Source organism: Scomber japonicus, chromosome 6 (assembly GCF_027409825.1).
Source record: "Scomber japonicus isolate fScoJap1 chromosome 6, fScoJap1.pri, whole genome shotgun sequence".
In the NCBI taxonomy this organism is placed as follows: domain Eukaryota; kingdom Metazoa; phylum Chordata; class Actinopteri; order Scombriformes; family Scombridae; genus Scomber; species Scomber japonicus.
In genome coordinates this window covers 8,832,041-8,955,902 of record NC_070583.1, presented here as the reverse complement: position 1 = coordinate 8,955,902, position 123,862 = coordinate 8,832,041, and the positions used below count along the sequence as shown (strand labels likewise).

Genomic DNA, 123,862 nt, shown 5'->3' with positions numbered 1-123,862 from the left:
GTGGGTGAATGAAGGGGAGATTTCAGACATTATAATGGTATCAGGTTTCATAAGTCAGATGGACTCTTCCTGTTGGCAAAGGTTGTTCATTTATCTTTGAAGAAAGTGGTTTCAAGTCCTCCACTGTCGCACACACCAGAAGTTCCTCTGCACTTTGCAACAGGCAGCAACACAATCCAACAAAAACTAACAGTCCACTGTGAAACCCCCCTCCAGCACAGTGACTCCGTTTTAGTTGGCATGGTGGGCAATGAAAGCACAAAATACTCCGGGCTCCCTCTCTGGAACATCCTGACTAGCAGAGCTGCTGCTGCTGTGGTGGCTGCTAGCCAGGCAGCAGTACAATGAGCAGCAGCCACAGCCTCTGCCTCTAGATGCATTAACTCAGCTGTGCAAGTGTACAGATCTGCTTTGACTCTGATAACATAAAATGTGAAGCAATCACTAGTGTTGACTGTGCGTGTTTACTAAAATGTTCGATTAGAAATGCAGTTTAGCGCTTATAGCAGACAGAGTAAGGACTCCTTCTGAGGAGAAAAAAATGAATCTTAGCCAAACTCTCCCTGTAGTCCTTCCAACAGAATAGATCATATTGTATTGTTTATGGTACAAATACATAGAAATTAATCTCAACGTAAGTTAAGCATTCTGATATACAAAAACTGATATAATAGGTTTATTAAGTGTTTTGAATAAACCACAAGTTTATAATCCTGTTCTTGTTCTCAGAGCAGTATATTATCCTGCTCTAAGGATATAAATGATGTTTTTTCTTTGACCTCCCTGACATCTGCAAACACCGTTCCAATGTCCAGTCTATGGATATTACGGGGACTGCATGCCAAATGACTGAATAACTTGAAAAATGCCATTAAGCCACATTAAACATAAAAATCTGATTCAAAAACAGATTCAAAAGACAACATTTATCATTGAAGTCCCTGTACTATGAAGCTACTAGATGTAGAAACATTTTTTGTCTGGTATCTATAGGCCTATAATATATTAAATCTGCAACCACTTCAGTGACTGACCTTGTCACTCCCAGCAACATGCTTAAGCTGACAGTGAAGAAGCTTGGGGAGTGACAATAATAATTTTTTCCCTTGTGGAAAACTAGAATCAGAGCCTGTAAGTGGAAGCTTCAACAGCTTCAATATCTTAAAAGACCAGCTGATTGTAAAGGGTGTGTTGGTAATGTGATGAAAAGACTGGAGTCGAGGGTCACTCCAGTTCTCACTGAAGTCACACCAGTCTGGCCAAACCCCAAAATCAGCAGTCTGTGTATGCATTTTCTGCTGGCTAGAAGCCTTTATTTGCCTGGGGAAAAGGTTGATTGTCTTTCCCGTAATCATGCAGGTGGCGTGAATTTTAAAGCCAAAACACATACAGCACATATTAAGCTAATTAAACACACTTTCATATACACAGAATGAATGTCTGGCATACTTATCTATTATCTAAATAATCGACAAAACCTGTTGTGTTTTTTTAAAGCAGCCAGATAGACAGACAGAAAAAAAAGTAAAGATTATGAACTCCTTTTTTTTAACAATTCTCTTATGTGTTAATTATAAAGAAACCATCATTTCATTTGTAGCACAACTGTCAAATCTCTCATCTGCTAATAAGAGCTTTGTCGCTGATGGCCAAACAGACATGACAGCCTCTTTGTGTCTCTATACTGCCTCCCAAACAAATCCGACCGACTCTGTGAAATCCATTCACTGAGCCATTAACGTAATTGTGTCGTATGACATGTATGAAATCAACAACAATGTTGCGCTGCCTTAGTCTATTTAAAGGATGATGGACTGTCATGTGATTGGGGAAGGAGATAGAGAGAGAGAGAGGGATGGGAGGAAAAGGGAGACAGCTGTGGTGGCAGAGGTTTATGTGAAGACAGGTGGGGTATGAACACACAAAGGAAGGTTATTCAGTGCTTCTTTGATGAAGACAGTAGTTGTATATTAAGATAATAGCAGAAAGGAGTGTGTCTCTTCTTTTTTTTGAAGGTCACAGTCAAGAACTAGGTGTGGTTCTTAGCATTCTTCTCAAAGTGTTGATTTTAGAGGATAAATAAGGAGACTTTGTAAAACTATTTGGGCATCATTCTGCACCCTATATTTTAAAAGAAAGTTTGTGGCACCAAACAAGGTTCTACTATGGCATAAACCTACAAAACTCTTCTCTGATAGGTGTGAAAGAATTTTAGTTTGCTAAAAATAGGGATGGGAAAAAACCTCAAGAACAACCACTGACAAATCACAACTGAGGAAAAACTTGTGTGTGTGTGTGTGTGTGTGTGTGTGTGTGTGTGTGTGTTGGCATATTTTTTTGCACTGAGAGTCATGGACGTTCCTGAACTCATGGACGTGTACCGTAGCTTACATAAATCTAGAAGGCACACAAATAAGAAAACCAGCCAACCAAAAGGCTGAGCCACGAAACATGCAGCCCCTCTAAAGACGACACAAGGTCAAAACCGTAGCGCAACATCTCATGTCCTTGTCACGTCTGTGTCACGGGTTAGAGCTCTGACAGCAGTGCCACGGTGTTGCGCCTCTGTTAATGATAACCCAACTCTCTTCCAGGGTTATAGTCATTTACTAGGCCTGTTCTCCTGCCTCATTCTTCAGTAACAAAACACAGCCGCTATCCCTCAATGGCACATAACCTAGAGTAGCAGAGACAGGCCATATTTATCACACTAAGCCAATGGTAAATTACTCAGGCCAGAATACTCTGTCAAACATACAGTACATACACACATTTCCAGTACATGATCAGTGACTGCAGGAATATCACTTGTAAAATGTTTTACTTAAATGTTTTGGCACTATATGTCTATAAAAAATATGATCATTTTATTGTTAAAGGAGAATAACAGCCTGCAGACAATTTGTCATTTATCTGTATCTGTCTTAACACTTCAAATGATATCCATTAGCTACATTAGCTATATGGCATGTTTAAATGCGTTGCTATGTTTGTATGGATGGAAAAGAAGTGTTTGCTCTTGTGGTTTAGCAAGCTGATGAATTTCATCAGTGTGCATCCTGTAACTTAGAGACAAATCAGACATGTGTTTAGTCTAGCTCAGCACAAAGACTGGAGGAAGGGCAGAAATGGTTAGCCTAGCCAAAAGTGAAACAAGACCAACATAACATTAATAATGGCTCTGTTCCATTTGACATGCCTTTAACCCTTCAGAGTAACCAGCAAACACTGGCACATGAACATCTTAATTGAATGATATTATTTTAGCATACTGCAAAGAGATTTGACTAGAAAAAAGCTGATTAGCTGGCTTGCATCTTTATGCTAAGCTAGCAAACAAATAAACATAATTCCCCACATTGAATGGTTTCTCTGTGTTTCTTTAAAACTCTTAAACAACAGTAATTTATTTCAGTTGGATATTTTTGGCATGTCTCCTCAGAGGGAAATAGCTGATAAAATAATACTTTATGCTTAGTGCTAAATATTTGTAGAGTGTACATTGAACATGGTAAACATTATGCCAGTTACACATCAGCATGTTAGCATTGTCATTGTGGGAATCTTAGCATGTTGACATTAGCATTTAGCTCAAAGCATCATTGTGTCAAAGTATAGCCTCTTAAAGCTGCTAGCGTGGCTGTAGACTTTTATTTATCTTCTTTTTGACTCAACCATTTGCTTATTTAGATTGTAGTATAATTGGCTAATGTGCCATCTGTGGAAGGAAGTATAAAGTTCCTTGGTGGTTTTTTTGTTACCTATCATCACAGAATATTCCAATTTACTTAACTTGTGCCAAACTACTAATAACACCAATTATAAATATTGGTCCAATCCTGCTGAATATTATTATATCCAACCACAATCCACTGATAATTATTTTAAATATATAACCAGTTGATTTAAAATGTTTTAATCACCACTCTCTTCGCCAGCTAATGCAGAAAGCCAATCTGTTACTGCGTGCTTACTTTCACTCTCTCTCTCACACACTGCACTGACTGAGTCCTGTCAGTCTCGTCCCATGAGGCTGTGTTACAGTCCTATATGTCAGTGTTAACTGTAGCCATATGGCACTTCTTAGAGAGCGGCTGTGGGTGTCAGTCACAAACCAGCCGTTGGGGACGAGCCCACGGGACACTGACTCATGACAATTACACACCATTAAAACCCATTGACAGAGGCAGAAAGAGGGAGAGATGGAGGTGGCAGCAGTATGAATATTTAATATCCAACGGGAAAACATGGAGAAAAGTGCACTGCGGAATATAAGAAGATAAAAAGAAGCATTTTAGGAATTTTGCGGTTGAAATGATTTATTTGTTAGAATAAAGATGACTGGAAATCATAATTGGTACTATAATATTGCTGACAGGAAACATTTCATAATATTTCTTGTCAATAATGTATGTATTTAGCTCACAGGTTGGAGCACAGTCCCTTATGGTCCACCCTTAGGATATCAGAGAAACAAAAGCAGCTACATCTTCCTTGTCAGAAGCCAAGCGTTGCATATTGACGTCTTCTGCGTCTTCTTCACTTCTGTCACTTCCCCCACTGAGCTCTTATCTCCCAGCCTTATTTAACATCAGAAAGGACCCGGTGTCTTCAGTGCGTTACTTTAAGTCTCACAAGCCCTCTTCAGTCACTTACCAAACACTTAATCACGTTTTGGGATGTCGACCCTCTCCACCCATATTACTAATCCTACCCAAGCCACATAGCCTTTGTCTTCTGCTAAGGCTGAGGCTTAAAGGAGCTTAGAGTCTTTCTGAGAGCCACAGGCCTGGTCTCTAGGAGTTAGACTGAGGCCCCATGAGGAATAAAAAGTTTGAGGGATTCCCAATTACCGCAACATTATGTATTACATTGGAGCATGGAATTGGCTTAATTTAGGAAACCCAGCAACATGTGTATATGTGTTGTGCAGCATGGAAGGCTATATGTAACTTAACATATCAGCACAACCCTGTGTATAAGTGCAAAGCAGTGTGTAGCACCCAACATGATGCAGAGGGTAATCAGTCTTAATTGGTTGGTCTGATTATTATTTATTATTATTCCTCCAAAGCCTTTATTCAGCAAACCTGTGGATACGTACTCAGGAAACAGCTCCTAATTACTAATGGATGACGACAAAATGCTGGGGTCAGCCAGGGTGTGTGTGTGTGTGTGTGTGTGTGAGTGTGTCAGAGAGAGGGAAAAAGAAAGTGAGAAAAAAGGAGGAAAGTGGCTATTTCCCTATTTACATCAACACATTTATTCCAACATGCACCCTGTTCCATATTCAAATGAATGTGATTTCTCGAATGTATAAAAGACGTTTTGTTCCACTGTTTTCCCACATGTCAGACAATCCAGATTTGCACAAGCTGAATATATGAAACCAGGCGCGATCTACTGCATTCTTTACCTACGTTATCTGATTTCATCTGACAAATTTTCCAAAAGAAAACCACCGAAACACAACCTTTTGATGAATAAATGTTCAAATGTTCAAGTAATCTTTTGCCTTGAAATCTGGCTTTCAGATGTTGTAAACTGAAATTTTAATGATCCTCAATAGGGGAACTAGTTTACTACAGAACAAAAATAAAACAGAATATGAAAATAATTCTGATTTTCTTTAATGCAACTGTGAGTTAGATATTCTTGGATTGATGTGAATCCATTAAACACTTCAAATCAAAACTGAGGAGTGAAGGTAGTAGGAATTCTCTTTTCTTATCACCTGTTTGTTTTTTTCCACTCGATTTAATGGGTACTATTTTCTCTTGCAGTCACAGAATCAAACTCATAAGACTCTCACTAATTGGCAAAGTACATATCTGGTGGCACATCATCAACACCTTCTATCAGTCATAGCAACAAAGCTATTATTTGCATCATCACCTTCTGACAGAATAAACGAAACATGACGGGCTAGTTTACATGTTGGTCTCATGTCTGCATGAGTTTCCAAGTCACATTTACATAACAGTCACAACAGCAGTCTTACTAGGTCAGACTACTTGCAGCATGGCACAAGTCTGAAGTGAATGCCTTCAGATTAGCATAAAGGCTGCAGCAGAACAAATGTAAAAACACAAAAAGATACTGAAAGAGAATCTATCTGCCTTCTGACTTCTACAAACACTTTAATAGAAGAATCACTTAATGATCATCTCGCCCCAATAAAACTAAATCAGTTTCCTGAACCACAAGATTTTTATCATGTCAGATTAGTCTATAAATGTTTATTCCCTTTGCACTGTGTTGCAAAAGAGGTAAAGAAGATGTAATAACACAATAATCACACCCAGCACCTACAGCATATTTCCAACTTTGCCAAAAAGCATGTGAGTGAATAGGAACTAAGTCTGAACTGAATGTTTTGTGACATGCACTGTCAGACATTACACTGGCAGTAGAATTAGCTACCTAATAAATGATGAAATTATAGTGAGAGAAATGTAATAGAAGATTCAGTGTAGAAAAGCTAACAATGTTCATTAATAAATAAAGGCTTCAATGGCAAAATAAGTTTGAAAATCCATTAGAGCTGCAGCCTATGGGGAGGACAAATAACACTCTTTTTCTGTCATTAATTCATTTTCTATCATTAATTTCCAATTAATCACAGTTCTCTAGCAGCGACACCACACACTCCCTCTCATGCACCAGCCTGCCAAATATCACACAAGTATTGTGCCTGAATAAAGCATAAAGAAGCATGTACATTAAAGTCACCTTTGTCTCACTGACAAAACTTCATTACTTTTAACACAAGGATTGTTCTAAAAAATGAAATAGTATTAAAATGACAGAATTTTGAATGACGTGTGGCATAGTGATGTTGCCATGCAGAACAATACATCTCCACCCCCTCAGCCAAACCGGACAAGAGAGCCAGCCCAGTTTAAGGCTCATTCAGAGGGGCAGTGCTCTTTCAGGTACAGTCACGGGTGGCTTAAAGACACCCTGCTGACTTGTCATTAAACAACCCCCTCCCACACGCACACTCTCTTTTCACCCAGCTTAAAGATATTCCAGGCAGTTGGGTGGACAGGATTGCTGGGGGGCAGCAGTGGAGGGAGAAAGGAGGATGTTGATTGAGGTTGTGTGTGGGTGTATGTTCCCACCCGAGTCCCCTGCAGATAAAAGTACATAGGGTAATTCTATGGAGTGCTCCCCCTCCAACACTTGCCACCCCTCTCCCCTATGCACATGTACACACATCACACAGATGTGTGTGTGTGCACATTCTGTTCATTCAGAGAGATAAGAGCGGCCCCCAGACATTCTTGATGCCCCCCTGCCATGCTCTTCTTTATCCCAACTTAAAATCCATCTATCCCTTTATTTCTGCTTCACATTCATCTGCCTGTCTCTTCTCACCAGTCCCAAACACACACACGAGCATACACACACACGCACACACACACACAAACACACAATGACTATAGTGTTGACTTCATCGTTTTTTTCCACTCTCTTTTGTTCTCCCCCTCTTTGTTTCTTCATCAATTTACACCACATTACAGTTTCCTTGATCCTTTGGCCCTGGATAAACACCATTTATCAAGCCAGGCTGATGTTTGCACCTCTAATTCAAACAGGAAAGTCAGACTCTGGCTGAAAAATGGCATTCCTTAGGTGAGGGAGAGAAGTGTGTGTCTAATGTGTGTGTTTGGGGGCATGTTACAGCGGTTATGTCATGATCCCATCAACCTCCCAGCCTCTCCCAATCTGACCTGTGACATAAAAACACTCACAAACTCAGGAAGTCACACTTGCGCACAGGTTCGTGAAATCTCTTAACACTTTTATCTATGCTCACACGCACACCGTAATACACATGAATGCACACACCTTCTTGGACAAACACACAAATGCATATCCGCACACTTGTGCATTGATCCACTGCTACATATGCACAGAGATCTCTTGTGTCCAGGTGCAGAGTCTCTCACTGATAAAGGCCCAGCAGGTCACAGGGAGTCTAGATAGCTAGACTGCTGGTTGTCTTTAATGGATGTGTGTGTTAACATGGGAAGTAACACGGCTGTACATCTAAACATTTACACTTCTGACTACATAGGAAAGATTGATCGCTGCTATTCTGTCTGCACCGTGCGCTTCTTAATAAGAGTTAAGTGAGTAAATTACATCTCGACAAGTCAAATGAGAAAGGTGACATCACAGCTCAGGTTGGCGTAAATCACTAAAATGATAATGACATGACAAGGGCATCTTTTGTGAAAAACTGCATTATATTCTGACACCTACACTTAGAAAACCACAGAGAACATATCATTTAAATAAATGATAGCACCTTTTAATACAGGATGACAGGTTAGATTAGACTGGACCTTACAGTGAAACTGTGTGATTGCAGCAGCAAATACTGACAGAAGATAAAATCAAAGAGCATACATAAGCATATGAGCAGTATTAACAATGCATTAATATGTTAAACAACAATGCAAATTATAGTAATACAATATAGTAAAAAGCTCCAAAATCTCATAAGACATTTGAATTTACATTTGTCAGGTGGAAACATGACACCAAATGTTGCTCTGTGTTGTGCTGAATCTGTACACAAGTCATTATTTGCATATAAGTTCCACGCAACATCACATTGACTTCTGTCAGTGTTGCGTTTTGAGTTTGTTCATTGTTGCTTTATTATTACTTTAACGCTAAAATTATAAGAATAATTCTGGGTGTTACAACCTGGCTCTCATTTTTGCAGTTTGGGCTATTATTCATGTTCTGACAAGTTAATTGCTGAGATTAGTGAATGTGGTGACATCACTGTAAGAAGCAAGGTACCAACGAGAGCAGTCGTAGATACATGGGATAAGTACAATCTGAACCTAAACTATCCATTGTACACATATAGTTTACAGACTCACTTACTGCCTCAATGCTGACTTTCTATACTTCCTGTAGTCCATAGATGCAGTTTTCATGTGCATTGAGGCATAATTACGGAAACTCTGCATGTACTTACTCTCTGTTTTACCTCCAAATAAAGTGATTTAAATAATCTATCTTGTTTAAAACTTGCCTGATTGTCTGACTGTTCATGTTTCTTGCTTTATTGGACTTTGCAGCAATGTTGCTGTGCTCCAGAGCTCATTAATTACTTTACTGTCTAAAATGTTATCATAACCCATAGAAGTAAAGGCTAAAACATTTTGAAAAAGCGAGTGAATGATTTTTAGGAATTATCATCACCATCTTTTACAGAGCACAGTATCATATTTTAAAAAAATTAAAAAAAACACTCAGCCATATGCTAGAGCAAATGGATTGGGACTCCGAAACACAAAAGCTGTATTGTTTTTTGCTCCTTTGTGATTCATGTTTTAACTATAACCACCACATTACACAACATTTAATCACAAGATTTTTCTTTCCTTCTTTTTATTTTTTTATTTTAATTTTATCGTTTGAGTCAATGGTCCGCATCAGTTGAGTTGGCGGCCCCAAGGATCCGCCGCCCAGGATTTTCCTCTTTATCACTGTGTTATGGTTTTCTTGAAATAATATTTCTCAACACAAAACACAACAATATGATATTAGCATTGGTCATTAGTATTGGTTACTTCTCCTGCTGTTTTGAGTTGCCTGCTGTCAGTGGGCTTCACTCCATTTCAAATTACCATCAGTTGGCTTCAACCTAAATCCAAACACCACTATCTTTGTTGGGGAAAGGCTTTTTACAGCATGTGATTGTAAAATGTGAAGTTGCTCATTTACTTTCACATTAAAAGAAAATATGGTTGAGGATATTTAATATGAAATCATCTCTCTTAAAATATAGACTTCCTCTATTAAAATTGACCCACATCATCCAATAAAGCACTCCAGTGGTTTGTGTGTGTGTTTGAATGAGGGGGGACTCACTGAATCAGCTGCAAGTAAACAGCAGATGTTATTATAGTAATAATAATGATCATAATAATAACAGCAGTTATATAGTAGTGAATAAAAGTTTTGTAAAATAGAGCAAAACAGCATGTCTTTGCCTCCAATGTGATAATTTCTCAGGATCGACAGAAGAAATAATTAAAACATTATCTTATTGTATGTTGAGTTATCAAGGACACTTTTGTGTTTTTGTGTTGAGAAATGTCGAGGATAAAATTCACAGTGAGGAAAATTCTTCCCAGCAGCGGGTCGTGCAGTCCACCCACTGGGCAGATGCGGACCATTGACTGTACTGAAATTTAAATAAAGAAAATCAAAAGAAGGATAAAATCTCATGATTAAATGTTGAGTAATGTAGTGGTTATGGTTATAAAAATGAATAACAAATGAAAAAAAACAATACAGCTTCTGTGCTCCCGAGTCCCGACTGAAAGAGAAAAAAAAGCATGGTCCTGGCAAACATACTTCCAACTGAAATAAAGGAACAAATAAAAGGAAAAATTGTGTCCCTGTACATGAATTTACAGATTAAATTTCATGAATATTTCACATGATACTGGGTTGGGGTTTTGGAAGGGGGTTGGAGTCTGTCTTCAGGTAAATTAATTTTCCCACAGCTTTATGAGCTACATTTGTTAGTGTTGTGGTGTGGATGGAGAAATATCAGACCACCCTCTCTCCCCAGACCTAATTTCCTGACTTACCAAGCATCACCTACTGGCCCAGTTCTCTCTCTCTCTCTCTGTGTGTGTGTGTGTGTGTGTGTGTGTGTGTGTTTGGGAGACAGAAACCAAGAGCTGATGATGTGTGTTGCTGTTTTTCCAGTCCATGTTCCAGTTGTTTTTCACAACTGAGACAGAGAAATGTCTGGAATGCCTGCATTGAAAAACTAAGTGCAAAATAATTGAAACCAACCACAAGCCACTAAGCACCCTGCAGTTTAACAAGGGTTCACACACGGCAAAATAACACACACATACCTAAATCAGAGAATGAACACGAGCAGGAGGCTGTAACCTTGCCTTGAGTTACTGTTGATTTTGTGACCATCCTGTGCCAAGCTGCACCTGTGATTCTGCGGCTGTTGGCTGATGAGCTGATAAGTAAATCTTTGCAGCATCTTATCCCTCCTCTGTAAGCAAGAGCAACTGTGTTTTGTGCTCCCTTTAGGCCATAAATCCCTGGGTCCATCACCCTTTCACCTCTGACTCTCTCGGGGCCGTAGCCTGCTCTAACCAACTGTTCCGCTGGGCCTGCGGCCTTGACGGCTATTTAACTGACCCCTCTCTGAATGAATAGGGAAAACATAGGGGTGAATTGCTCTTGTCGTCAATAATTGGGATGGCCTCTGTATTATCTACCATTGATTATGTGGGAGTCATCATCTGAGGCCAGAGCCAACTCTTGTTCTGCTTGCGTTAGCCCATTGGCCTGGATTGAATGATAAATTACCAATCAATAGAAACTGTTCGATAAATCCCCAAATGGGATGCTACAGAATCAGGATCTTATTTTCTAATTCCCCTTAATGTAGTGGTAAATCATACCTTTTTTTTATAGGACATAGGCTATTTTTTTACATACTACAGTAGATATTTTACTTCGGTTTTTGGCAAGACTGGGCATGGATAACTGTAAAAAACCAACAGTAAAACATTGCTTAAGCTGTAATGTTTATAGGTAAATAAATAATTAGCAAAGCACAGTGAGGAAGAGTGGGGGAAATGACTGTTATATTTATGATGCTGGTAAAAACGTGTGAAATATCACCATGACGACATGTGAGCAGCCTCTTCATTTGGTTAAGTGATCAGTGAGTTAAAGATGAAATAGTGCAGCAGGCGGGGTGGAAGTCGGACCCTGCCAGAGCCCCTGCGCTGCCCACTGGCTTACCCACATTCCCTGTGGTTGATTAAGGTGCCCCATCCTCTTTCATTACATTAGCTTATGAACTACAGGGCCAATTAGAAAGATTAAAATCATAAAAGCACAAGCAGCCCATCCTTCTTCTTCAGGTTTGTGCAAAATGATGTTGACCATGGCCGCAAATGTCCTCATTAAAGCCTGATAACATTAAGCTCCTGGATGCCTCCTCCGAAACAGTTCAGGTGATGCTCCTGTTCCCCTCCATGCCCTCAAGGAGAGCCTGGCCCCAAGCATGTAAATGCAATTATCCAAATGACTGAGGTAACCTTTAACACTAGCATAATCATGTTGCGGGTGTCCCATTTGTACAATTTGTAGCTGGTAATTACATATTTAAATTCTGCTCGCCCTTGGATACTCAAAGCTACAGATTGAGACATTTGCTGCGAGCGTGTGTGTTTCAAGAGGAAGCAGGAAATAGTAAAAGCTTCATCCCAAACATCCTTCCCAGCAGGCACAAATGTAAACACACTCCAATCCTTTCTCCTGCGGGTACGCTCCGAAGAGAATAATTTCAATCTTTTATTCATGCTGTTTAATGTAACCCTTTAATCTGGGTGTGAGCCCAGGGGGCCTCTAATCCAGGAGTGCCAGCCGCCTGGTGGGTGCTGTATACCGTTCTGAGTACATGAGCCCCTATTGTGGTTCCAATCAATCACACACTCATTACACCAGCACTATAAATGCCAAGGCATGCCAGCAGCCATGCCCAAGGCCCCAATCGGCATCTCTTCCAGATCATGTTTCTGCCAGGCCTACCAGTGTGTGGGCATGATTGCCACATTGCCAACCTGGCTATACTGCTGTGTCAATATGTCCTGAGTGTGCCAATGCTGTATTGTTATGATGCATGGCGCTGTCTGACGCTGCAAGGCAGTGGCACACAACAGTGCTTTCAGGCAGTGAGAGTCCTCTGGGAATGCCAATGTCTGTTCCAACCACCTGTGATTATTCATTCTCATTTGCCTGCCAGCAAGCTGCCGCATGAATGGAGAATAGCACAATGGAATGATGGGATATTGTCAGATTTGCATGATTGGCGTTTTTATTCATACGGTTTGTTTCTGTAATTCAAAAGTAGGAGCAGGTTCCAACAACGGGGTTCATCTACAAAGGCTATCGTCTCAGCCGCATGAGTTACACTGCAGTGATTTTAAAAGAGGCATTTTGCTTCACAGGAAAAGCTAAAACTTCCATTGCTGCTTCTTCTTTTCCGTTGGCTGCAAGTGTTTTTAGGCATACATCACACCAGTAAACCTCCTCCCTCTCAACTAGTAACGACCAGCATGCTGTGAGGAGGCAGGATGCTGGTGAACAGAGGGCAGTGCTGGAAGGAGGAAAGAAGAAAAGAAGAGAAGAAAAGGTTGAATTACAGAGCATTTGGGCCTATACCTTTACCTCCCACAGCTGTGTCAAGGAAACACACTGCCTGGTGACGACCTCTGACCTCTCCACCTATTGCATGTCACTCATTGTCCTCTGAATACAGATCTTCACCTGAGCTTTTCCTGCTTTGACAAGTCAAAATGTCTCTCGTTATAAGGACCATTGATTACAGGGGTAATTATTCTTTAGTGGTCAGACAATTTCATTCAGACACAGCCTACTATTATACTGTAGGAAGTAAGCTAGTTAGCTGGGCATGCTAACATTTGCAGCTTACAGTATTTTAGAACTCTTATGATACTGATTATTGCTGTTACTGAAGCCCCATGCACAGACCTGTTTATTTATGGCTATGATTGGACAATCATTTTTTGAGGGGTTAAGTGGAATTAGATAGGCATCTTGCTGGGGGACAGCATGGGGTGCATATTTAGTTGTAAGATCTAGATAATAACCATTAAAGTTATAGCCACCACAATAAAACAGATAAAGAAGCCCCCTGGTGGTCGAGTGATTAGAGCGCATGCTGCATAATCGCAGTGTCCCTGGTTCAAATCCGGCCAGGGACCCATGCTGCAGGTCATTCCCCTCTATCTCCCTGTTTCCTGTTGGCCTCTCTACCAGATACTATCTAAAATAAAAGGAAAAAAGTCCAACATGAATCTTAAAAAAAAATAATAAAGCAGATAAAGTAGTGAGCACCTACTGCCCTAATCATCAGAAAATCAAAGGAAGAAAAGTGACAGTGCTAACCACCCTGTTTGAGGTGTTTGTCTTTGTGCAGTACCCTGTGATGGTTCATCGAAACATAAAAACTGACTAAGCAGGACATTACTTTCCCAATTTCACTGAAAGATGCAGAAGGTTTAAAAGCTTAACCTCTTACCAAATATATAGTCACCATTTCATTTCATTTGCTGAGGCATGAAATTGTATCTAAAAGTATTGGATACATGACAATTCATCTCGATGAACAATGTGTACAAGGACAGCTCAGTTTGTTTGCAGTTATGGTATACTAATGCATACAACCATTTAATAGCTTTTACCTGAAAGGGTTTATTGCAGTACAGTTAATGGTGTAACTGTGTAAGATGTAAACTGACTGTAAATGATGTGAATGAAATAGGAAAGAGTCCAAAAATGCATTAGGAAGTTTTAAGATGGATGGAGGAAATGGAAAAAGACTGTCAAAAGAAATCCCTCAAAAGCTATAACTATTACAAATCAATATATACAAACCCATTAACACAATTACTATTACTTTTATTTCCTTTTTTTCTCCATTACTGTGACTTTCTTTCCCTTTCAGCTTCCACCATGAGAGATGGTTCAAGGCCGAACAGGTCAGGTCTGACTCATATTCTTCCATTATTTCTAAAGTTTGACTTGTTCCAGTTCACCCAGCAGCAAATGTTCTATTCATGTTTATTTCCCTCTCTGCTCTGACATCTGTGGTTTGTCACCACCTGGAGGCCCCACTTAATGGACAACAGCAAAAGGTCCTTCAAGAGAGGAAATAAAAAGAAATCATCTTAATCAGGTAATTGCAGCAATTTCTTAAACTTTTCTCTTAATTGGTAGAATAGCTTAAGTTGTAAGATGGTGGGAGCAGCTGCATTTGTTTCTCCATTTCTTTATTCAGTTTTTTTTCCTATAATTTGTTAAAGCTGCACTTACCAATATTTTAATAATTACAATGGCTTATACAACAATGTGTAGGCCTAATGTGAAAGTGTGAAATCCAGAGACTCATCTACCAAGCCCTTCACAACTCTAAAGTTTGTCTTAGCATCTTTCAGCACATTGGTTTGGTTTTACAGCAGGTTAGGTCTGGTTGATTTTCTCCCATTACTCTGACCTCCATTCCCAGCAGCTGTAGGCAACTGTTCAAACCACCCCTGATAAACACAGACAGCACATAATTACAGGTAGACAAATAGTGAATATGCCAATGAGCACAGTGGATCATTCAGTTGGTAAAAAGCCAGATATTTTTGTTTAGGAGTTGGTGGAGACCAAAATAGAACTAAAAGTAGACTTAATATTCGCCAGATGGCTGTGAACACCACTCCAATTAAATACCAAACATTGCTCCATGTCTGCTGAATGTATAAGGAGGCAGTTTGGTAATGTTTTATTAGGTGAAAATAAGGTCATTGTTGTAAATTCTGTTTCCACAAAGCAGCAAGAGGTATCATGATTCTGTCAGTCCATGTCTAGCTGCCATTCTCCCACTAGTCCTCCAGAGACCCTCGTACTTTTCCCCTTGTTTGTTTGGACTGGACTGTGTGGAAAAGGGCTTCATTTGAGTTGGACTTTTGACAGACTATCTGACATGATATTATTTAAGCTGCCTTTATTACTTAGTCTGTCTTTATTTTCATTCCTGTCTGTACTCACACAGCTCATATTCAATTATTAAGAGGGGTTTTTTCGATTTCTGTTTATTACGGATAAGAGCGGTTGAAGTGTTGCTTGTGTATTTGGAGTTGTATTCATGTGTATTCTGTGGCGTTTCAATGCATGTTGGTTTAATATGAAGAGGATTAGGTTCTGGGTTTTCTGTTCTGTGTTTCCTCCTGTGTTCCTGTGCTCCTCCCCAACCTGCTTTCCTCTCTGCCCTCATACACACATGCCCTGCATCTAGCCTTGTTAGCCCTGCCCTGCTCTCCGTTCTCCCCACCTACACCTTATCTCCTTATTAGTTCAGGTAGTATTTAGGTCTTTAGAGTCTCCCACTTGCTGTGCCACAGTTTCTTGTGATTTTCAATAAATGTTGTGCTTTTTATCCTGTGTGCCTGCCTTCGTCTGCATTTTGGTCAACCTGCCCCACTCTCCTTGTGACAAGAAGAAGTCACTTAATACCCATTGTGTAACACCCATTGATTGAACCCTAAACTGATATCATGACTTAGAGATTACAAATTACATGATTTAAACTTTTGGCAAGTTATTACTTGATAGCAAGTCATTCTCAGTTGCTATCAGCTGGTATTTTAAGAATCAGGCCTCAGTGTCTATGGGCCAAAAATCAAACCAATGTAGCCTAAGCAGACCATTTGTCTGCCTGATAGTGGACCATTTCCATCATTAATCAGCATGTTTGTCTTGGTAACTGGCCTAGCACTGGCCGAAATGATCTACAACACATGCATTTGGGTTGGACCACAACTACAGAGATCAGCCAAAGAGCAGGTGACTGACTTACCCATTAAAAATGTAGCAGCTGTACAAGAATAGCGATATGGTCACTAATACAGCATAGAATATTCAGCTAAAGGCTTCTACTTTGTAAAGCCAGTCAAATGTGTACTTTCCTGGAGTACTGGTCACATTGACCTTCCAACAGTGACAGAGATTATTAGGATAAGCATGGCTGCAGTGCTATCAGGAATGCTGTTAAATCATTTTGAATCTATGGCCTCACCCGCCTCATAGCAAAAAGGGATATTGTGGGTGATTGCTCTTTCCTTATTCATGCCTTTAATACCCGTCCTGATTGTCGCTATTGTCTATATAAAATGCCTGCTGAAACTGTTTTATCATTTCAATTTAGCTGTTTCACCTCTTGTATTGTGTATAAGTGCAGCAGGGAAAATGTCTCTGCTTTGCCAGGGGAAATCAGTTGAATTCCAATATTTCTATCATTCAGCATGAGACCAGCAAATGGCTGAGGTATCAAGGGTACAGACAATGTCAGCGGAGTTGTATTGGCAGCATCCTGCAAGCTTGCCAAGTTTGAGCCCAGCTTTAATGGGTTTTCGCTCAATAACAATGAAGAGACAGAGAGTACCATAAAGACAGAATCAGCCAATCCTTTCTGAATCTTAATAAGGGTGGATGCATTTTAATACGACTGGTTGTGCACATAAGCCGGCTTTCAATGTAGAGCTCTCATGCACTGCCAATCAAACAAGTTGCGGTCATTTACAGTCTGGCAGGAGTTAGGGAAAATAGCCCAGAGGACTTCTAGTTACAATACACGTTTGCTGTATGATCGAGGGAGCAGAAAGCCTTTTCTAATTACAGTCGCTGGGGAGGAAAATATGTCCCAAACAAGTCTCTACTGTAATGTAGCCCAGAGCAGCCACTCCCAGCCACACCGTGCAGGAACAATCAAAACATTCATGTTGTTTTTCATGCTTTGGGTGACATATCAGGCCTCAAACCATCTATCATCCCTACATTTCGGTGGATTTCAGTGTTTATAGAGGGGAGGGTGCATATCGCTGTTGTGACTCAAGTGAAGCTAGTCATGCATTCTTTCTGAACACACATTGAATTATTAATACTGCTGTGGTTAGACAGTTGAAATAGCTTGTGTGCAAACTCGGGGTACTTTAGCAGTTATGACATGTGGCATGTAAGATACATATATGGTACATGAAGAGTGTACAAATATAGGCAAGCAGGTGGTGTAAGCTGACCAGCAGATGCTGCATTGCATGGCTAAACCATGAGCTACTGGTATGTTATAAAGTGGGTTAGTGGGTTGGAGGCTTGCGCTGATAGTAAACGTATACTTTTCACACATGCCAGCTGCTCATATAGATTTTATCTATTATCTTCAGCACTCAGATGTTGAGTAAGCAACAGCCAAGCGGTCATAAAACATATATACACAATGGTTGGATAACATTCAAGCTAACACTGGATGCAAACCCTCAAAAGAGAAAGTTTTGCTTTCACATGGGTGTTTTGTTTAGATTTATTGTAATATAAAACTGTATAACTACAACTTTTTGTTTTTAAATGAAGGGATGAATAAATTACATATTATACATACACATACATATTATTGTAAATGATATAAGTAAATGGCATATTTTTCTTGGGGGCCTTTGATATGAAAAAGTTTTCCCATGATGCTGTTGCAGTTTCCAAAGGTTGAAATTCCTGCTGACTCACAGAGGCTCATCTGACAAGCTCTAGCTGTGTGGAAGCCTTCTCAGCAAGGACATACAGTTCCTATCCTATGCTTACAATCATTGGGCAAAGGGATAATCAAAATGTAAAAGTCCCAACTGTCTCTTTCCAGCAACATTGTAGGTATTAGGTATGATCAGTTTTAGATAATCAGTGCATTTTATAGCTTATTCTATGAATAAAGGAAATTATATTCAATTATTTACAACAAGTTAGACAAGAAGATTAACCGCTCTCATAACTGTGTGTTATGTTTGCACCTGGAGCCAGCAGGTAATTAGCTTAGCTTTGCATAACGACTGGAAGCAGAGGGAACTGGCTAGCCTGGCTCTGACCACAGTTCATAAATACGCCTACTGATGCCTCTACAGCTCACTAATTAAAATGTTGTTACTCATCTGTTTAATTGGTACAAAATGTAAAAATGATAATTTGTGGTTTTAGGAGGAGTGTGCTGTAACTATTTCCTGATGAGGAACAGTTTAATCTATGCTCTCTGAACTTCTGTGAAACTTCGTGGTGAAACTCCCTGGTGACATTTTTTCCAGTTGCTTAGTTTCAACTAGTTTTGTCATATTGTTTTGTCACTAGTTTGTCAATTGAGTTCCTTTTTGACTAGTGAAGGAGTGATAGTATACTCCTAAAGGTGTGCTCAGACAAAAAGCAAAGCAAATTTGATGCGGTGCGATTACATGTAGATGCGAGTAGATGCAAATTTGCCTATTGCAGCACCAACTGACATGTCAAAAATGCACCCATATCCTGATCTGTATGAATACAGAGAGGGGAGGGGAAAGGAGAAAAGAAAGGAGGGAAGTAACTAAAGACTGGAGTCTCAGGTGAGTTCTGAGTATGAACACAAACACACTCCCACAGACTCCCACAGACACAGTCCATCTGTTGGTAGCTAGCTTACAGCTAATGTACAAATAAGCACAAACGGTCCTTTGGTACTTCACCAAAAGAATCTTGGAAGTCTCTGCAGCCACATGTTGTCTGCTAGTTACAGCACATAGCTATCTACCCCAAAAACAAATTGGCATTTGTATATGTCTTTTGTATAAAATAAACAAAAGCGATACAATGTGTTAATTAGTGACCTACTGAGGTTTTCACAGGTGTATTTCTAAACTGTGGACACAGCAAGCTAGCTGTTTCCCTGTGTTTCTAATCTATATGCTAAGCTAAGGCCTCCCAGTCCAACTCCATACTCAATGTATACTCACTGGCCACTTCATTAGCTACACCTGTGCAATCTAATTCAATCCAATACAACAACTCTACTATAAATTCTACATTTATGAAGTTTATATATTTCCAGTTTTGTTGACAGTGTCAAGATGATGGTGGTGTACTAGGATGCATTATGTGGAATGGTGTTCCTAATATTTTGTCCACTCCATATTAACATACATGAGGATGGCAAAATATTAGGACCTGTAATGTCTCAGAAGGTGCTGGACCCAAAAGCACGCATTCAGATGCAAAATCAAGAGTCCAAAGCAAAATGTATTTGCTCATAAAACAAAAACCAGGCTTCAAACTAAAGAAGCTAACTAAACTCAAAGAGGGAGGTGGAGAAAAAAACCCTCTAGCAAAATATGAGGAAGTCTCAGGCAGAACTGAACAGGCAGGATGATAGCAGGGCATGTGGCTTGACAATCTGACAGAGAGTAACTGAGAAGGGGACACTGAGAGGGAGGCTGATGAAAATGATGAAGGCCAGCTGTGGAAGAGGCTGGGGAAGCTCAGATGAGGGGAACGAGGTGATTGCAGGCCAGGGAGTGTCAGTGGCAAAGATCTGCCATGACAGGAGAGTTAGTTAAAAAAAAACAGATGGACTTCCGGTAATGACGGGGTGCTGAGAGGCTGCTAGATACCAACCCTTCTGTAGACTAATCCTTAAAACTTTCAATTCTACTCATAAAACAGAGGCATTTCTGGTTCTTATACGCTTATTGTAATGTCACAACGTCGAAAGCAGACTCCTGCTCAAAAAAAGCAAAAACAAGAGAAGAACAACGGAAAACAAGAGTTATCTGACCACGAGGAATTGGAGATGGAGGAAGATGGCGAATGCGAGTCTATTGAAGTCGTTGAGACTGGCCCTAGCATTAGCAATGCAGATGTCATGGAGGCAATAAAGGGGATGGAGAAACGTGTTACAAATAAATTGGACGGAGTATCTGAAATGATAAAAGAAGTTACAGAAAGAATGAAAGTAGCGGAGGAACGCATTTCTGGGACAGAAGATGAAGTAGTGCAACTCAGAACTCGCACTAGCTCTTTAGAATCCCAAGTGAAGTTACTGAGCGAGAGAGCGGACGAATTGGAAAACCGAAGTCGGAGAAACAATGTGAGGATAGTGGGCTTAATTGAGGAGGAAGAAGGGCGAGATGCATGCACGTTTCTAGAAAATTGGATTCCGTCAATCTTGGGTATGAGTGATACCATGCTAGCATTGGAACGTGCACACAGAATTGGCCCGCAGCCTCAGAAGGTGACTGACGCTAACGTTACCTCGCCTCCACCAAGAACTCTCATTATGAAGTTTCTGAACTACCGACAGAAAGAAGAGGTGATGCGGGCAGCTAAAGCTAAAGGGACGCTGAATTACAAGGACCACATCGTCCGGTTCTTCCCGGATGTCTCGGCTGAAACCCACAAGAAACAGAGGGCTTATGATGGAGTTAGACAGAAGCTACGTGAGAGAGGAATCAACAAGCATCGGATCGTCTTCCCTGCGCGACTGCTCCTCACCTACAAAGAGAAATCCAGGCTGTATGATACCCCTGCCGAGGTTGAACATTTCATCGAAGGTTTGGGTAACGTTGGCGAGTGATGTTTATTTAGAATAAAGGTCAGGGGCTGTATAATTTTCTTTTTCATAACTGGAGAACGTGTTTAGACATAAGGATGGCATGGCATTGAACTTTTTATTTTAAATGACTCTATACAGCAGCCATGAAGCTAATTTGATTTTGCTTCTGATTTCTGTGTGCATGTTAATGCTCAAGTAAGAAATAGCCTACGTTTAATCCAGACGGACTACCTGACAGTTTTGGCAGCAGAAGGGTTTTTTGGTCAGAATGTGTGCAGTGGATGACACTTAATTTTCTTTTTTCTTTCTTTTAATCAACCGATGCCAATGTGTAGCAGTGTGTTATAAGAATTCAGACCGTAGTTCAGAGTGTCAGAATTTGCTCTTCTCACACAAAGTTCTGGTTTAATCTCAGGTTTAAATGATTTAATTTTACATTAATGTTGTAGGCTTGTGAAATTAGAGATGTTTAATTTAGGGGAAAATATGAGTAGAAATAGAACAACATGATTAAGGGTGGTACCACATGGTAGAAGGAAAAGAGCAGGCTAATCAGTAGTTAGCTCCTCACAGGTGTGTGGATCTAATGTACCCATACAGGGAGCAGGCATTGAGGGGGGAGGGGGGACCCATAATGGATGGGATTATTCAAGGGGGTTATACAACATTTAAATTTATGTTGAATGTGCTTATTAAGTTGTTTTGTGTAGTTGTTGGTTTTTGTTTATGCTTCTCAATGGTAGGCCTACTACGTGATATGTTACGGTATGAAGATCAATGTCTGAAATAGGAAAGGTGAAACTATTAACTTGGAACTGCAGGGGAATGGGTAGCCTTAAAAAAATTAAGCAAGTAATGGACAGAATCAAACTGCTCCAAGCGAAATTAATCTTTTTACAGGAAACACACATGACAACAAGTGACACAGTCAGGATTCAGAGGAGATGGCAGGGCAGGGTGTTCTCATGTTGCTATGCCTCAAATGCTAGAGGGGTAATGATACTTGTTCATAAAACCATCCCCTTACAAGTTGAAAAAATAACAAAAGACCCAGCAGGTAGATTTATTATACTCCAAGGAGTTCTATTTGGAGGAAAAGTTAATTTAATTAATGTATATGGCCCTAATGAAGATAATCCTATTTTTTTCAGAGATTTGTTTCTCTCAATATCTGCTTTAACAGGGCAACATATTTTGGCAGGTGACATGAACTGTACATTGAACCCAGTGAAAGATCGCTCAACAGGCGCTGACTCTACACATGTCAAATCTAGAAAATTGATAAACTACTTTATGAATGACCTAAATATGTTGGATATTTGGAGACAACTAAATCCTAGTTCTTTGGCTTACTCATGTTACTCTGGGAAGTATCAAACTTATTCACGTATTGATTACTTTTTAGTATCAGCATCATTGCTCTCCAATATTGTAGATTGCAAATATCATACTGTAGTTATTTCTGATCATGCTGCAGTATCATTAACATATATGCATAATAAAATAATAAATAATTACCCTAAATGGCGTTTGCAGACAGGATGGCTACAGGATCCTTTATTCTTAGAGTTTTTAGGTAAGCAAATAGATCTCTATTTTGAGACTAATACATCTGAAACTTCAGCCTGCATACGATGGGAAGCTTTCAAAGCCTTTATTAGAGGTCAAATTATTGGATTTTGTAGCTCAAAATCCAAACAATCTAGGAAAGAAATTAAACAATTGGAGAGACAGATCAGTGAATTAGAAAAGCATATATATCAGAATAGGGTAGGAAATAAAGAGGAACACAATAAATTACTCCTCTTAAGGGCCCAATACAACGAAAGGTCAGCAGATAGAGCGGCTGCAAAAATAATGAAACTAAAGCAAAATTTTTATGAACACGGAGACAAAGCAGGAAAACTTCTTGCTTGGCAGATTAAAAAAAGGCAAGAGGAGCGTGCCATTATTACAATTGAAAAGCCATCAGGAAATATTATAGATCCAGTAGAGATAAATGAGGCATTCAGAGTTTATTATGAAAAGTTATATAGCTCTGATTGCTCTCCTAGCAATGAACTACAGACACAATTTTTAGATTGTCTGGATTTGCCTCAGATATCAGGAGAAGATCAGATGAATCTAGAAAAGGGAATAATTGGAGAAGAGATATCAGCAGCTATTGATGCAATGACATCAGGGAAAACACCAGGTCCAGATGGGCTTCCCATAGACATTTATAAAAAATTCAAAGAAAAATTGATAAAACCTTTTTCAGATATGTTGCTAGAGGCATTTCAAATGGGTCTTCTTCCAGCATCAATGAGGGAAGCCTTAATCACACTATTACCAAAACCAGGGAAAAGTAACACAAAATGTGAAAACATGCGTCCAATAAGTCTCCTTAATTCAGACACTAAAATATTGTGTAAAGTTTTAGCAAGGAGATTGGAAGTAGTGTTGCCTAGACTAATTGGAGAGGATCAAAATGGCTTTATTCAACGTAGACAAGGATTTCATGGTGTGAGAAGGCTTCTCAACATTCTTCATTACCAACAGAACAATCGTGACACTGCTATCTTGTCACTTGATGCAGAGAAGGCCTTTGATAGGGTCGAGTGGCCCTATTTGTCTGCACTTTTGGTTAAGTTTGGTTTTGGGGAGCAATTTTGCAAGTGGGTTAAGATTCTCTCTAATAATTTAGTAGCTGAGGTTCTTACGAACAATATGGTGTCTAAGCCCTTCAATATATCCAGGGGTTGCCAGCAGGGATCGCCTCTCTCTCCTCTCCTTTTTGCAATTTCCATAGAACCTTTTGCGATTGCAGTTAGAAAACATACAGACATAGTTGGTGTCACTGTTGGCCAGGTGGAACACAAAATTGCTTTATTTGCAGATGACGTTCTTCTTTTTCTAAAAAATCTTAGTCATTCTATTCCTGCTCTGCTAGAGCTTATTGGAACATTTGGAGATATATCTGGGTACAAGGTTAATACTTCAAAAAGTATGCTAATGCTATTAGATAATGATGATAGAGTACAGCTGCAAAACAATCCTGGCGTTTTTCATTTAACTGATAGTTTTACATATCTGGGAATAAAAATTGTACCTAAACTTGAGAACATTGTCTCTGCAAATTATGAATCTCTTTTTGAAAATATTTCTAACTCTATTGATAGATGGACATCTCTACCCATTTCCTTAATTGGTCGCATAAATGTCCTGAAAATGAACATCTTACCCAAACTGTTATATCTATTTCAGAATATTCCTTTGCCACCTCCAAAACACCTTTTCATAAGACTTAACAAACTATTCACTAACTACATCTGGAACAACAGACGAGCCAGACTTCGCCTTTCACTTCTACACTTGCCATATGATAGAGGGGGGCTTAAGTGCCCCAATGTTCAATGGTATTATTGGGCCGCTCAGCTCAGAACTATTATGTTCTATTTCTCTTCCCAAGGTACCTCATCTTGGGTCAATATGGAATCAGTTGCAGTTATGCCTGGCCTGTCATTAAGCCTGTACTTATATTCTGCTGATCTCAAAGACCTCAGGAAGAAATGTTCTAACCCAATAGTTCTCAATATGATTAATGTTTGGTATGAGGTCAGGAGATATTTTGGAATGCCCAATAACCTTTCTTGTTATAGCCCCATTTGGGGAAATACAAACTTTAAAGCAGGACGGCTTGATGCAGGCTTTAAAATGTGGGCAGATAAAGGGATCAAATCAATAGCAGATTTATACTCTTCTAATAAGCTCATGTCCTTTGAGGAGATAGTTAATTCATTTAATATACCCAAAAATCATTTCTTCAAATTTTTACAAATAAGAAATTTTATTTTTGTGTCTCAAAAGAACTCTTTAGAGATGCCAATACTAAACAGCTTAGAGAAGGAAATGGTAAAAGGTTGTTATAATAGAGGTTTAATTTCACAGTTTTATGGAATTTTAGTATCAAGATCACAAGAATCATCACTTAATAAATTAGAAGCCTGGAGGAAAGACTTAAAAGAAGATCTGTCTATGAATGATTGGATGGAGGCATGTAGGGAAGCTCAAACCCAAACTGTAAGTGTAAGATTGAAATTGTTACAATATAAGTGGTTGATGCGTACCTATATAACTCCAACTCTTCTACATAAGTACAATGACAATATTCCTGATACCTGCATAAAATGTAGCAAATTCAAAGGTGATCTTTACCACTGCATATGGGAGTGTGAACATATATTTACATTCTGGAAAGGGGTAAAGGACATGATCAAAGAAATCCTAAATATCAGCTTAACATTATCAGCAAAATCATTTGTTCTACATTTATACCCTCTTGAACTATCATTGAGAAGAAGGGAATATATTTTCATTGATATGTGCTTGTTACAAGCAAAACGTTTAATTGCTCTATTTTGGAAAAATACAAAAGCCCCAAGTGTAGAAGACTGGCTAAAAGAAATGGCAATGAATATGGCTATGGAAAAAATAACTTACATAGTGAAAGGTAAATATAGGAAATTTGAGGAGATCTGGAATCCATTCTTAGCCTTTCTGGATGATGTGGCAGGTAATGGGAGGTCAGATGTAAGTGAAAACTAATGCCACCTGAGAAGTTTTTTTTTGTTTTTTTTTGTTTGTTTGTTTGTTTGTTTTATTTTCCTTTTGTTATGTCGTTGTAATAGTAGTTGTCTTTTCTGTTAGTTTTGTTCTTGTTGCATCATACATGTAAATCCTCTGTGATAAATATTCAACTGTATGTAATGAATATATGTTAAAAATGTAATAAAAAACATTTGGGAAAAAAAAAACAAAAAACAGATGAACAGGAAATAAACAAATATAGTTGTGAGCAGCTGATCCCGTCACAGGAACACCAGTTAATATAATTCATTCAATATAATGCATCCTAGTACACCACCATCATCCTGACAATGTCAAAAAAAACTGACAATGTATAAACTCCATAAATGTAGAATTTATAGCAGAGCTGTTGTATTAGATTGGATTAGATTGCACAGGTGTACCTAATAAAGAGGCCAGTGAGTGGCATCAATCATTTCATCTGCCTCTTGCCAAAAAATGTAAGTGAATTTCCCAAAATGATATACTGTTTCTTTAAGTGATATACTATAATTTTGTCTGTCAGAACTATTTTGCCAGAAGGCCAAGATGCTACGCCTCCCATTCAGAGCACAATATATCTGTTGCTACACTGCATCTAGTTGTGGGAAAAAATCAGTTACTCTGCCTCTTCTACAATGAGTTTTGGCCCTGTACTATAACTGAACATGTGCTCACAATGGAGAGTTTCGAGAAGTGTTTGTTGACAGGCACCACATGCTGACAGAGATGATGCTTGAGACAAATGAACTTTTCTGTTATCAGACTCCGCAGCAACAACAGCATTGATCCAGGAATGCAAAGTACACTGCCAGCAGCTTGTTTTATTAGTGTTCTTTTCTCCTCCTCCAAATCAGTGCCCTTAAATCTATACTCCTCCAGTTAATTCACTTAATAGATACATGCTTTCATGCCTTAACAAATAAGCATTAAGCCTGTAATTCATGCGCAGGAATAAAGCAGGATCTTCAACTTACAGGACTGATTACATGAGAAATCCTTTTTGAAAGTCAATAAAGTGGTATACTCAACAATACATTCTAATTACACTATCACTATCATCTCACAATCAATAAGACTCAGCCTATTTATGTACGGAGTGCGACAGAAATCAGCGAGGGAGAGAATGTGATGTAAAATGCATTCGCCGCTTTCTTCTCTCTGTTTCCAAATATCCTCCAGTTTGTCGCTCTCTGTTGTAAGCTCAGGGCAACAAATTGCAGCGAGACCCATTTCTCCCAGTGTTTGTGTTTCTACAGCGAATTGCCTCATCTGTTAAAAATGGGTAGGTGATGCATCTGGAGGGATGAAACATTTATCGGAGGACGATTTTTCATTAAGGCTAGGAGAGAGCTTCCATCAATATTTCAATGGCCCTGCCTGCCTGCAGTGTGTCAGTGTGCACGAGCATCTCCCTGCATGTGTGTGTGTGCATGTGTGTGTGTTCTTCTTCTTCTTCTTCTTCTTCTTCTTCTTCATTTTTGGTAAAAATGTCGTCACAAGGATAGACAAGGAAGGAAATCCTCCACCGTTTGTGACCGTTTCGTCTTTTTCCAAGAGGCTAGGTTAGGTTATAGTGTCAACTTAAGGGTTAAAATTGTAGTTAAGGCTTGAATTAGGGATAAATCAGGAGCAGTGACGCACTGTTAAAAGGAATGGTAGTTAATGCCGACCTTGTGTGCGTATTTCTTACAAAGTAGACCGCCACAAGTAAACATAAAAACCAAAGACTCAATTTACAGTTTTATTCCCCTTTTCATCTTGTCAGTTCTATTCTATTCTTGTATACAAATGTTACAGTTACCAGTCTTTTGACCCTGCCATGCTTCTACATACTCACATGCTATCTCTCTTCCTCTGCCTCCCACATCTCTCCAAGTAGCAGCCCTCCCCGCGTTTTGCTTCTAGATGGCTGTTGTAAGCCGCTCACCTCAGAGCATTTTCAGCTGTCACACTTTTTCAGAGTTCATGGCGCTGGTTTTAGTCCCTTGCATCAAATATTCATAGAGAGAGAGAGAGAGAGAGAGAGAGAGAGAGAGAGAGAGAGAGAGAGGGAGAGAGAGAGAGAGAGAGAGAGAGGGAGAGAGAGGAGGAGAGAGGCAGGTTTGCCACATGCTTTTCTGTCTTCCACCCATCTGACTTGCATCCCTCTCTTCAAATGCCCCTTAAATCTCCTTCTCTCTCTCTATCTCTCACTCTCTCCTCCTTTTCATTCCCTGCTGTTGTCCACAGCCAGGTTTCAATCTCTGTTATCAATTGGTTGTTCTTATAGGAAGAAATATGGAAATTGAAGAGACAACAGATACACAGATAGAGAAACATAGCTAAAATATTCCTATGATATTCCCATAGGGACTGTGAGTGAGTCCATTTTTGTAAGACCCAGTGTATAATATTTGGATGATATTTAAACCTCGTTTCTTGCTTTGCTTTTGGCAGCGTTGGAAGATGTATTCAGATCCTCTACTTACAGCGAAGTAGTATTAACTGATATTCTTGGCCCGTGTTAGCAAACAATTGCCTGTTAACACATCCAGCAGATGCAAAGCAACATTAGCATTCATTTGGAACAGTGTTTCTGGCCACTTGGCAAACGCGAGTTCAGTATTGATGATTAATATGAGCAACGAGAGCAAACCGAAACAGTTAAGTAGGTCGTAAAACCAAAACAATGAGCTGTAATATGCTAAAATGCTCTGTAGAGCTGAGTGGGGAAAAGAGTCGAGTGATCATTCTCTGTAGTTTCGTCACTACAAGCGACTCCTCTCACATTACAGCTACTCAAATCATCCATTATTCATGTAAAAGCATTTATCATTGCTGCTTTAACCAAAGTAGATATACCATTCAGGAAGAAACACTGCAGTGCTGTATTGAAAGTTATAAGTAAAAGTAAATACATCCCATGCTTGATTAGTAGCCCTAGGGAGTCCTGGGCACTGAAGCTCATGCTAGTTGATCTTCTTTCCCACACACTCATCGATACTAAGTAACCATGGTGCATTGTGGCCTGCTAACCAATCTTCGCTTGCCTAACTATCAAATTGGCAAATAAAACAATCAATCATTAGATGTAATTTTCTTGGAAATGACTTTTCCCATTTTATTCCAATTGGCTGCTGTCAGGTGGAAACCTTGTAACTCCATATTTCATTTGGACATACTAAGTTTTCCGAAAGCGACGATAACTATCAACAAAATAGGTCAAGCTCTGTATCATATTTCTGTGGAGCCGGACAAAAAAAAGTGCACTTTTTTTTCTCCCATCCAGGAGGGCCCCTTTGTGCTCAAGGGCCCCTGGGCACTTGCCAAGATTGCCTGTATGTTAGATCCGGTGACTGATACATCCCAGAAGTAAAAGTTTCAAAATTTTAAATACATAATATGGAGAACTTTCATGGTGGGGTTTTTTGACATTATTTATGATATTTTATAATATTATTTTGCATGTAGGCTATAAAGAAACATAAAATGCAAATACTTACGGAAAGTACTGCAAAATTATTTTAAAGATCTCTGGATATGTATAAAAATACTCTGTTTTGAATAATAATTTATGTCTGACATGGTTTTTCCAAAAAGGTCATTCAGTTACCTTGGAAGAAATGGTCTTTCACTCACATTGAAAGATCCAATTTTGAGCCCAGCTTTAATGGGCTTGAAAGATTTATTAGTGGACACTGAAAAGTTTCCACATCACACTTTTATATGTTGCATACTGGACTACGACTGACTAGTAGTGATTAATATAATGCTGTAATGCATGATTTAAAGTCAACACAACTGAAGTCTTAAACTCAGATTCAAGCTGAGCACAGAAAAAAATTTCCTCCCTCAGCAGATGAAAGTGAAAACCAACTCTGCACCATACATCATTCTGCACAGTGACAAACAATATCAATCAATCAATCAATCAATCTTTATTTATATAGCGCCAAATAACAACAAACGTTATCTTAAGGCATTTTTTACATAGAGCAGGTCTAGATTGTACTTTTTAATTTAATTTAAAGAGGTCAACCATTCCCCCATGAGCAAGCACTTGGCAACTGCAGCTGGGAAAAAATCCCCTTTAACAGGAAGAAACCTCATGCAGAACTGGGGATTAGATGGGTGACCATCTGCCTTAACCAGTAGGGGTATAGTTTTAGTGGTAGTACTACCTATTTTTCACAGGCATCTGGTATTTATTTTTGCATAATATTTATAATATTTGTATGGGATTTTCATGGATTTTTAATCATGCAATAGTACATTTTATTTCCCATTGTATAACTACATTATTTCTTCTATATTCTCATATGTGTTTATCATGATTAGGATTATTTTGTCATCACATCTACATAATTTTGAAAAGATGCTGCACATTTCTAAATCCATCTATAATGTAGCACTTTTTGAAGTATCCTCATTGAACATTATAGATAGCACTCCCACTCAATGTGTTAACTGCATGTGAAGTGTGATCCATGCATGACACACATACCCTTACACTGGTACAGAGAGTTGTTGTATAGGATGAGCAGAAAGACACAGAGATATGGTAGTTGAAGTCGATATGCCGATATGAAATGCGAGGGGGCGAAAGCGCATGAGTGGGAGTGACAGAAGTAGAAATGACATGATGTGGGGGTTAAACACATTCAGTAACGGAGAGATGTGGATGGAGGGGGAGAGATGATGGGAAGGTATATTAATATTTGATCTTGCGGTGGGAGTGGGTGGCGAGGTGGGAAGGGCCGTCCCAGAAGTCCTTGTGATGAGTGGTGCTGTAAAAATATTTACCTTAAACACAGCACTGTGGGACATGAGCAGCAGAGGAGGAAGAGGCTGAGGAGGAGGAGGAGGAGGAGGAGAGCTGTGATGTCCTTCCTTCCTCACTTCCATCTTCCCTTTCCCTCTGTCATTGCTTCCTTCTTCCCTGCTTCCCGTCAGATAAAGTGGGTCAGCATTACACATCAGTACAACACGCTGGAGGGAAAGAAGGGGAGGATTTAAACTGGGAGAGAGATAAAGGGGGGGGGTGGTGTTGGGAAGAGGTAAGAGAGTGCAAAAAGAGAGAAGGAAGGGTGAAATGTAATGTTTCACACAAAGAGAACAAACGACACAGAAAGAGAGAGAGAGGGAGAGAGAAAGAGCAGGGATGGAGGAGAGGAGAGATAAAGAGTGAAGAGGAGCACGGAAGAAAATGGCAATGATTCATTTATCTTTATGTTTCGGTGGGCCACTCGCAGCATGGGTTTGGCGGGCTGCAGGCCCTAAGAGGCTTCACATGATTGAGAGTCAGCCTTTACCACGTTTAAAGCCTCCAAACACTCCTCTCATCCTCCTCATCCTCCTCATCCTCCTCCCATCCCATCTTACTCGTTCCTCATTTAGATCCTGGGGTTTGTGCAGTTTTGTTTACGTTTTCAAAGTGTGGGAGATAATGAAGCGATGAAGGAGGAGAGTCTGGGGAGAGAGTGAGAAAAAGAGTGACGGAGAGAGGTAGATGAATAGATTGAGAGGAGGATTAGCTTGGCCATGTGTCAGCCGGTGCCTGTGGGTGTATTTACCCATATCCAGTATCTTCTAACACATGTTTACCCACCTCGCCGACATCCGAAGGGAACCTCAGCATATCTCCCTCACAAGGCTCTGCCTGCCCCATAGGCCAGCATGACATCAGAGCAGGCCAAAACAGTCCCTGACTATTGCATTCTGGGTAAAGTAGTCAATAGAAAACACAAGTGAATTTACTTTATTTAACTCTTTTTTAGTGCAGTGGTGAGTAAGAAGGAGATGTTTAAATGCCTGTTTACCTAAATCTGGATACTTTGTATAATTAACATAAAAATCACATATTTTTTAAACAACAGGTCCTTGATTTCGGACATATTCATAGGTATAAGAAATCAGGCCTCTAATTTCTAATCTGAGAAGTTTTTTCCCGCTGAAATGACTGATGCTGATAGATTTTATCAGCTGTAGTTCGCTTGTTAATTGAGATAACATTTGCTCCGTGAGTCGGTTGAAGACGCCATCTCTGGCTGACTTTTAATGTTTCCAGCTGACTCATTTTACAACAACAATCTTCTAAAAGGGTCTTTAAATAAGCATTTGCTGGCTACATGATTAAAAGACTGACTAATGGACATGACTAAAAGGCTGAAGCTGAAGCCACATGTCCCTGCCAGAAGTCAGTATCCTCAACACTTGATCATCCAGACAACGTTGGAAATAAAGATGTATTGTTCTTGTATTGCTGTTAGTCCTGGTATTATAAAAGTATGAGAGGGACATTTGTAACATCAGATGGTTATATCATTATAACTGAGATTTTTATAAAAAACCCATGTTTTCACTTGTAACTGTACAAGCAACATAGCGCTATCTCCAGGGAGCAGGACACAGCAGCTATGACAGCATCCAGTGGCAGCTTCAACACTTCCAATAGGATTAGGGTTAGGGTTAAGGGTAGGATTAGGGTTAGGGTTAGGGTTATCCAATGGATAAACAAGTTTTTTTGAAGGTAGCCCCACAAACTAATGTGAATTTGTGATGTTGTCCTTGGCGTTGGAAGTAAAGCTTGGTTACTTCTATATGTATGGACATGCTAATGATTGCACCTAAATTACATCAGATAAACACACTGTTGAATCCATTCCTTATACTTAAGCTCTTGTATTTTTTAGTTCTGGAAAGGCTTAAAAAATACAACCCTCCAAACTCTATATGACTCTTGCTAAATTCCCATGCACATGAAATAATTAGTATATTTCTTGGTCATTTGGGTGAACCAACCCTATAATGTTATTTAAAAATATAGAAAATCATAAATACTGTCCTGTAAATACATTGATGAGGCAATTCCAGGTTAAAGCCATTCTTATTGATTTCACTTTACTTTTTTTCATTAAATCTCTAAGGGACATGTTTTAAGATGTTGATTTTGCAAAATAGGCTTCAACCCAGAAACAGGAAGACATTTTGTACATGCAGTCTAGTTTACCCTCCTCTCTGTTTACCACCACATCATCTCTTCCACTTTCTGTTTCAGCATCTGCCAAGACAAATCCAGCATGTCTGAGGCAGCTCAAACTGCGCAAACCTTAGTGAAGTACCTGTGCCTGATGCCTTCCAAACCCACCTAGGTCTGCTATAAGCCTGCCAGCCTTGATGAAAACATCAGGACTTTTCTCAGTCTTTTCAAAAAACTACAAAGCAAAAAGGTCTTTTTAAGTCTGGCGCTGGGACACCGTTGTGGGCTCGTCGCTGAGCTCCTCATCGACATCAAACGGTTGGCAAAAGGCTTGCCAACCAGCTGGTGCAGATGGCCGGACTCAAACGGGACATTCTAATGAGAAGCAGGTAGTGCATTAGTAGTCTGGGCAGGGTGGCAGCGCCCAGGAGACCACAGCAACACACATATACATGCAGCTCTAGCCAGCATTATGCAGAGAAGAGGTGTGAAGGAGGGGAAACGGATACCAACACGGACCCTTGACAACTTCTTTTATCCTACAGTCAAATATCCACACACACATGCGCTACATGTACATGATCATCCCATAGCTGAGCCAGGCAGCAAACCATGTCAGAGTTAAAACAGCATAAGATGGGCTCATATCTGTGTTACAGTGCTGGGGAGATTGAGGATTCTCTCACTCTGGGGTGGAAAGTGGGGGTTAATGGGTTCATGCACCTTCAGTTAATAGCAGGCCACCACTGCCACCTAGTGGCCCAGTAAGGGTAACGATCTACACTATGTTAATGGATAATTTGAGAAATGTAAACAGTGGTAGGTGGAACATGCATGCTATCTAGTGTTCACTGTGAGGTGATGTAATGTGTAATGTAACACAATGAATGCAGATTCAGGGCACAAGGACTCACTGAATGTGAAAATGATGTGAGTAAGCTTCACAGTCACATATCAATAATGCAATATGTTGAATATAGATGTGGGAGATCTTGAACCAACAATCTCCACTTCCATTATCAGAAAAAATAAATGAGGGACTCTTTTTTAGAATAATGGTGTTCATTCTTCCAGTAGACTTCCACAGATTTAGATAGTGTTTGTTACACAGCACTGAAGCATTCCTTTGTTTTGCTTTTATCAATTTGTCACCCCTCTGAATCTATTCTGGACTATTCCAGTATTCCAACTACACAGGATGGTGGAGTCTGGCAGAAGTATGGATTTAGCAGTGTCTGACAGCCAAGACAATATTACATTGACAGATAATACGAATTTTGGCAGAATAGAAAATGATGGTTAACTGTGCCCAGAGGCGTATAGAGCATTGGCTACCAAACCCCCATTTGAGTCGAGTTAAAGATTTCACTTTCATTCAACTGTCATTTCCCTCATATATGCCATGTTTTTTTGGAAGAGTCTCAGCATTACCTTACATAAAAGAATATGGTATCCTTGATGTATATGCTTATTTTGTATGGCTCCATATGACTGGAGATTTTCAATATTTTTCTTACTGCCAACAAATCTCATGTGCAGAGCCAAACAGCAATGAATTCCTACACAAAACTATTTTTATCTGTGCCATATGCACATAATGAGCCATACGGCTGCATCTCTAAAGAGTGTGATTACAGTAGTTTGTTGAGAAATAGCTTCAGAGAGTAAAAATAGCCATTTTCATCTCTGTCGGAGAGCATTTCCTGTATGGCAGACACCACTGCCATATGTGGGAACGCGGTTCCATTTACAGAGCTTCACTAGCTTGTTGTGCTACATTTCACAACCTTTTTTACTTTGGGCTGAAGTTCTTTGAGACATTTACAATGTAGTACAAAGCCAAGAGGTTGCGATACATAGCACAACAAGCTAGGGAGGCTTTGTCAGTAGAAAGTTTGGAAATGCTCTTGAGAGAGATTAAAACTGGACCCTGTTTTTACTCTTTTAAGAACCTTTTTGTGTGTGTCTACTTTCTACTGAGATTTATCATCTATACAAACATAATCCCCACAACATACCCTCCCCAACATTCTCTTGTTGAAGTAAAACAATTAAGAACATCTTTTAAACAAGCTAGGGTAACCACTGTGGCTCATTGATGTGTTTTTAATAGTTTCTGGACAACAATAGAGCTTTACAGCACAGAGGAGTATGATACATCAATGTTGGATACATGCACGAGACCTAGCAAGATAATTTAATTATCGGTTTGGCTCTGCGCATGAGAATATTTTGACAAAAAGAAAAATATAGAAAAATTGCCAGCTTTAACCTTTAAAGGAGCATTCCACTGATTTTACAAAGAGGTCATTTTACTCATCATAGTTAGGCAGCCTGTGAAAATAGTCATATACTGTCTTCTGTGAAGAAAGTAATCATGATGATGTCATCAGCTTTTGTGCGGAGACCGCAAATTCATAACTGACAGTTATTTAACACCAATGCCATGTACATCAGATTTTATGTCAAAAACTGCATCATGGAAGATAACTGTGCATAGGAAAGCCTTTATTATTTTCTTCTCATCTTGTATCTTTTTTCCTTTTAATACTCCTCCTAACATTTCTGGTTTTATTATTTATTTATTATATTGTATTAATACATAATTATTAATTATTTATAATTAATAATTTTTTAATTTTTATTCTCTGGTGTTTCCTCACTGCAGATTCATGAGTGTTATGATAGCGTTTCCTCAGTTCTTGGTTTTGTTTGTTTGTTTGCTTATTTTTACTATATATAGAATTTTGTGTTATATTACATGTATGAAAAGTGCTATACAAATAAAGTTTACAGGTTTCAATTTCACCACTATTACCTCCTAGTTTGTTAAGTACTTTATTAATAACAAACAAAATAGTAGTGTATTTCATTAAAAGCAGGCTGAGGGTGTATTTTTGTGCTGAATGATGCTGACACACAGTACTGGAAATCTAAGTGACGTACAGTGCTGTTGACAACAAGCAGCCAGCAGAGGTCAGTGTTGAGCAGTGTATGTCCTTCAGCACTGAGAAGCTTCTGCAGCAGGAAACAGGCCTGTGTGAGTTATGCTGCTTTTAAGCTCTTCTTGTTATTTTCCAGCTCCAAGTATTGAAAGAAACATTGTGCTTCGAATCAAAATGCCTTACAGATAGTTTTTATTATTGTCACTTAGACTGAGCCATTGTGTTTGTGTTTTGTTTTTCATTATTCACAGTACAAGTGACACAAAGAAGATTTGGACTGCAAAAGAGTTTAGTTTGTAGTATTTACAAAATGAGAATAATTACATCTTCATCCAGCAAAGGTTTTTGGTCTCTTAATCAGTTAATGTTACATAATGGTCCTTTAAAACATACACCCCAAAAATAGAATCTTCAGGCAATGTTCACATCTAAAACACAGTAAAACCTTTTTTATTGTTAAAAAAAGTAAATAAATAAAATGGAAACATCACCAGTGCATATTACATTTGAAAATGACACCTGCATTCATCAATATTAGTCATGTCACACTATATTTTAAAATCACTGACACAGTTAGAATGAAAGAAAATGAATGTAGACTTCTCACTTTAGTTTCATATAAATAACATTGCTAAAAATGTTCATTCTCCTGGTTGGCAAAGGCAGCACAATATGGAAATTCCTTTCCAAACAAGAGAAAAGACACGTTGAAGGGAACCTTTACAGTTGAATGTAAACTGACTAAACCTCGGTTAGGGAACCTGAAAGTTTGGTTTCTGTTTATTAAGTTGAATTGAAAGTTTTCACACAATCTGTAATACATCTTTGTTTGGTATGTCTGAGCTGAGCTTTAAAATAACTTTTATACTTTGTTTCTGTTGCTGATAATAAATCCTCCTCTCAAAGTGTTTCATGAATGTGTGAGGTTTAATTTGTTTGCAGACTTTTTGTTTTATGTATTCTGGATATTTTGGGGGCTGAGCATGTGTTCAACGCAACTCAACCTCTTCCTTCTGAGAGGTTTCGTTTTCTATCTGTTCACAATTATCGCCCTTTGTTCTGTGTTCACAAGGATTGGATTTATTGGATATATGACACCATAAAAACCAAATCCCACCACAGTAATTTGATAGATATCACTGAGGCCATATTTCAAAGCAGATTATCCTCTGCAAGACTAGAATGAGTCACTCAGTGAATAAAACTGCGGCACACTGGTCTGGACAGGCCAACAAATGTGTGTATGCGGCCTGGTCAGTGGGTAAAATCATGGAAATGTTTATGAACATGATCATGAATAGCCACAGATGTTTATAGAGGGATTATTTTTTTCATATAAACTGTGGTCAGTGCAGTTTGTGTGTTTATTTTTCAGGAATTTCAAAAAGTTTGCGGATATGCAGAATCTCAAAGACCTCCCAGAAAAAGTCTTTTACCAACACCTTCCATATAACAAAAATACAGTCATTTAGAAATAAATTCAGTATACATTACTGTTATTGCATATTTGTTTGAACTATCTTGAAATGGTTGAATTTTATTATTTATTATGATAGATATAAAAAATAATGTATTCCTTTAAATATTTAAGCTATGTTTGCAATATTAAAAAGTCTTTAAATATCAAAATAAACAACCATTAAAATGTGTTTTTCTTTACTAGAATGACTCAGCAAGACCATCACATAAAGCGAGATAATTATCCGAGTCCATAAAGCATGGGTCTTTTTCCTCGGCCCATCTCTTTTGTGGCCTATAAAACTGGGATCATATGGGTTCACTATGGGTTGAAATCAGTCACAGTCTGTCTAACTTAAGTCAAGCAGACAGGGATGATGGGCTTTAGGAAACCTTTCATTGCACCAAACACACACTTTTCAGGCCCCATTGAAACACTGACCTCCTCAAATGATCTGAGGAGCAGAGTATCTGTTGCAGTTCGCTCATTGCGCTCAACATTTTACCTCTGTTGATGTTGTCTTTCCTCTCTGTAAAAGTTTCTTGTGAACCAACTTGTTAACTTATATAAAATTAAAAATATATGTTTTTTTAGTTTTTCATTTTATGGTTGGAATTTCTATAACATCATCTTCATCTTAAAATACAAGTTCTTTTGGCTTCACCAAGGACCACAATGGAAAAGTCTTGGACTTAATTGTGTCATCTTTGACATTATAGATGTGTGTGGTTTAATGTATCTTTTCTAATATTGTCAAACAAACTAAACTAACTTCCAAGAAGTGTTACCAAGCTAACTTGCTGGATAAAATGTTTTAGCTTTACAATAGTTTCTTCTTACACTCCATTTTAATCATTTAACTAATAGTGTTATTTATTGATGTAATCAGTTATAGTTGTGTCTGCCATTTGTCACCTTTGGGATTCTATATATGCCTTCTTTAACATGAATAAATATATATCAACATTCTGTGCATGTGTTCTGTCACATTGCTTTAGTGATATGCACTTCATGCATATAAATCTACTGTTTATATCAAATACATAGAGCATGCATGTGTTTTTTTCATTTTGCATCAGTATATGCAGTGCACATAAGAGCCTGTTTGTTCCCATCCTGCCTATGTGTGTGTGTGTGTTCCTTCATCCCTGCCAATGTCGAGCCAAGGGCCCATCTGGCTCCTATGAGGGCCGCTGCTTCACGGTGCCTCAGCCTGATTCATGAGCGCTGGACAGCGTCAGCTGCTATCCCACTTCCACTGTTTTACATCACATACCTCTCCAAAAAACACTGCATACCTCCCAGCTCCCACCACTCTCCCATGTCTCCCACACCGACAGACAGGCTTAGCAGAGACGCTATTTTTCTCTGTGTAGGTAGAATCCTTCATTTACATCTGCCTCTGTCCATCTGCTGTACGAAATCCCTGCTTGTTCTCGATCGGGGAGTTTCTCTGCAAAATCCATCTTTGTCTTTTCCTACTCCTTTGCCTTCTCTCAGGGATAACCAATTTTACCTCAAATGCCACAAACCTTTTGCACCACATTTGGTTACATTGGAACCTTGGTTCTCTGGGTGAAGAGTCATACATACTTTGTATTTACGAGGAATTATCCCCACTATTACATACCAAGCAGATCAAGGCCCCACAAAATGCAAGGCCAAGCCTGAGAGGCAGGGGGCTGCTATGGTTAGTCTGCAAGGAGCAAGACTGACCCAAAGAAAAACAGATAAAAGCCCCCGCAAGATGCAAAGGCCAAAGCTGTGAGTGGCCACTTAGATCAGCCCACAAATCGCTAAGCTGACCAAGGGAGACAACAAAAGGTGAAAAATAGCCATAGCCTAGTCATGTAAGGATGAGTCACATCCAACACCCACTTCCTGAAGTTGGGGCTGTCTGCTTCATTCATGATAAAATTGTGAAACTGTGGACTGAAATGACCATGTTGCACACGGTAGTGAAAGAGGTTCCCTGTCACAAGTGAAACAGGGTCTTGCTTGCCTGAGACATCAGGCAGAATCATTGAAAATTGGCATGTGGGGCCAAATAAGAACCACCAGAATCAGCCTCATCCCTTCCACCTGAATCCTCCACAGAAGAGGCTGGAGAAGAGTCAAAGGAGGGAAGGAAGTGTAGACCATGAGGCCACGGGTTTGCCAAAAGAATCCCACCCTAGGGGTGGATTGTCATTCTTCGGGTAGAAAAGTTGGGTAGAAAAGTCAAAAATGTGCCGACTCTGACAGCGAACAAGTCAAGATCTGCCCTTCCAAAGCAATGCCAGATCTCCTTGTCGGTGATCTCAACTCTCCTGGCTTCAGATCCTCCCTTCATGTGATATCTGTATACAACAACTCTGGCACATGTGAGCAAACGAGGGGGTGAGACCAATGCTACAGTTTGGTTGCCAGCTTGCATAGGATAGGAGAGCCTAGGCCCCCTTGTCTGCTGATTTAGGCTGCTGTCACTGTGCTCTTGGTTGTGACAATGACATGGTGAGCTCTCAATCTCCACAGAAACTAGTAAGAACAACAACTCTCAGCTACAGGACATTTATGTGCTGAGTTACCTGATGACTGGGTCACCAGCATTAATTGACTCTACATCCACCTAATCCTCACAGTACAGCACCCCAGCCTACTTGGGATGCTACTTGCACTGTGGCTGCCATTCGGGTGGTTTTCCCACCTGTTGTTAGCAGACTTAAATTGTCTGCCCTCAGCACAAGTCCCACCAAGCACGTTAGCTCGCAAAACCACAAGCAACATGCTGGTATAGGGAATTTTTGTCAGGAGAAGAAACAAAAAATAAAGCAAGGGAAATAGCAATCCATAGACAGATGCCCAAAGTACATCTTTACTACTTTACTACTTCTTAACTTCTTAAGGTAAGTGGATTTAATGTGCTGGAACACACACACACACACACACACACACACACACACACACACACACACACACACACATGCACACACACACATAAATCATCACACACTGCATCTTGACTCAGGTCAAGATCAAAAAATCAGTATAGGTAAACTGCAGGGTGTGACAGAGCAAACCAGTGTGTCTGAAAGAAATATCCACATACCTTGACATGGGGTTCATTCACCGTTCAAATGAAATATGGAATGGAGTGGAGAGATAGTGAACACCCCTATGGAAAGATGTGTGCAAATTACAAAAAACGTTCCCTCTTTCTCTTCCTCTTAATTCAGTCTGCGTCCCAATAACTCATGCTCTCTCTCTTGTCTTTTCAGCTTTCACACTGGCCAACATGACATAACCACAAACACAGGGTTGTCAGACTGTACTCAGACTATCAAGCCAAACCTCACTGCATTGGCCGTGTGACTTATAGGCGATTCTGTTGCACAATCTGGAGCCACAAGGCAGTCATAAACAACCAGATATGTGCTAATAGCAGCTTCTTCGTCAGTCATACAGGAACACCAGGGAGGCCATGAAAAGACAACAGTAAATTAATACTATGAATTATGAACAGATATTGACAACTGGATTGGATTCATATTGTGATGTGACAGTACAGAAACCTATGGCCTGTTACACACTGCACAGAGGTCAGTTTTTTAGCACTATATTTCCCAGATGAATTGCCATGTCAAACTGGAATTTTCTGCCAATCCAATTTACACTGTAAAAATAGCATAAATAATCTTTGTTTGTGGTTATAATGACAAATTTACAAATATAAATAATCAGAATGTCAAATAAAAAATCGAATTTTCGGGAACAGACCAAGACAGCGCAATGCCTTAAAAAACTTAGTGATTCATTATTGTGTAGCAAAGTGTAGCAAAACTAACTTTCAGCTTTCACTCCATGTTAACTTAAATTAAAATCTTAAAATCTCACATTCAGTTATATTTAAAATAAATCTAAACTTTCACAGTGAACTCAGTGTAATTAAATCAGTTTCACATTAGGTCAGTTTCATTTAAAGTCCCTGTCCACTCCAGATTTATGTTTTTCTTCTCACAGCTGAATGTTTGAATGTCACTGTGCAGAATGATGTCTGTGCAGTATAAATTGTAAATTTATGTCTATTCATTGAAAATCTAATTTAAGTGGTGGGTCTATGAGCATGATTTGTAATCTCATAAATATGGAAGCCATTTCTGGTTTAATATTCAACTTATACAAGTGTGATGTGGAAAGTTGAAACCTCCAGAGCACCAACACTGAGAATGGATTTACAGTAAAGTAGGAAATGTCTTGTGTCCAGTAGTTTTGAGATGAAATATTTATAGAGTCTGGATTCTTTTAATGAAAGAGAAAGAATGTATACCATTTTGAGTTTTTGTGTGTGGAAAAATCTTAAAACATGTGTGGAGGGGATATTTTCAGATCATCCAAAAAAGCCTTCTTTCTTCCAATATGAAGATGGGGATTGAGGCTTGTTATGTCTCTTTTTACATGTGCTTCAGATCAAAATTATAATTATCCAAACCATAATGAAGACCAGAATCCACTTTAATTACTCCCCACACTCTCTCTGTAGTATTTTAAGGCATTAAAGCCCAAATGTTATGTTTATCAGGATTGATAGCAGTCCAAATGTGGCTCCTATAGGAATAGGAAAAGCTGTTCCAATCAAATACTACAGCTCATGAGAGAACAGACTGACACTGTTTCATTGTTCCTAATGTAACATTTTAAGTTATCTTAACGTGAACAGAAGTAAACATTCTTAGACAAGTTACAAAAGTAAAACGTATGTGAAGCATTTTTTAAATTATCTCAACTTTTTCTTTTTACAGTGCAATTGTTTTTCATTTATTTCATCTTCCCATCTAGTTTGGCAGGGGAACACAGACATGACGAGGAGATTTGAAAGCACTCATATGCAGTGCAGACTTCGTAATTAAATACTTACATACAATCTCCTTCTTTCTTTCTTCTTCTCCTCCTTTCTTTGTAAAAGGAAAGCTTCCCTTACTATGTTCCCGGGACAGTATCCATCTCATAACCAGAAATTTCTGCTGCTGTTGCCGCTAAGCCTGCAAGCCAAACTCTGTTTTTTTGCATCATGGTGAATTTACAGATTATTTACCATTCAGGAAAACAATTAGTGAATGAAATGGAGCTATTCGCTATGTCAGAGAGGATGGAAGCAACTTGAATGCTAAATAAGTCCTAAGCATGCCAACACAAGTAGAAAGTGATTTCTGAGCATTTATAGGATGCATACAAGATTTAAGATCATTTGTGATTTGGTGTTTTCTATCCTGCATTGGGTTAAATCTTTAAATTAACATATAATGCAGTATTTGAGTATTATAATATTAGAAGTAGGAAAGTAGGGATTTCATGCTCCCCAACTTACACCTAATCTTTTAAAGTTTCTTTTAAAGTCTCTTTCTTTTTTTCTCTGCTGTCAGTAGTTTTTTTCCACATCAGGTCAGTAATGAAAATAAAATCATTTCTCTCTCTCTCTCTTTTGGAGATCTGGAGAGTTTCTTTCGTGCTTTTATCACTCTGTGTCTTAACTACTCTCTTTACTCTCTTTATCTTACCTGCAACTGCTTCAAAATGCAGCTGTGGGGCAGCCCACGGTGACTCAGAAGAGAAACCATCATCTCCACAGTGCTGGCCTCCATTCTGAAGGAAATATTGAGTAGATTTTTGAATTATTTTATTTGTTGTAACTATTTGGTTGTCTTCTAAATATATCTACACTTAGACCCAGGGGGCTCTTCAGTAACAGTGACTGTTACTGTTCAATCCCAACAAATCCCAGTAAAATGCATCACTTCCTGTGACCCAGCAGAATTATTTTTCCAGGACAGACCTACCAGTAACAAACAAAGATGATCTGTGTATCGAGCGGTGATTGGCTGTGGGAGATGAAGTAGAAAAACACATATGTGCATTGTTGCTTAAAGCAGAGTGAAAAGTCTATAAGTAGAAGCCGAGGGTAAAGCCTTCTTAGGCAGAAGTAAATTCACATGGGCACGGTTTGCCGACAGATGTCTCTATGTTAGTCCAGATGACTGTCAGGAGAGATTATAAAGAAATAAGCCCTGCCAGGAAGTCTGCTTTAACTTTTAATGTTTTCAGTGCTTTCCTGTTTGTACTTGCAATCAACGCTCAATAACATTAGTCATATTAAAATTGTTTATGGCATGTTATTGTATGATGATATTAACTTTGTTCCTCCAAGTCAAGAGTTTTGCTGTACATAGGAGGCCCTGAAGTTACTACTGTCCAGCCTCTGAGAGTTTGAGCGCCTACAACACTAACACACACACACACACACACACACACACACACACACACATACACAGGACATGTGATGTTCTCTGGGCAATGTAAGCCCCTATAAAAGCAGTGCCAGTAAGACTGAAGAGAGGCACAGCGCTGGTATTGATGCAGTCACGTTGCTCTTGTTTTGATAACTGTCATTTCCTAGAAATTCCTGTCTGACTTCATTCTTCCAGCCCTTTCCCTCTGATCTGCGTCACTGTCTGCTGATTGTCTTTTGCCTTTACAGAAAAACATATGCAAGTTGCAACACACACACACATATACACACACACACACACACACAAACACATACTGTATATCACTTCCGCTGACACACATTACAAAAAAAACACTGTTCATATTGTGGTCTGCAGCTTTCTCTCCTTCCTTCACGTCATGTCTTTTCTCATCATGTGATTCCATAAAAAGAATGAATCAGTCAGCTCTCCTCTTTTCTGCTGGTATTTTTGCTCGGCTCCACCACTGTCAGAACTGTCTCTTGGCTGCTGTGGTTTACCCTTAAAGTGATACTCCACCCAAAATCAGTCATTTGAGTATCAAACTCTTGAATAGAGGCTGTAAAAGGTATGTGGTTTTACATAGAACAGCAACTGTGGTCAGTTTTCACAAGGGTCATGGCAATTCATTCCAACACTTACAAGGTTTCATGATGAAAAAGCTCTCAAAAACATCTTTAGAAACTTTTCAATTACTACAGTATAATTTGCTTCTCCGCCGTCCATCCATGTGTTCAGCATGTTCCAAACACCAATAGTTTTGCCATAGTGTGGCTAAATTTACAGCTTCCAGGAGCATACTGAGCTTCCAAGTGGGCAACAGTTCAAGAAGGAATACTTTATAGTAAAAAAACACTTGAAATAAGTGTATTTAAAGCAGCTATTACCAGTATTTTGATATTAACAATGGACCACATGACCACTAATACTCCATGTGAAAGGGGCTGCTGATAGCATGACCCTACAGAGAATGATCACTTCTGCTCCCTTCTGCTCCCTTCTGCTCCAGAGCATTTATGCTTCCTTCAGGTCGTTGTTTTAGTTCACTCTTACTGCTCTTGGCCCCAAACAGCTGACAGATAAAGTAAGTGACAAGATGGTGAACAACATATTAGTATTTAGCTCACCGGGTCGTTTGCCCCCCTTAACTACTCCAGTCTGCAAATGAATGATGTCTGGTAATACCATCACTGCTTGGTATGAAATCCCAATCCAGACTCTCTTGGTTTGTGGTTCTGCGATGGTGGAATGAGCTATCTAACATCATACGCTCTGCTCACTCTCTTGGTGCATTCAAGAAACACCTGAAAACTCAGCTCTTCCATAAATACTTCAACACTTGAGCCCTTTATGAACTCTGTTGATTGTTGAACTTCTTTTTTGTTGGTTATGGCATTTCTTTATGTGCTTTGTCTACTTCTAGTTGTTTCTTACTTTAATTTAAAGAAAAGAAAAATCATCCCTCTGGAGGTGTTCATGCAACTCGTAGAAGACCCCCGGGGCAGACCCAGAACATACTGGATCCATGGGATCCCCCAGGAGGAGCTGGAGGGTATTGCTGGAGGGCGTTGCCATGGTGAAGGATGTCTAAGTTTCCTTACTTATGGCGCTTTTCCACTACACAGTTCCAGCACTACTCGGCTCGACTTGAATCGACACAGTTCCAGGAACGACTCCATTACAAGGTACCTACTCAACGTGGGCGGTGACTTCGTTTTATACGCGACACAAACACATAAACAATGGAGGACTTGGAGGCAGTGGTGTACTTGCTGCTGTATGTGGCTTTCTGTCACACACAAAGCAACAAAATTGAGCCGTATGGCTGTAACACTGTTACTGGTATTTAAAAATGCTGGGTTTGATTCTTGTGTGGGACGGCTGATGACTCTTCCAGCGACAACTCTTCTGACCAATCAGTGGCGTGCAGTCTGTTGACGTCACATTTAGTATCGGCTCGGCTCGCTTGGAACCTCAGCAGAGCAGGTATTAAAAAAGTACCAGGTACCAGGTACTATCCCTGGTGGTAACGCAAAAAAAAACAGAGTTGAGTCGAGCCGAGTCGAGTCGAGTCGTGCTGGAAATGTGTAGTGGAAAAGCGCCAATAGTCTGATGCAACTGTGACTTAGTACAGGATAAGCAATGGAGAATGGATGGATGGATGGATGGATGGAGAAAAATCATCTCATTGTACTTGTGCCTGTTCACTTACATGACAGTTTGTACAACAGGGTTCTCTCTGGTCACTCTCTCTGGATACTTCATTGCTCTTAGGGTTAGCCTCTTAGCTTCACCTGTAAGTTACTTTGGATAAAAGTATCTGCCAAGTGCTTGCTGGAGACCAAAAACAGAACTAAAAGTAGAGTTTGTTTATTGAGAACATGTTGTGCTGTACCAGTGTGCATAAATATATTGGTTGCATCCAAAGAGAGACAGTTTATAATATATCTAAAATTTGCTAAGTTGTACTTTATGGTTTTAACCATAAAGTCAAAAAAATGTGATATTTAAAATCAGGGACTATGTCAATCCTTTCACCTTTGACGAGAATATCAACATTAGAAGGTTGTTCCATGGTTTCAGAGAAAAAAACATACACTTACATTTAGACTCAGATATGATGATGATCAAATTAATGTGTGATCATTCCCAATGTAATTGTTAGCTTTGAAGCAAAAATGCAAAAAACAGCTGAGTCAGCTGTTTTTGCATATGCAGACACAACAGTGTCGTCTGCATATATGTGCAGTTCTGGTACAAAATATCCTTCATTGTTGGAGTGAGTGCATCAGTGAGTGTTTGTCATATATTGCACATCATGACACTACGGATAAGGATCATTCATATATAGGGGGGCTAACACTGTACCTTGTGGAACACCCATTGTGCACTTCATGTTACTGGACAGTGCATCACAAACTTTAACACATTGTATCCTATTAGATAAATATGAAGACATCTAGCCAGTGCTCTGGATGAGAAGTTAAACTTAGACAGTTTTGACATTAAAACATGATGATTGTGTCAAATGCTTTACACAGATCTAAAAATACAGACCCAGCTACTTAAGTGTAAGGGAGCAGTTTCGGTGGAATCATTTGCTCTAAAGCCAAATTGCATACGATGTAGACGATTGCTTGTATTAAGAAATGTTGTCAGTTGTTCAATTACTCTCTCAGCAACCTTTGAGTAGGCTACTGGCAGTATACTTAATGATCTGTAGTTACTGGCTTCAAGGTGAACCCCAGATTTAAAAATTAGGCATGACAATGGCACATTTCCAGCCATAAGGAAAGGAGCTGTGTTTAAAAGGCAACTTAATCAAATGAGTGATGAGGGGAGTTAAAATATCTTTGTGTGATTTGACAAACATGGTGTCAAATTGGAAAGCATCTATACTGTTGGAGCTTTTTAAGAAGCTGATGATTTTGTTTATTTGTAACTCATTAGTCTCTGCTAGCTCAAAAACCTGATCTATAGGAACACTATCCAGTTTCCTTTTTGTATTTTGCTAAGCTCGTGTACAGACTGAATGCATTATTAAAGACAGAAGCTACAGCAAGTTAATCTTCACTTAACATTCCCTGTACTTTGAGTTCAAAATCTCCTAAACACTTTGGTCTCCTCCTTGTGAGATGATCTATGTCTTCCTAGATGAATTTACTGTTGCCTTCTGCTGCATTCAATATATTGAGATTAAAAAACAAGATTTAGCTTCTTTTAGCTCTTGGATAACTTTGTTCCTTAAACCTTTATAAATCATCATGTCAGTATCTCCTCTCGTTTTAATTGCCTTTCTTAGTGCAGCATCTCGAGATTTGATTCATTTTCATTGAATCAAGGTAAATTGTCTTTATTTCTAGATTTTGTCTGCATCCTCAAATTCAATCTTTCCCTCAAAGAGTCAAACCTATGAGTAAAAGTATCATAGCCATAGTACTTACATACGTACATTCATCAGGATATATAAATAAGCTTCAATAAGTTCCTCTTATTGATTGTTAATAGCTTGTTTTTCATACTAAGCCCTGATGGCACCAATAAAAGTGTGGTTGTGTGAATGCCATTTCTCTCAGTGGACCTAATAATGATGAGTCCAGTAAAATTATTTTCTCACAATACTCAAGATGAGATCAATTATGTCTACTGGTGGCCACAATATTTCAGTTTTTATGCCAAATCACGATGATGATGATTTATTGATAGACTGAGTAGAAGTTAAAGATGTAGAGAAGAGAAGAGGAAATCCAAAGAATCAAAAGATGGAACATATTAATGTCATTGGATGAAAACTCTTTGTAATGCCTAAATGCCAACTTCTTTCAGTGTCACCATGGTGAAACAGTGTTGTTTGTAACTATACCACCATGTTTTATTTCTTTTCACCTAATGGGTTCTGAAAGGTTTCCCAACAGCCAAAACCAATGGGATGCCAAAACAAAAAAATGTCAGGAGGAAGAAGATTTATCAAATGACATCAATGTGTCAGTTTACAGTTGTGTGTTGTCTGTAGACGGATAGTCACGCACGCACCTCACCATCATCACCTCCTCCTCCACCATCCTCCTCCTCCTCCTCCTCCTCCTCCTCGGATGTCCTCCCGCTCCTCCGCCGATGTGTTTTTCCATCCGGAGGTCCAGAGGTTAAGTTCTCCCCAGCATGTGTTAGTGCTCAGGTCAGCAGCAGCCAGGACCTGTGATGACAGAGTGTGTGAATGCTGGGGAGTGTCAGGGGTTAAGTGTGTGTACAGGGGGTTGGATGGCAAGCTGGGGTAGAGAGGAGGCACCCCGAAAACACTTTCCTCCTTACTCATCTAACGATTTTAAGGGGGTAATACACGCACAGAGCAAGCAGAGCAGAAAGTCATCAGTGATATGAATGATACCTGACACACATAAAGACAGACAAACACATTTGCATCTACAGGGAATTTTTCCATTTTTCCTAACCTGCATGACTTTGGACTGGAGAAGGAAGCTGGAACATCTGGGGGAAACCCACGCAGGCGAACCTCAGCCAACTGGTCATCAGATTTGAACTAAGAAACCTACTCTGCTAATCACTGAGTCAATGTACCACCTTCATCTATTCATTTAATGGAGGAAAAAATAAGATTAAACATGTGTCTCCTGTATTTTAAGCTGTACTGTGTATATGATACAACAAAGAGAGACAGCGCACATGGTGGACATACAGACAATAAGAACATTTAGGGTTCACACACACACACACACATACACACACACACACACACACACACACACACACACACACACATATTGTGAGAATGACAGAAGCAGCTGCTGGCGTGATCTGGAGGTCATGTTAGATCACAACACTGAGGAAAAAAACAAATTCTTTAACCCAGGGGGTTGTCTAAGATGTGAGTTACTGGATCACATGGTTATACAAGGATGTGAATGTTTCTCTGTCTCTACAACTATCAACTCACACTATGAAGAGCATAAAAAGTCCATTATCACCTTGGTCGATGATTGCGATGTAAGGCAGGACAAACATCCAACTCCACTACAGTTCACACAGGTGTGAGCTGCCAACAGAGCAATAGAGAGTTTTCTTACTATGTTGTGTATTACTAGAAATAAAATAACAAAATAAAGTAAATGTAATACTAATAATATGACATGTAATGCCACCAGTGCCAATAAGTTTAGAGAAAAAAAACATTAGTTGCATTTTTTTGTGATTTGGAAGATAAAGGAATTTTTTCAATGTAAAATTGAAGTAAAAATCAGATTATTTAATTTGGGTTTATTTGACTTTAACTGTGTGAGGAGCAAAATGATCTGTTGGCAGTGCTGCTGCCAGGCAAGTGGCCAACAATCCAAAAATTTGTCATTATCTGGCAGTATGAAAGAAATGCCATTAAAATAGTTTGATTTAAGTACACTCTGGGGTGTATTAAAGAAATAATAGCCTTTTCAGTGCAGGGGAGGGTTCATTAATAAAAATAATGTCTCAGCTTTGGAATTCACAGGTGTGATTTGTCTTCATCTTTAATGGTATGGACTGATTAAGAAAGCAAACACAGTACGTGTGCGTGTACGTGTGTGTGTGCACGTGCGTAGGTGTGCGCGCCCATGTACGTGCACTGTGCGCACGTCCGTACGCCAAAGTGTGTATCTGCAGGAGTGCTTGTGCGCACCACAGGTGATTAGTGTCCTCTCATTGGTTTAATTATTCAGGCTTAGCAAACAGAGCTGACAAGACTATGAGTGATCCTTAATGTTGTTATTGACTTAGACTTTATTTATAGAGTGTGTGGTCCCGCTGCACGAGCTGCACACAGTGCCACCCCTCCAAGGCCTGCGAGCAGACACGATTAATCAGAAGAATGTTATAATTAGGCTTAATACCCTCAGGCTGCATGAACACACACACACACACACACACACACACACACACACACACACACACACACAGAAACAACACTATATGTGAACATGAACATAATGTATGAATGCATGTGGTGCACAAACACACGCACACACACACACACACACACACAGAGGGGGCCCTGTGTGTGTATTAAGCAGGGTGGATGGGTTGCAGAGGTTTTTGGAGGGGCTGGGTGTTCTGTTTGTCCAAAACCCTTTAAGGCTTGTTCTCTTCATAGGAGAGGTTGTTAAACAAAAGTCAGTTTGTTACAGTAGCGGGGGTCAGTGGGGGTATTAATACACACCAATGCAGATGTCTGAGCATTTACAGCCATCCATAAGAAAGACTGTTGTGTTCGATGTCAAATCAAACGTCTGGTGATCCCCATTTGGTCGGCACTATTTTGGTTGGAGGGTTCACATGAGCGCCTTCAAAATGTTTGTCTCCGTGTGCACTTGTATTCTTCCACAGTCACTCGCTTTCTTTTTTTCTCAAGTCGTGACCAAAATAAACACAAAGGCTCCATTTAGTGAACAACAAAATGGAATAAAAAGAGAGAAAAAACCAGCAGTTATTTTCAGCATTTTTATTTCATTATAAATAGTAGTGATAATGCGCTTGTACACATGACATCATGTCATATCGCTTTGTCAGATAATACAAAAAAATATATCAAAGGACTGAAAGGACTGGTTCATTCTAACATTGACTGGTGTACAGAACAACAGGGTGCTTGTATGAAGGCGACCTGTAATTCTGAATTAGATTAAGTATTCTCCTGTCTATCACAACCATCACTTGTAACAATGTGGAAAGGTTTACAATTACACGTGTGACAATAAATATGTCCGGAATGCATTAGACACCTAATCAATATATCCTGCTTAGGCAAAATTAAAAGAAAAAAAAAAAAAAAAAGTCCCAAGCAACACAATAAAATAAGATACACTTTTGGCTTTGTCATTCCTGGTAATTGGCTGTTTACGTTGGCGTTTCCTTCATTCATTCTTTTCCTCATGACATGTGTGCTATTACAGCAATATTAACAATGTTTCCTATTTGTTTTGGACCCCAAAAGCCTTCAAAGGCACATGTGTTGCTCCTTTAAGTCCCCAAACTAGATCCAGAGTATAAAATCCAAAGGGTTTTGTAAGACTTTCAGAGGCACGTTCTCTTTTTTATTGTTTGAATGCTGAGGTTGACTCTACGATACATGATATTGCACTTCTGGTCAGCTGGGAGAATGGCTGTCTTTAGTCTCAACTCTCTTGGTCTGTTGGTTTCTCAAGTGTCTCTCGGTCATGACTTGTGACCTGGTGGCTTTCTCTCTTTGGGAGAGGATCTTTTTCTAAAGGGTTTTTCAGCCTGTGATCGATCTTGCTTATCCCCCTCCCCTTCCCCCCTCCCCTCCCCCCCTACCGTTTTTTTTTTTTTTTTTTTTAAGATACTTCTCCGCCACCTCCCTCTTCTACTCCTCTCTCATCTGTCACTTTCCCTAAAGTCACCCCTTGACCTCCACCGAGTCCTCTCTAAAAACTACAAAAGGTAGAGATCATCGCCTCACCGTCCGAAACATCAATGAGACAGAGGGAGCGAGAGAAAGGCGAGCAGAGACAGAGAGGTGGGGTGGGGTGGGGTGGAGGGAGGGAGGAGGGGGGAGTGGGGGCGTTGGGGGGGGGTGGGGGTTTGAATGAACTCTCTCTGCAGTACAGCTGTGGTGTACATTAAAGTTTCTGGTACAATAAAACCCACAGATTCACTCGCTCACGTTTGTTTTCTTTGCGTCTGGAATTTCTCTCCATGTGTGGGATGCAGAAATCGCAAATAAATGCCATGTCCAATAAAATCAACAAAGCCCTTTTCTTTCTCCCCTCTATCCCCCCTCCCCTCCCCCTTCGGCAGATACAATTTAGGGATTAATTTGGCGATACGTGTAATTTCATATGTACTCGTGTGGCCCTAAGATATATGTAAACGCGTTCCTTCAAGCGGCAGCACATAGGCTGGTAGTCTGTGACGGTAGATTTGGGTTTGTTGTCATAACAGAGACCCCCACCGGTGAGTGTTTGGTCACTGGATCGGTTCGCTGCCCGTGGTAAGTGAAGATGGTCGGAGCTCGAAGTGTGCCGACCCGACCCGAATTAAGCGCTGGTGCCTCTGCCGTTCATCTGCAATGTTCACAGTAAATCAACAGTTTTGTTTTTTTTGGTCTGATATTCCTTCCTGTGGTCCCTTATTTTTTATTTGTCCATGTCTCCACCAAGAATGAATACGGAAGTGTCCTGCAGTTAAGACAATTGTCCTGGTAAAATGCACAAATTTTGGTCCAGATAATGAATGATTTTCCACCGCTGTACACGCAAAATGTCCCCTCTGTGAAGTCCCGAGCTTCTCATCAGGTGATTTCAGGCCTCAGATAAGAAAGGGCACCTGTGAGAAAAAAGAAAAAAGAAAAAAAGAAAAAGGGTGAGACAGGCGTTAAATTACGACCAGTGAAAAGGGATTTTAGAAAAACCAAAGTGAAAAGAGGATAAAAGAGATATACTGCCGCCATAAATTTCGGGCATATGCTTTAGCGTGCCATTCCGCAGACATATGGCTGTTGTTAGCATAGCATGTGCTAACAGTAGTTTTTGGGTGTAAGGTCAAGGATATGTGAGAACAGAAGCGTGAGGACGCCCCCTTAATAAATGCAGACATGAGGTTTCTCAGTCAGAGGGCAAAATGAAAGACTGGCAGTGAAAATACACACTGGAAGAATCTCACATACTATTAATGGCATAGGACATTATGTAATATGTAAGATTTTGGATATACTAGATTATGTATTCAATTCCCACCCTCAGACACTCTTGGTATTTATTTTGATTCACAGTCATATTTTAATTATTCAGTTAACTGTTCCCAATCTTCTCATTGATCGTGCAAAATTGACCCTGTCTGGTTTGACTGTACATAAAGCATAAGGTATAAACTATCACCCAATTCGTGTTTTACACATATTTCTGGCAATTATGGTCAATAAGCCTGATTTCAATTAAATTATAGTTCATTTTTCAGTTAATGCCTGTCGTCCTCCTGGGTCAAAATTGACCCGAGGAAAACAGGAGGGTTACAAGATGCTAGTTTAAAGTCTTCTAGTGTCAATAATATGATTCTGGTGGGGAAAGTAGGTTTAGGGTTAGGGTTATGGAAATAATGCAATAAAATACCCATTATATAGATAAATGTCCTCCCTAGCTACTACTCTGATGAAAAAATAGCATATTCTGGTGTCTGTCACTTGATTATTACTGCAGGGCTTTGCTCTACGTGCTCAGGAGTTGGTGTTTCATGTCTCTGCTTTGTGGAAATCTTGAGTAGTTCCCGAAAGCCTGCCGTGGCCAAACAGGTAAAGAAACTTCCTCGACAGAACATTTCGAGAGAAAGACTCTACAGTGTTGGGAATGCTGACTGACAGGTGACCTCTGCGTTGCCTGCTTAGCAACAGAGAAGTTCAGCTAAATAAAAAACAAATAAGTAATTCATGGATTAACCACTGTTATTTCCGTGAGGCCGTCCAGCGAAAACTACATGTAGTCAAAATGTACCGCGGTGTGGATCAATCCGCACTCTTTTTTTTATTTTTTATTAACCCTACGCTGGAACCTGGAGCGGCACTGTTCAACACTGCTTCCCCAGCTGACCTCAGTCCTAGCACCTGTTTCTAATAGCTGCCCTGCCAGAGGCTATTAGGATCCGTCCACCCCCAGAAAGGACCTTTCCTCTGCAGCTCCAAACCCAACCGCACACCGGCTATCCAGTCGCACTGATTAATTACATCAAGATGTATGCTGCTCCGCCTCGTAACGGTGGTGGAGGTGTATGTGAGCGCATGTGTTGTCCCGGTGGCTGCCTTTGTCCCTTGTTGTGTGTGTGTGTGTGTGTGTGTGTGTATGTGCGTGTGCGGTGCCACATGCTGGAGGTGCTTCATGTGTGTCGCCCCAATTTTCTTTATTCTGTCCACTTGGAGATATTTCACCGAGATATTTCATTAGACATTTGCTGCTCTCGGATATTAAGTTAGATATTCATTTGATACCTGCCGCCCCGCAGAGTTAACATGCAGTCTGACTCATTGGACCGCTGCCACGCTCTCTTTGAAGGGCCCCGGTTTGTCTCGAGGTTGCTACAAGGTCAGTGGATGAACCTGATTGGTCAAACCCCCCCCCCCCCCTCTTCCCCCCACCCTACCCCCATGGACCAAAATTGGAAACGGCGGCCGCTGCAATCACGCTGTGACGGAAAACGACGTTGCCTTCCAGAGTTAGATGGGAGGGGGATCTGTTTGAAGTTGAGTGTAACCCTTTAGCTAACGGTAATGTAAAGTGAAAAGACCCTCTCATAGCTGGACAGGTAGGTATTCTCTGAGGGCTAACAGTCTGAGGAGGGCTATCGCGCACTACCGCAGCTACACTTTACCCTGATGGGAGCTGACTCCGCATTAAGCCTCACCACAGATTTTTTTTTTTTTTGTTAGTATCGCGCAGATGGAATCGGAGCCGCACAATTAACCCCAACACTCGAGACAGTGCGTGGGCTCGGGGGCCCCCGGGAAAAATGTAAGCGGCCCTAACAACCAAAGCTCGCAGCTAACCTGGCCGCATGTTCGAGAGCTTGTGAGTAATTTGTGGTTACGGGGCGGTGTAGCGCCTGATTTGGTTCAGACATTTTCAATTTCAAGTGAGAAAAACAAAACAAAAAAACAGTTGGAAATGTCTTCAAATTTCAAAAGTACATTTTTAAAAAAAGGCTTTTTTTGATGTGTTTTGTGTGTGTCGTATGATTTAATCAAAAAACCTACACACACATCTACATCATTAATATCATTACAGATCATGTTAATTATGACTCAGTCAGTGCTGTTTTTCAGCTTCACGCTGTGTGTAAAACAAGCGGCTGTATCTCCGTCTTTCTCCTCATCTCGCACGGCTGCAGCGTTCCCATTTCCTTCCTATCTTGTTAACACGGGGGATTCGCTTCAACAAATTTTGCATGAAAAAGTATGAAACTGCTGAGAAAAAAGCTGTTATGGACACAAAACTAGTCAGATGTGTAATTACTTGGGGGCGGGTGAGGGGGAGGGGGGGGCTCACCAGCACTCCTATAATCAAGTTGAGTTTCATGCCAGGAGCAGGAGACCAACTGTTAACAATCCTGCCTACAATCTCTAAAGCATGTCAACATTAACTAAAGATTCAAACAACTGAATGAACTGTGAATACCGTTGTGTGTCAATGCCTCTTATTTATATGTTATTTCTATTTTAGACCATATCTTAAAGTTTTTTATGGATATGGGTATGAATGTGTATGGGTGAGATGCATTAGTGTTATGTGTAAATGTTTTATATCTTATTCTATTTTTTTATGCTGCGGTCGGAATTGCTCAAATGGAGTTTCGTTGTATACTTGATCTGTTCTATGGTATTGGTTTCACACAGTGAGGACACAGTGAGGAGCGCTGGGCAAAAAAGTCAAATATTGCAGTCAGGTTCTGCGTTCAGCTGTCTTAAAATATAGAATATGCATGTATTTTGTAGGGGTTTTTTTTATAATAATGAACTTTATACGCACATTTGTATCAGCTTACTTTGATGAAAAGTAGATTGTTAAGTTTAGTTTAATCTTGAAAACTCTTATTTTCACTATTTTTGATGCTGTTTTTCAATTATCTGCATTGCTTTTTCTTCACGTCTCTGTACATCTCTTAATTGTTCTCTGAGGGAGCAAATGTGCAGTAAAAGATAATAATTTTAATAATATTGCACTAATTTCATGTTCAGTCTGGCTGGCTGAGTGCAGTCAATGAAAGGAGAGGATTTTTTTAAAAAAGCTGAAGTGTATTGACCTTACTTTGTCCGTACTGGCCGTACTGGTAGGACGCCACGTGGTCCACTGTGTAGCCGGGTGAGCTGTAGGAGGGGGGGCAGTAGGACTGGGAGCTGGGCAGGGAGGGCAGAGCGGACATGGAGGGGACGCTGGTCAGACCCTCCAGACCCTTGATGTGATCCATGCGCTGGCTGCAGCTGGCGGCCATGCCGGCGGGGGGCTCGAGGCCGCCCGTCAGAGGGGAGATGGCGTAGTCACTTTGGGGCTGATGTGGCACGCCGCCGGGGTTCAGCAGGCCCATCACCTGATAGGAGGAAAAGGTAGGAAGAAAACAGAGAGAAATTGAAAGTGTGATTAGTTTTGGGGTTGATTTGTGCAGCACAGTTACATGCCAGGGGAAGAAAAGGGGGGAGCGGAGGGAGCAGTGCATCATATGTATACATCATGTTATCAGTTGTCTTTTTATTTTCTAACAAGGCCCTGTAATACTTTGAATCTCTCTCTCACTTCCAGCATACAAACAAAGGAGTGTGTGTTACACGTATTGACACAGACACGGAGACAAACACACTAAGGAAATCCCCCTGTCGCGGACATCAAAAGGCTCCCAGCGAGCCCGTCCCAGACAGAGATAGCACCAGAGAGGAAGAATTAAGTAATTTGTCTCAGATCCGCAGCTCCGCTTATTCCAAAATTCCTTTTTGACACCGCTCCAAAAACGCTGTGGCACGAGATAACCGCTTATCTCCGAGAGAAAGAGATATGCTGACAAAGATAACAACGGAGGAAAAGGTCCCTGTGAGCTCGGCTCTGTTTCGGCCCTCGCAATAGATTTGCAGTTTGAGAAATGCGTTAGCTCTTGACCTGGTCTTTATTAGCGACCAGATAATCGAATTTGTGGAAAGGGGGGGGTGGAATATTCCTTGGCCAACAAAGGATGGAAAAGGGCCACGGGGCAAAGTGTTTCAACTGGTTTCAAAACAGACCCGACACCACCGACCCCCCTCCTCTCCTCCTCGTTGTACTCTTGCTGAATTTACCTGTCCTCCATCAAAGCGCTTGGTAACCTGTTAATAAGAAATGGAGGCTTGCTTCATCACTTATGAAAAGTAACTCCGATTGAACCTGCTACCTCTAAATGTATCATATCCCACCTCCTCCTTCAACAGAGCGCGGAGGCCTCGAGGGCTCCTCCGAGTTGTCCTAATAAGAAGCAGGTACGCTGCTCTTTGGGTCCTCTTGGCCCTCTAAGTGACATATTATTCTACATCCACACACACACATGGTCCTACTTAAATCATTTCCCAAGTAGGGGAGGTGAATGGAGGAGTCCATGTTGATTTGGAAGAGGGGAGTTGTGTTTCCTCTCATGCCCGGTAACATTTTCCTAAAAAATTAACCTGCGTTTGGAAGGTTTGGTTGAAACAGAAAGAGAGAGAGAGGGGAGTTGGGGGGGGGGGGGGGGTATGAGACACTGCTTGGTGAAACAAGCCAAGGGAGAAGCAGAGAAACACACACACACACCGCTTCTGAAACTGTTACATTCTAGTAACTCTGGTAACTTTCATCCCTTTTTCTTTCCTATGTTTTACCTATCTCTAGCTCATCATCCCTCTCTCTCTCTCTCTCTCTCTCTCTCTGTCTCTCTCTCCCTGCCTCGTGAGATGGCTGTTGGCTGGCCCGTCCAGGGTGTTTCATATTGGAGCGCTGCCGTTGCCAGCGGCCTAAATCAGGAGCATCCAGGAGTTTAGCGGAGAAGAATGTCGGGACGTGGGGGAAAAAAACATCTGAGACGGGACATTCCTATTCCTTCCCCCCACGCCGTATGAAATATATACAAATAAATTAGAACCTTTGCTTTTCTCGCCGAGGAATGTCCAGGCAAACATTTTGAGAATGCAATCACAAGAACCTTTTTCCCTCGAGGCTATAGGATAGCGTCGAGTGTGTGTGCGTGCAGCGTTTGGGCGCGTGTACGTGACCTTGACGATGCTGTGTCTAGCTGTCTGCGCGTACAATATTGTCCACGCGTGCTGCAGTGTGACTGTGTGTTTGAAAAAGAAGGGATTGGCTAACATCACCCCCCCCACCCTTCGCTGCCAAGAAACCTTGCAACCAAACAACTAGATAGAGTTAAAAAACTACTATGGACTTATTTGTGAGTGAAATTCAGTTTCCTACATTGCTGCTGTATTTAAAAAATGTAGCAATCAATCTTCTCAATGTACACAGAAGGTTGAAAAGTTGACTTAGCCATGCTGCTCAACCATGTCATGTAATATTTGTATAAAAGATGTTGCAAAATCCTTAACTGATCCTCAAAACGTCATGGAGTTGATCAATTATCTACAGTCAGTGTGTACATATATGTGTGTGTGTGTGTGTATGTGTCGCTGTAATTGTGTGAACCTGTGAGTGTATATATATGCGTGTGCGTGTGTGTGTGTGTGCGTGTGTCTCCTCTTCACTCCTATCTTCACACTGCTGCAGACTGTTCTCTGAGGACTCTCCGAAATCTCATTTTCTGCTAGTTGGGGTGTGTGACTCCTCTGTCTCTCCTCTGTGTGTAGGTGCACGGACCTTGGGACTTCATGCCTGGATAATTGGCTTTAATTGTCTTTTCACTTCTCATTTGTCACACACTCAATTGTCCTCTGCCCTCACGGAGTCATCTCACTTTACTTTGTGCAACGAGTGAGTCACCCGTCCTCCGGTCTTTGCCAACAAGTGTGTGATTGTAGCGCGTGCAGAGAGAGAGGAGAGAGAAGGGGTTGAGTCACTGATTCAGCGAGCGGTTAAGCGTGTGTGTTTATGTACTCCACACCTGGGTGAAATATTACTTGAATAGGATAAAAGAAAAAAAGAAGAAAAAAAAAAAGACAGAAAGAAAGGAGCGTTTGACTTTCTTTTTCTTTTTCTTTTTTTTTGTTAAGCTCATGATTTCTTGTGTGAAGCTGTGTGTCTGACAGGATAAATCATGATTATCTCGGCCCGGTTCAACTCTTTGAAATCATGTTCAAATCTAATTCTGCCCAGCTCCAGTGTGGCTGTGCACGTCATGGGTATTATCCGCGCAAGTAAAACTATTTTGGTCTCCAAGAAATGTGTTCTGTTTTCAAACACACGAGTCTTTCTCCTGTCAAATCAGCGCGCAGCGAAAAAGGGGAAAAAAAACACTAAGTTAAATCTTCTGACTCTTATTAACTTTGCATCTTCCTTAAAAGAAATTAATCGAAAATCAGTTTTCAAATTAAACTGATTTGTTTAAGAATTTAAAATATTCTGGATGAATCAACATTTTTAATCAAATCAAATCACATGGCTGAAACTGATTTTTTCATAACAGATGAAACTGTGACTGATGACTTAAGTGTCTCATCTCACCACCAAAAAGATCTTAATATTAAATAATGTACTAAATGTCTTATTATTACAGTGATGCTGCACTGCTGACTGGCTCTGAGCTCAACAATGCAAACTTTAAGCTATATCCTCACCTGTGGAGAGAGGCCATTTCCTATGGCGGGGTTCATGGGATTGGCCGGTCCTCCAGGGCTCACAAAGCTGTCTGAGTATCCTGAGAAGGAGTGGCGTCCGGAGGCGAGGCAGTAGGCAGAACCTCCGTCTCCCTGTCCTCCACCGCCGGAGGCCTGGTGGCCCGAGGAAGGAGGGAGAGGCTGGGGCCGATGCACCGTGCTGGGGGGCTCTGAGACTAGCAAAGGCGTGACGGACAAAGTTAGAACAGTTCATTGAAAATGCAATTAAAAACAAGTCAGCAGAGATGTTGAGTTTAAGTAGAAGTTAAACTGCTGGAGTGAATATTATATTTGAATTTTATGTCAAATGGTCAAATGTAAAGAAAGTAAATATATGTCAATACAAACATGAATAATAAGCTGGGCTATTTAACTTTTGAACACATTAAGAATGGTTACAAATAAAGAGATATACCTCCGTCCAAATATATGTAAGTCAATGTACACTTATTTTTCAATATTTAAAAGACCAACAGTATGTGCTAGTAGACCCAACTATATTGGTCAACCAGTATTATCTGCTGATATTGGCCTATCACAGATATATCAGTGTCACCATTTATGCTGTCCGATATGTGCAGATATTTCTTTTAAAGATGTATACGCTGCATTTGATGTATATTTAATCCTTTTTCCTAATTCCTGTTTAATATATACATATTCAATTCCCAGTGAAGGTTACTGTTTCAGAGCACTGATGTCATTTTATAAAAATTAAGTTTATCCTTAAACTGTAGAATACCATGCCTCCATTATGTATCTTTTTTTACTCCCTGCATTTTTGAACCTCAAATGAATGATTACTCTCCAAATTGTTTCGACCACAAATGTGTTTTCAAATATTATTGAAAATCAACTAGATAAACAGAAAAATGATTAACAGAACAATGATTTCTTTCTTTTTCCATTTAAAAGCCTGAAGGGTAACTAACTGAATGGTCAACCACTGCGTTCATTATACCAGTCCCTACCTTGTGCTATTGATGAGGGGGGGTAGGCGCTGTCAGAGAGCTGGTATGGGGGGATGCTGGACATGGCTGAGGGTGGGAAACCCCCTGGGATCAGGTGATTAAACGCCATCAGTTGATTGGCTCCCGCTTGCTTCCTCCACCTTGCCCGCCTGTTGCTGAACCATACCTATAGAAGAATAGAAGAACGATATCTATGTGTCATACGTGCACGTGTGTTGTATTTGCAGCCTTTTCAGAGTTAAACATTCTCTATTAAGTAAGCCGTAGCTATTATTACATTTCACAAAAATCACTTTTACCCAGAGTGTGAAAATGAAAAAGGAAGATGAGAGACAATGTGAGAGAATGTTGTATTTTGTGTGTGTAATGTGTGTGTCATGGCTGGCGTGTGTGAGTGAGTCCATATGGACAGAGCTCATGCTGGGTTTGCTTACACTTCACATATGGAGCCTGTGGAGGAGAATTTACTGGACTCCAGATCAGAAATAGGAAAGTCTGGATTGGGCCCCTGGGAGCATGAGAGGATGAGAGATGTCTGTGTGTGCGTGTGTGTGTGTGTGTGTGTGTGTGTGTGTGTGTGTGTGTGTGTGTTCATCATGCTGTTGAATGGAGCACACAGTGACCAGCAGGCTGCCTTTAGATGGTGAGAAAATGTGTAAAGCCACAACATTTACATCTTGAAGTGTGTATGTGTATGTGTGTGTGTGTGTGTGTGTGTGTGTGTGTGTGTGTGTGTGTGTGTGTGTGCTTATAGGAAGGACAGGTCATCAGTGGCGTGTTAAATCAGACTGTGGCAGATGAGTTAACAGATCATCTTGTAAACATGTTGATGTTTTTAGCTTTTATCTCTCTTCACTCTTCTCTAAAAATCAGACATTCCTTACATCTTGATGCTTATGTGTGTGTTTCTATATACCTGCACCCTGGCCTCAGTGAGTTTGGCTCTCTGGGCGAGCTCCTCCCTGGTGTAGATGTCGGGGTAGTGGGTTCTCTCGAAGGCCCTCTCCAGCTCCTCCAGCTGCTCGGCCGTGAAGGTGGTCCGACTGCGCCGCTGTTTCCTCTTCAGTGGCAGATCAGGCTCCGACTCAACGTCCGAACCCTCGTCTGAGTGGCTCGCTGTGCCAACACGGAAGAGAGGAAAAGAATATGAGATCATTAATCACCACACACAGACACACACACCTACAGTTTTTATTCAATAGTCTAAAGTGACCACCTGACTTTGTAAAAGCAGTTTGCACTTTGAGAGTAATTTTCATTCACGTTGGAGGCTGTGGCGTGAACTTAAACCACTTACAGAGAGGTGTTTCTTCCTTTTCTTTACACACACAAACACACACACAAACGCACCATCAGGCCATGGTCTTCCTTCTGCTCTTGTGGCCCAAACTGACCTCCATTCAGAAGGAATATTCCAAGCCGAATAATCCCACTGGACAAGATTCCCAGGGCACCGCAGGGGGATTGGTGGACTAAAAGCCACACAAAAGGGCTAATTTGGATCCAAGGGCCATTCTTTATGTTTGTGTGTGTGTGTGTGTGTGTGTGTGTGTGTGTGTGTGTGTGTGTGTGTGTGTGTGTGTGTGTGCCCAAGTGCCCAGTTGGCTGGATGAAGAACAAACTGTCTGTTCAGTCAGGTGAATGCTGCTAATGAATCAGCCTGATTTTCTTTTCTTTTCTTTTTTTTTCAAATCTCTCTTTTTTTTCTCTCCATCTCTTCACAAGTATAAAGTGACAGTTCAGACCAGATGTCATGAAATAACTGCTTAAATAGAATAAATATCAAATTATTTTTATCTGCAGACACAAAGTCATGATTTGATGTTGCTGCTTCTGCTCTGACCCACAAAAACTGAATTAAAAACATCATCGTCACCAATATGGAATATGAGGCTGCAATTAATGATCACATTCCTCATTGATTATTTATTATATTTGATGAGTCATCTTTAAAACTTCAGAAAATGATGGAAAATGATCCCGAAGTTTGACAAATGATGTATTTTGTAAGTGCAATACCCAAAGTTATTCAATTTATAATGATATTAAACTGATACATTGAGCACATCTGCACATTAATCCAATTAAAGGACTCATCTTTTTTTTTTTTTTTTTTTTTTTTAAGCACTAAATGACTCAATATCCATAACTCGTGACTACTTTTAGACTCATGGAGTGTGATCTTCAGCCTGACTGAGCTGCACTGATATTATGGCTCCTGACAGCTTTTGTGTGTCTACTTTTCATCTTAGTCTCAGATCACTATTAATACTATTGTGAACTATGTTCTATAATCCCACAGCTTGTTTTTTTCTTTGTTTTCTTTTGTTTTTTAACTCAGCACTTCAAACAAATCCATTGGCTCCCTTTCGAAGTTCACCAAGGCCAGAGCGCCCACTTTCTTTCTTTCTTTTTTTTTTTTTGTGTTACACTTAATTAATTCCCCCTCAGCACAGGGGAAGTTTTGTGTGCAACACTGTATTAGTTCCCCCTCAGAAGCAACAATAAAATACAAGAGAATCCAAATAGCTCAGGGCCCCTCATGTGAAACTGATCCTCTCTCCCCCTTCGGCGATTTTCTCCTCGCAACACCAATAGCAGTGGGAGTCAACTTAACATGCATTAGGAGCAAATTGGTAAAGAAACATTCAAGCATGAGGGAGGCAATAAGTAAAATATTTTCAAAGGGGGGCAGCGAGAGAAATGGAGACATTGCCTTAGGCCTCCAAAGGAATATCTTGCAGTTTTGGCGCTCAAAAGATTGCGAGGCTCTTTATCGACCTACTTGGTCAGCGTTTTATTACTAATAGCACTCTATCGTAGGCTACTAAAAGACAGGATGTTCACTTTATCAGATGAATGCAGAGAAACAGAAAGAGGGAATGCAAAGTGATGAACGTGTGAGCAAAATTTTGAAGTTTTGGAACTTTTTTTTTTGGCAAACTAGTTTATTGAGGCAATAGAATCGTTCCAATTCGCAGGCCGCTGACAACCAATCAAACACACCAACTTTATATATAGCTGGTGTGGTTCCGCTGCTTGTGTTTTAGGTGGTAAAGGAAGGAATTCTGGGTGTGGAGTGTAGGGCTTTTGGAGTTTTTTTGGACAGGATGGCTGAAAAACAAGAGATGAGGCCTTTTGTAGCCCCCCCCCCCTCCCCTCCCCTTCTCCATCCCCCCCTCCACCCTATCCAGTTCCTGGAGGAGGGCCGCTAGGAATGCTTTTTCGCTTCTACCCCCACCGCCCCGACTTTAGCAGCATGCACGTTCCTCGGCATTTCACAGGGATTTGGGCCCTGGGAAAGCTGAGGCGGCAGGGAAAATCTTTAATCACTTTGGAATTACCTATCGGTTATAACTGCTACCGGGGTTTTGAGAACTTTTCAAAAGAAGCGACAGAGTGGCACCTCTGAAGCCTCCAGATCGCAGCGGTGATACCATCCTGAATCAGATCCTTTATACGGGTCTCATTTGTTTCCCTCGGCTTGGTCGGATTGCTACATCGCTCGACGTTAAGATGCGACAAGATAAGATGATGCGGAGAGACGATAACGATGTCTGCTCTGAACAAGTTACAGCAGAAAAAAATCAAACATATTTGAGCTTAGGTGGTTGAAAAATGGCCTCCTGTGTGTTTTAGTCTTCATTCGCCCTGACAAACACACTTTTATTACACTGTCTTCAACCTCCTTAAACAAGCGCCACCTACTCCTCCCCTCTTCTCTCTCTTTCTCTCTCCTTCTCACAGCCTCTCTTTGTCTCCCTTCTCCCCCCATCTTTCTCTTTTCCACCCATATTTCTCCCTCTCTCTCTTTCTCTGACTCTCTCGGGCTCTTTGTTGCCGTGGAGAGAGAGAGAGCTGAGGTCTTTGCCGGCGATTTCCACGCTCCATCTGTGGAATCCGTCATGGCTCCCTCGGCCCTTCACAGTAGAGGGCTGTCACCTGCCCCACGGGGGAGCTTGGGGAGGAGGAGGAGGGAGTGGGAGTGGAGGAGGATGAGGGGGGGGGTATAAAGAGGCTCCGCAGAGGGCTGGGGGGGGTAGGGAGATGGGGGCACAGCCAGGGGCATTCTACCCCCTTCCCCCGTTACAAAAAAAACCCCCTTCCTCTAGAGGGAACTGTAAGAGCACCTGAGGGGGTGAGGAGGGCAGTGTTAGAGGGGCGACGGGGGCTGTTGTTGCTCATGTAAATGGACCCGTGGGGATTGACTATCTGGGGCATCTGTGTTGGTTTTTTTGTTGTTGTTGATATAGAAGCGTAGTACATTCACAGCTTGTGTGTGGACACTAGTTGAAGAGAAAGGAAGTACGAGTCCCCCCCATCTTCTCTCTTAGCGTTCCTCGAAAAGATTCAAATCCAATCTATTTCTCTATGCTTACTTCTCCTATTCCTTTCCAACTTCTCTAAAGTCATAGAAATAAACTATAACAATCATTCTTGGAGGTAACGTTCTTAAAAAAGCAAGCAAGAAATTTCACGTCCTGTAAAAGATTCAAATCTCCTCTCTGTCTCTGTGCTTACTTCTCTTTCTACTTCTTTCCAGCTTCTCTATAGCCAAGTGAAATAAACTCTACCAATCATTCTTAAAGTAATATTCTTAAATAGTAAGAAATCCATTAAGTGACTCTGCATGGTAGCATTGGATTTTACATGGAATATAAAAAAAGGTGAAAATCTGATCATGTTCAGCTTATTTGGCTCATTTTTAGTGTTTTTTAAATGAAGTTCAACATTAGAAAGAGGGTTTTTTTTATTGTACCGTGGTGTCTTGCAATTGAAAACAACTTTTGAGCACATGTGGATATATAATCTGTGTGAAAATCAATGAAAACTGATATGCTACTCTTTTTATGTATAAAACGCAGCTACTCCAGCAAAACTAACCCCATAAAACCACAAAAAGAACTAAACAGACAGTGATGAGACATGTTGCATATAAGCTATCTACAAGAAAGCACCTTTCATTGCTGTAGGATGTCAGAGGAATTGGGAGTCTGTCACCAGTTAGGAAATACATGACAGGAAATACATACACAATACATTTTCTGCATGACTAATGAAATGTAAACAACCATGGTCGTATAAACACGCATACAATACTAGCTGTGTTTGTTTGTGTTTGAGGACGCTGTAAAGTTTGGTTTGCAGTAAAACAAGAAATTAAAGAGCACAAGCTTATTCTCTTCTTCTCCCGGCTCTTGTAATAACATCTCTGACCTCTGATCTCCTTATTTTATGTTGAAAGTGATTTAAATTTAATTCCACTGCTCCCACAAGAGAGCATCGACCGAATTCTGTAAAGTCTAAAATATAATGTATTGTAAATGAAACTGGCAGGTGATGAAGATTCATGGAGGGGGATGAGGGGGGGGGGGGGGGGGGGGGGGGGTAAAGTGGTGTGCCAAGATAAGAGGGCAGCCACCCAATCGCCCCGAAAGCTCACTACTCCCCACAGCTTGGCTCAGGAGCTCACCCATAAAACTTACACACACACACACACACACACACACACACACACACACACACATAGAGAAAGAGAAAGAGAGAGAGAGCCTGGAGCTTGCGCTACTCTAAGCACATGACCTTCCACATGCATGTACACTGGGCTTCCCCTGACTCTACATGCATTTTAAGGCTACATTAATCGAGCTTGTCAGCCCCGAGGCGTCTCCACTCAATAAGAGTGTTCAAGAAGCACAATACTTTCCAAAACATTATTCGCAACAATGACATATAAACGCCAAAATAAGCATTGGGAAGAGAGGGGGGGGGGGTGACGAAACATGTATTACATCTCTTTCTGAGACAAAGAGGAAGAGAGGCAAGAGTAGATGTGGGGGGGAAAGAGAGAGAGAGAGAAAAAAAAGTGTGGGTGAAACCTTTAGCCCCTTTCCTTTCCCCGGATCTTATCCAACCTTGTAAAGACCTGTGGTTTCAGAGTGCCCCATTTGCCGTCATCGCCTCGCTATCCTCAAGATCTGATCACATCGATTTGGCACCGTCAAATAGCCTTGGCCAATCAAATTATCCACTCTAACCCTCATATCGCTCCCTGCCTGTATACATATGCTATATCTTAAAAATGCTGTATTTATAGCCCCTGTAAACACTTGACTTCTCTCTGTGTGCTTTTGCTCCACCTCAGCTTAAAGGAGCAAGGGTGTGTGTGTGAGTGTGTGTGTGTGTTGGGGGAGGATTACAAAACCAGCTCTTGTCAGTTGATCAGAAATATGAGCAAAATATGAGCCTTAAAAGGGGAAAAATGATCTGAGTGGAGAACAAGGCCTGGAAAAGCAGCCTCGGCGAGATCGCCCGGGAGCCGAGGAGCATTAAGCCGCAAAATAAGAGAGAGAGAAGGAGGTTGGAGGAGAGGGGGTGTGTGGGGTTAGAGGAGGAGAAAAGAAAGCTGTTTAATTTAACCAAACTGAAGCCCTGAGAGGCACACACAGTGCGTGGGACTCCAAGCCAAAACAACCTCTCTAGAGCCAAGAAACCCCAAAATGGCTCCCGCCATGCAACGCCATCCTGAAGAGAGGAGGAAGAAAAAAAATGAGGAGGAGAAGGAGGAGGAGAATAGAGGATTTAGCTGAAACAGACTGTTGGAAAGACTTCGGCATTGCTCTTTTTTTTTTTAAAGGGGGGTGGGGGGTGGGGGGGTTCGAATGGGGACACAAAGGCTTAAATATGTCCACAGAGACATGAGACAGTACGCTTTGAGCATGTATGCATGTGTGTGTGAGACAGAGACGGAGACAGAGAGAGAGAGAGGGAGCGAAAAAAAGGGGGGGACGTGTCCAACTTGGATTTTGAGGACTTGGGGGAATTGACTGACCATATGTGGGCCATTTGCACCCCTCTCTTTGCACATCCCAGTAACTCTTCTGGGGCTTTGGTTAATAGTGAGGGGTAAATTGAGGCTGTGACACGTTGCCCACCCTCCCCACCATCCCGCCCCCCCCTTTTCCCCATTCTCTCCACCTACTCCTCTCAAAAAACACACACAAAACAAAAGGCAGAGGAGACAAACGCAGCATTTATTTGGGCGGGCCGACCGTGCTGCTCCTATTCAGGAGCCGGGGGACTAAGTGACTGGCCGACTGCATTAAACAGTATATAGAAGTCAAGGCAGGCAGATGCTGGGCCGGATAATGGCTTTACTGACAGCTTATGGACCCATCTGCGACTCTTTCTGCTGGGTTAAGAAAAAGATGGTGTGTGTGTGTGTACGTGTGTGTATACGTGTTTGTGCCATTGGATTTTTTGTATGTGTCAGGGAGGTGGGGTGCAGAGGGGGGGATTGGAGGGTGAACTCACTTGACTTGCTAAGGAGGAGTCTCAACCTTCACAGCTGCCCTGTAAGTGAGAGTGTGCCAGAGCTGCGTATATATGTGTGTGTGTGTGTGTGTGTGTGTGTGTGTGTGTCTGTCTGTCTGTGTGTGTGAAAAATACCAAAAAAATGATGACAAGAGCAAAGTGTCATCGATCACAGCCTTGTTACAACATGACAGAGAGCTTTTAAAGGAGGAATCATGGGGGTTGTTTTGGGGGGGGCGGGCAGGAAATGGTTACCTGTCATTTGTAACTAAATGTGTTTCTAACCCTGTTTCCTGTGTAGCGCTAGGGGAGAGTGACCTCTCGGTTGCCCCGTGACCCTACACTTCTTCTCTCGTCTTTTAACTCCAAAAATGACTTAAGTCAGCGGGGAACATGTCCACGTCCGACAAGGTGAGCCCCGTGTGCGTGTTAACTGTCATCCTTCGTTTCCTAGGTGACAGGAGGGATGTTTGACAGTTTTATCTCTCTTCCTCCCGCTGTCTGAGCCGCCCCCTGCGACTGTAATATTGACTGTTACAGGAAATGGAAGCATTTTACACAACAGCACAACCCTCTGTAGCTGTAATGTAAGACCTTTAAATATAAGTAGATGTAGTGAGACAACTAGTAGAATACTGTATAATGCTGCATTCATGTTACATGGGTAAGGGCAGACTGGAGTTTCCTACTTGAAAATACTTCATCCCTCAACTTTGGGATGGTAAATATTACCAAGGAACTCATGGTTTGGCAGTGTATGCTTATTTGAACAAGGAAATACCTGTAATCATGTTTTACAGACTGCTGCATTCATTCATTTACAAAAATCCTCAACAAAGTGTATTATTTCCATCAGACATTTCATTAGCTAACACTGTAAAGCTCAAGTGTCAAAATAAAAGTGTGTGATAAAAATCTCAGCTGCTATATTATAAAAAAAAGATACTCCCACATGTTACACCGACAGTATAAACACACATTTTAAGACTCCAACGTCACAAAGGCTTCAGGGCTAATTAGTTAACAAATGACTGTCAGGCTTCATCAGTCAGGTGATTGACAGCTGCCTGTCCCCCCATCAGCAGCATAGATGCTGCATTTAACTGGCCTCTGGCTGGCCTCTGCAAACTTTGACACTCAGCCCTAACCCCATACACAGGCAAATACACGCACATGCACATGCACACACACACACACACACACACACACACACACACACACACACACACACACACACACACACACACACACACACACACACACACACTTTAAACAGCAACCATGCTCACAAACACGCAGACAGATGCATGAGAGCCATGCACACACACAGAGAGAGAAACACACAGAGCACTCACATTCTTCCTCACTTTCTCAGAAACACACACACAAACACACACACATGCACATTAAAAAACAACCTCTCTCCCTCTTCACACCCCAACCAACACCCCCACCCTCCACCCTCTCCTCCCTCCCCCCAGCTGTTGTGCCTATAGTGCATACTTGCAGCAGATAAAGAGGGGCCTTATTCTAAGGCGAGCCATTCTACTTGACCTTCGCCGGGCCTTTTCACTCTTTCACTCCCTTCAAACCGTCTTTGGGGCTCGCTCGCTCTCGCCTCAATGTGGCTAGTCCATCACGGGTGAAGGCTGGGGCGCTACAGCAGGGTCTTGAAGGGGGAATACCCCAAAATGCCCCCACCGCCACCCCTTCCCAATTCCACACATGCACACACGTACACACACACACAAGTGCATACTCCCCCTGCTCCCTCCCCAAAAAAATCAGCCTGACTTCAAAGTTTGGTGTGCATTCATTAATTGTCCTTTGAATTGATATCAGAGGGTCACAATAAGAGTGTGAAAGGAAAAAGAGGCTTTAATGAAGCATAGAGCAGCCATTCATTTGCAGATAACTATGTTTTCATGCTTGGATAGTCATCATGCATGGGCTTATTAGAAAAAAACTCGCAGAGAGAGGGAGGAGAGAGGGATAGAGAGAAAGACAGAGAGAGCCCCGAGGGGTAAGAGGAGAGTGATTTGGTGCTCGCCACTTGGCCCTCGTGCCCCCCTTTGCCCTCGTGCCCAGGGACTTGACTGAGTGACACATTCATTCTTTCAACGGACAGACAGAGCCCTCTTCACCAGACACTTGGCTCGGGCCGGCAATAGCCAATAGCTATTATAAGATCCACCGAGACCTTTATTGGTCCTGTCTTTGTCGGATTTGACGAGACCGAAACAGCATGGCAACAAATTTGAATCATGTTTAATAGCTCGAACTGTGGGGGCAAAACGTCCAAAATAGAAAATGGAAATGGAATGGTGCTTCATTCAATAAACTGCTGTAAGTGAAACTGAAAACATATGTGAAGAGTGGCGAGCAGATATCTTTATCTTGGTAGGAGGGGGAAAAATGGGTTTATGAGGGAACGCTTCACAGTTTTTACAGTTTTCACCGATCTCCAGATAAGTGATGAACAAAAGTTAAGTTAAAAAAAACACCATCATCACACACACACATACACACACGCTCATTTTCTGCCTTCACCTCTGCTCCCCTCGCTTCTTCCCTATCACTCCTCCTCCTCTCCTCCTCTCCTCTCCTCTTCTCCTGGCATTGATCCAGTGTGTGCCCACGGATCGCATTTTGCAGCACGCCGTCCCTCACCCCGGAATGGCACAAGAAAATCCAACTTATTTACACAAACAAAGTCCTGCTCCGTTTCTGTGACAAAGCCAGCTAAATCTTTATGGCTCTTTCATGTATTGTCTGCTCACGGTTCCCTTTTGTCCCCCGGCCATTGGCCTGGGCCCTGGATACAATGAGCCCGGGGAGAATGGAGGCAGATTGAAGGAATGCGCCTCAATAAACCTAATTATGACATGATGACTGCGCTCACCATGGTAGGGGTTTTTTCAAAGATCCCGGGTTTATTCAATTAGCCCTTTCCAGGATCCCCTTTCACCAAATAAAGTTATCCCTTTGACTGTTTGCATTGCAGAGTGGAATGTGTGTGTGTGTGTGTGTGTGTGTGTGTGTGTGCGCACATAAGGCTGGCCTAAATGGAAATGTATCAGCCCTCAACAAGGCTCCTCTGTATTATCTGGCTAATTTCACCTAACGAAGTATGGACTCTAAAAGATACAGTGTGAAAATGTGAAGCAGGAGGAGGAGGAGGAGGAGGAGGGAGGAGGGAGGAGGGGGGGGGGGGGGTCACCATGACTGTTTTAATCATTAACTTTGTCTCCAGGGTTAATTAGTATGAAGCTGGGAGTTTTTGGTACAGCCCATGCAGCAACAGGCCTGGAGGGTCAGCTTTACTGCCAAACCCATACATATATGACAGAAAATTGATGAGGGGTGGGGGGATTTTTTTTTTATGTTAGTATTTTTTGTGTGTGTGTATGATTTTAGCCTATTACTTATTGCTCCGGGATTTAGGAAGGTGGAAATGTGTTTTAGGTTAAATTTATGTCCAAAAAAATAATGCTTGACTTGTTACTTAACTTAATTAATATTTAATGTAACTGAACAACAGGTTTTCACATTGTTCACATTTCTGATAGTCTGTGCAGCCTCTCTCACTCTCAGCTCTTAACAACTGTAAATATGAATGTTCAAGAGAGCCAACAGGTGATTAAAGAAAGCGGAGCTAAACAGCATGGTGTGCATATTATAGTATCATTGCCTTATTAGCAATCATTGAAAGTCTTTCTTGTGTGTTTTAGATATTATATTTATTCTGTAAAAACAAGAATTCATCATTTTCAGCACATTTTTGGCCTCATGTTTAATGTGGTGTTATTTTTCTGATAAGACGTAATAACTTGAAATATCTTGCTTTGAATAATTACAGCAACAGTGTGCAGCGAGCAACTTTACAAATGAAAAATATTTCATTTGGACTCAGATACTAATCTGATGAATAGTTCCAGCTATTTTTTTTATAGCCGTGACATTTTGAGGCTGTAACCAAAATACATTAATAATCAACCCCGCAAAAAGGTAAATAAAAGACATAATTAGTAGCGTTATGGGGCTGGACTGACTTTTCTTTGTTTTGGGCCCTGCGCTTAAGAGGATGGAGCCCCGATATTAAACGAGCTGTGCGCCCGCAGGCTGAGAGAAACAGAGAGAAAGAGTAGGAAACAGAGGGAGAGGGGCGGTGTTGCTCTCCAGATGAAAGTGAGATGAAATAAAAGAGTCGATTTAATCTGCTTGAAGAGATTTGGGGAGCAAGTGGAGGAGGAGAAGGAGGAGGAGGACAACGACGACGAGGAGGAGGAGGAGGAGGGTGAGTTTTCGGAGTTGTGCGCAGCAGAGGACGGGTGGCCGGGGCCCCCATTGTGAAGAGGCGCTCCGGGCCAGACCGGGGCTCTCCGGGGAGAACATTGGTCCCCATTCAGCAAAAACACTCTTTAATACACTCCCTCCGTCATTAAATGTGACATAGCACAATATCGACATCATTTAGAAGACATTATTAATGTTCGAAGGGGAAAGGCCGGGACTCATCAAAGAATCAATAATAGATCATGAGTTACAGACTGGAGACGTCTCAGTATGAAACCCTTCAAGGCGAGGAGGCCACTTCGTTTTGTTGACCAATTAACGTCTGAATATTATGACAAACTCAGCAATTAGCCAGGCGTCATCACAATGAAACGAGAAATGTTGCTTTTTCTTTTTTAAGCGCTGAAATTACAAACGTTTCCACAGTTTACTGACCAGAAAAAACAAAGTATGTATTGACTTTTATTAATGACGCAGCAGAGAAACAGTAAAATGTTTCTTATTGACTGGTCAGTTTGGAACTTGTTACTTTCTCTTCCTCTGCAGTATGTGAGCTGGCTGCCTGGAGGCATGCGTCATCATCAAACATTTCCTAATTGCGACTCATCCACATGTTGATAGCCTACTTTGAAAAACGGCTCATTTTAAATAGACTGTGTTCAATGCCTATTTGTGCGCGTGCTTTTTTTGCTTGCCGCAGCGTGTGCGCTGGTTTTTGGTGGGGCGAGCACGCATCCTTGGGCTGTACGTGAGTGGATTTCAGAGGCCTCGATTGTCATTCTGAATGGCGGTCGGCTTCTTTAGACGACCCCAAAAGGAAACATTTTGTAGGTGAAAACGGCCATTTTCTCTGGGTGTATGGGCCTCTAAACCGTGCTGCAGCGCTCCCTGAATAATTCATCCTTCATTGCGGCCTCATAATGTGTTTTGTCGGGCTTTTTTTTCTGTGGAGAAGCTCTCCTCTCCCCTTCTTTCTCTCTGACTGAATTATAAACAGGTCTCCTTCGTCTTTAGCGGCGGCCAAAGCTGTTTCCAAGCTGGCCTTTTGTCCGCGCGCAGCCCAAGCGTGAGCCCCAAATAGACTCTCGCGCCTTTGTCTCCCAAGTTCATCCTCGAGCGTCCAGTTGTGCGCGCGAGGCGTGTCTTTGTGAGGAGATGGAAACCGTTGAACAAATGTTTGATCAACTCATCTGGGGGACATTTTGTCTCCTCGGACTAGAGTCCTTTATCTCTCCTCCTACTATTTTACTGACGCAAAGACCCTAAAAAGTACTTAGAGGGAAAGGGTGAGCTCAATGTTGACATTTCTCTGCTGAAATGACTTTACAAAGTGGAAAGAGAAGAGATGGAAAGTGTGGAGGACATGTTTGAACAACCAAACGTAGATGGATAGCCTTAACCTATATGGATAATTAAATAATAAGCTTAGCTCATGCGTAAGTGTTGAAATATGAAATATGGAGCTTGTCTAAAAACAATGTCACCGCCAGCTCAAAAAAAAGTTAGACTGAAGTTAAATTGTCTCAGAAATCATTACTTCCACTGTTTCCCTCTGGAGTTAGCCGTCATGTGTACTTTGGGGAGGGTGAAAAAAATGTATTTAATGGAGGGAAATGATGACAGTACATATAACCAATGAACAGCGCAGTTTAGCTTATTCTGTCAAACACATACATTCACTCAAATCTAGCAGAGAGGGCAGGCCTGCTGTACATATGTCTATCATGGAGCTGGAAATTATTTGGAAAGAATCACAAACAAATCGACAAATGGCTACGTTAACTGCGCAGGTTAAAAAAAAGAAGAGGAAAAAAAGTAATGTAGAGCTAATGATATTGAAAACATGCTAGTAGGCCTGATGTAGCTATAAAGTAATGAACTCAATTAAGCTACTGACGGTGAAAGCAAATGAAACTATGTCATGCTTTGTGTGTTTGCCAGGCCTGCATCACTTTAGACTTTTACATGACAGCGTTTTCATCAAAAAAAAAAAAAAAAAGTTTGGCATGGACCTTTAATGAACTTAAAATAGTCGTTATTCCACTTGTTCTATAGCAAGAAAGAAAAAAAAGGAAAAGAAAGATGTCAGCTAAATGAGAGAAAACTTTTTTTTTTCTCCGAGTGAAAACTTCAATTCCACAAAAATGTTTTAAAAACAACTACGTCATTTAATTACTTTCACTTATGAAAAATAGGATTTAGCGTCTTAATGGAAGCCTGGATGACTTGTACAGGTGGTCATGAGGTTGAAACGCTAATATAAAGGGATTTGTTACACAAAATAATGACCCAACTATAAACAAATAGGCTCCCAGCACACGGGCCAAAAGACATGCCAACTATATTTCCATTATTTGTTTTACAATCCACAAGAATGCAACAAATAATATCACATAATATATATAGTGTGTGTGTGTGTGTGTGTGTGTGTGTGTGTGTGTGTGTGTGTGTGTATGTGTGTGTAAGATGCAGACCTATTGTAACACGACTATTCAAGCAATCTGCTTTTAAGACACCGCTGAGCACACACACACAAACGCGCGCGCACACAAATGCACACACACACACACACACACACACACACACACACACGCTCAGTGAAAAGCACACTCTGCCTTTCCCGCACAGAGCCATCACCTGCTGTTTGATTTACGGTATGGCCTCATGGGAAAAGCATTAGCAGGAGAGATATGGTCGATAAAGAATTCCTAACAAAGGACGACACACACTCTCCTCCCCCATCTAACAACTTTACAGCATGCTAAAATTTCACATACAAGCTATACTTCTACGATGGACTCAAACCACTCTGCTTTACACACAGCTCAACGCGATCAACAGGTTGGGGGTATGAAGCATGGTGTTTCTGTCATCGTGTTTCTTTTCTTTCTTTCTTTCTTTTTTTGTTGGTTTCTTTGCAAAATTGAATTAAATGTCTCTATAATTTAATTTTGTGGAAATTATCCCAATTAGAGAATATAGACTATAAAGTTTTCACCATCACCACTAATATTTCCTCCAGTAGCCTACAGCTTAAATCAACAATTTATACAAGCAGAGTCCCTGACAAAATCTGATCTAACAGCTCTCCACTGCTAGTGTGTGTGTGTGTGTGTGTGTGTGTGTGTGTGTGTGTGTGTGTGTGTGTGTGTGTGTGTGTTGATATGTTGATATGAGAAAGATAACCCCAGCGAAAGTTAACAGCCAACTCTCTTTCCTTCCACACCAGCAACAATCAGATGAGGAGTTCACTTACATCTGTCTCCTAAGATGCCTTCGATGCTGTGTTTGGCCCTTCGCTCGTTGTCTTCCAGCTCTTTCTTCTCGATTTCATCCTCATCCTCCTCTTCATCGCCTTTGCCTCCGAACTTACTCCGCATGATGCGACTGATGGAGCTCACTGCAAAAGTTCATTCACAAAGTGGAAATTATTGACAATTCATTTATATATATAATATATGTTAGTACATCTATATATTTTATATATAGGTCCTATTAGTAAATCTACAAGTGTATATATCTGTTTTTGTAGAGTTTTTAAGTATCCATATTAAAAATATATATAAATATCCTATATGTTATAAATACTCTGAGTAATATATATGCTAATTCTCTAAAATTTCAAATACTGAAAGAAAAAGTTACTACAGGAGGGAATTTTGTTTTCACTTCACTTATTCATTGTGTTTTTTTCTTTTATGTTTTCTTTTTGTTTATTTATAATAAAACATGGTCATCTATGACAATCTGCTGTAGTCGAGGATAAGGTTTATAGAATATGTATAGAATATTATGGATGATAATAATAATAATACTACTAATAATAGCCTAATAATAATAATAATAATAATAATAATGATAATAATAATAATAATGTTATATATGTGAAAACTTTCATTTCTGCCCTTTTTTACCTGAAGGAACGTTGTTGCGGTCACATATCCCATCCTTCAGTAATTTATCCCGAATCTCCCAGCTAAACATACCCGGGTTTTCCCGCTTGTATTCTTCTATTCTCTTGTCTACGTCCGGCGTCGTTCCCTGCTTCAAAGGTCAGAAAAGTGGCAGTGTTCATTCACTTTGTTGTGGCCCATGGGACACAGTTAATTGCCTATTATGACTTTAAATATCATCAGGTAAGATTTGGTATCCTCCAGCATGCATGAAGTTATATTTTAAAAAGTTCTATAAGTCATATTATCCCTGCGGGAGGCTTTGGTTCCTACCTTGGGTTTGCTGCCACCGATGGCCCCGGGTCTGATGGAGCCCGTCTCCTGGTACCGGCAAAGTATTTTGGACACACAGCCGTGAGAGACCCGGAGCTGTCGGGAGATGACGCACGGCCTAATGCCGTGGTGGGCCATTTCCACGATCTTGTGTCGGATGTGGTTAGGCAAAGGTCTGCCATTTATGAAAACTCCTCCGAGCTGGTTCACTCGGCCTTGACCCAACGGAGTAGACACTACATTTAATCAAAACACAAGAACAACATGTCACTAAGTAGTGTAGTAGTACTGTGCATGCTGCAAACCCTACAACACCAGGGCAAGTTCAGTTTTAACTGACTCCAAATAAAACACTACACATTAATGACAACATATTTTAGGTACAAATTAGCTCTCTATAATCTCTCCAAAAATATCAATATGACAATGAAGATTTGACCTAAGCAACAGCCTACCTTACAGCTAGAATTGTAAAGAGAAACATAAGCAATATTTATTAAAAAACAAAACAAACATTTAATACACTCATTTAATATAGGCTGCAAGAAAAAGTTTGCTAAAAGATGCAAAAGTTATACCAAACATTGTGGAAGGAAAAAAGTCAAACATGCTGCAACACTAGCAATAAAAATAAAATAAATAAAAAAGTCAAATGTCATTGAAGCTTTAAACTCCTGCAGCTGTGCAGAGTGAATAAGAGGAGTTAAGCCTCAAGAAAATTGAATGAGAGGTTTAGAAATGTAAGTGACGTTTGACCGACTTGCACTGAAACAAAGATATCTAGCTATCAACATCCAGGGCAGTAACCCTTCCTTTTGGCAATGTGATGCTTTACCTTCCAGTGGGAAGCCACTGCGGGGGTAATTCTGAGCCAGCGTGGGTCGCATCATCCTGGGTATTGACCCCGCCAACGCAGTCATACCTCCACCAGCCCACTGAGTACAGATACCTCCTCCTAACGGAGAGGCTGCCGTTGTAACACGAAGTTAAGACGTCGTTGAAACCGCTCTGTCGCCCGTGGGAAGCTTCCTGGAAGGTTAGGCTCGGTTAGGGTTAGCCGCACCCGGGCTAAAAGCAAGCAGTGCCCCGGGACAACCACAGCACTCTGAAGAGTCAAAACTGACGGCGACAAAAGAAGAAAAAATGATTGTTGGACGTTAAAAATAGTCAGTTTTTCAGTTTCCTCAGTTTTATCCGTCAGTATTTGGGTTTTTTTTAGGAAATGTAGATGCCACGGCGGTGCAGCCAGGACGAAAATATTGTTGTTGTTTGTTGACACCGGTTCAAAGTGAGAGGAGACCGTCAAAAGTAGCGGAGCTCTTCTCACTACCCGTCAGCGCTCCCGGCTCTGATTGGTCGAGTGGGTACACCCGGTACGCGGCGGGGTGCTGTGATTGGCTGAAGCTAAAAACTTTCGTCCTATCAGGGGCGCTGTCACATTTTTGCTCCAGCAGGACAGAGGCGTCAATTGACTAGAGAGAGAGCTATGGCACAGAGAGTCACTGCATGTACTGTTAACCACCAAATACTCTCTAAATCCCCTTTATGTGCTGAGTGAACTACATGCAGGAAAGTAGAGTAACAAATGATGACTGACGACGTCTAGCCTAATTATTTAGTTTATGTGGTAAAATATTAGTGGGTCACTCAACTATTTTACACACACACCCAAACACTGGTCCTGATGTGAGCTTTTCCAAGTAAATCACTGCTGATTAATCATTTTCCTCTTTTCTAATAAAAAAAAAAACCCTGAATGAATAGGCTACACAGATTAATAAAACCCCTGCTTTCACTGAGGTTAGTCTACTACACACTGAATAACAGAAACCATACAATGTACTGCAATCTTATAACACATAATAAATGCATGTATATAACTTTTGCGTGTACAATATTTACTTTGCCATATATGTGACTGAGCTGGACAAAATATTAGAAACACTTGTCAGTCCGACACAACACCAGTGGCATCAAAATAATAATAATAACAGCAAATAGTGAATATATAGGCCTAGAATCATTTATAAATACTTCATTGCGTTATTTCGTTATATTTTATTTTTTCTTATATAAGCTATCCATATATCTGACATTACAACTGATTTTAGTTATGTATCTGTTTAATTTGACTAAATTCACTGACAAACTTTTCATATTCGGTCGCTTTATTGCACATATATCGCACTAGCACCCCCCAATTTTCCTGGCATTATTTAGTTTCCACTTTATTTTGCTCTATAGTTTCCACTTTATTTTGCTTACCCCAGCTAATATCAATCAAAGAACAAATCAGATTTAAATCAAATGACATCCATTTATTGCTCATTTTTTTGTCCCCAGTCTTTGCGGCATATCATCCCCAAACTGTTGAATGCACGCGGCCTCTAATTTGTTTCCACCCCATGCCCTCATATATGACACAAATGGTGCTAAAGTGTGCGCAACTCAAGGAATTTATTGTGGTTTTCAGACTGAGCACCAGCCAGCCGAGAACAGTCCGAAGGGGGACGTGCGCCACAGCAGGATACGACGCCAGGGCGGCCGTAAAGCCAGTCTAGCTCTGTGTCACTATAGAGCGGTGTCTATTTTCCTCCCCAAATGTCTAATAATCAATATTGTCACCGCTGTTCAGAAAAAGATAATAGGGAAAAGAGGGGTTGTTTCTCTCTTTAAAAAAAAGAGAAAAAAAGAAAGAAGCTCTTCTTTTTTTTAAGGAGCTGGGTCACAGCATCCTCAGTCCCTAATCAATCACTGAAGCAAAGGTTCCGCTCCTGTGCTTTGAAATAGGACAAAAGCTCGTTTTACTTCACTGTCCATCAGCAGTAAGTAAGTAAGCCGTCCTCACCAGAAGAAGAAAGGCTTTTTTCGAATTGAATCTTGCTGCAAAGCCTCCTGATTCAAATTTAATTCCCATTAATTTAATCCAATTCTTGATTTTGGACACATGGCAGAGAGGAAACGTGGGCCAACTCTCCCTCACGTCGACCAGGTGGGCTTTTAAGTAAGTAATCATGACAGAATTCAAGACGATAAAAACAAATTGGTAAATATATAGATTTACGATCAAAATATTCAAAAATATTCCGTGAATGGAAGGGCGGTTAGAAAATATTCCCCTTACCTCTGAAGACTTGAAACCTCTTCGTGTGACTCATGCACAACAACAACAAGAAGGATAACTGAAAGGCGCCCCACGCACCTGACCAACTCTTTCATGTCTCAGCTCACTTACCTATACGGAGCAATAACAGGGGCCTCTACTACATAGGGAGACCCCCCCCCCCGTTGGGGTTCACTGTCATTCACCTTAATTTACGCACTGAAGAGGAATCCCACAGGCTTTAAGTACTGTAGCCTTCAATTAACATTCGCCTCTTTGAGCAAGGCTTCTGACCAAAAATAAAAGAACTTCAAATGTTGTCCTTGCTGTCAGGAGTAGCGCGCGGACAATGGATGGACGCTGGGTTTAAAATAAGCAGCGCTAACGGGGGTCTTTCACCTGCTAAGGAGATTGTCATTATCTGCAGGCAGAAGATGATTATCATGCGAAGAGATAATTGAGTCCTGCAAGTTGTCATAACTTCAAAGAGAGGGGGAAATGTGAGTTTGTTTTTGACCGATTTTACATTTGTAATGAAGCTGATGAGCCTTGAAGAATTGCTTAATTGTTATATTGTTGTAAATCATTATTCCAGTCTATAATTCATGCCAAATTCTCATCTCACGAGTGCTTTTATTATGAGCTTTGGCTGGATGGACGCAAATAAAAAAGGAATAGTTAACGCTTTTTAAGGTTTTCATCAGTTTGAGTCATAGAAAGCATGTTAGGATAAGTTGATTTATAGTTATATGTATGAGATGTGAGTTATGTTTGTCTCTCGCTTTAGTTTTGAGTAATTTCCTAAAGAGAGGAGGAGGAGGAGGAGGAGAATGAAGAGGAGGGGGGGGAAAGCATCAGTCTTTTAACGTAGACGAACGTGTCGATTTGGGAGTGTCAGTGATCTTACTGAAATTGGATATTACAGCCTTAGAAAACAGAGGGGGCAAATGAAAAACAGAGTGAGGCATGATGCATACCTCGGCCCTTTTCTTTTAAAGCGACACTGAATCTCCGTGTCCAATCCATTACCGGAGGATGAAATTCAAAGTCAGAAATCTTGCTTGATGAGAAATAAATGAGTTGCATCACATGCTGTGTGCGTGGAGGCCCATTTACAAACACATATTTGTCAAATCAATTAAGTTTTTGTTGCACCATGTTGGGCTAATAATTCATACAGTGTGGCGGACTGTGCGTGATATGCTACTTTATACTTCAACTCTACTACATTTCGGAGGGGTGTTGTACTTTTTTTACCCTGCTAAATATGACCCAGTGCTGGAGTTAGTTACTCTGAAGTTTTAGCATATGAGATATATGATCAATTTATGAAGTTTGATGCACAGTTATTGAGTAAGCAACAATGTAGGCCTCTAAAATTAATTGCATAAACGGTGCTTGCACGCTAACGCCTCAGTAATAATATTGCAATAATACAGGCCTGTACATGATAAACATAACACTCTGAAAAGTGCTATTACTATACTTTTACTACTGATATTTTAACCCTTATACGTCTAATTTAATTAAGTTGAGTTTTTGAATGTTTGACTTTTACTCGTGGAGATTTTTTATGGCCTATAGCGTGTTGTTATTATTTTTTGAAAGATCTCAGTACTCCTTCCGCTATCTGGATGTACCTTTGAGCTAAACACAATATTAAAAAAACTTGTGTGTGAATGAGTGAGGAGTTTTCAGAGTGATTTTGTAAACTTTATTGTATTTTTCATACCATCAATTGAATATTATTTGATAGAAAAGTGAGTATGTAGTGATGTGTTATTGTACTCAGCATATTTATTAGTGGTAAAATCCTAACATCCGTGTAGGTTCATGTAGTTTATACATTTTTAAATATTAAAATGAATTTATTACATAATTATTAGTATATTTTTATCACAATTTACAGATTCCTGACATAGTTCAAAAATGGAAAAGTTGGTGAAGCCTAATGTATTACTGACAACCGACAAAGTATGACGTGGGAAAACAAAACACACCAGAAAGTCAGTATACGTATGCTGTTCTTCTGTGCTGTACTGTCAACTTGCTGCTGAATGATAGTTTCATGTTATGTTGCACCTCAGTAGCGAATAGGAATTCCTACTATTATATGTCTAGTACACATTAATGATACAACTAAATATCTAATGAAATCCATTATCATTAATTTGCCCAGCCTTATAAAAACATATAGTGTGATTTTGTTTGTTGTCATGGCTAATTTGAAACACACATTTGCCTCCAACTATTTCCCAGTAATAAGTGTAACTGTGGCTAATTGAAAAATACAGCAAGACCGACAGATACAATAGAGTTTAGTGTTGCGCTGTTTCCACCCATCAGTTGAGACTTGTTTACTTTTTTATGTTCAAAGTATGAAAGAGAGGAAGGAAGTATATTTTTGAGTCAGTGTGACAGTTTAAATTTATGAGGCATGGAAGTTTGGGTTATTATACATAGGCCTACAGTTTATGCCCTAAAGATGAACCATTAATTAGACGGTGAATGGTGAGCATGTGTTTATATCTATTTTGTTTGAAAAAAAAAAAAATCTTTTAAAGATTTTTATGAGGGGAAAATTCTTGTGGCTGAATGGCTTAATTTAAGTCAACTAAAAGGGAGCCTTGTATGAGCAGGTAAACACACTATGAAAAATCTCACCCTGTGGTACTAAGAGCACATCAGTATCCAGCACCTATTGCATAAACAGTGTTTGCTTTTAATCAAAACTCCACCACTACTCCGGCATAATCTATTCAAATGAAGGTAATTCCCAGACACTGTTTGCTCTTCTCAACAATATTCCCAGACCCCCGGCCTCTCTCCCACCCCACCTGTACTCAACTGCTTTCTGTAACTCCCTGATGTCCTTTTTCAATGACAAAATTCATCAGATTCCACCTGTGCTTGGGCCCAATCTCCTCCCTCAGCACCTCCCTTGAATCCTGTTTGACATCTCACTCATTCTCCTCCTTTCAGCTCCCCTCAGACTCAGATATTTCAGACATTATCCGAAAGTCCGAGCCCTCCACCTGTCAGTTAGATCCTCTCCCCACAGTTCTGGTGAAAGCCTGCCTCCCCTCTCTGCTCCCCCCTCATCTCTGCCATCATCCACTCCTCACTCTCTACTGGAATCGTTCCTAGACTTTTCAAAACCGCCGCCATCACTCCAATATTGAAAAAACCTGGTGCTGATCCTAATAACTATAAAATAAATAATATAAAATAATAATCAAAATCACTAAGGACCTCCTCCTGGCAGCCGATTTTGGTTTACTCACTATTCTCATCCTCCTTGATCTGAGTGCAGCCTTTGACACTATCTCTCACACTATCCTCCCCAACAGACTAATATCGCACACACGCCCCTCGACTGGTTTAAATCCTACCTCTCAGGCCACACTCACTTCATCCAACTCCAATCTTTCAGTTCCCAGCCGTCCCTCGTCACCGCTGGTGTACCCCAGGGCTGCGTCCTGGGGCCCCTTCTCTTCATCATCTACCTCCTTCCCCTCGTCAATATCTTCCGCAAATATGACACCAATTTCCACTGCTACGCTGATGACACCCAGCTCTACCTCTCCAGCAAATCCAATTCAAACAACCAAATTCAAATCCTGTTTCTTCTCCAGCTTTCTCAAAATAAACAGTGACAAAACTGTATTTCTTCTTATTGGCACAAAATCAACCCTTTACAAAGCTTCTTTTCGATCACATATTAATAACATCACCTGGTCTGCATATTTCACCTCCGCCCCTCCCTCCCTCCCTCCCCACTCCACTGCTATTCTTGTACACAGCCTTGTCACCTCCCACATGGATTACTACACCATCCTTCTCTTTGGTCCACCTCACAAATACCTCCAAAAACTTTAACTGGTTCAGACCTATGCAGCTCCAATTGTCACCAGAACCCCCTCCACCCACCACATCACCCCTCAATCCACCCCATCGCCCCTCCACCCACCACATCACCCCCTTTCTGCAGCAACTCCACTGGCTCTCGGTCAAGCTCAGCATATACTTCATTATCCTCCTCTTTACATTCAAGGCCATCCACAACTTTTCCCCTTTTTATCTGTCTGACCTCCTCCAGATTCCCTCAGATCAACCTCCTCCATCCACCTCTCTGCCCCCCACCCCTCCAGAAGCTCTGCTACCCAACTCTGGAACTCACTTTCACTGGACATCAGGAACGTGGACTATCTCTTCAAATCAAGGCTAAAAACTCACTTATTCAGAATTGCATACCTCATTTAACATGAACTGCACTATCTCATTTTACTCTGTAAACACTGAGTACACTGATTTTAATCTCTTTTACACTGTCTTTTATCTGTTGTGTTGTTTATTTATTGTTTCGTTTATTTATTGTATGGTGTCCTCAAGTCCTCGAGTGCCCAGGGAGGTGTCTTCAAATAAAATGTATTATTATTACTTGTATTTATTATTATTATTATTATTATTATTATTATTATTATTAATCAAGCTTTAGTCACCTACATGAGAAATGCAGCTAAACACAGAGCTGACACTGAGGGGAGGGATTACTGCTTTCATTTCTTTCTTTTTTTTTCTCCTTTTTCTTTTTACAGCATGCAGCATCCTTTGTCTTCCAGTAGGGGGCACATTTGATGCACAGCAGGATACTAAATGTGTCAAGTTGGATCACATTCAGTTATATTACCAGTCATTATGTAAGAGCGAGCATGATAAAACACAGGCTTGGTAGCAGGCTATTCTATCAGCTGTACTGAGACAATGACTAAATGCAATGGGTATTCACGTTTCCTTTATTACTGAAATGTGTTTATGTATGTAAAACAGCATAACACACCAAGACCATTTCTCTGTGCAAATACATTTTGGTACTTTAACAACATCCACAGATTCTCATAAAAACCAACAACATTTTCTAAGTCCTTCGAAATAAATACAATATGCTTACATTTTGTCAAAGGTACCCCCGTTACTTGTGTCAAATAAGAGGGTGAAAGTGCATCATCTAGAAGTTGGGGTGGGTGTGGGGGTGGGTGTGGGGGCGGGGCTGAGCAGGATGATTGAAGCAAGCGAGGTAATCAGATTGAGTGGGGTTATATTTAAGAATCATATTGAGCTGTTTTTTTGTTTTTTTCCCTCTCCCTCTCCTGAGCGGTGAGGTGGGGGGATACAATGAGTGCATGAGGGTAATAAGTGCTAAGTTAAAAAAAACAAAAGAAACACTTTGGTGTCTGAATTGAATTCATCTCAACACCTAGATGCTGACAATGGAGGGTTAGGGAGCCAGAGCATAACCCCAGGAGTGCAATTCACATGCTCCATGGACCACTACCATGTTTGTCAGTGTAAGGGTTTGCCATAATCAAGAATACTGTATTATAAATAAATAATTATATAGATTTAACAACAATGAAATACAGAATTCACCAACGCTTCACAGTAATATTACATTTTCCCAGAATAGGCCCTTGACTTGTAAGTTTTTTGATTATACTGTGTTGTCTGAGGCTGATTTCACTGAAAAACTTCATTCAGTGTTTGTTGCGATGCAGACACACAATGTAGACAATGCAAATTACATGAAGATTTGCATTGTAAAGTCAAATATTTGACTTGTGCAGGTTCTGATTGTGCAGTATACCTCTGTAATCTCAGCCACACAGCTGACGAGGCTCTTTCTAGAGATAATTATCACACTTGACAATCTCAGAAGGGCCAGAAAGACACCAAAATGTATCCTTTTAGGAGTGGTTCGCTGTGTCTCATCTATCAAGATGTAGATACATTAGATTCTCGCATTGGGGTTCTGAAGGAAGCTAAAGAGTTAACTCAGACTTGGAAGCAGCTGAAGGTGGACTTTAGCCTGGGATTACCTGTTAAAACACATTTAGACACCCATATCTTTCCCGACCTTTCTTCAAAGCCAGATGCAAAGACCCACATTTTTCATAAGTATAAAAAGATGGTCGGGGTGGGAGGCAGCTCCATGTTGGAAACCCTGTTTTCAACTTCCGACGTGTAAATGATGTGACAGAAGGAGGAAATCCCTGCCGACACCGCAGCTGGATGCTGTCTGTTGCAGGGTTTTTTTTGGAGGGGGGGTGGGGGTGGGGGGGTTCGTGCATGATTTTGATCATAATTACTATGACATTTGCTTCATTCAGCAACGAGGTGAGGCACACAAGTCAAAGAGACACATTGTCCCTTATGTTAAAAAAAAAAGGTAAAATAAAATGCATGGCCTTGACCTTTCAGTAGCCTAACATGCGCATACGTAGCCAAACACAGGGTCAAAATCACGAGCTATCACTTTGTATCCCTATGAGCTTTGCCAGATAGAAAAACCTGGAAGAGGTGCAGTTTTCATTGTGACAGAAGGAAACAGTGCCATCATGTAGGACAAGTTAAAGCACAAGGAGAAGGACTTCAAGAAAGGCTTGATCACACCTAACCTGTACCACTCACCAGCTCTCTCTAGTACTTGTGGACTATTTACAGTTTGGATTGTGGACACGACTTATTTTGCAATGGAGGCTCATCACCTTAAAAACTCCAAAGTGAATATTTGCCAAACATCTGTACAATACAATAGTGCTTTGTTGAGATATAAGAGTGAATCATCATGGACAGTTATCATACAGTGAGTGGCAGAGTGGAGGATATGCATATTTATCAGGATAGGGTGGGAAATAAGCACTTCACATTCAGTCATCAAAGCCAACCACAGCTTCACCCTACATCAAGTAGTCTTGGACGAGTTCATTCATCAGGACGCCCAGTCAGCTGGAGCCCACTGCCATTTCAAGTGAATAAACTTGAGGAAAAAAGATTATCAAGGATCATATCGGTGTCGGCCTATTGCTCCAAACAACAGGAAGGCCTTTTGGGTGTTTGCTATACTGATAAAAGGCCATTTTAGGACGATATTTATTCCTAGAAAAAGTAAAGGGAGCAGGAGTATCAGTTGCCAGTATATGTACATAACCACACAACCCCACAGTACAACATCTCCATCAATAGTCAGCACAGCCAGCAGCCTATCAAGCGTTTCTCCTGGAGTTACTGGTAGCGGATGAGCGGCCTGTCTCATGGTCCGGTCTGTATTTAAGCCAGCAGATCAGCCATGTGACGACCACCGAGAACATGGCCAGGATGCTGGCTACCGACAAGCAAATGGGTCCCGCTGGCGAGGGAGGAATGCTGTGACTGTGCACAAAGATCAGGCCCATAAACAGCAACACCAGCATGGACAGGAAGGAGAAGATCACGCACACGCAGCCGGTGGTCAGCGCCACTCTCTTGCAGCTCTGACAGCTGTCGTAGCGCACCGAGTCCTGGGAGAGGGTCGTGGCTGTGGACACGGTGGTGGACGGAGTCGCTTGGCTGGCGCTGGACGTCCCCGACGCCTCCTCCCGGCGGAGCGCAACGAGAGCAGGGTGCAGGGGGGGAGGGTACGGAGGCAAAGCGTCCTGAGGGAGAGGGTCCGAGTCTATGTAGAGGGGGAAATCCTCCGTCACCTTGGTGTTGTTGGGCAGGTTCTGTATCCGATAATCTGGCACCGGAGTCCGGTGGCGACAGACGGGGCAGCTGATGCGCCATGGCCGTTCCTCCCGGAGGTGAAGCGTGTTCAGGCACTCCTCGCAGAACGTGTGGAGGCACTCTAGGATCTTAGGAGCCCTGCGGTCAAGGTCGAAATAATTGTAGCAGATTTTGCATTCGTACTCCTCGTAGGGGACCGCTGTGGGGGCCTCGCCGGGGGGTTCCGCTCCGTTTGATGCCAAATCTACCTCTGCCATGTCATCTTTCGCCATTCACACTCTCCGATGAACACAAAGGGAGCTGGCGGACAGATGCTGATGACGGCGCACGTCTCTCCTCCTCTCCCCCTCCTCTCCTCCCTGTTCATTGAAACGCCATCATCCCCGCAGACGCTGCTGATGTGTTTTTATAATCCCCACTGCACAGCGTCCTTTATGGAGAGCAGGGCGCCCGCCGCTCGGTCTGAACGATCGGGATCCCGGTTAAATATTAAAAAGCTCTCGTTCCGTGTTTTCGACTGTGTGGGAACGGATGATGTAATGGTGGTGACTCCGATGCGAGGGCTCATCCATCCAGAGAGCCCGAGCATCCCACAAACAGGGAGAGAGAGGTGGAGAGAGAGAGAGAGAGAGAGAGAGAGAGAGAAAGAGGCGGCGGTGTGTCGCCTTAAAGTCCAGTTAAAGAGAGAGGGTGTGTGTGCGTGTGTGTGTGTGTGTGTGTGTGTGGTCCAGGTATTCCTCATGTTGTGGGGACATAAATCGATTTACAGTCATGCTGTGGGGATTCGCCTCCTTTATAGAGATAAAAAGCACGACTTCATTAATTTTAAGGTGAAGGCTGGGTTTAAAGTTATGTTTCCAGATCAATATTTTTAATCTGGGGCTCCACTAAAGTATCTTTGCAATCTCCATCTATCTCATATGGTCCTTTATGCAGCCCCTCAGTTAAGCCTCTGTCTCTAACTGGCAGTTTTAGCTCCAGTCTTTTTGAGTCCAATCTGTTCCGTATCAGAATTGTGTTAAGTTACTGCTGATGAAAACCCAAATATTTCATTATTTACTGCATCATATTAAATACTTTTAAATGGCTAAATTTAGGAAATTAAACATGTTCCTCACCAAATTAGCGGAGTTTGCTTAGTCGCGCTAAATACCAGTCGACACAACAAAAAATTGAGATATTTGGGTTAGAAATAATGCAGGGAGGAACAGTATAAGCACAAACAGCCACAGCGATGATGATATTTGATGAAGACCTGCAGACGACAAGCACACCTCCAACCGGCCCTCAAAACAATGCAACAACACCATGCATTTACTGAGCGATTTTGATCATGATTGCAGTTTGCTTCATTTAGCAACGAGGTGAGGCACACAAGTCAAAGAGACACATTGTCCCTTATGTTAAAAGAAGAAGAAGGAGTAAAATAAAATGCATGGCCTTGACCTTCCAGTAGCCTAACATGCGCATACGTAGCCAAACACAGGGTCAAAATCACGAGCTATCACTTTGTATCCCTATGAGCTTTGCCAGATAGAAAAACCTGGAAGAGGTGCAGTTTTCATTGTGACAGAAGGAAACAGTGCCATCATGTAGGACAAGTTAAAGCACAAGGAGAAGGACTTCAAGAAAGGCTTGATCACACCTAACCTGTACCACTCACCAGCTCTCTCTAGTACTTGTGGACTATTTACAGTTTGGATTATGGACACCATTTATTTGCAATGGAGGCTCATCATCTGAAAACTCAAAGGTGAATATTTGCCAAACATCTGTACAATACAATAGTGCTTTGTCTCCCAAAACAATGGAAAACACCATAATATTAGCGAAGCGGCGCAGTGAACTTGCGTGCTGTGCATGGAGCAGATGAGCATATAAAGAAATCAGCTGAGGTGTAAAGTAGAAAAACAGTTGGAAACGGAGTGTTCAGAGCAATTGGTGCTTTTTGCTCACAGGGATTACTTCTACATACATTTACCTCATTATTTGGCACTTTGGCCACATCTATATGAACACACAACACTGTAACATTATATAACTGAAAATAAGAAAAAGCACAATAGGTCCCCTTTAAGGTCAGGGGAATGGATAGGGTTAGGCATGTGTTAGTTATAGTTAAGGTTAGGATAAGTCTACAGGAAATGAATTTACGTCAATATGATGTCCTCTGAAGTGATGGAAACATGACTCTCTCTCCCTCTGTCTCTCTCAGTCTGAGTATGTGTGTGTGTGTGTGTGTGTGCGCGCGTGTGTTTGTGTGCGTGTCCTCTGGCTGTTCAGGGACCAGCTATGACAGCCATGCGCAATTACGTAGCCCACACAATACCAGACAATAGGATGTGCTAATTTGGTCAACTGGGGGCGTCAATTGACTGTTTCCTGTAACAAAGTGTTCCTTAACTCAGACAAAGAACCACCAAAAACTTCGAGCCAAACTTGCTTTGTCTTGCGTCACAAGGGACAGAACGGAACAATGACATTTAACTATATTATAAAATTTGACAATAGGAAGTCGCTCTAAAGCTTTTCATTTTCTCAACCATATAAAGGGTGGAGGATCCAGACATCTCAGTATGCTTTCTGTACAAAAACACACATATTTCATGGAAGCCTGTAATTTGAAGAGCCCATATTTTTTATTTGTTTGTTCTAAATCTAAAATCCTTTTACATCAAGCTGTGTATCAATTTGATTCATTTACTGACTCTGAACTATCAGGTATAAATATTTAATTGGACTTTTTTGTAATAGTCAATAAAAGCTACATAGCTATGATACATATTGTTTGTTACATTATATATGTCCTGTGGTTCATTTCTCTAAAATGATATCGCCTGCTTGTATGGATGGATGTTTGGTGACATGACAATTGATGAGTGTGCTGGAAGGGACATATAGTTCTGAATCAGGGTGTCACATCACAGGCCAGAAACCCAAGGCAGGAAACTTGACCTTTTATGGAATTATGCTTATATAACTGTTTGGGAGTCTAAATAGAGTTGGAAGTGGATCCCTTTGTTGTTACTGTTGTATACTGGTAAATGTGGGCAATTTCTAGTAAACATTACCTCCTTGTTTTTTCCAGCACATCCAATGACCTGCTGAAAGAATCCACTTTAAGGATAACTAGTCTGAATGATGGCCAGGAAGAGCTCCAGTCAGCCTACATGTACTGTATATGTGCTCAGGAATAGTCTAAATGTTGCTGCTTTGAAATGACTTTAAGCAATTAGCCAACAATTACTGGATCTCTGTCAGTGAGAGATTGATAACAGCTCTGTAACAACAGGAACAAGCCTTAAGCCTGTGACATCCTGCTGCTGCTGCTGCTGCTGCTGCTGCTGATGATGATGATGATGATGAGGGAGGATGAGGGAGTCTCTTATTTTACCTGAAAAATGTACTTATATTTTCTGAAAACAAGTTAATCAAATTTAATAAATTGAATTTCAAGCTGTCCTTCTCTGTCAGCCACTATTTATCAATTTTAGTTGTCTGTTTCTTTTGTCTTTTAATTTCCTTTCTAACCTAGTTTTAGTCCAGCTTTTATTAAACATCATCTTTTATTTCATTTGACGTCTCTTTTCTCTTTTTAATCTATTTCAACCGAGTTTTAGTCCAGCTTTAACTTTATCTTTCTTTCTTCTTTCTATTGTAACCTAGATTATTTTTACTCTAACGTTACTTTTTTTCTTAGTCTCTCTTATGCTACTTATTTATTTAATTATTTTATCTATTTAATTATTTATCTTTTACTTATTTTATTTAAATTTACGAAACAAAAAAAAATACTTATTTTCTCTGCATGTATTGGTCGTTCAATCTGTTCTTTGTTTTTATTACCTTTATTATGTTGTCACTTATTCTGTCTTATTATCAGCTTGTCAATCAACTAAGTGTAAGACACTTGGAACTACACACACACACACACACATGCATGTAGTGTATTTTGGAAAATCATTAGCCAGGATAAAGGGGAAAACAAATGATGGGTCAGAGGTTTATGATATGAAACATGATTTGAGTAAACAATAAGATTTGTGTCTTGTGCCCAAAATGTTCAAAATATTGGCCATTGATTGTAATCTGATCCCAGACTCCTCTCAATAATCCAGTCTTATTTGGCTGTTTTCATTGCATGACCTAGTTTTGGATCACTGGACTATTTAGGCCTACTTCTTCTGCTACTATCATGGGCGGCCCATGCAATAAATCATCCTTCCGCTTGCCGTAAATACTTGTGTGAACCATTTCAGTGTAAAGGTCGGACAAATATTATACAAACTTTAAACTATTGGTCCCGCCTGCTTCTAACCCCGCCCCGCCGCGCACACCTGTCACACAGAGCGGCCGCACCTGTACGTAGCTCTGCAGCCTTCCCCTTGTGATGCGTCCTGTCTGGGCAGATATCACCTTACATGATTACTTCTGCTTAAGAATCCGCATTTTGCAGCATTGAAGCTTCATTGAAGCTTCATTCACTTACCATGCTGGAGCTGCTGGCTTACCTCCATGACTCGGAGCTTGTGGCGGGGTTCCAGAGACGATGCGGACTCTTCCTCGTTGAAGCCGGTCATCACAGCCAAGAGATGATCCGCTCTGAGACTGGAACCCCTGTCCAAGATGAGAAACCACGTGGACAGATGAGGAGAAGCTGGGAGCACCAGGACAACAATTCAAATTATAAATACAAGGAAAATGGATGTACAACTGGTGTAAGTGTTAAACTGCGAAAAACTGGTTATCTCAGTGTCAGTGAACTCATCTTTAAAACGATATGTTAATTAAAATAAGAAACCAAAACATCTGCTGGATTAAATTGCATTGGATTAAATGCAAACATTAGTGGGTATAATAACATTAGTGAATAATTTAAAGGAATAAATGAAGTGTGGCCAGGTGGGACATTTATTACAAGGTTACATAAGAATATTTTTATATATGACAGCTCAGTGCAAGCCTTGTTTCTAAAAATGGGGAAGTAAGCGTTAAACCACACAATAGACGCTTTTAGATTTGAGGATTTACTGAAAACGAACGTTTGGATTTATTACAGTTTGTGAAAACCAAACTCTGACTGGCTTTTCTCGTTTGTCTAGCTGTTTCTGTCAGCCCCCACATCCTCATCTCTCATCTGCACAATGACAAGCTGTGTTTACATTCTTCCAGGCTCCCTTTTCTGGGACAGATTATGTATTAAAAGTGAGTTACTTTCTAGCATAGGAACTTCAGTTCATGATCATGTCAATGGAACACTTAAAGAGTGTTGTTAAATGTGGCCTCTGTATGGCTGTTCTTTTAATATGCCTCTTCTGAGTACCATAACCTTGTAAAAGTACACTACTAGATTGCTTAACTACTCCTTTCAAAGTAGGATCATGGTGTTTACACAAAGACAATAGCCATAAAAACACTAGGAAGCTACTTTATATATGCCATGTGCTTAAATCAGCTGAGTAAAGACATTATATGTTGGATATAATACTCAAAGTGTAAGAAAAGGTTGCAAAGAAGATTCGGGTGTGTCTGTAATATGGGGTGTGACTGCAAGATTAGTTGTGAAAACTAAATGATACCTGCAACTGTGATTGCATTATGCGGTATATAACAGGCATGTCCTAACTATTCCATGAAAGGTTGTGTGGCTGCAGGTTCGACTCATTTAATCCACTGATCTCAGTCTTCAGACAGGTGATAGGTCAAGTCATTTGCACCCTTGATTGGTTCAGAACAAAAACATGCAGACACACAGCCCTTTATGGATTGGTTTGGACATGCCTGGTATATGACACAACTGAGTACATGTCAACATCATACAATAATTGTAGTATTATTAGGGTGAGGTGTAGGGTGTTTCAGCTTAAAAACAAAGAGGGTAGATAGACTACATTGAAAATACAGGCCTCAGTGTAACAAAAATGAGTATAGCTGTGACTACACCCAATTAAGACTAATTGTGTGAAGAAGGTTGTAAAAAAAACAACAACCTGTGAACGCAACTGTCTCCACTTTGGCCTTGGTTGTGTCTAATGCAAGATGGGAGAAGTAGATGGGAGGGAGGGAGGGGCAAATCTAGAAAATGTTTGATGGGCGGGGCGGGGAGGGGCAGGGGAGGGGCGCAGGGCCAGGCTGGGACACAGTCTCAGGAAGGGTGGCACATATAGAGAAAGAAAAAACAGATCTGGACTCTAAATAATAATAAATGAAACAGTATTGATGCCAAAACTGTTGATTTCTACTGTAGGTCCACCCACCTTCTTAATTTCGATGAGCTCGTTCACTCTGACACAGACAGAGCTTGGATGAACCCCAGTGTGGAGCACATGGTGCTCTGTAATCACAACAGAGGCCAAGGGCGGGTGTAGAAAACGTTTGATGGAGAGCCAATCTGGATAAAGTGAAGATAATGCTTCATGCAGACAATTATATCATTTGGCAAATATCAAATCACAGTAAAATGTTAATTTTGGATAGGAGAACCATTCTACTAGCAGAAAATGCATATCAACCAAGTACATTCCAACAGTGGTGGTAGGGGGGACACCTGGGTCAGCCAATCAGATTCCAGGGGGGGCCAGTGCCACCCCCGGCCACCATGTTGGCTCCGCCCTTTAAGGGGGATGGTAAAAGATCATCAGTAGGGTACTAAACAGAAGCTGAAACACAGTTGTAACAGTGTTTAGAAGGTACAGGAGGACCCATACTCCCAATAACAGAAGGCTCAGTGGCTGTCCTCAAAAAAATGACTACGCACAATTCACTATTTACATAACCTTGCACTGAAAAGCAGACAGGCGAGCACTTCTGACTTGGCGCAAAGGATTATGTGTGAAAACTGGTGTTTCAGTGACTGCTCAGACATTCCATAAAGTCAACCGTTGCTCACCAAATGGCACAAAACTTCAAGATTAAACTTTGCCAAAGAACATGAAAAGGAGCCTAATGAATATTGGCTGCACATGCTTTATCCTAATGAGTTTGGATCAGATGGGGTCCAGCATGTTTGGCGTAGACCTGATCTGGACTACCACGGTGACTGCATGTAGTGCCAACTATGAAACATGGAGGTGGGGTCACTATGAATGAAAGTGTATATACCCAATGACAATGATCCCAAACACACTATCAAAATCACAGTAGAGTCCTAGGCAAGTACAGAGCCCAGTATAGAGCACCTGTAGAGTATTTTCTCACTGATGAAGGGTGAGCTGACTTTTGTTGCATTTCTTTGTTAAATATGGACCTTTCATTATAGTTTAATTAGTCAGACATTCTGGTGTTTTCAAGTGAGTTGGCTTAATTCTCTAAAAAATGTATTGGGTGGAAAGGATTTGTAATTATTCAGCTTTTCAGTGATATTGACAAGGGGTGTACTCCAGTTTTGTTATGTACTGTATGTATCTGTATATTAATAGGTGTTTATTCTGTGCAGGCATGCAGCAAGCCTCGTTATGAAGTGAGGAACTGGCCCCTACACTTCCTCTTCCTCTTTTCGTCCGGACTGGGCCACGAAATCTTCTACATCACCTTTCTGCCCTGCATACACTGGAACCTCGACCCCTTCCTCTGCCGACGCCTTGTCAATATGTGGACTGTGAGTCATAGCTTGAGAGTGTGTGAGTGTGTGTGTGTGTGTGTGTGTGTGTGTGAACATGTCAGTCAGACCACTTCAGCATGCCCTTGCACCAGACTCCGCTCTAATGTCCAACCAGTTTCACAATGCCACCTCTCTTCTCTCTGCAGTTCCGTCTCTCTCTCTTCACCTTTAGACCTCCTTTCATCCTTCACCCCCCACCCCTCCAGTGACCTGTCTATGACACCACCATGTCCATATATATCCCCAGGCCCGGGGGCCACCGGGGCCAGGCTGACCGGGGGCCCCTGACATGGTGAGAGGCCACACATGAGGACACATTGGTGGCAAAAGACTGTTAGGATTGCCCCTTTTTTTAAAAATGTATGTCCTGACAGAATCTAGCATAATATAAGAGACCCTCAAAACATGTCAAACTTGTTCCCAGATAGTGTATTTGACACTTCCAGAGACACACAGACAGACACAGACAGCCATAAGCCCTCGCTCCTGCAGAGTGTGTGACGGGCAGTTTGTTTTTGTGCCCTTTGTGTCCCTGCCTCGAGCGCTTGGTGGGTGCCCTGTGTCTGAACCCCTTGTTTGCCCCCCCTCCTCCCCCCCTCAGGGGTAGCAGTAGCATTCTTCTGGCATCTTGGCTACACCAGGCCCCTGTGTGAACTCCTCTTCAACACACATAAACAACAACACACACACATGCACACACTCCCCATCTCCGCCTGCTAAACACACTCATTCTCCTCCCTCCAGTTAGACATTACCAGCTTTACCCCGTGTTCTCCTCCCCCCTAGTCTACCAGCAGAGTGTTTTATTGGCCTCATCAGTGCTCAGAGCTTTCTCTCTCTGGACCAGCCATTTGGTCTGTCAGCCCTCGGGGCGCATCACCCCGCACTTCTAACTTCTAACAGCACCCTGCCATTGTGCCAGTGGAGTTATCTAAGGTTCACGGGGGGCTCTCTACTCTCTCCTCTCTCCTGTCTATCTTTCTCTCACGCACACACGTACACACAGAACTCGATTGAAGTGCACCCATGCAAATTAAGACTTGTATGCATGAGCAAACGCATTACAGGCCCATGAATGACACACACACACACACACACACACACACACACACACACACACACACACACACACACACACACACACACACACACACGTACCCATGTGTCCTTCACTACCCTCTGTTGGCTTTACTTGCAAAGTGACTTTGGTTGACTTAGAAAACAGTTACTGTCATTAACCATATGGTCATGAATTACATGGCCCTGTTGTATGGTATTACTGTACCGCATTGTTATGCAAATGATACACCTACCTGTGCTGTTTGTAAATCTCATCTTATACTTTTACATAATGACACATAGGTCATACACTAAAAGATGGATATTTGGAGAATGTTTAGGGTGAAACTAAGCACTGAGGTCAGGAATATTGGTGCATTGGGACAAATAAACTGGGCTCCATACAGGTTTTACTGGTGTAATAACATTTTTATGTGTTTTTTGGTATTTTAGCATTTTATTTAATCCTTAAAAGTGCAGAGAGAGAGATGGAGGCATTGGCAGAGAGAGGATGATATACAACAAAGTTCTGCGAAATGTAGCCTTGTTATGCTATATGTTCATAATACTTTGAAATAACCAGGACAAAAATGAGTAACAAAGCTTAGGCTATACATTAGATGAAGGATCGTCATTTAGAAAAAGAGGGTCAGAAACTGTACAAAACTCTGGGCAGAATTATTCTGGACAAAAAAAAATTAAGTTTGTGACACACAAGAGGATTGTAAGTCAATGAACAGGTCAGCAATGACTGAGCACAACTTTTAAAAATGGTACCTGGAAGATGAAAAGATTCGGCAGCCTAATTAAGGACAATGTCAGTAAATGCAGAAACCATGCTGTGGGGATTTGGGATATTAGCTTAAGATTCATATTATGGAGGAACATATAAAATGATTCAACAGAGCCGACAGCAGCATGACTCTCAAAATACCTGTTTACTGTTGAGTTCCACTGTCAACTAGTTGTTCTATAACCTAAGACATTTTAAGGGTAAAATACTGCTTCAATGTGTATAATATTATCCCCAGTGTATGTGAGTAGAATTCAATTGAGTTAGTCAGTTTGTGGTCACTTTTGTTGTTGTCTTTTTACCCAGCCAGAGTGATGCGTCACATCACATAATAACCCAGCCCACTATTTATCATGTCACTAAAGGAAAAAGTAAAAGTGTGTATGTGTGTGTGTTCTTCACACGAACAGTGACCTCTGTAATAGCCCATCTTACCAACACACACACACACACACACACACACACACACACACACACACAAACAACCAGAGGCTCACTCTGATCCACATGTTGACAGATCAAAGTCCAAAGCGACACTGGCCTCGATCAATACACTTATTCATAAGGAAACATGCACACATACACACTCCAGTGGTTGTGTGTATATGTGTATTTTGACCTGACTTTAACTCTTCCCTTAATGTGACCAGACAGTCCCTGGGCCAGTCCTTTTGATCTATCTAGTACAAAGACACCAATGAGAGGCTGGCGTGCTGGCTTTACTAGAGGCAGCTGAATATGATGTTTGTGTTAATGGTGAGTGCATGGAGGGGGGGGCAGAGGGGGGTATCATATCATGCAAGCACTTGAGCTGCTGGGCAGCCTCATTGTTCAAAGGCAGAGGATGGAACATAGTAGATCATGCATACACAGTATGGCTTGTTGCATGAATACAGACTCGTGGTGAATGGATGGGGTCAGGCGTGCTTAATGGGTTCAGCCTAGTCTGTTATCTGTTTATTGTCTACTTCATGGTACCAATTATCATCTGTGTTTGTGTGTAGGGGCAGCTTATGTAGGCAGATGCAAATATTGTAATAATAAGCATTACACTGGTGAGATGGTTTAGCCTTTGGAATGAATAAGTTGATTAATGTGGAAAAGATAAATGTCATTCTCATCATCTTTTTACATTGGCCAAACCTATTATTTGGTCTAGGGCTGCTGAGGCACCTTAGGTCCTAGTAATATACGGATGATTAATACTATTCTCATGTTATAGTATAGAGTGTAGAGGGAGTTGAATAGCTTAGCTTAGCAAAAAGACTGGAAGAAGAGGGAAACGGCTAGCCTCACTCTCTCAAACGATGATAAATACGCTTCTAGCTTCTCTAAGTTCACAAATGAACTCATATCTTGTTTATTAAAGACAGACACACAAATAGAAATGTGTTTTCACAGGGCACTAGATGCTTTAACTATTTCTTGGAGAGTAACAGCAGGTTGCAGTAACTTCCAGGAGTCCTGTTGTCATGGTGAGGTCACCAGGCTAACAGTGAAACCAACCCAGTCTCACAACAGTTTGTGATATATTCACAAAAATGTAATCTATAGATTCTTGTACAGGGACACAAATGTTCCTATTTATTTGTGAAGCACCACATTTGAGTGACTGATGCCATCTATGACATTGTTATAAAGTACACATTTTCATTATTGGAGATAACAGGGCGGGTGAATGGATAGATAGGTGGCAAAAATTGGACATCGCTACAGATTTAATATAATATAGATTAAGCAAACGACATGTGACGCATTCATGAACTTCAGAGCTGCTGTCATGTCTGTTTTTGTTGTACTAGGCTAGTTGTTTTTGCTCTAGCTCTGCATGAACTGACATGAGAGTGGTAGGCCTAACAATTCTTTAATAACTCTTGGCAAGAGCGTAAGCAGCTTAGTAAGTGAATGCCTGAAAATGTCAAACTACTCCTATAAGGGAAATCTTAATGCTATAACAGATGGTGGTGATATTTTAGACAGAACACACAACCCTCGCCTCAATCCTGTCATACAACACCTTTGGGAGGCAGGCCTTGTTTCCCACAACCTCACCAAGACCTAGCAAATCTCAGCAGCCATGTTCCAAATTCTTGTGGAAAGTCTGACACCAGAGGAGTGGAGTCCATGATTTTGGATTTACATGTCCAACATTCAGGTGTCTCCATACTTTTGGCATTGTAGTGTTATTGAATTTCAATCTCTGCTTTTGTCACATTCTCTGTCTTCTCTTTCTCTATCTCTGAGCCTATTTGTCTCTCTATATCTACAAGTTGCTGCACTAACAGCGGGTCAGTGGACCTACTTTTATATCTCATTTGCCATGGAAACAAGTATTTCCTGATTGCAGTGTCAGTAGAGATGGTAATAACAACCTCTTTATTCTCTCCCTTAAACACACACATTAGTGTCCTGCTCCCTTTCTCTCTGAGCTGCCTCCTTGCTCCTCGCTAAGACAGCCATTCATTAAATATACAAGGCAGAGCTTTAAATAAACCTGGAGCTGGAGCAGACTGCCCCTTCCGAGGGTCGCTGGGGATCTCATGAAAGAGAATAGGCAGCACATTTGGCAGGACACATACACACACACACACCTCCCTGTACCTATACACCAACCCATACGCACACCTTGCACTGACTGTGTCATTGTGTCAAGAGCCCTCTGTCTGGCTGAAGACGCCGTGTCAGCAAACCCTGCCTTCTTCAATTTTCAGTTTCTTACAATAGATTGTGTTACTGTATGCCTGCAGCATCTGCACTCTCTACCAGGGTGGGTCTACATTTTTTTCCTTATTTTTTCTATTGAGTTGGAAAGGTGATTACTTATTTATAAGAGTATGTGGTTAGTTTTAGAGCATAGCTTAACCAGGATGTTGCTTCCTCTACTCATTATTTTATTATCAACTCCTTCCATCTCTAATTTCTGCTTTTTGCCACACACTGCAGTGCGCTTCTGTTTCCCATTTTGTTATATAAATGTAATGATGTTGTAGACTGATTTTATTTTCTGGTATAGCTGATAAATGAATACTGCATGAAGACCACTATATTGAGAAAGAAAAATACCACACTGGGATGGTTAAACTACTTACTTAGTGGGAATCTTCTCAATCAGATTCTTTATCTTAAAGTGCTAGGACAGAAAGATCTAGTTGCTAGCTATAGATTTAAATCTGTATCTATCCTTTTCCTTTCCTCAGATGGTGATGTACATCGGCCAGGTAATGAAGGATGTGCTAAAGCTGCCTCGCCCTTTCTCACCCCCTGTGGTCAAGCTGGAGACACGAGTTGACGCTGAGTACGGGCTGCCCTCCACCCATGCCATGGCCGCCATTGCCATCTCCTTCACATTTTTACTGAGTGCCCCCTCCAGGATACAGGTGAGCATCATTGATAGTTGTGATTAAACTCTTGGTTGTTGGGAGCCCATGATCAGGTGACCAAAGTCCAATATAGGTCTCCTGATACCACCTGAACCCAGGCCTGTCACAATAATTACATTATCGATTTATCGTAGAATAACGTAATCATCATGTCTGTATATCGACTTACCGTATGATACATGGACCCGGCCCATAATAGCAGTTTGTGTTTTTAGAGAAGTGTAGTGCCCACTGTCCAATCCCACCCCTGCCCCCCTTGCATTAGTATCACAGACAGTCATGCTCACCAAGAATTCACTGTATCCCAATGACTTTAGTGATCCCCAAGTGCTTTATCTGATAACAACTCCATGCGGTTGACTTTTCGGCTGGTTGTTTTGATTTGAAATGTCTTAACTAGTAGCTGAATTGCCATGAAATTTGGTAAAGGCATCTATGTCTTCTTCAGGATGAATTGTAATCGGTGTAGCGATGCCCCAACTTTTATCTAGCGCCATCATATCAGGTCAAAATTTTACTTATCTGCAAAACTAATGACCTTCCCATCAACCTCAGCTAAAGTAAGGTGCTAACATTGGTACAGTAACATTGTCATTGTGAGCATATTAGCATAATGCATTTAAATAAGAACAAATCTGTTCCTCATAGAGCTGTTAGCATGGTTGTAGACACTTACTCTTGTTGTCATGGTTTTGCTCAATAATATTAATAATACTAATGGGTAATAGGTTGGTGGAATACTTGCACACACAGAAACCTGATGAGTAACAACACCCCACTTTAAGCCGGAGCAGTCTAATTAAGCTCGTACCTGTCAGGAAAAGTAGATCAAGTGGCTGCAGTCCAGCTTGTCTTGATGAGTAATTTTATTGCTGAAATTGTAATAATAATTGGTTACACTGCTCATTACGATGAAAACGATATTACTTCCATCGCTGACTGCAAATGGTGTACCTCCACCTCATTAGAGCTTCTGCCCTGTGAGGCTAAGTGGATGTTGAACTGTAATTCTGACCTGGGTATCTCATTAGCCGTGCTATTAAACTGCCATTGGATTATATTGATTCCTTTTTAGATTAGCGGGGCACCAATCCGTGTTATCTCGGTCAAGCCAATTGAGCGGAGTCTCTCTCAAATCAAAGTAGGACTGGGGGGAGCCTGTGGATGGCAGCTTGAGTGGGAAGAAGGGAGTGGCCCCGCTGTCCATCACTGAGCCCTGACTGAGCCGTTGGACAATGGTCAGGGTGGGGCGGGGCCAGCAGTCACCATCAGTCACCATCAGCTAGACCCGTTGAGCTGCTGTTTGGTCTTCTGATGGACTCAAGTGAGTCAATGACTGTCAGTCCAAGTCTCCACCTCCCTCCTCTTCCCCTCTTCATGTCTCCCACTCTTACCGCCAAGTCAATAAAACACTCAATCACAGGCTCACTTCATCAAGTTCTCTGTTTTAATGAAGAATTGAGCGAAAGCGGTCAGTAATTTACGGGCTTTGAGGCTGTCAGGGCTGATTTGCGGTGGGATCATTTCGGCTATTTGCGGTCACATTACAGTGTCAGAGGAATCATCTCAACAACCCGAGACACCCGTGTACAGTAGAGCACTTAAATGTGGCCCTAAAATTCCCCCTGAAAAGAAAAGAGCACACATAGCTACAGATGAGTAGCTGTTGTAGAGGACCCTTGAATAGCCACAAGGCCTTGGGGCTAACTCGCCCGGTTCCCGGAGCAGGTCAGAGGTCACGACAGTCAATCACAGAGTGACCCCCTCCTGTCCCCGGCATCCTTTGTGACCATTAGAAAAAACCTCTCTTCATGAACTACCAGTGAATAGGCTTCCAGCTGCAAAAGACAGGAAAAGACACAGGAAAAAAGGCAGAGAGGAGGAGGAGGAGGAGGTGGAGGAGGGGACACAGGAGGGGAGGGTGGAGGAGGTGAATGAATACAGAAGGCCTCTCTTCTCACTGTTATTGAAATGGAGGGAGGAACAAAACCTGCGGCCGTAGGTAAGGGAGGGAGGGGAAGAGAGGATGGAGAGACAGTAGAGGAATAAAGGAGTGGTGACTTGATGACGGGCAGTACGTCAAACTGCCAGAATAGACGACTGGCAGAGAAAGAACTTACACGTCACCTTTTTAAGAGGACTGAAGAATGGATGATTTCAAACTAAGAGGAAAAAGAGGAGGATGGAGGCCAAAGAAAGTTTAAAAAAAAAAAAAAAAAGTGGACATTCTTGTTGTGCCTACAAGAAGGAATGTTGGGAATTTGAGGCACATGTGACTCACGACATTCCACTTTCACAGATTTCATCTTTTGTACTTCTTAATCAGGGAGGGGTGTTTGTCATTGTGTATGTGTGTGTGTGTGTGTGTGTGTGTGTGTGTGTGAGAGGTACCTACATATCGGTCACATGTTTTTGTGTCTCAGTTCCAGTTCGAGGTGGGTCTGCTGCTGGCTGTGACGCTGTCCTCCATGGTGTGTCTGAGCCGCCTCTACACTGGCATGCATTCAATATTGGTGAGCTTGTCCTTACACACACACACACACACACACACACACACACACACACACACACACACACACACACACACACACACAAGCATAAAACATTCAAGCTTAAAGCAGGATTCATTATTCATACCTATGTCTGGTTAAACTGTCTGGCGGAGGCTTTGACCCAGGAGTCTTGATTCAGGAGGCACTTTATGCTGCTCCTTCTTTCGCTGGAAAATCCTGACACCACAATAGTGACAGTTACTCCTTATTAATTTAGTTCAAGCACACATTAATCAGGGCGGCCTCACCGTTAAACACTGCTTCATGAGACTAACTGACCAAGATTTATGCAGGGAATATTATATAATGCACGGCACAACCCCTTCCTCAGCATGATTATTATTAGAGACAAGCAGGTGGCGTCATATATAGACATTAGTTGGTTATTAATTAAGTCTGGTGTATGACATCAATAGTACCAGGAACAGCCCTTAAAACTCTGTAGAATAACACAAGGAAATGTTGTATTTTTTATTTCCTTGTGTTAGTAATAAGTTCCTGGTACTATTATATATACTATAATATTTACAAAAAAATCTTAATTTGAATCATTATGTGTAGGAATCAATCCAAAGAGCTTCCCTCTGGAGCTCCAGTGTCTCTATTCCCTCCACGTTCTGGCATATTAACCACCTCTATGCCTATAAATCTGATCTCATTAAAATGCTAAGTGACTGGAAATTTAATCTATGATAACAAATTGTTGTGTAGATGGTATTGCCCTACCAACATAAATGAAATTGCACGTACACCTTTAGAATATAAATGTGCTAATGTGTTGCCTTTAATCAGATTGGCTTGGGGGCAATTACAAAACTAGGAGATTTATTTCCAGACAAATAGGATTAAACTAAATAATCTCTTACTACAAAATACAATATACATGACTCACCTGGGGATCACTGGATAGAATGTGCCAATATTTGTTTTTTGTTTTTTTTTCTAACACATTTTTAAATATCACCAGAGATGGAGCTGTAAGTGTTTACAATAGAGTTACTCTAGGATGAAGGTCTTATATGTGGAGATAAAACTGCTCAGTGTAACTGTTTAAAAAGGTTAAATCAATAACATTGATGTTGTAATCTGTCCTGAAGCAGTCCATATAAATGCTTTACATAAACATTAAAAGGACCCCTGGGTATCATAGGTGTCTTGCACTGAGATACTGACTGTAAGGTAGTGACTTCCCCTGCATGGTGACAAGACTTCAACAAATCACTAGTTTAAACCTTTTCATTTTACATTGGAAACAAGCTATAATGTGTTAGAGCCAGGGTAGTCGTTTAGAATTTAAGACAATAAAGACAATGAAATACTGTTATTCTATTTCAGGATGTGATCTGTGGCGCTCTCATCTCAGCTGTCATCTTGTTCCTCACATACCCCTACTGGGCAACTTTTGACCATTTCCAGCTCACCAGCTGCATCTCCCCTATCGTAGCATTGGTACTGCCCCTCTTCCTCAGCTACACATACCCAGAGTTGGACCATTACAGCACCACCCGAGGGGACACCACCACTATCTTAGGCGTAGGAGCCGGGTGCTCTGTTGGATACTGGGTGAACGAGCAGCTGGGGCAGACTTTTGAGCCCCAAGGGGTGTTACCTGTACCCCTACCCACACTAACAGTGAATGCACTGGCATTTGGCACCGCCCGCTTCCTTTTGGGAGTCGTAGCATTAGTGGGAACTCGGCAAGTGATGAAAACGGTAAGCCTGCAGGTGTTGTACTCGTGGTACAAAGTGCCAAAAAATGACCAGAGTGCCAGGAGGAGGAAAGAGATTGAAGTGCCGTATAAGTTTGCCACATATACAGCTGTTGGACTTGTTAATTCTATACTGGTCAATAGGGCCTTCATTCTACTGGGGCTACTATGACCTGTTAACACAAGACTGGTGTATAGAAATCTGAATTTTCAATGACGAAACTGTACCTCATATTTATTTAAAATCTTTTATACACATCGTTCTTATAAAAGCAGCTCCTGTTAGGAATGATTCACAGGTGTGCCTGTGACTGACCTGTAACTTGAGCTGAAAGCAAACTTTTTTTTTGTTCACGTTGCAATAAAGTTTTTACGACTGAATTCTCAGTTTGATCATTTTTTTAAATTGTTTTGAAGCACTTTTTTTTCTTTCCCTGTCACTTCATGAAATGGGAGAACCCAGACAAGCTTGTTACCACTCATGGCTATCAGATAAAAACCAGTTTAACTGATCCGTTAAGGCATAGATCATTAGGCGAGTTTCAACAGGTCATCTATTGCACCATACTATGGTTACGTTGAGAACTATCAGTGCAAGGATGAAAGGGTTAATTTTAGTTTGCTACTGTAGCGTTTGAAGGAATGCCGGAACGCCTGTCAGACTTCATTTACGAGGCTCCTTGTTATCTGCCTGGCTCACTTTCATATGTGACGCTATTGGCTGCAAGAAACTCCCTCTGAATTGGCAATAGAGCAAAAGATCTCACAGCATTAACAGATACACAGTATATATGTGGAAGTCTGTGTGATGCCTGATAAAAAAAGATTAAAAGCACTGCGTCAAAAGTTAGAATGGCTTTATTGGACGTTTGAAAGCAAGAATGTTTTGTAGTCTTTTCAAATGAAGGACCTGAGATGTGGTTATTGTTTAACATGGACGTTTGAACAATGGTTGAACATTGTGTCTATCTTGAGCCAACACCAGAAAACATCAGATGGTGCCATTCAGTGAATTTATAGCAGTGTGTCTGTGATTCAGATCTTATTGAAGGCGGCCGCGTCCACAGACTGAACATATTCCTCGAAGGCGGTGATGGCTTCCTCCAGCAGATCTGTGCCCACTTTATCGTCCTCCACCACGCATCCTATCTGGAGCTTCTTGATGCCATAGCCCACTGGCACCAGCTTGGACTGCCCCCACAGTAGCCCGTCCATGGAGACGCTGCGAACGAGCTCCTCCATCTTGGCCATGTCCGTCTCGTCGTCCCAGGGCTTCACGTCGAGCAGGATGGAGGACTTGGCGATGAGAGCTGGCTTCTTGGACTTCTTGGCGGCGTACTCGGCGAGGCGTTGCTCCTTGATTCGAGCCGCCTCCGTGTTCTCGCCTTCGTCGTCCGAGCCAAATAGGTCGATGTCGTCATCGCTGGTGTTGTTTGTGGAGGCGTGGGGTGACGCTGGCAGGGCAAACTGACTCTTAGCTAACGGGAGGCTGGCTCTTTCCCTCTGGAAGGTCTTAATGTGGTTGTACCAGCGCAGGAGGTGGCAGAAGGTACGTGAGGGAGCAGAAGGGATGGTGTCGAACACCTCCGTGTCCGCCTGGGATGCCAAAAATCCTTCGATGTAGCTTTTGTCTGCCAGGAAGTCATTGAGGGCTTTGAGACCTGTTGGTGTGCTCATGTCACCAAACACGGTTTTGGTGTTGGTTGGGCGGGACACCGGAGCCTGTAGGGATTCGTCTTGCACGGGGAACTTGTGCTTGGCGACTTCCTGCATGGGGACGTCGTGTGTGAGGGGGATTTCAGCAGTGTGGCCACTGGAAGAACCAAGGCAACAAAGCAACAGGTAATGAGTCATAGAACTTAATTACCATGCACTAACCCCAAGGCACAAGTAACCTAAATTAAGACCAGGCATGCATGTACAAGCCCACACACAGATGCACACCATTCAAGAACACAATGGGGTCTTATTAAATTTTAATTCTTCTGACTTTAGTTAAAAAACAGCCTCATTCCTGATATATAAAACACAGTCTGGAAAGGTCCATTTAGTTCTCTCATGCAGCAGCCAATAAAATCATCTGCAGCACACTTCAACCACGTCACAAAACACCCAATATCTTTAATTTGCTTATTGCTTTGTAAGTATGGGTTTAATTTAGGAAGGGGAAATCACAGGAAGGGCTCGACGTCAATCTCCAGGGCGGAGCAGGGCATGGTCAGCTCGAAGCGGTTGATGACGTCTGGGTGGAGGACCCCGAGACGGCCGACGCTCTTTCCATGGACAAAGATCTCTGCGCAGCGGCCGGGGAAGAAGGTGCAATCTGAAAGAAGGAATGAATGAGAAGATGGTTTCAGAGACTGGATTTAGGGCTCGGTTCATGTGATTTAGAGGTCTAAACCTACATCTGGCTTTGATTTCTCTTGCTTAAACCTGATCACATCCTCTTGTAATAGTAACATCCTTTCAAAGTAACGATTAGAACCTTGAATAGCTTGTTTCCAATCGATTTACATCCAAACAAACTATTTTTGACCGGCGTGTTACTATCCAACATGCCGTCTGTTTGATCAGTGTGTTTCTTGGATAATTTTTCTGCCTCTTCACATAGAGCCTTCTGTGAATACTTGGAGGTTTATTTGCAGTTCATTACTGAAGCTTTTTTTTTTTTATCTTGAAGGATTTTCTTTCTTTAACCACTGATGACAACCTTGGTGTCAAAGCTTGGTGTCTTTACAAAGAAAATGAGTCAATCACAGTGTGGGAGGTACTGTGTCACCCTCCTTATTGGTGCTTCCTTGATTTTCTCCTGATAGTCATTTGTTCATCCCCATCTATGTCTTTCAAACAAATCCAAAGTCTAAAAAGGCTTCCTGTGCACCAGATTAGCCCTTTCCAAACATTCCTGGACTGAGTATTAAGCTGAATGTCTATAGTTTAGTATCAATCATTGACGAAGCAATACAATGAACACTGTTTATGTGAAATTGTCACAGGTCGTTACTCTAAAGCAGCCCCCTCCAGAGGCTATTTGACCATAATTGGATTTTCTGTCTTCACAGAACTTCTGATTAAAATGTAATGGTCCAATACGTGCCACAATCATGAGTAAAGGTCCCTGAGACAAATGATTCGGTCTGGATGGAATAAAAAAATCCATCAGTAGTGAGATGAAATCATTCACTTGTTGATGTGAGAGGCGTTTGCTCACTTTGTTCAAAAAATACTGACGAGCAAAAAGACAGAAAGACAGGCTTGTCAAGAGCTTAAACAAGATACATGAGGTTGCTATGACAACAGCCCCACACAGCAGAGAAACTGCTTTCTCCCATAGTGCAACGCTCCTTCCCACGCTGCCTTGCTAATGGGTTCCAGATCCCACTGCTTAGATGTTTACTCATCACTATGGATGAAGGCTTCCAAAACACATGGACTGTACTTTCAAAACTGTTTGTGTTTTGTGTGTGCACATGCATGCAAGTGTGAGGAGCAACTAAAAGAAAGGCAATTCAACCATTTTCTTTCACTTGCCTGCGCTGTGTCTGTTAGGTGCATTAAAATCGGTGGAATGTGCTTGCGTCGATTCACGCGTCATCGCACTTGTACCATGAGCGGGATGCCATGGCAACTATATAAATAGCTCTGGTACATCTTAAATAACCAATCAGTCAATGAAAATCCTACACTTGAGCCAGGCCACTTTCCGCCCACTCTCCTCCAACTTTCAACAAAGCTTTCAAGCAGGATGGAGAGTTAGACTGATGCATCAGATAACCACTTGAACTGAGGGTATTGCTATTATAGGTACCATCATCATTTAGTCAATTGAACAGAGAACTCACACAGGTTCTTACCAGAGCCAGCAAAATGTGCAGTGAAACAAGTGTCTCATCCAGGATTAAAGGTACACTATGCAGGATTTTTTTTAAGACACTTGAAAGTCTCAATCATCACTTACGACCCACTATAAGTCTGTGGCAGTGTATTTATCTGCAGAGACCTTGTACTCTGCCTGTATTTTAATATTATTTTATTATTTTGATTTTGATTTATGTGTTCGGGCTTCTGGGCATTAACCTTTGTGCAGCAGGTGTGTGGCCCCCAGCCAATAACAGCCTGCAGGGTGTAAGGTCGGAACTTGGAAGTGTATAAAGAGCAGGTTACATCACTGTCATCCGCTTTCTGTCTCTGTGTAATCTATCTAGTACAGGAAAGAACATCTGTATCTCTGTATGTATGTCCTTCACGTATCACAAGATCTGTTCATCCGATCGACTCCACACTTAGAGGGTGTATGGCTGGGGACTCATAAGAGTGCAGTGTCAAATTTGGCGCAATTTGGACTTACAAAATATTCAATATTAATAAAGTGAATAAACCAGCAATCATCGAGTTACTCTGCTGTGTACAGGGGCAGGGTGGGACTTTAAGGGCTCTGCCAACTGGCTCAAGCATGTCAGGAAGAGAGTTTATTTATGCTTTAGAACGTAATCACTGTTAAACAATCAGAAAATTAAGTTTTATTTATTGGGCTTTGTTCTCGCCAGCAATGCTTGTTCTCTTCAACTTTTTAAATCGCCTGACCGCTGCTGCCCTCTCGCTCGCTCAACTGGGGAGAAGGAACCAACTTTCAATGCTGTGTATTTCCATGAGCCAAAACTGATATTCAGAATGTTTTCAGTGTTGACCAATGTCAAAAATACACAAATATATTCAGTTTACAATGATAAACAACAGGAAAAGGCTGGAATTCCTCACATTTCAGAAGCTGGAACTGGATGATGATTTTCACAAAAAAAAAGACTAAAAATTATTTAAGTGGCTAACTAATTCTCTGTTGATCATCTAACACAAGTTCAATTATGTTAAATGATTATTGGAGACTTTCAGGGGATTTCAATGTTGAGCTTTAAGGTGTTTGCCATTTTCGAGGCTTTTCATGCACAGAATATATTTCTGGGAAATAAAATACTAAAATGTGTTGAAAAAAGATTCAATTAAAGGCTATCCAGTTTAATTCCAGGTCCTGCTTCTGCAGTTTTGTCCAACTCTGAGTTTTCGTAACATTGTGTTCATTAAAGTAATTGCTGAATGACATCTCTAAAATAAAGTCGACAAATCTCATGAAAAGACCAAAACCAACAATGTGTGACAGGTCCAGAATTCATACTTTAATGTCTAGAAAGACTAGCTGGGCAAAATAACTTCTAGCAAACAATTCTCTAACAGAATTTAATAATGCATTTGCAGGCGACTATTTTCAGCAGCTGGTTAATACACATTTGGTGCTTAGGTGAGCATTTCTAGCAGCAGATTTTAGCTACACAGACAAAACTTGTTAGAAGGTTCAGTTCATTGTTGGTTTTGGTCATTTAGGAATAAAATGAACGTAGAATAGCACTGTTATTATGCTTAAAACAACAGTTTAGCTTGACACTTTGTTTGGTGGTAAACCTGAGATTAAGTGCTCCTGAAATGTATAGGAAGACTCTTTCATTGTACAGGAAAACTGCGTGAGCACAACTATGCCAAGTTCAGTAGGATGACCAATGAGGACATTCTTTGGTAATATAACCGCTCTCTTTCATATTCATGTCCAAGTACATTCGGCTAATCAGGGGGGTTGTTTAACACCTGACTTATTGTCTGACAGCTGACTTCTTTCTAGCAATGTCACCGACCAGATCTCACTTTGTTTGTACAATTTCATTATATCATACTTAAACTCAAGACTTCAGTTGTAAATAACCAGAATTATACTTTAAACAAAACTTAAATAGCAGCTGGAGCCTTAGGAAATACATATAGGCTGAACACAAGGTCGATTACTGAAGAAAGAAGAGCACAGGAACACAGGAACTCTCCTGACAAAGAGTGTATGGGCCAAGACCGTGCATTGGACACAGTTGTTAAGTGAAACACAGGCATCTGTCTCTTAAGTGGTCTCTTCCTCCACTTGTGATCCCCCTCGCTCATTACTTCATCTTTTTCTCCGTGCTGACTGGACGAAAACTCGGCTGACATGTATTCCCTTTGCGGGGGCACGTGAGCCGCTTCACCCTCGCTGTGCTGGGAGTGACGGTGATGGACGTGGACGCATCCTGAGGGGTGCGTATCTGTGTCAGGTGAGCTCTTAAGACTGGGTCGAGACCTCGTAATGGGGTCGAGGACACGCTGACTTATGCGGTGGAGGGATTAGGCTAATGGTTCCTCGAGTGCGGAAAAAAAAAAACGGCAAAGAGGACTGAGTGGATGTCCAGTGTGTTGTGTGCATTACAGAGAGAGCGTGTCCTTTTAAGCATGTGCGCCTGTCAGATGGACGGTCAAAGCACCCATGGGTGGGTGTCACACAGCATGTCCCCGTTTCTCTGGTTGCTCGGCACTGCAGTGGGGTGACGTGACTCCCGTGTGCTCTCCCACACTGCAGACTTCACAGGCTCTCACCCCCTTTTTATTGCTTACGTCTCCAGCCGTCGCTCTGTCGCTCTCCTGTCATTACCGCCGCCCCCGCCCCACCCTTCTATTTTTCTGCACTCTCTAGTCTCATATCATGTCTTCTTCCGCTTCCCTGTCTGCCGTCCCCCCCTTCCTCGCTGCTCTCATTCACTTGATACTTGAGCCCATTGATTTGCAGTCTGAATGGGCCAGCAGACCCAGAGTGGATAGCCTGCAGTGTGACCTTGGAGCATGCGAGCCAAGTGGAGAGGGGGGGTAGAGAGAGAGCGAGAGAGAGAGAGAGGAAGGCAGGAGGGGAGGAAGCATTAAGAAAAGGAATCCAAAACTCAAAATGATGTATGAGAGTCTCTCTGGGAAAAAAAACTGGAATCAAAATGCACGCTGATCCACCCCCCACTCCCCCCCCAGCGGTGCCTTAGATCCTCTGGCGGAACCTCCCCCCGCCCCCCCACCCGAATACTGATCTCACAGGAACACATCAGCCTCGTTTGGGAAGATGAAACCTCACTGAGTCACACCGTCAAATATCTGCCTTGCTGGACAACAGGACGTGACAGCCATCACATTGGGGTTCCATTTAAATGCAACTCCATCATGAAGCGTTTATTGTGCCAGTGGCATGTCAGCGCTGGTTAATATAACCGGACTGTGAGAAATAAAATGAACTTGTGCGGTGTGTAAAACGGCCTTTCAGAGGAAATCTCGTCAAAATCTCTCAGGAGAGCTCTGATGCAACATGACTCACGCGGCCATCTCGTTCACGATGACTTAAGAGAGAAAACCTTTAAAACTTTTTTGGAAGTGCGCGCTCGGGCTCAGATGCGTTACATTATTAGAGACACCGTGAAGTTGTCTGAAATCAGTTCTTGGCCTGCAACCTCTGAATCGCAAGTGCTGATATGACACAATTGATTTTTATTGAGCGGAATGACGACAGGAACATTGCACGTCAACGCTATTCGGTTTCTCCCTCGTCTTCTAAAAAGGAGAGAGAGAACAGCGTTGCCCTGATTCATTAAGGAGGGGGGCGGGAGGAGGGACAAGGGGGGGGGTGAGGCCATTGCTGATGTTGGAGGTACAACAGAAGACAAATTAAATAGAGCAGAGTGAACTGTGGCTCAGAAGGAGTAACACGCCAGTTTTACCACAGATGTTAAATTGCTTTCAGAGAGTTTGTAAAAAAGAAAAAAAAAAACATAACACCTGTTTCTCCTTAGTCTGTTTTACTTAGTTTTTTAAAGTGGTTTCTTATTTTAAATGGGCTTAAAACGATCAATCACTGCGTGCAATAAGTTGTACAACACATTCTACTAAAACTCCTGAAAAAGTTACCTATTTGTTTAATTCCCTGTCGTCTCCTGTCTGGACTATAAAACCTTTTAAGACTCAGTGTACAACAGCTGTTAGGACCAGTTGGAAACATGCGTTAAACAGTTAATTAAAAAAACGACTATTGTGTCATTAAAGTTGCCCAGTAGACTCTTCTTGGCACTAAACACACTTATGTTTCTATTCAGTGTTTCTCACTTTACATTTATAAAGCTGCTTTTTGTCATATTTAACACAGCTTTGTTTAACTGTTGGTAACTCTTGGTTGTCTGCTTATCTGCCTTTGTTGATACAACGCTATGCTACTCTGAATTTGTGTTGTAGAATAAAGCAAATCTATATTAATGTGTATTGTGACACTTGCATGTGTGCGTATGACGACACAAACCAGAGATCCACTCTTCAAATCACTGCTTCACAGTTAGGCCTGTGTGTTGCATTTATTCATTCACTGTCTGTCATTCAGTATCCTCATCCTTCAGTCTTCTTGTTAAACACAGTCGCTCTATTCAACTTTTTTTTGTCTTCCAGCCAGTTTCTAGTTCTGAGGGCAGCAAGATGGAGCCGTTTCTGCTCTTTGCTGTAATTTAAATGTAATATTTTGGGTTAGGGTTGTTTGGCCCTTTTTATACTACTTGTTATTAGGCCTGTCACGATAACTACTTTTGTTGGACGATATCTTGTCGTCTGTTATTTGAAGATCATTTTATACCACTGATATAACAATAATATAATAGCATGATAATGCAAAGGGGGGTGGGATTGGAGATTGGTCGCTACACTTCTTTAAAAACACAGACTGCCATTATGACTTGGGAATTATTTACCTTTAATTCTTCTGCAGTCTCCACTCAGGACATCACAGTGAGGAATGGAGGACACTACTCGCTTAGCCAATGTGACATGAATAGCCTGTTAGATGTGAAGTGTGGCAGACCTTGATCATCAAAAAGTGATCACGGTCATGTCCATGTATCGTATGATAAGTCCATATATAGACACGATGATGTTGATAATTACATTATTGTTCAATAAGTTGATAATGTGACAAGCCAAACTAGTGGTCAAAAACTATGTAGGGTATCTTTAAGTACTTCTTTTAACAAGTCACAAAATGTAACTAGAAGATGAATGAACAATGTATTGTCACACTATGAAAACTAACATATTTAAAATATTATAAATTGTTCATTTCTATCATTTAAAGCTACAGAAATAACTTTCCCATGCTAAAGTGACATTAGTATCACCATTAGTGGTGTTAGCATCACTTTAAGCCATGTGTCTACTGCCCATATCTGTCTGGATTTTGGAGAGACATTAGCTGAAAGCAACAGATGACAACAGATGGAGGAGGTCAAGAGGGGAAGACGGGGAACATTTTTCACTTGAATCATTCTGTCATAAAGATGTACTGCAGATGGGAATTATGACTGTATTTATCTGGAGTATTTATAATGCTGTGTAAAGGTTTATCCAGGTCAAATGATATGAGTTAGAGAGTGAAATATCCAGACATGTTAACTAGATTTATCAAACCATATCTTTACCTTGTATATTTGGGCTACTCTGCCTTTATCTCCACCAGAGATCAATATTAGATGTTTTCTCCTGTGTGCCTCTCCATAGATCTAAACTAACCACCTATGTTGCAAGTATATTTCGAGTTGAAAGAAATTGCGCATGTCACTACCATGGAAACTGTGCCCCTCCGCACCCCCCCTCCCCCAAAATAAAAATTGGGAGCATGATGCCTTGGTAACAAGCACAACAATGCAACAGATGCTGCTAGTCATAGACTGGATTTACATAATCTCAATAAAAAAGCCTCCTATTAATCTCACATGACCACGGTTCATCTGTGCACCATGCTGCTGTGTAAATCAACTGTTTTAGATCACGAGAGCTACAAAATCTGTCACTGCATTAATCCAGTCTGAAGATCTTTACCACCTTTGGTACAAGTACATTCCTATTGAGCTAGTTGTTGGTTTCCACCCCCCTCCATCCCTTTCTCCCTTTCTCCCTGGGCTTTACCGTCTGCGGCCTGGATGTGGTAGCCGTCTCCGTGGGCTGCCTTCACCTCCAGCAGCTGCATGGTCCGGTCCAGCAGGCCGTGGATCACCTCGAAGCCCGGACTCTTGTTGTAGTAAACGGCGCAGAGACGCCGACTGTTCCTCGCCCCGACATCTGGTTGGTGGGATGAGGAGGACAGAGCGTTAGAGAGAAGCCAAGGAGGAGCACTTAGTGATGCCGACTATGCTAGATTGTTTTTTCCTTAATTTTATTTGTCATATTTATGTCAAAGTAACCAGCTGGTTGTCTATGGTAGCCCGAATGTGACTCAGAGCTACATTCTTGTGCAATATTCTCAAGCACTTTATTCAGCTGTTTCATATTCAGCTGTGTTTAGTATAGTATTGTGTAGTACTGTATTTTATTTCCCCTCTGGTCATGTGTCGCCTGCTCTGATGATGTTGTTGTGTGGGAGTGAATGTTGTTGTTTACTGTGTGTTTATGTGAGGTTGGGCTCGTAGAAACTGAATTGCCCCTCGGGGATAAATAAAGCTGAATCTGAATCTGAATGGATCAGAATGTGGTCAGATTCCTCATTTATTGAAAGCAATCATTCACATGGAATTAAGCAAGCCCCCCCCCACAAAACAACACATTTGAAACTTGATATATTACACTGGAATTTCAAAAAACTATTAACAGCTTCTGTTAAAAAAACATAAGTATCTAAACTGGATTTAATAGCCAGTTTTAAGAGTCTTATGTATGTGTTATGTAAGTAAAAACTCTCTTTCTCCATCACTTCTCACACATGCAGACGCCTACCTTTGCTCTCATCCTTCAGCACCACGTCAGATATCTCAAACAGTTTGAGGGGAAGGGGCATCTTCCTGTTGGCAGCTATCGTCTTCAGCAGGCCTGGCAGCAAGGTGGTGCGCGCCACCTGGTGGAGAGACACGGCGGTTTGATTAGAAACATGGTGGAAACCCTGTTGAGGCGAAGAGGGCACACTCTTGTGGAGAAATAACGATATGACTGAGGAGAGTGTGAAACATCTTTCACTTGGTTTTTGTTGAGTGTTTGACTTTTCAATGTTTGTTTGTTTAAAGTTGTTTTATTTATGGGACACTCTGCGTTACCTAGGTTACACACCGTCTTCATTTCTATCATCTGCTGCTGGTCTATTGGAAAGCTAAAAACTCATCTATTCACTTTTTTTTGTTGCCACTTTTACTATTTTTACAATTTTAGAATGACTACTATTTTTATTTTCCATCTTATATTACATTCATGTTTCTTTTTCTTTCCTCTTTCTTTTTTAACATTGCTCTATGCTCCTTTTAAGCCCTTTTAATGTGACGTACTTGGTGTATGTCATGTCTTTTGTTGTAAAGCACTTTGAGGTGCATTTCTTGAATGAAAGGTGCTATACAAATAAAGTTATTACCATTATTATTATTATTATTACCTGGAACTCTGCCGTCTTGGGGTTGGAGATGTGAACTGCCTTCGTTTCTGAGATCTTCTTCCCAAGCTTGTCTGATATATCTTCTTGAGAACACTATAGAAAAAAAGAAGAAGGAAATATATATAGCATTTTCATGCGTGTGTTTTTTCGTGTGTGTGTGTGTGTGTGTGTGTGTGTGAATCTCCTTCTTACCAGGGCAAAGTTAAGAGCCTCTGTGAATCCAGCAGCTGCCAGGTCTTGTCTCAGAAGCTCTGTCAGTTTATTCAGTGGGAACTATGAACAAACACAGACAGATGCACACATCACACATTTGATGATCTATGATGCTGTTTGGTTAGACGCACGGCCAACATGTGCACGCAGGAGCAAACCTGGTTGGCTACGGTGTATGTGCGTGGCGCGGTGCGGGGGATGTTGTTGAAGCCGTAGGCCATGGCGGCGTCCTCCATGATGTCACAGGCGTGGATGATGTCAGAGCGTATGGGCGGGATCTCTACCTCGATCTCGTCTCCGTTACCGGTCGGCTGGGAGTTCAGACACATCCTGGTGAGCAGCTGGGCGATTTTCTCGGTTGATTCGCTGACAGAAGAAAAGAAAACAAACACTGTACGTCATGGGGTGTGATTTATCTTTGTGGAGATGTGCTGTGGAGTGGGTGGAGCGGGTGGAGCTTCACAGAATACAATTTAAAGAAGTGGATGAGAAGTTATCAGATTACAAGAAATAACAAGTAGGCCTGTCACAATAATTATGGATCATTAGAGCAACTGTGTGTAACAAGAAATGAAAGCTGAGAATAATGAATGACAGATAGCGAATGGATAAATGATACACACTTCACATCTATGCTGTCTGTCTGTGTGTGTGTGTGTGTGTGTGTGTGTGTGTGTGTGTGTGCTCTAAAACAGACTTTAGTTTAATGTAGGATTAGTTGCACTCAATTGTGTAAGACTGCACAGATCTGCCTAATTAATCTGGTAATTCTACTAATTTGCCTTGACATGTTGGTGTAAACTTTACGATCATGAATGCATCATGTTCACCCAGCAGGCTCTTTTACGTTTTTACTAAATAAACTTACTTGATGCCGACTTTGCGGTTGATAAACTCGCTGGACAGCTTCTCCTTCCTGTAGGCCAGCTCCTAAAAGTACAAACCATGAAATGAAAGCAGGGAGTTAAGGAGGAAATTTAAAAAAAAAATAAAAAAGACAAGAGGACAAGATGATTGTAGTGAATACAGTACTGGGTAGATGCAGGTCTTGCCATCTGGATACACCACTTCAGCTTCCTCCACCCTGAAAGAGCAAGAGAGAAGAAAACATCACCATCACTATTGTCCTACAGCCATTTATTGAACTTATATAATAGAACTAGGCATATTTTTATCAGTTCATTTAAAGAGAATAAATCAATATCTATAACAAAGAGAAGAGAAAGAGAAATGAAAGAGTGGATTAGTGTTTAACATGTGATTATTGTTAAGTATTGGCTAATGCTGACCAGATTTCATGCTGCTTGAAGATGAATAAAAAATGCGCTTGGCACTTAATTTATCACTGGGAGATGGTGGTGGCCACACCCTAACAGCTGATGTCAAAGCTTGGGTCATGCTCAGCTTAGACGAGGCTAACAGGAAGTTGATAAATTAATTATAGCGTATTGGAAAATGGGGGCGAATCTTCAAATCTGAAGAGTGTGTATTTGACTGGAGGAAGAAAAAAAAAAGGCTTTTAACCAGGTCCAGCTGACAGCTGATGGAGAGCAGCTGCTGTGACATCAGCTGAGTCGGGCGTAGCCAGTAGTGAGCCACCAAACCAACCAACCAGAGTAATTAAACACATTCACATTGCTTTTTTGTTTTTTTAAATGATCAAAACCCTTTTGTGTCCTTACGAGACCAACATGTGACTCACGTGAAAGGCTGTGCACAGTACTCGCTGAACATGGTGACCATCATGTCCAACACGATCTTTGCCTGGAGAAACATGGTCAAGATTAGTCAAAGTTTCATGTTAACGCTGATAGAACTTTTTATGTGATTTTCCTCTCAGTTGTACCTTGGTTACGTCTGTTGCCGTACACTCGATGAAGACGTTCTTTGTCTTTAGAGAGATTTTTGAGTGGTCCCCTGGGAAAAAAAAGAAAAAGATTGCCATTTTAGAACAGAAGACAAAGCTGATTTTTTACTATTTTCTAAGAAACTGTAGGTTAAGCTTTTTGACAGTTTTGAATATCTTTCGATGTTAGAAAAACTGAAACTACATATTTCCATGCCGGTGTGAGAGATCTTGGATATTTGTGTGTATAATCTGGGTTTCCACTAGGTGTGAATGCACCACGGTTTTGCCCCACCCTCTGCACAGCATATTAGAAGTGCAGTGTAGTGTACTCTGGGCAAGCAATATGCCTTTTAAATGAAGTTGTACTGTTAATACGGTAATTACAGCAACCCAATAAATCTGAACAAGTGCCTTTAGACCACCGTAATAACTGTAATAATAATAATAATAATAATAATAATAACAGATGTTTCCAAGCTCCCAATTTCATAAAAAGACATGAAATGAAGCCATAGGAGAAAACAGACTAAGTGCTCACCATTGATGATGGGAGGCATGGACAGGACAATGCCGTTGCTGTCGTAGATGACGGGGTACGCGGGCTTGTCTTCAATAATGTGAAGGTAGTGCCTCAGGTGGCTGTCTGTCTGTAGGAGCCAAGAGAACAACAACCATGGGTTAGAAAAAGCTCAAAAGAAACAAACTTCCTCTTCTAAGCAGCATCCAGCCATTGAGCTACTCACCTTGTAGAGGCTCATGAGCTGGGTAGCTGTGTACTCTTTGGTCTGGTTGAGAGGTTTGAAGCTGATGTCTGCAGGAGCTTTGGCGGTGTATGTGAAAGGACCTGTGATGGTATCCAGGTCGTGGGTCCCAATCGCAACCAGGCTCCTCTTCCTGCACAGACAATAGTTAACACATTCATATTATTGAAATGATGGTGATTTTTTATCAACAGCTTCTTTGATAAGGTGATGGTGTGAGGTGTGCTTTTGCAATGGTGTAGGAGGAAACTGATGATATGGTGTCACATTCTCCATTTGTAAAGGAGGGAACAATATGCATTACTGCAATTATTAGCTCATTAATTGAATGGTGGAAAATTAATCAACTATTTAGTCATTTTTAAAGCAAAAATGCAAGTATTTGTAGGTGTAACTTGTCAAATATGGGGACATGAAACTTTTCTGTGTCATAAATGATAATAAACTGAATATATTTGGATTTTAGATCGTTAATCAAACAAATCAAGACATTGAAAGACATCACATTGGGATCTAAAAATCATACATACTGTATATATTTTACTATCGTCTGTCATTTTATAGACAAAATGATTAATGTAGTAATTAGTTGTAAACCTGATATGTTTGTATTAGTGTAATGAATGAATACATTACCAATGCAACAGTCTAGACAGAAAAACAGTAACATATGACTTCATTCTACTGTAATATGTCAGTATCACAGTTTATCTACATTAATTCTGTTATGCAAGCAGATAATGTAGTAATGTAAGTAATATTCAGTGTTTCCTGCAGAATCAGATTCTATTTGTGGTGGCAGCTAGCGAGGTGGTGATTTTATAGAATTCCCTATGTAAAAATGTTTTAAAGTAAATATGATTGCTGAGTTTACGAGGTGCACTTGAATGCACCATGAAATCATTCATTTTTAATTGTCTATGGTCAGCTTTACAAAGAGATGTAGACACACAATTGATCTGTAAGTGTTTACGTGTTTAAGTGGCGATCTCTCAAGTCTACTTGGCATGATGTGACTGCAGGGTAAAAGCATAGCAGGGTGTTTGTGTGCAGTGGGGGAAGGAGGAGTCACTGCAGATGTCTCTGTCTTTTTTGGGAGTATATCAGAGGAAGGAGCATGAGGAGGAGAGAAAATCAATTTGTAGCGGACAAAGTTTTTGTATGGCAGGTTGCCACATAAATGTATGTACAGGAAACCCTTTTGTTAATTGCTCACATTACATCCTCAAATCTTTGTGCCCATCATCTGTGCAACATCTGTTAATTTTCAGTGAAATACTTCAGTCAGTAAAGTACCATTAAAGGAAACAAAACGTGAACATGTGGCTAAAAAATGTGTGGTAGCATCTGTATGGTGCTTGGAGACAGATTCAGATTACATACGGCAGGTACATCTGTCACACTGCTACACAGAGAAGGTGACAGTAAGTATTCCAGGTATGATGTCATTGTGACAGCTGCTCCTCTCACCTGCAGATGTTCTGATGCAGTTTCTCCTGCAGCTCGATGAAGCTGTCATAGCGCTCCTGTGTGAAGGTGATGTTCCTCAACACTGCCGCCACAGCATGGGGTCGCACTGCTGCCGTCTGTGCAGAATAAACATAATGATAACAAACCACCTGATTACTAATGTAATAAACACATTTATTTGATGACACCTTCAGGCCACAAGCTGTTTGATGCCATTAAAAACTGTGAATGTTAGCACCTACCTCTTTAGTGATAATCAGCTTCTGAAGCTCCCCGCTGGCTGGTTTGACACGTCTGTAGCGAGGGGCCTCCAACCTAAAACATTAATACAATCTCTGTAGCAATAGTAAAGCAAGTCTGCATGCACCACACTCATGATGGATTGAATGATCTGAATGATGTTTTACATGGTGTGAAACAGGGTCAGCACTCACTTATTCTTGAAGACCTGCAGTCCACGGACCAGTCCCTCCAGACACAGCAGGTCATAGCGGTTAGCTGGTACATCGATTTTGTACAGGATGACATCAGAAGCTCCTGTTGCTTTGGAGTCCCCCTGCTCCCTGCTGATGATCTCCTTCTCTGAGGTCTGGGGGAAAAAAGAGTTCAGCAGTTAAGACAGGTTCACAATTGGAACATGTCATAATCATTCCTCATGTTCATACTGACAATCCCTTCATAATGCACTTACAATGTAAGTGATGGATGACAAAATCCACAGTCCTTCTTTTGCGTAAAAATGTATTGCAAAGTTGATTTGAAGCTAATATGAAGCTTCAGTCATACAAATGAGTCAAATCAAGTCTTCTACGTTTCAACGTTACAGTCGTTAGAGCCAAAGTCTCTTTTTTTGTTACTATACTTCCACCACAGCTCAGCAGGGAAACACAAAGAGGGAATTTGATGCTAAGAAGACTGTAAATGTGTCAGATATCACTTGATATGACTAACTCACACTGCTGAAGCTGAATATAAGTTTCACATCTACTTTTAAATGACTGTGTGGACACACTGTGGATTTTGTCCTCCATCACTTTACATTGAAAGCACATTTAAAGGAGATCTTTTAATAGTCTGTATGAATGAATCTCTCCAGAAGGGGACTGTTTATGACTGTCAAACAGAGGTGAATGATGAAAAATGACACTCATTCATTTGATTAAACTTACAATTTCATCTAACTCCAGTCCGAATTCAAAGCACAGCTCGTCAAACTCCTCATCGGCTGAAACCAGAGAAACACACACACTGTTTAAACAAGTTTATATATAGTGTTAAGTTCCTTCTCCATCAGTTCAAACTCTCCTTCACTGTTCTCAATGAAACGCCAGCAGAGGGGAGTATGATGCAATCACGTTGACATACAAAAACCGAGATGTCACACACATATGCACTCATTTACACTATTATTATTTTATTAGCACACACAGCATGAAAACGCTGAACCTTAAGTTATGACTCCTGCCTGAAATATGATCAAACATTTCAATTTCTCATTCAAAACACATAGAGCGACGTCAGCTAGCAAGCTATCTCATGTTAGCCACTGGTGAGCAGCTGCTGCCTTTTAGAGCCAAAATGTTGTTATATGACGAGACAGACAGTTTGTCCGCCACTTTAATATGTTGTAGATATGACTCACTGTATGTTTTTCCCAAAGCTGTAAAGAGAAGATCCCTTTTTACACCGACTGTCGGCATGTTTGCTGCTAATCCTGTTCCTCAGCCCCGTGGAAAAGGACCCCTATCACTCGGCTGTAGGTTGTCTAAGGCGGTGCCTGACTAAAAAACAGATTTTTCACCTCCAGTATTTTTTCATTAGAAACATTGTATCCACTTCTAATCGTTTGAGGATACATTGAAAATCACATCCAAAATGATAGTTCTTGTCTTCGCCACAGATACGTGATAATACTAATCTCATTGTTGATGGATTATAGCTGTGTAAATGATGATGAGCCCATATATATTATTGTTTGTATGAACTTTGTAATGGATTACGTTATGTATTAGAACCTTGGTGCTTTTTAACCATGCATATATAAGGAAATATGAATATATATATTTATATTTCACTGTAGCCTATTATTATATGTGCATTACATAGCCATGTATTATAGATGGTTTGGGTTTGTATGTACATTGGGATGTATTGAATGGAAATGGGGTCTGTGTTATGAGCAAATGCTTCAGCCTACACATTTTTGGTCATTTTTCCGTTTTGGTTTGGCAGTATTTCTAAGGTAGGTCAGGGACTAGGAACAAGGCATATGATTATTTACTATATTTATACATGTGTCTGACTAAAATAAACTTGAAAATTAGAAACTTGATTTTAAATCTGTCATTATTAATTTATTATTTTTATGTGCCCCATGTACATTAATGTAACTAATTGTCATCTTTTAAAACAATCATTTACCAATTGCTTTCCAGTGATGTGACGCATTTAAAAAAATAACTTAATGCAACAGAAAATGACAACTGCAGGGCGCAGAGAAAGCAGCCTATTCTCAAGGAGAACATACATATATATCTCTTGATATCATTCAAATTAAGTGCACAACAACCTTAATCAAAACAACTTTTCATTACTTAACCAAAAAAAAAAAATGTTTTCATATTACACATGTAGGTATGTTATTGTCATAATGTCATGATGCAGCCTGTTAAATACAACCAGCAGCTCATATATAATTATGTGACACTCTACACTCAAAGTCATGATTGTGTACTGTGAGGACACACCAGGGGCACCATGCTTTTCAAAAAGAACTAACATTTTCCACTTTGTGAGCCTGAGGAGATCAGTCTCAGCGCAGTGTTTCTGGTGAAGGCCAGACTGTATTTTATGAAATGTATTTCCATTATCTAGCACATCTAATAGTTGCCTAGAGACCACATTTCAAGGATTTTAGACAACAGACAGAGTTAGAGATGGACATAGATTTCTGTAAAAGTAAAAGATCAGATGCTGAATGTGCTTTAGATAATGATGCACACAGTATCAAGAGAGTTATTCACATCAATAAACCTGTCTCAGTAGATGAATAGATGACATCTGCATAAATGAAATGGCACTGAAGATAGGACTAGCAGGATTTCCATTTAGAAATTGCTAGAAGGACAATGTTCCATCTAATATTTGCTAGAAGAACAATGTTCCATCTAATATTTGTATTGTATGATTGTTATTTTCAGTCACATTGAGAAAATGAAGTGTTTCTGCAGGACTGCTAAAGACAGCAGATGGTGTTCAAATTATACAATTGAAAGAATGTGCTTGAGTCGTTTGACTGGATGCTTAATTGTTAAAACTGATGACAAATACATTCCAGTCATGACATAATGGATTAACCATATTCTCCCATTAGTTATCAGACAATGGAGTGGTGGGAGTGAAGGATTACAGTATTATCGTGACCTGTACAAGAAAGAGCCGACAATGAAATGATGCAGCAAGCGCCTCATTTCACTGTTTCTTTTTTCCAGTAATGAGTCTGTCTGTGAATCTGCCAGCAGCTCGTCTTTCTGTAATATATTACACTGCTGCCACTGCATGACACTGCAAGACTGAGTCATCACACAGCCAGTGGCACACATACACACGCACACACACACACGCACACACGCACACACACACGCCCATATCTGTTATGATGTACTACACATTATATTGCATAAATTACAGAAATGTTACATCAGATAATTAGTTTATCAGAATCAGAATCTGGTTGACTGCTGCAGCTGGACAAGGATAAGGACAGACTGTATTGTATCCTTCAATGTGCCGAAAAGGTCAATGGCAACTTGCAGTACCACCAGGACCTGAACGCCTCCAGGACCCTGAGGAGAGCAGGACAGATCATAGCTGACCCCTCTCACCCCAAATAAAAAACTTTTTGAAACGCGCCCCTCTGGCAAGAGGTTGAGGTCTGTTAAGACCAAAACGTCACACTACAAGAACAGTTTCTTCTTGTCCACAGCCAACCTCATCAACAAGGCCCAAGACCCCCACTTAACTGACTCCACCCCTCCACCATGGACATTAAACATTACATTAACATAATACCCCACAATCTCATATTTGCACATCTGTCAGCTTTGATCTAATGGCGAGTTACATTAACACCACTTGTTTATTACTATTATTATTATTATTAGTAGTAGTAGTAGTAGTAGCAGTAGTAGTAGTAGTTGCACACTGTCATTATTTTGTATGTTTCATCTCATTCCTTTCTATTTAAATGTTTAAATCTTCTCACAGAATATATATTATATATTTATTATTGTCAATTTTTTCCTTTTTTAATTTGATTTAGGATGACTTAATTGTGTGCATATTTTTGTATGTTATTCAAAAGAACAACACCAAGACATATTCCTTGCATATGAGAAACCTACTTGGCAATAAACCTGATTCTGATTCTAATCAGAAATGTCGATGCACAGAAATGCATCATTACTTGACTGCAAGCATGGCCAGAAGATTAGATTACTTCTGAAGACATTTCGGTTGAGACAGTGTTTCTGAGTGAAATGTTATTTATAATGAATGGGTTTTTTTGTGTTTCCTTTTGATCTAATTCCTTATTGTTATTCATTTATTTATTTATTAGTATTAGTATTATTTTGGGAAAATTGTTAATTATAACTGAAATAAATCACTACTGGTAATACAGCAGTAGTCATACAGTGAGTGTAGTAAAAT

The 123,862-nt window shown here is 41.0% G+C and overlaps 4 protein-coding genes across 9 annotated transcripts; 1 reads left to right on the top strand and 3 right to left on the bottom strand.

The window, feature by feature from the left end:
- Positions 1–52,034: 52,034 nt before the first annotated feature.
- Positions 52,035–76,772, bottom strand: pax3b (paired box 3b). 4 transcript variants are annotated; one of them, XM_053320485.1, is made up of 9 exons: positions 76,688–76,772; positions 75,853–76,088; positions 75,541–75,670; positions 74,883–75,026; positions 60,933–61,132; positions 60,017–60,182; positions 59,001–59,221; positions 55,534–55,819; positions 52,035–52,069 (listed from the first exon to the last, which is right to left on the bottom strand). In XM_053320485.1, exons 1-9 carry the CDS (start codon positions 76,770–76,772, stop codon positions 52,035–52,037), a joined length of 1,503 nt encoding a protein of 500 aa, XP_053176460.1. The 4 variants fall into 4 exon arrangements, with proteins under 4 accessions (XP_053176460.1, XP_053176461.1, XP_053176462.1 ...); XM_053320486.1 differs by having other exon boundaries at positions 55,534–55,813; positions 59,007–59,221; XM_053320487.1 differs by having other exon boundaries at positions 55,534–55,813; positions 59,007–59,215.
- Positions 76,773–85,201: 8,429 nt separating this feature from the next.
- Positions 85,202–86,908, bottom strand: LOC128360662 (E3 ubiquitin-protein ligase rnf152-B). Its single transcript, XM_053321148.1, has one exon. The coding sequence runs from the start codon at positions 86,767–86,769 to the stop codon at positions 85,999–86,001; it is 771 nt and encodes a 256-aa protein (XP_053177123.1). The 5' UTR covers positions 86,770–86,908; the 3' UTR covers positions 85,202–85,998.
- A 4,079-nt stretch (positions 86,909–90,987) lies between these two features.
- On the top strand, positions 90,988–103,762 carry sgpp2 (sphingosine-1-phosphate phosphatase 2). Of its 3 annotated transcripts, XM_053321146.1 has the most exons (6): positions 90,988–91,221; positions 92,350–92,352; positions 93,945–94,094; positions 99,147–99,326; positions 101,753–101,842; positions 103,217–103,762. In XM_053321146.1, exons 1-6 carry the CDS (start codon positions 90,988–90,990, stop codon positions 103,760–103,762), a joined length of 1,203 nt encoding a protein of 400 aa, XP_053177121.1. The 3 variants fall into 3 exon arrangements, with proteins under 3 accessions (XP_053177121.1, XP_053177119.1, XP_053177120.1); XM_053321144.1 differs by lacking the exon at positions 92,350–92,352 and having other exon boundaries at positions 90,988–91,215; positions 93,933–94,094; XM_053321145.1 differs by lacking the exon at positions 92,350–92,352.
- A 670-nt stretch (positions 103,763–104,432) lies between these two features.
- farsb (phenylalanyl-tRNA synthetase subunit beta) lies at positions 104,433–120,893 on the bottom strand. Its single transcript, XM_053320967.1, has 18 exons — positions 120,795–120,893; positions 120,322–120,377; positions 119,587–119,741; positions 119,395–119,467; positions 119,153–119,268; positions 117,665–117,815; positions 117,460–117,568; positions 116,919–116,989; positions 116,775–116,836; positions 116,105–116,156; positions 115,941–116,002; positions 115,231–115,438; positions 115,052–115,132; positions 114,860–114,952; positions 114,217–114,334; positions 113,413–113,565; positions 105,766–105,913; positions 104,433–105,403 (listed from the first exon to the last, which is right to left on the bottom strand). The coding sequence occupies exons 1-18, from the start codon at positions 120,850–120,852 to the stop codon at positions 104,626–104,628; spliced, it is 2,544 nt and encodes an 847-aa protein (XP_053176942.1). The 5' UTR covers positions 120,853–120,893; the 3' UTR covers positions 104,433–104,625.
- Positions 120,894–123,862: the final 2,969 nt, after the last annotated feature.

Excerpts from the sequence above, each read along its gene's own strand:
- sgpp2 (XM_053321144.1), top strand. The coding sequence starts at position 90,988 with ATGCTGGAGCTGCTGGCTTACCTCCATGACTCGGAGCTTGTGGCGGGG. Across the intron at positions 91,216-93,932 it reads AAAATGGATGTACAACTGGT|GCATGCAGCAAGCCTCGTTA; the intron begins GTAAGTGTTAAA and ends TATTCTGTGCAG. Across the intron at positions 99,327-101,752 it reads GTGCCCCCTCCAGGATACAG|TTCCAGTTCGAGGTGGGTCT; the intron begins GTGAGCATCATT and ends TTTGTGTCTCAG.
- pax3b (XM_053320485.1), bottom strand. The coding sequence starts at position 76,772 with ATGACTGCGTTGGCGGGGTCAATACCCAGGATGATGCGACCCACGCTG. Across the intron at positions 59,222-60,016 it reads CCCCTCATCAATAGCACAAG|TCTCAGAGCCCCCCAGCACG; the intron begins GTAGGGACTGGT and ends CGCCTTTGCTAG. Across the intron at positions 52,070-55,533 it reads GTACGGCCAGTACGGACAAA|GTGCCCTTTCTTATCTGAGG; the intron begins GTAAGGTCAATA and ends TTTTTCTCACAG.
- farsb (XM_053320967.1), bottom strand. The coding sequence starts at position 120,852 with ATGCCGACAGTCGGTGTAAAAAGGGATCTTCTCTTTACAGCTTTGGGA. Across the intron at positions 119,742-120,321 it reads GACTGGAGTTAGATGAAATT|ACCTCAGAGAAGGAGATCAT; the intron begins GTAAGTTTAATC and ends TTTTTCCCCCAG. Across the intron at positions 105,404-105,765 it reads ATTGACGTCGAGCCCTTCCT|TGGCCACACTGCTGAAATCC; the intron begins GTGATTTCCCCT and ends TGGTTCTTCCAG.
- LOC128360662 (XM_053321148.1), bottom strand. The coding sequence starts at position 86,769 with ATGGCGAAAGATGACATGGCAGAGGTAGATTTGGCATCAAACGGAGCG.